At 30.7% G+C, this 130523-nt stretch overlaps 10 protein-coding genes, 2 long non-coding RNA genes and 1 pseudogene across 12 annotated transcripts; 5 read left to right on the plus strand and 8 right to left on the minus strand.

The window, feature by feature from the left end:
* Positions 1-4709: 4709 nt before the first annotated feature.
* LOC120580622 (uncharacterized) lies at positions 4710-8715 on the plus strand. Its single transcript, XM_039834639.1, has 5 exons — positions 4710-5214; positions 5361-5937; positions 6025-6249; positions 6411-6988; positions 7409-8715. Exons 1-5 carry the CDS (start codon positions 4710-4712, stop codon positions 8713-8715), a joined length of 3192 nt encoding a protein of 1063 aa, XP_039690573.1.
* A 370-nt stretch (positions 8716-9085) lies between these two features.
* Positions 9086-10336, minus strand: LOC120580522 (uncharacterized). The gene is made up of 3 exons (XR_005646257.1): positions 9765-10336; positions 9503-9561; positions 9086-9118 (listed from the first exon to the last, which is right to left on the minus strand). It is a non-coding gene; the product is annotated as an uncharacterized lncRNA (long non-coding RNA).
* Positions 10337-17835: 7499 nt separating this feature from the next.
* Positions 17836-21671, minus strand: LOC11409568 (myb family transcription factor PHL11). Its single transcript, XM_003612608.4, has 7 exons — positions 21197-21671; positions 20757-20833; positions 20181-20241; positions 19930-20002; positions 19647-19716; positions 18867-19259; positions 17836-18053 (listed from the first exon to the last, which is right to left on the minus strand). The coding sequence occupies exons 1-7, from the start codon at positions 21342-21344 to the stop codon at positions 17988-17990; spliced, it is 888 nt and encodes a 295-aa protein (XP_003612656.3). The 5' UTR covers positions 21345-21671; the 3' UTR covers positions 17836-17987.
* Positions 21672-38538: 16867 nt separating this feature from the next.
* LOC11406506 (uncharacterized) lies at positions 38539-42827 on the plus strand. The gene is made up of 2 exons (XM_003612609.4): positions 38539-39122; positions 41250-42827. The coding sequence occupies exons 1-2, from the start codon at positions 38737-38739 to the stop codon at positions 42502-42504; spliced, it is 1641 nt and encodes a 546-aa protein (XP_003612657.1). The 5' UTR covers positions 38539-38736; the 3' UTR covers positions 42505-42827.
* A 4833-nt stretch (positions 42828-47660) lies between these two features.
* LOC11406507 (uncharacterized) lies at positions 47661-51652 on the plus strand. The gene is made up of 4 exons (XM_003612610.4): positions 47661-47959; positions 48059-48165; positions 49154-49238; positions 51253-51652. The coding sequence occupies exons 1-4, from the start codon at positions 47768-47770 to the stop codon at positions 51340-51342; spliced, it is 474 nt and encodes a 157-aa protein (XP_003612658.1). The 5' UTR covers positions 47661-47767; the 3' UTR covers positions 51343-51652.
* Positions 51653-53658: 2006 nt separating this feature from the next.
* Positions 53659-57117, minus strand: LOC11406508 (4-coumarate--CoA ligase-like 6). Its single transcript, XM_003612611.4, has 6 exons — positions 55462-57117; positions 54977-55166; positions 54576-54721; positions 54404-54471; positions 54215-54317; positions 53659-54106 (listed from the first exon to the last, which is right to left on the minus strand). Exons 1-6 carry the CDS (start codon positions 56506-56508, stop codon positions 53993-53995), a joined length of 1668 nt encoding a protein of 555 aa, XP_003612659.1. The 5' UTR covers positions 56509-57117; the 3' UTR covers positions 53659-53992.
* Positions 57118-59654: 2537 nt separating this feature from the next.
* On the minus strand, positions 59655-60657 carry LOC112421862 (uncharacterized). Its single transcript, XM_039834640.1, has 4 exons — positions 60650-60657; positions 60283-60517; positions 59947-60150; positions 59655-59862 (listed from the first exon to the last, which is right to left on the minus strand). The coding sequence occupies exons 1-4, from the start codon at positions 60655-60657 to the stop codon at positions 59761-59763; spliced, it is 549 nt and encodes a 182-aa protein (XP_039690574.1). The 3' UTR covers positions 59655-59760.
* A 557-nt stretch (positions 60658-61214) lies between these two features.
* Positions 61215-61542, minus strand: LOC120580597 (uncharacterized). The gene is made up of 2 exons (XR_005646389.1): positions 61383-61542; positions 61215-61288 (listed from the first exon to the last, which is right to left on the minus strand). It is a non-coding gene; the product is annotated as an uncharacterized lncRNA (long non-coding RNA).
* Positions 61543-64199: 2657 nt separating this feature from the next.
* Positions 64200-68178, minus strand: LOC11410073 (4-coumarate--CoA ligase-like 6). Its single transcript, XM_003612613.3, has 6 exons — positions 65994-68178; positions 65490-65679; positions 65091-65236; positions 64914-64981; positions 64707-64809; positions 64200-64607 (listed from the first exon to the last, which is right to left on the minus strand). The coding sequence occupies exons 1-6, from the start codon at positions 67077-67079 to the stop codon at positions 64494-64496; spliced, it is 1707 nt and encodes a 568-aa protein (XP_003612661.1). The 5' UTR covers positions 67080-68178; the 3' UTR covers positions 64200-64493.
* Positions 68179-68338: 160 nt separating this feature from the next.
* LOC11411106 (CSC1-like protein At1g32090) lies at positions 68339-74068 on the minus strand. Its single transcript, XM_003612614.3, has 11 exons — positions 73755-74068; positions 72420-72572; positions 72097-72232; positions 71877-71978; positions 71366-71485; positions 71123-71203; positions 70347-70687; positions 69990-70235; positions 69571-69895; positions 69254-69487; positions 68339-68895 (listed from the first exon to the last, which is right to left on the minus strand). The coding sequence occupies exons 1-11, from the start codon at positions 74066-74068 to the stop codon at positions 68548-68550; spliced, it is 2400 nt and encodes a 799-aa protein (XP_003612662.1). The 3' UTR covers positions 68339-68547.
* An 11059-nt stretch (positions 74069-85127) lies between these two features.
* Positions 85128-88633, minus strand: LOC11412336 (phosphoribulokinase, chloroplastic). The gene is made up of 5 exons (XM_003612616.4): positions 87938-88633; positions 87318-87402; positions 87149-87233; positions 86399-86643; positions 85128-85616 (listed from the first exon to the last, which is right to left on the minus strand). Exons 1-5 carry the CDS (start codon positions 88504-88506, stop codon positions 85365-85367), a joined length of 1236 nt encoding a protein of 411 aa, XP_003612664.1. The 5' UTR covers positions 88507-88633; the 3' UTR covers positions 85128-85364.
* Positions 88634-104397: 15764 nt separating this feature from the next.
* Positions 104398-105510, plus strand: LOC11416947 (transcription factor SRM1). Its single transcript, XM_003612619.1, has 2 exons — positions 104398-104696; positions 105108-105510. Exons 1-2 carry the CDS (start codon positions 104398-104400, stop codon positions 105508-105510), a joined length of 702 nt encoding a protein of 233 aa, XP_003612667.1.
* Positions 105511-109970: 4460 nt separating this feature from the next.
* On the plus strand, positions 109971-111149 carry LOC11416948 (40S ribosomal protein S18-like; annotated as a pseudogene).
* The last annotated feature ends 19374 nt before the right edge of the window (positions 111150-130523 follow it).

Below are 130523 nucleotides of genomic sequence, written 5' to 3' on the forward strand. Positions count from 1 at the left end.
ACTATACTATTTTTTTAGACCATTTAATTATGGTTGATGTACCACATATTGAAAGATTTATAATTAAAATTTACATTTCAAAAAATCAAAGAATATAAAACATAGTGAAATGTAATTATACTTTCCTCAACTTAGACATAATATTGATATATAAATAAGTAACTAATATTGACAAGTTTTTTTCCAATGACGTTATATTTATATCTAAAAGCATGAAATAATATAAACATGTTCAATTTTATAATAATAATGATAATAAAATATTATTGTTCTTTTTGTTGAAATCAAATTAGTTCTACATTAGCACACAAAAAAGGAACATAGACATACTAATGAAAGATAAAAAAGAAAAATTGTCCTTTGAGTAGAAGTAGCACACCTATTTCAGCACAAAAAAATAAAAATATACAGCTACCTAGACATACTAATGATCATCGTATTAATTACTTATTATTATTATTATTATTATTATTATTATTATTATTATTATTATTATTATTGTTGTTGTTGTTGATGTATCCATTAATTTTTGTAACATATCATATTATTAGATATCAATTTTTCATCTGCATAACATAAAAAATCATAAATGTTGCATAAATAATAAATGCGTACATGTATTCTAAGCTACATTTTCCTTACATGTCACCTCACCAAAACTCTCCCTTTGTAACCAATCTCTCATACTTATGCCATGTGGCTCTCTATTTCATTTTTTAGCTTTTTTCTTTCATTATTATTATTTTTTGGTAGAATCATTCATCTATTTACTACACATTTATTTGTATATAATATTGATGTTGATACATATTCAGATAGTTCTTCTATTATGTAACTTCTATTATGTAACTGTCAATTGTTCCACTGTCCATCTTCTTTTATTTTATTTAGGTTTTTAATTTATTAGCTAAAACAATAGGATCAGATGAACACATAGTCGTATTTCAACATTCAGAGGTGCTATTCCTAAAAAAGTTATTTCATTGAGCAGAGGTGCTAGGATTAGATCATCGTTTTATTTTTATTGTTTTTTTTTTTCCCCGTCCATCTTTTTTTTCTTCTATTTTCTACATGATCTATATATTTATTGACTTCTTTATCATATAAATTGATGTGGCTTTGTAACATCAAATTCTCATACAATATCAGCAACTAAAACATTCATGTCACAGTTCCTTCTTTCGCTGCTTATATTGTTGGTTCCTACTCATGCAAACAATCATGTCAAGATTATATAATATTGTAGTGTAGCTTCATGATTACTTACATGTTCAGCCATGGTTGCCGCCTCTTACATTCTCACATCCAATCAGAATACTTTGCTTCTCTGTTCTCACATCTAAACTGAACCGCTGACACCTGTGTTCTCTTTCTTCAACCTTCATTCCTTTCTCGCGTCTCACCACCCCTGCGTTCAATACGACAACCTCCGTTATTTCTATTTTCGTTGTAAATATATGTTTTGTTTTTATTCTTTAATCAGTAAAGAAACATGAATCAAAGTTCAGGTATAGTATTTCAGACTTCTTTTGGATTCTCATATATCAAATGATCAACATTTTTTACACACATTAACATCTAAACCATCTCATGTATCTATGTATGGTCTACATATGAAGTAATTAAACTTACAATTTTACAAATATTAATTTCATAATAGTCATGTCATACATAATGCTTCTATTCTTATTTTTTTATTGTTTAATGTATACCATAAACCAGTAAATGCTACAGAACATGTTGAGGTAGCGACATCGGAGAAACACAACAAAAGAAAGACAAATACAATGAATATCAACGACACATCAGAGAGGCATAACAAAAGAAAAAGATATGCGATAAATATCAGTGACACACTAGAACTCCAACAAAAAAATGGTTAGTCGAAGCTATTTGGTGGACTCATTTTATATTTGTTACATTATCTATGTTATTAAATTGTTAATTTTTATATTTTTGCTTTTAATCTGTTCCATTTTATAATTCCCAATAATAAAAACAGAATATCAACACAAACAAAAACTTGCTGGGTTTCGACAAGCCAGGTTGAATAGGAAGCAAATGCTCAGTTTGAGGCGGAATAAAGGAAACATTGCTGCATTTTTCGGTGAAATATAAAATTTAGGACATACACATGGATTATTATAGCTCATGCTTTATAAAAACTCACTAACGTTATGGCCTAACGGCCAACTTATTTTCATTACTTACGTTGTATGCACTTACTCTTTGTCAGGAGACACTTACCAACAGTGTAACGTAGGCACATCAACAACCCAAGACATTAATAGCAATACTGAAAACGTTTGTGCCACGTTTGAGCTCCGACACACAAGTGGTTGGTTTTATGCATTTCATTTATCAATTTAACATTTAAACAACTTAAAATATTTTACTTTCAATCTTCTTATTTTTAATTGGTTCCATTTTATTGTTCTTAATGTTGTAAACAGAAGAACAAAATATACAACGGCTTGCAGGGTTTAAACAAGCCAGATTAAAAAGGAGACAAATCCTTGATTCAAGGCGCCGTTGCCCCACTTTTGCAGCATCCATAGGTGAGAACAAAATAAGAACTAAATAATTCATGAGTCATACATACTAACTTTGTAACTGTTCTAACATTTTCCAATTCTCGGTACATTCGAGGTGTCACATCAACACCACAAAATATACAACGCCTTGCGGGGTTTAAACAAGCCAGATTAAAAAGGAGGCAAATCCTTGATTTAAGGCGACATAGACCCACCTTTGCAACATCCATAGGTAAAACCAAAAATAAAACTAAATAATTCAGAGTCATACATATTAACTTTGTAACTGTTTTAACATTTTCAAAATGTTGGTACATTGGAGGTGTCACATCAACAGCACAAGACAGTAATAGGAAAAATGAAAACGTTTGTAGCACTTTTGAACTACGACACACAAGTGGTGGGTCTTATGCATTTCATTTATCAATTTAACATTTAAACAACTTCAAATATTTCATTTTAAACTTCTTATTTTTAATTGGTTTCATTCTATTATTCTTAATCTTATAAGCAGAAGAACAAAATATACAACGATGTGCGAGATTTAAACTAGCCAGATTCAAAAGGAGGCAAATCCTTGATTCAAGGCGACCTAGCCCCACATTGGCAGCAACCATAGGTGAAGAAAAATAAATAAAACTACATAGTTTTTAATTGTTCTAACATTTTTCAATTCTCGATACATTCAATGTGTATTTGGTGGAATATTTATGATAAATTATATTTTTAAATTAATTTTCATATATAGTTCATGATAGTTTAAATTATATTTAAATTAAATCTTAGAAAATTAATTTAAAATTTATCAAAGACTTTAATTTAAATAAATAAAAATCTAACATTTACTACTTCTATTACATCTGCTTACTCTTCGACAGGAAATAAGACATCCAAACCCATAACAACACATAAAAGGACAAATACCAAAAGTATTCACAGTACACATCGAATCCAACACAAAAGTGGTTAGTGTTATCTCTTTGCATGACCAATTTAATAGTAGCTTATAATATTTAAATACAATATTTAAATGCACAATGAAACCATCATAGCTGCATTTATTACCTTTTCTGACTCCCGGTGCTTAAGACTCTAAAAAACGACTAACGTGAACTGATAATATTCGATATATATACTCTCAACAGGAAACAACAACCAACAAACTGGGTCAGTCGCATCTAGAACACACGACAGAAGGATGAATCCAACAAATGGTTAGTGTGGCTTATTTCTTTAAACAACTTAGCATTGCAAAAACCAATAATCTTTCACTTTAAAATCTCATTTGCAGACCATGTCCAAACTTATATGGATCTCGGCCATCCAAATTTTGAATGCGAAAAATGTGGAAGCACAATGTGGTATAATGAGAGAGCTGATAAACCACGTCGACCAAGGAACCCAACATTCTCTCTTTGTTGCCTGAAAGGGGATGTCTCCCTAGAGTTTTTAGAGCAACCACCAGACTACTTGAAGGAACTTTTAGCTTACAAAGGTGGCAGACACTCCGTTAAATTTAGAGAAAAAATACGGGCATATAATTCTATTTTTGCATTCACATCCATGGGTGATAAAATAGACAACACAGTGAACTTACGTCCAGGCCCATATGTGTACAAAATTAGTGGTCAAAACTATCATAGAATTGGTGGACTCATACCTGGCCAAGGAAAACAACCTAAATTCTCCCAGCTTTATGTCCATGATACGGAGAATGAGATCCAAAATCGATTGAGTTCGCTGAATGGTGGGAAGACTGCACGAGACCTTGATGCAGATATTGTCCGGCGCCTAAAGGATATGCTCGACATGAATAATTCTGTAGCCAAATTATTTAGAATGGCAAGGGATAGATTATCTGCACCGGACAACAAAGAAGTTCGCATAAGGTTGATTGGCACAAGATCAAATGATTCAAGACAATATACAGCACCTACCGCAACAGAAATTGCTGGTCTCATTGTTGGAGATTTTGGTGAATCAAATGGACGAAGAGATATAGTTATTGAGCATAAAACAGATGGCCTGCAGAGAATAAAAGAATATCATCCAAAATTCATGGCAATGCAATATCCTCTGTTATTTCCATATGCTGAGGATGGATTTCACCTAGACATTTATTATTCTCAAAATCATGCAAAAAGAAAGAAAAAGAAAAAAAGAAAAAAAGTTACCATGAGAGAATATTATGCTTACCGGATACAACAGAGGCCCTGTGAAGCAAATACTCTTATTATTGGTGGTCGACTGTTCCAACAATACGTTGTTGATGCATTCACGGCAATAGAAGAAGAGCGACTGCGCTGGGTTAGACAGAATCAAACAGTGTTGCGTACGGATCTGTACAGAAATGTATGTGATGCAGTTGTGCGTGGAGATACAATAGCTGCTGCTACTGGGAAGAGAATCGTTTTGCCATCTTCTTTTACAGGTGGCTCTCGATATATGGTTCAAAACTATCAAGATGCCATGGCCATATGCAGGACATTTGGAAATCCTGATATCTTCATGACATTTACTGCTAATCCAAAGTGGCCAGAGATTCAATACATGCTTCAGAAAATACCAGGTCAATCTGTCGATGATAGACCGGACATCAAGACAAGAGTTTTTAAAATGAAACTTGACCAGCTAATGAAACACATAGTGGAGGGGCAATATTTTGGTAAAATTATATCAGGTAAAAGTACATGGAATAAATGTTCTCACATTCTAAAAAAAAAAAATTAAAGATCAATTTGATTCAAATTGTTTATTCAATCTATATGATACATACATGTTATACTAATAAAGATTTGTTTTTTTTCTCTCTTTTCAAATTGACAGCCATTTATACCATAGAGTTTCAAAAAAGAGGTCTGCCACATGCACACATACTATTATGGTTGCACCCAAGCAATAAGTATCCCACCCCGGAGGATATAGATAAGATTATTACTGCAGAAATGCCATCTAAGGAAGATGATCCAGAATGTTTTAATGCGGTAAAACAGTTCATGCTGCATGGACCGTGTGGAGATGCAAATATAAATGCACCTTGCATGATTGATGGTATTTGTAGTCGAAAATTTCCCAAAAGTTTTTTCGATGAAACAACAATAGATAGAGATGGGTTCCCGACGTATAGAAGGAGGGACGATGGAAGACATGTGAAAAAAGGAGATATCAATTTAGACAATCGGTATGTGGTTCCATACAATCGAGGTTTGTTGCTGGCATTTCAAGCACATCTAAATGTTGAATGGTGCAACAAGTCAAGGGCCATAAAGTACCTATTTAAATATCTTCACAAGGGCCCAGATAGAGCAACAATGGTAATAGAAGATAATGTTTTGGGCAACAGAAGCACAAATGCAACTCATATAACAATGGTTGATGAGGTCAAAACATTCTTGGATTGTAGGTACGTCAAGGTAGTTATAGGGAATACTCTAATAATGATCACAATGAATTTATAACAATTTCATCTTTTATGCATTATTCATTGTAGGTATGTATCGGCATGTGAAGCATGTTGGAGGATATTCAATTTTGACATACACTACAGAAATCCGGCTGTTATGAGATTGAGCTTTCATTTGCCAGAAGAACACTCAATCACTCTAAGAGATTCAGAGCAAATGTCAGACGTAATTTCAAAGGAAGGAGTTGAACATACTATGTTTACAGAATGGATGCTAATGAATTCAATGAGCTCGGAAGCACGTACATTAACGTATTCTGAGTTTCCCAAAAAATTTGTTTGGGACGAGACAAAAAAAAGTGGAAAAAACGGAAAGCTGGAAGAACAATCGGAAGAATTTATTATGCACATCCAACTAGCGGGGAGAGATATTACCTCAGAATTTTACTGAATATTGTTCATGGTCCAACAAGCTATGAAGAAATAAAGACAGTGGGAGGGGTGACTTATCAGACATTCAAAGAAACATGTAATGCTCTTGGGCTATTGAATGATAACAAAGAGTGGAATGATGCATTGAATGAAGCATCACAGTGGGCCACAGGCACTCAATTAAGAGAGTTATTTGTTACCATTTTGCTTTATGGAGAAGTGGCAGATATAGGGAAACTATGGGAAACTAATTGGAAAACGTTGTCTGACGATATTGTCTACAAAAAGAGAATATTGTTTCAACACTCCAGATTGGAGCTTAATGATGAACAGATTCAATCATACTGCTTGATTGAAATTGACAAGATTTTGGTTCGTGCTGGAAGTTACCTTTCTGATTTTGATGGAATGCCGTTGCCAAATAGTGAATCCTTTGAAGCCACGGAAAACCGACTTATTGTGGAAGAGCTTAGTTATAATGTTGATGACCTGAAAAAAGAACACGAAAGATGTCATCCATTGTTGAACGAACAGCAGATTGATATATATAATAATGTTATAAATGCTGTCAACACTAATATTGGTGGACTCTACTTCGTGTATGGCCATGGAGGGACTGGCAAGACTTTTCTATACAGAACAATTATTGCAAAACTCAGGTCAGAAAAAAAAGATAGTACTTGCTGTTGCTTCTTCAGGTAACCCATCACTTTTTCAATCCCTTATATAAATTTACATGTTGTCTATTTGTACTTATAAATATGTCAGTCCATACACCCTTATTTCTGCGCTTCATTGCAATATTTATTGTACAAATTACTATATGTACCAAATTAGCAACTATTATATGCTATAATCTATCTAATATTATATGCTTTTCTTCTACACAAAATATAAAAAAAAAAACATACAATTTTTATTCAAATATATATATATATATATATATATATATATATATATATAGATAGACATAGACACACATATATGCTTGCATGCATAAATATATTTTCAATTTTTTTTTTAATTTCATTCTTGACAGGTATTGCATCCCTCTTGCTTCCTGGAGGAAGGACCGCTCATAGTAGATTTAAAATTCCTCTTGAGATCTATGAAGACAGCACATGCTCAATAAACCAAAATACTCATCTAGCTGATCTAATGGTTCAAACAGATCTCATAATCTGGGATGAAGCACCAATGACTCAAAGATATGCTTTTGAAGCTCTTGATAGGACACTTAAAGACATAATTGGTTTCAAATTTCCGGATAGGGCAGAGCAACCATTTGGAGGAATGACAGTTCTTCTTGGAGGAGATTTTAGGCAAATACTTCCTGTAATACCAAAAGGTCGAATACATGATATAATTCAATCATGCATCAACAAGTCTTTTTTGTGGGACTACTGTACAATATTTTCATTGTCCAAAAGCATGAGGGTCAGAAATACTACCTCTACAGGCAAAGAACATGATGTGATACGTGAATTCAATAAATGGCTACTTCAACTTGGTGATGGAAACATTCAAGCACAAAGCCGACGTGGTGAAGATTTTGCATCGTGGACGACGATACCAGATCAATATCTTATCCCACCAATGGGTGATCCACTCAAACAAATTGTGGATAACACTTACCCAGAATTAAAGAGCCATCTGTGGGATGAAGAATATTTCAGGGAAAGAGCAATACTCACTCCTCTAAATGAAACAGTTGATGAAATCAATAATTATATTGTTCAGTTTACTGATGGAGAAACAAAACAATACAGAAGCTCAGACGAGATTGACAAGACAACTGACAACATATCAGATCAAGAGCTCATGTATCCTGTGGAATTTCTAAACTCCTTAAATATTAATGGATTTCCAAGACATTGTTTGGAGCTTAAAGAAGGAATGCCTATTATGTTATTGAGGAATATCAATCCGGCATTAGGAATGTGTAATGGAACAAGACTTATTATTACGCATCTAGGAGAGCGAGTAATAGAGGCTAAAATAATTACAGGATCTAACGTTGGTTCAAAGGTGCTAATCCCCAGAATTGTTCTTACTTCTAACGACTCTAAATGGCCTTTTCTGTTGCGCAGGAGGCAGTTTCCAATTAAGGTGTGCTATGCAATGACAATAAACAAAAGTCAAGGCCAGTCATTAAATTATGTGGGATTATATTTGCCAAGACCTGTATTTAGTCATGGACAACTATATGTTGCCTTTTCAAGAGTCACTTCCCCAGAGGGACTGAAAATTCTAATTGTTGAGCGTGATGAGAATTATGTACAATACACGAAAAATGTAGTGTACCATGAGGTATTTAGTGGTCTTCCTCAATGTAAATATATTTGATGCACTGTTTTCAAATCTATCTATCATTCACAATAACTTTAGCAACTACGTTATTCATTGTTAACTAACACACTTCGATTTGTACCATTGATTTTTTACAATAATAACCGCGAATCCCAAGTAATCGGACTTTTTATAACAGAATTTAAACTTCAGAACCTTAATAAAGTAAAATCCTACAAACACAACAATAACCATTTGAATCGTTTCAATGGTGAAAAAACTTATTAATGGTTACAACCGTAAGTTTCTATCTACACATCAACTAATAGCATAAATGGTTCCAAATGAGCAGCCAATGTTAAACCAATAACTAAAATTATCATATCAATTGATCAATGTACCTTATACGAAGCAGCCCACTACTAATTGACAAACACTATCGATCCTTTAACTCACATACCTAAAAAAAAAACATTTTATCAACAATTACAAAACTGAACCGAGTTCAACAAATTGAAACTAAATCCAAAACAAAATTTAATATAAGTAACATGTGTACAACAATAGTAGGAGGATGATTGTCGCCGAACTCGGTAACGAATTCAACAGACAGCTCAACGGAAACTAACCCAGAGATGAAGAACAAAATATTCAAATGTTTACATTTTAATAGTTTCTACATTTTAATATAACCATTTTAATAGTTTCATTGGTGGAAAAACTTATTAATGGTCAAAACCACAAAAAAAAAAAAAAATATATCAAATTTACGCATAAATGGTTCCAAATGAACAACCAGTGTTGAATCAATGACTAAAATTATCATATCAATTTATCAATGTACCGTCTATGATGTGTTCCACTGCTAATTGCCAAACAGCTTCCATAGTTGAACTCACATACCTAAAACAAATAACACAATTCATCAACACTGACAAAAATGAACAGAGTTCAACAAATTAAGAATACATCGAGAACAAAATTGAAAATAACTAAAAAAATGTGTAAAACAATATCCCGATCTCACTACCGGATTCAAGTTGGGCCTCAACCGAAAAAACCCACAAACAAGAACAAAAGATAAAGAAGAAGACAACTGACATCACCTTCTTCTCGGTGCTCAACGGTTCTGCGATTGAACCGTCGTTCGTTCACTCGACATCAACGAAGAACCATCTCGGATAATAACACTGCTGGCATCAGAAATAGGCACAAAGTGTTATCTGAGGATTATCTGCAGAAAGTTGCTTCTATTGGTGTCAGAAAGAAGCGTTCGTCTCATCAACATCATTCTTTTGGAACGAGTAGTGATAAAAAGGAACGATCCAACGATGTCTTGAAAGTGGTCAAAATAATACGTAGAGATAAGAACCATAACCTGTCAAAGGAAAATTTGCTGCATCAACAGAAAACGAATAATAGGTTGCGAATTGTTGTCCATGGAGGAGATGGATTGTTTGAAACATATAGGCTTTCGAAATCTCAATTTGATGGGGAGGATGTAACTTTCAACTCAAGAATTTCTGTAACGATTATCAAGAATATAGGCTTAAGAAGAATTGCTTTTTTTGAAACATATAGGCTTTCGAAGAATTGCTTTGCCTTTCCAAATTATCGAGGATTGCCGTGTTCATCTTGGTTGAAAGGAGTTTAAAAAATTCACGTTTTTAGGGATTCAGTTGTGTTCTCTTTTCTTTCAAAATCACTTTTATGTTTAAATATAAAAAAAATTCCTTTTTATTTTATATTGTTCGTAACTTTTCCTTCTTTTTTTTAAACAAAAAATTAAAAATCTTACTCTTTAATTTTGATTAGATATGTTATTAATAACTTTTTATTTTTTATTCAATCAACTACTACTTCAGTATGAAATTATAACACTTTCTGATAAAAAAAAAAAAAAAAAAACCCTTTTCATATTTTCGACTAACAAAAATGCATCCAAGTTTTTACCCTTTTTTTTTTTGTGATAGTCCAAGTTTTTACCTTAAAAATATGGACCTACAAATCATTAATTTTATTTTTTTGATCAGTAAACATCTGATTTTTTGGAACTGAAGAACTTTAATTGCGGTCAAATATAATCTTTAATGGTGGAATCAATTTTTTTATTAAAGAACTCAATTTTTAATATACTTGATATCATTGTATCATTTGCTTTAAATATTTGCTAAAATAATGTTATTTTAAAAATATAAAATGTCCAACATTTTTTTTATATAACCAAATAATGATCTGATGCATCAACTAAAATAATTTAATCAAACCCGTGCAACGCACGGGTTGTATCCCTAGTATATTAGTAAAACAATGACCAATCACTGGTCATTGTCATCCCTCAAAAACATTATACATTTCTCAATAATCAGTTAACCAAACAAACATTATATAAAATTCTAAGCAGAATATATTAGTAAAACAATGACCAATCACTGGTCATTCTCATCCCTCAAAAACATTCTACACTTCTCAATAATCAGTTAACCAAACAAACATCATACAAACATTATATAAAATTCTAAGCAGAATATATTAGTAAAACAAGAACCAATCACAGGTCATTGTCATTCCTCAAAAACATTATACACTTCTCAATAATCAGCTAACCAAACAAACATCATATGAAAAATAGGACAATAAATTATTATTTTTTAGATGATAAGTACTACAACCTTTTCGGCATCTGCAGACGAAAAAGGAGGATTCCAATGAGCAAGGTGGCCTAAAAATTGAAATGTTGATATGTGAGTCCTGAGATTTGGTAGGGTCAATGCCTCCAAAGTAGATTGCATCAGCATTCTTAAGACCATAGATTGGTCATCCTGCAAAAGATAGAGAACGTTAGCAACTAAGATGAGATTCAAGTGAAAACAAATTAGATATGATAACATGCAAGGGTAGAAAAATTAATATTTATTATTATTAAATTAAACCTAGACACACATCAATGACACATACCTCTTCTTAATTGAGCATTTACTTTATGGTAATGCTTGTGTGTCATGAGCCATTGTTAAGAAGTCTAAGAAAAGAAAATTTTATCGTGTGAATAGTGGATTCAACAAAATTTTAGAAATTGACTTTTTCTACCTACAACTTATCCTATAAAATTTAATAACAAAGAGAGAATGTACCTCTTGAAGATTATTTGAAATCATTGCAACAAAGATTTCATACGATAGCAACTGATTTTCTTTATCTTCCTCTTCAATCAGCCCTTTAAATGCTTTCGCCAATTTCTGCCCTTCTCATGAGCATGTCTTTAATAGCCACAAGTGCATCTATATTTAGATATAAATAAATAAAAAAAGAGTATTATTAATATATTTAAAATTTATTATGATGCTGGCTTTAATCATAAGCAAAAACAAGTAGTAAGAAAATACTATTCTTGTCCAAAATAGTAATATACCTCTTCTAACCAATGTATCAAGATCAAATGTCTTCTCAAGATGTGATCTTAACATTGAAATTGTCTCATCTGCTCAATCATAAATAAAACATCAAAAATAAGATTTCATTGACTAAATTATATAGTGTGTGTACAGAGTATTGAAATTAAAATTTTATTCATTAATTATATAGTGTGCATGTGTGTTGGCTACGATAATATGGTTTATTAAAGAGAGATAAATACAAAAAAAAAAAAAAAAACTATGCTTATTTAATCCCACTCCTTTGCTCTTCAGTTGCTCCTTTGATATGTTCTTCAATAAAATCATCTACAGAACCCTGCATTCATAAATAGATTGAGTTATAGAGTACAAAAAGTATTCTAAAATATTTAAATTTAATATAATATAATTACTAACCACAAGGCTTTGAGCAGCTTCTAATATCCTATTCACTTTGTCTGAGGACATACCTTCGATTTGATTTAAACTCTGTAAAAACAATAAGAACAAAGCGTTGTCAATGACTTTGGTGCAAACTAATTTCACACATCAGTTATTATCGTTTATATATATATTTGAGATGTTTAGAATGTTGCACCATCTTTGAATGCAATAGCAAGAGTTGTTGGCAAGATGAGATATCTGCATCAATAAGCCTCTTCACATCAACGACATCTATGCCTTGAGAAATCACTGAAAAATGCATATTAGTGTTAAAAGTTACACCAAATAAAATTATTCTAAATTCATTATCACTAGTAGACAATTCGATATGATAAAGATTAGAAATAAGAACATTTATCAATTGATTCATCTCCTATATTCAACAATGGATTTGTCACATCCGCATCCGCCGCATTTAGATCTTCACCTTCATTCACGGACTCATCCGATCTGAAAAAGAAATTTAGAACATGTCATGAAGAAATCGTGAAGAACAATCAACCAAAAAAGTGAAATTATAATGAAATTGAAGTTATTCTATTCATGTGACTATCTCAGATACTAGAACAAGAGAAAGTATAACTATGAACAAAATTTGAAAAAAACAACAAAACAATTCAAAGTTGAAATTATAGTTTGAACTCAAAAAATTTAGATGTGACTATCTCAACACGAGAATGAGAGAAATGATAACAATCAGTCAAATAGTTATGAAGTTGAAATTATACTAGAAAAATGCAAACAAAAACAGAACAAAACAATGAATAAAGTTTGAAATCAACAAATTCAAAAAATCATAACAACATGGAGAAGTGACTAACTCTCTCTCTCTTTTTCGGCTGCTAATTATGTATTTGTTACTAGCTCAGACTCAGACATCATCTTACAAAACTATGGAAAGTGTGAGAAAAAATGATGAAGGGAAAGGAAAAAGAAAGAGAGAATATGTGTGAGAGTGGGGTGAAAATGTGATGAAATAAGGGTTTATGTGTTCTGTTTGTTGGTGTTTCGTTCTCCTTTGCTCACCACGGTGAATAAGCATGCACAAAAGACAAACGAAGTTATATATATATATATATAATAAAATGGAAAATAGAAGATTATTAGTTATTACGGTGTGAGCATGCATGTGTTTAGCAAAAATATCTTATTTGATTTTTAATAGGAAAAATATAGATAGACAACCTTTTTCCATACCACTTTTGTACACATCTTATGTGGGAGGATATTTTGATAATGTGTAACAAAGGATATGTAGTTATTTTGAACCCACATTGCCATATGTTGCATTTATGTGTGGGGTTTAAGGGGTATATGCAACCAATGTGTATATATGTGTATAAGCACTCTTTTTAATAATTGGATGATTGCTACAAACTTGAGCAAATTTAGAGCTACCATTGTGTTTAAGAAAATTGAAAAAATACACAATATTTGAAAAGAAAAGAAAAAATAGATAATTGAGTTCAAGTGGTTAATCAATCCCACCAAAACGAATGGTTTAGCGGAAACTGAGTTTAATTTTTTTTGGTGAAATATTTTTTTGTCAGATGTTAATATTTTCTCCCATCTGAATTTGAATCTACCTTCTTTAACCCCTTATCATGTAGTGAGCAATGGTTTAAAAGTGAGCTAATTGAGATGCATAAACAACGTTTAAAACAAAATGTGAATATTAAGAGAACTCTTGCCATGTAATTATTTTTCATAAATTATTAAATTTTGTTATATTTCGATACATTGAATTGCCGGGGGAACATGTGTTTTAAAATCACAATCAATTCCAATATTGTACTACCACATATTATTCTTGGTATGCCAATCATGTCACATGGAAACTCAGACGTAGTCATGTATTTTTATTTTATGTGTATATATATAGTATAGTATAAAAAAGTTACTACTATTGTACCAAAAAAAAGTTTTTAAAACCACGTGCATTTGTATTACTACATGTACTATAACTTAGTGGAGCGAATTATGTGGTAGGCTGGTAGCCTCAAAATGCATCAATTTTTATCTCTTTTGGCATGTTCAAACTACATTTTCAGCTCACCTTCTTCTTCTTTGCTCTGTTAATGGAATAATATATATAATTTATGAAAATGTAAAGGTTAAAAATTATACTTCTATATCCTCTTTTACAAAAATTGTGGGTATTAAAAAAACTGTTTGATGCGATATATTAGTCTGAAATATGTATAGCTTTTACTATAATAGGTTTGGTCTATTAATTAATGTATTCAATGTTTCTTTTTTATATTCTAAGATAAACTAATAATATTAATGAGTGATATATTTAGAAAAAGAATATCTTGTGAATCTAAAAATTTGTAGAGAATTTTATATTTAAGAACAAAAGTTTTTTTTTTTTATATATAAATAGTGTTATGTTATAAGATTGAGTTATTTTTTATTGTATAGTGGCACTCATATATAATTTGTTTGGATTCTTCCTATCACCTAAATGGACAAGTTCAAATTATTCAACTGTTACAAATTATTTTTTAAAGGTTTCTTGTGTCATAAGTAAGTTCCATTACACCCCTCAAAAGAAAAAGAAAAAGTACGTTCCATTATATGTTGTTACCACAATTTGTCTCATTTCCTCTTATCTTGCACAAAATTTGTCGCAATTACACTTCTTTCTTGGAAAATAGTTGCCTCTAATTGGTTTAGTCTATTTATGAGATGAACAAGTACATGTAAAATATTGTATAAAATATGTAGGATAAGTGGTCAACCTTTTTTTGTAAATTAAAAAAAGTGGTCAACCTTTTTTTTGTAAATTAAAGAAAGTGGTCAACCTTGTTCATGTATACTCCTTCCGTTGTTAAATATAAGCAAAATTGATATTTTTTGTTCATTCATTTAATGATGTATCTGGTTGATAATATGTACCGTATGCATCATTAAATGTATGAATCTAAAAAGTCAATTTTACTTATATTTAAAAACGAAGGAAGTATGTAATATAAGAGACGCACATGTATGATTATGTGAAAAAGGTAATGATGGAGTACATGGAATGAAACATTATGCTAGACAAAAAGAAACTTAAACAATTAAAGCGAGCATTCAATGCCACTTTACTTATTAAAATTTTCCCTTCCCTTTTTTTTTCAGAAAAAAATAAATAAATAAATAGTGTATTTTAAAAAGTCTATCTTACGAAACCAATTTACAATTTATAATAATTTTATAAAACTAAGATTTAATCATATTTCTTCCTTGATTATAAAAATAGTGTATACATGAATGTTCTTCTAATAAACACGTAAAGCAGTTAAACAAATTGTTTCGAAGTCCAATTTTTTTAATTTTAGTACAAGCCACCAGGGTGGAATTATAGTAGTATATGATTCCGATTTTGTCTAGTGAACCAAAAGGATGGTCCTTAATTGTGAACCTTCTACCATGACATTATCATTATAAGATTGAATATGTACTAAAATTCGGCCAAACCCCAAGTGTATGAGACTGAATCGTGATTAGATGATTCTATATTTATGTTTCTTTAGGATGTGTAATATTACTTGATGATTTATCATACACTTTTTGGCTCCATTTTAAAAGGAAAAAGATAGCTAGACACTCATTTTTATGTACCTTTCATCATGTGGCAGGGTATTTTAGTGTAGAGAATATGAAACCGATTTTGATATTTAGTAGGTGAATTTATGTAGTCAATTGAACCTTATACTTAGATTTTATGTTTTTAAAATACCTTTTTGAAAAATACTTTAATTTTGGTAAGTAGACACTCTAATGAGAAATACTTTTAATTTTCAATGTGACTTAAACATATGGCAAATTATATTATTAAAAACCTTTGATTAAAATTTGGAATATTTTTTGACTTAGGTACGACTAGAGGTATTTGCGGTGCGGTTTGGTTTGGTATTAAGGGTAAAAGCCATCTAAATCGCAAGATAAAAAACATGCGGTTTTGTTTGGCCCGGTTGACTTTAAAAACAAAATTCGAACCAAACCAGACAAACCAATGTGGTTTGGGTTAGATCAGTTGGTGCGATTTTTTTAAGACGATACAATTTTTTGTTTCCAACATTAAAATCAAGTTAAAAAGCTGAAACACAACATATTTTCAGCAATGTTTTAAATTCCATCAAATATTACAATTTCATTTTCATTTTACAATGTTCCAACAACATAGACCAAGTTAAAAACATGGACAAAACATAATCATATTTTGTAAGAAAAGTAAAAGACTAAGATTTTATCATTCTCAAAAATTTCAAGTAGCACGTGAATACGTTTTTTTAAATAAAAAGCAAAGAAAAATCTAACAAGAGAAAAAATATGTCATTTTATACAAGTTTCCATTGAATTTATATGAGTATCGGTCTAGGTGAGATATGTTTAATTAACATTTTTCTTATGTTGCGGTTTGGTTCGGTTGGTAAAATAAAAACCGCAGACGAAATCAAACATGTGGTTGAGTAAGAAAATGATTTGATTACATCCGAACCAAATGTAGTTTTCTAAGGTTTTAGTTTGCGGTTTTTCTATTTGGTTGGTTCGGTTTTAAACACTCCTAGGTACGACACATGGCGGATGGGAAATTTGGAGGAGAGAGAAGGAAGATTGACTTTTTAACCTCCCAACCGTTGGATTTGTCTAAAGGCTAAGATTTGTTGCTTGAGAGTGAATAAGAGAAAATGCTACGGAAGAGGATCTAAACCCATAAGTTTTTCAAATTTTGTCATTCATATTTCCATATTCTCTTTCACAACCTATACTTTTTCTTCTTCCACATTTTCTTCTCATGCAAGTTTTCTTTCACAACCTCCTTCAAAAATCAACTCACCCCATTGCAAGTTATAATTGAGCTCATGGTATTAAACACCCAAAATCCAATCAAACACCACAGACATAAAAAATAGTTTGTACACCCATATTCTCTTTCATGAATAATTATATTTATACATCTATTTTATGGCAATTTTCGTTACAATTTTCTTTTCCTCTTTTGTTATTGTAAAAAGTAAGAATACAATATAGATATAAAAGAGAAAGTTATCAAAAAATTTGTCAATAATTGTACAAATATCATTTCTCTTAATTTATCTAGGTTAATTATTATAATATTGTTAAGCCTTTTACGTTGTCCATTTTGATTTTTTTAGTCTTTCTTTCTACTTTTAGCTACGCAATTTTAGTTCTCCGGTTTTATAAAATCTAGAATTGAATTCATCACTCAATTTTAATGATGTGTCAACTATTTAGCTCAAATGTTAATTTTAGTTTTTTTTAGGCGACATCACTTTTGTAATTATTTATTTATGATACCACAAGCATCAACATTCAACAACACACTCACACTTGATCACATACAACACTAAATATCAAAAATCGGTTTCATATACTTTTACCCTAAAGCCCTCCTTCACCTTCCCAAAATTCCTCTACTTCCTCAATTCAGCAACGCAATCACAACGAACATTCTTGAATCCGTGAGAGATATACTACTTAATTAATTAGAAGATGCCTTGCTGAACTTTTAAGCATTCCTTCCTCAAACTTTCTTACCTTTGCCTTTCAATATATTGGTATAAAAATGAGTTCAACAATAAATTATAAAAATCAACAACGGACATTAATATTAATTCAATGTTTTTTTTGGATGTTTATAGATCAACTAGTTTGAATTAAGAGAAAAGTAGTTGAACGAAATCCATGTTCAAATTCAGATGAATAAATAAATATTAATCAAATAAATTATCTTCAAAAAAAGTTAATCAAACAAACTGATTACTAACATATGTCATAAAAACATAAAAAAAAATATCATTTGTCATAAAAAAAAACAATAGGCAATAAAACATCAAATTACAATTTCAAGTTAAAATAAATTGTATCGAAAAAATTAGTTATACTCGAGATCATTCAAACATGTCAAATCAATTTTACATCTCTAAATTGACCAACTTTTATATAGTCACACTCTAAATAAATTTTATTTAGAGATATAAAAGATAAAAAAAAATTAAAGAGAAATGATATTAACTGATGTGACTAAATTATTTCTCTTTTAAATTTTATCATCTATGTGTATTTAAATAAAATTTATTCAAAGTCGTGTGTATTCAAGAGTTACTCATTTAAATTATCCTTAATATCAAACATATAGCATGCGTTTAACAAATGGAAAAACCGATTATGACTTCTTCTTCGGTGTAAGCGAAGATAGAAAACTAGGAATAAACTTAGAAAATAATGAGGTAATTAACATGTTATCTTATCTTTATCCAACAAATTAAAAGAGAGAAAACGGTGGAATTAATATATGTAGGGAAGTAGAATATTTAGTTCAATGGTTAAGCATATGATAATTCAAAAATGGTATACCCTATATGAAACCATATTTGATTCCATTTCAGCTCCATCTGCAGATACAAGATGTTCATTGCCACCTTTAATGTTTAAGTCTAGCTGTACTGCACCCCCTTCAACTTGAGGCTTTAGTTCCTTATGTTCTTCTGTCCCTATTACTTCTTGATAATTGAAAGCTTGAGCATGATTCTTATTATGGAATTCATTCATGTCTAGTATGTTTTCTTTACTATCTTTATTCATATTTTCCATGAAATTTGTCAAAGCTGAGTTGAATTCAGCCAATTGAGCTTTTGATGCATCAAGATTGCCTGGTCCATCTTGAGGAAGGCTTGTTTGTGCTTTCTCTAACACTGCCTGCAAATACTTTCCTTGAGCCTCTATTCTCATTTGCAATTTATTTTGTACCTAGAATTAAACACTCCAATTGGTTAGAAATTCACTAGTTAGGGCTAAGGATATGTATACTCCTTTGGTCTCTTATTATAAGACTCACATACTAATTTTAGTGGTATTACGAAAAAAAAAATAGTATATTAGCAAATAAATTTATTAAAAAAAATGCGTTATTTTTCTAGAAGAATCCTGCTGTATGGTGCAAAGGACACAACGAACGATCGGGCATGATACATTATAGGTAGTACTTTTATGTTTTTAAAATAAAATTAATGATAATGAATTTACTTTTCTCAATTGTCAATTACATAGGAATATTTTTGTAAAAAAAATGATTAATACATGTAAAATTTTAAAAAGTGTCTTATAGTGCAAGTAAAAGAAAAAGTGAGAGAGTACCTCAAGTTGTTCTTCCAATCTCTTTTGAACTTCAATTTGTTGCCTTAGTGCTTCTCCTATTTGGATTTCTCTGTGAGTTGTCGTTAAACTAGTTAGGAAATATAATAAGTTGTATTTACCTAAAAATTAAAATGCTAATTACACAGGCAAGAAGTTTTAGATGAGAATTTGGCTTTTTTTTTTTTTTTGAAAGAGATGATAATTTGGCTCATGAATAATATAGTCATACGTATAATAATAACTTAAGCAAAATAAGTGAATTTTGATTAAATTCTAAACATACCCCCCTTCATTATCACCTCCGTAGTTGGTATTAGTCCCTGAAGAATGGTTACTGAAATTTACATACGAACATCCTAAAAAGATGAAAGACAAAAAAATCAACCAAATGTAATAGAAATAATTGCTAATGAAAGTTATCTGAAAAAAGCTTATGAAGTTATGAACATATCATAAGTTATTTTCATAAGCTCTCTTCGTAAATTCTCAAATAAGTCAATCTAAACACCCCTTTAAAATTTGTAATGAACTCACTATTATTCTCTTTGAATTGTTCTTCATTTTGTTTTCGAGCATGTTGTCCAAGTCTATACTTCTGCAGAATTAATAGAAAATGGATGTCATTTTATGCCTATAAACACCAATTCTTTGAGGAGAAAACAACATTATTAGGATATTAATGTACCAATCTATGACACTAATGATGATGTAATGAACTTCTGGTAATTTCAGAATTTTCATTCCAATGTATAGGTTCTCTGAATTGAGAGGAACACTTTAGAGAATAAAATATGAAATTATAACATTGATTAGAAAGTCATGATCATTAATATTTTACCAATTCCACAATATGTACATACTTTATCACAAACTCAAGCTTCAACTATTTATTTTTCAATTAGTTTACCCTTTAAAGTGCACCATTCTCTAATTAATGATAATATAATCTCTATAACTAATACTAATTTGTCTTTTCACTTCTCAACCTATTTTTAACTACTAGTTTATACCTTCATAAATTAAATATATCATCACTATGTAAAAAGGCAAAAGAAAAGGTGTAGAAATTTTATTTTATTTTTTGACTAAAAAGGTGGTAGAAGTTGTTACCTGTAAATGGCTCTTCAAATGATATAATGTCAAACCTTTTAATCCCATTAACCTTAGAACAGACTTGGGAGTCGCCTCTAAACACAAAAGCAAACAAAAAAAAAATAATTCAAATTAATATCATTTTTGTGACAAACTAAGAACCACTACACACATCAATCCAGCCATTATTAAGAAAATATTTACAATGATAAGCTTTGAAAATTGTACTAGCCCAAATTCTCCATCACACTTTCTTTCAATGTCAATTCTAACAAAAAAAAAAAACTTCCCTTTCAAGTTAACTTGAATGTGCATCAAACACTAAAATTTTAAATAAAGGTCTGCAACAGCGAACTAGAGCGCAATATTTAACTTTTTTTATGTCTTTGCTACCGCAACAAAACTACGACTACAATTTAAAAACTTTAACAAAACTAGATGAAAGAAGAAGTACATACTATCAGGGCCACCAAGCTTTGTGACAGCGTCGACAAAACGGTCATGAAGATCGGTTGTCCACCTCAGCCTCGGCTTTGGGTCTCTCGTCATCGTCATCATCATTCCATCATACCCTTCAATTCCTCCTCTCCCTCCACTTTCCATCATACCCTCTCCTCCTTTTTTTCCTTTCTCTATCTTCAACTTCCAAATGGAAAATTCAAATGAATCTCACTTGAAGGTTTTGCTTTGTAGCCAATAAGAGAAAGTCTTCAAAGGTATAGTAACCAAACACTATAGCTTCTTCAAGTGACAATGTTTTTAGCAAGTGAAAATGGCAGAGTCTATAATTTCATAAGACAAAAACAAGACTCTGATGAGTAATCATAACCTATTGGAATTGAACTAGAAACAAAACAAGTCAGAAGAACAGAACATAATTGATTAGACGAAAATAGAGGATTGGTGTTGTGACAAATAAAATAGAAAAAGAAGAAAAAATGGCTCAATGGAGTAAGAAGCAACAAAAACAAAAGCGTCAAATACGGTGATTGTTGGAGTTTAAATAATTGTGTTACAGTGATTCCAATAATTGTCAAGAAAATTCTTTTGTTTTTAGTAGATCCATCAAATAACAATAATTGTTCAAAACTCATACATAAGTGAAAGAGTTGTGATTTGATATTGTCATTAAAAACTCACACTAATGGAGTAGTTGTGTGGATACCCGATCGTACAACCAATCAAATAATTTCGATGTTTTTGATAGTTGAGCTACAACTCTTAAACATTGGCAAACAATTTTAATAATTAATATATGTCAATGTTAAAGATTATTTTAAAACCTTGACAAAAAAAAAAGATTATTTTAAAACAATTTTTTATTGTGAAATTTAGACTAATTAAATTCCAAAATTCATTAGGGTTTCATAGTTCATTAGGGTGAAAAAGACATCAAAGTTCAAAGAATATTAATAAAACACTTACAATAAAGTCATCAATTTGGCAACGAGAGTTAACTTCTTGTTGTCCCATAAGTCCTAGCTCAACTAGCAAAAATGTCAAAATTGTTAGATCGAACGTCATAATCGGAGTTCGAATCCCAGTACCTTCACTTTGTGTGTGTGAGTTTATGATGGTTTTGCCTTCTCGTCTATCTAAAAAAAAAAAAAACTTCGTGCTCCGTATGATATGAGTCAACTACTTATTAATCGTTCTATTAAAATATTATTATGCACTTGAACAAAAAAATATTATATTATGCAAGAATCGTTTAGGTGCATTGGAATATAAAATGAATTAATTAATGTATTCAGCTCAGCTTGTAGAAAATAGCAGGTCCTAAATTGTTTAAGGAACATGTTAGAGAAAATCTCGGCGAGGAATCTGAGGTAACAACGTGGATGATAAGTGTTTTTAATTGAAAACATTGTATTTGTATCCCATCCTGTTGCGTGTTCTAACCGTTGGATCTGTGTGATGGAAGAGAGGTGAATTTGTTAGGGAAATTGGACGGTGCATAATGTGGGGTGGGAAGGGCTCATGGGAGTGACGTGGATGACAGCGTGGAATATTCTATTTTGGACCAAAATCATTTAGATTGCAGGATAAAAAAAATATATGATTTCATTTAAAATGAACATTCACATAATAAGATAGAAATGTGTGTGACACAAGAATATACTCATGTCCTTAGTCATTTGATCAAAATTGTTCAACGTCTAATAACTGCTATAGAAATATATAATAAGATCTTTCGATCTTTTTAATTGATCTCGGATATCTTTAAAAGTTTAATTTTTATAGCTACGAAGAGGGATAAACTGTTTTACGTAAAAGTGTAGTGGATAATAATTTGAATCCTTTTTTGTTAAAAAAAAATAAAAAAAAATTGAATCCTTTTAGGTAAATTTCATTATTTAAATAGTAATTTGGAGAATTTTTAAAATGATGGAAATTTGTGAAGTATTTTGTCCAAGTTAAATTTAAAGAATTTCAAATGACACTTAAAAGCTAAGAATTTCAAATTTTTCATTTTGGTCCTCATATTTTTCAAAATTTTAAAATTGACCCCAATATATTTAAAAAAAATGCAAATTAACCACTATTTTTTTAAAAATTCAAAACGGCCCTCAAATTTTAAAAATTACAAATCAACCCCTCAAATGTTTCAATATTTTCAAATTGGCCCTTATTTTTCAATTTAAATTTGACCCAAAAGTTTTAAAATTTACAAAAGTAGCCAAAAAATATTAAAAATCATTATTATTATCCTATTCAAACAATAACATTTAAAAACGAAGACAATTCTATTGAATCATTTGAATTGCTAAGAATTTTGATTTTTTTAAATTTTTCAATCACCTCGTCCAATCACACTCTTAAGTTATTTGCACAAATCAATTGAATTTATATATATTACTATTTTTGATAGAATTATTTTTATTTTTCCTATAATACTCGTACTTTATCTCACTTCACTCATAAATGCCTAGGGACATTATTGAAGAAATAATAATCAAATTTGGATTGTAATTAAAAACGTTGGATTGAAATTTGAAAACTGCAAGTAAATAGAAACAATTTTCTACAAATGCGATGAGTAAAAATGAACGAATGGAGTATTTGTCACAATCAATTTGATTTGAATACCTCATACACCTCAAGGTTTGATGATAACATAACAAGGAAAGCAAAGGCGTGTTATCACATGATATTCTTGAAGTAGATAAAATAGTCACAAGGAAGGGGGGGTTTGAATTGTGACCCTTTAAAAATTATCCTGAAACTTAAAAATGATTCTCAAGTTGTTTACTTGGAATTATGTTAACTTTCTGACTTCAGAATGTTCTGAAGTTCATAAACAAAATTGTTTACTAAAGTATAAGTGTAAGTGTGTGTTGTGTATACTGTAAATAAAAGAGTATAGAGAAGAAAGAAAGAACACACAAAGAGTTATAGTGGTTCATCCAATGTGGGCTAGTCCACTCCCCACAATCCTGTGAGAGTTTCCACTAAGATGCTTGAGATGACCTCTCAAGTCCTGCACCTTACAATCTTGTTCACCTGAACAATTACAATCCTGTATTCTCTAAGCCTCAGCAGGCTTGCACCTTCTTGCTAAGTTAACCACTTAGACTTTTACAACCTTTGCTCAACCTAACACTTTAGGACCTCTAAAAGCTAGATGAGACTTTGTTACAATTTGTATGGAAGTTGAATGTTTGTAAAACAAACAGTGGAAGAAGAAGAAGAGGTTATCCTACAGATAACAAGAGTATTGATTTGCACTAAGTTGATGAAAGACTTAGAGATTGATCAATTTCAGTTTGCAAAAGCTTCAAACAAAATCAGAGTTGTTTTCTTGTATGCTTTGCAATGGTGCAAGTTTTGCTAAGGCCAAGCCCTCTATTTATAGAGTCTTTGGGCTCATATAGCCGTTGTAGGGTGTCCAATGGTGTTATGCCATGTGTCCTGGGTCCCACAAGCTTTAACTTGAAATTATGGGCAAACATTCTGATCTCTGATGAACATCAGAATGTTGTTGTGTTCATGATGATCTTCATCTGGGTTCATCATGTTCTTCATCTGGGTTCATCGTGTATGAATGAACACATGAAGTTCTGGGCTATGCATATGCTTTTCATATGAATTTCTGGACAATAACCAATGTATGGACTTTTCTTCATACATCAGAATGTTCCTTTCCCAGATTTTGTCTTGGAACCGGTGCAGGAGGATTTAGTGGGATTCTGCATCTTTATGCCCATGCTTTTAGAGATTGTGTTGTCCTTGTTCAGTACCAACTCTCAGACGTGTCTATCTCTTGTTGAAGATGACAGATTTGCTTTGCTTTTGCTTTTTGCTTTTCACCTACTATACTGTTCATAAAGTAAGCATGAGCTGAGCTTGAACATTCTGATCATCAGAATGTTCCATCTGTTTCACTTAGGATGATTTGTAAGACTATCATTTGATGTAATCAAATCCTAATAGTGAAACAATAATGAAGAGCAGTGATGATAACATCTAGGATGATATTCCTTTGTGAAATATTACTAGACATCAATGTTCATAGTCTTAAATGAACATTGAATGCCTTCTTTGACATAACTCTTGTATATGCCTTTATTGCTTGATTGATCCATGTAAATGTACTTTTCTGGACATATATTCATGTCACATGTGCCTTGCATGACCTTGATCACAGTTCTTGAGATTCTTGGCTTGTATAAGAACAACCTTCTGAACTAGGTTGCTTCTGAACTGGTTGCTTCTGAACAACCTTCTGAACTAGGTTGCTTCTGAACTTGGTTGCTTCTGAACATTCTGATCTTCGAGCAACATTCTGATCTAACTTTCTGACCTCAGTGTTAGATCATGAATTCAAATGTCCTTTGATTTCTTGATTTTTGGTATGATTCAAACCTCGTTCCTGTCTTAGTAAAACACTCAAGAGCACAAGTTAAATACCAAGGAATTAATCAAAGTCCATTAATTCTTTAATCATATTGGTTTATTATCTTTAAAATTAATTAGAGATTTTGCCTCAACAATTCTAATTGCTAAGGAACAAATTATCTATTAACGTTGTTTAAGTATACATGATATCTAAAGTACATTAAAAGAGAAATTATTCGATACGTGTAAATTGTCGATGTTGTTATCTTCCTTCAGCCAAACCTTCAAGAAATCTAAAGAAGAAGCAAGACCAATGTAGGTGTTCCCAATACCACACTTAAAAGAAAAAGAATGTCTTCGAATTGATACTAAATCAAGAAAAATTTAGAATATGATTTATGAACTTTATGAATAATCTTCTCAAGCGAGAGTAATCTAGAACACGAATTAAATCAATTAAATAGTCTGAAGCACACTTAATTTAATATAGGATTTCCATGCAATATCATCTCTTTGAGAGTTATCAATCCTAGAAATGACTTTGTATCAAGCAGATACAAACTCAAAACATAATGGTTTTTATGTTATCCTTTAATAATTGTGTGTAATTTATCCAACATCACTAAATACTAATCACATCTAGTTTATAAACATACATGATCTTCCCTCTAAAAATAAATTATATAAGGTATTTTCGCCCACAAGTAAACACACAAAATTTTGTTTATGAACTATATATGATTAATTTCCATCGATCTTAGATAAATTATCCATAATTCTTCTATGGATAGCTTATGTCTCAAACATAAAGCGGGCAAGAAAAGACTGAGACTAACGATACCCAGTCAGGATCGAATCACATGATAGATATCCTATGGTTGGTCTCTAATCTCCATGTCTGCTTCACTTCGTAGCATTAAGGGGGCAATGCCATGAGGAAAATCGACTAAGAACGTGATGTCTTCCCATAAAACGAAGAGCGTAGGGGACTTTGACTGCCTTCTTGTATCAGGTGAGGAGAAGGGGGTGCTAGGCTTAGTAGGGCTCGAACCTACAACAATACTACCATTCTTGTACGTTTCAACCAAAATTCAAACTTTCATCTTTCTTTATTTTTCTCTTCAATCCCAAGTCCTAACAAGAGCATATGACTCTAACCCTTTCCTCTATGATTATTATATTTATTTTTTTTCGCTTCACTTTACATTACAAACAAAACAGAGCATAAGGATGATCATTTGGTCCGTGAAGAAAAAATAATCCTTCAAGATCTAAGACTTCGTGTTTTCTTCTGTCCTTTTCAACACCCTTTTTATCATCTTGTGCTCAATGTGTTGCAACTTGCATGCCTAGATTTTATTCTTTTTGTTTCGTGGGTCCATTTTTCCTTTAGACAAAAAAACACAAGCAAATGTCTCTTATATTGTTTTGTCCCATGATTAATTCTTGAAAATGATCTTAAAAAGTGAAGTAATATTCATGAAGAATCGATTGTATACAAGAAGCTAGCATAGCACCAAAAAAGTTGTGGCAGTCATTATTCACTTACTTTGATTGGTTGATATAAAGTCTTTTTCCTTTGGATAGATTCCTTTTTCCTTTAATTTCAACCTATTGTAGTTGAATTGAAATAACAAATCCACGATAAGAGTTGGACTTAGTATTACTCCTAGTACTTTTCATAACAAAATTGTGTGCAAAAAAGTTAAACATACATAGATATCATTGGCTAGTTTTGACCGATTTCATCTTCTAGATTTAGCTATACTTTCTCCGTTCCTTTTTAATTATCATTTTTGAGTTTTTTACACAAACCAAGACAACAAATACTTTTTACTACTTTTGATACAACAATTCATCTTTTTCCTATAATAACCTTCATCATTTAATATCTAATTTCACATACTTCTCTCTCTATAATAAATAATCAAAGGTAATAAATGTAAAACAACATTTAATGTTGCATTGAACTTTGAAAGTGATAGTTAATTAAAAACAAAAAATTTATGCAAAAGTGACAATTAAAAAGGAAGAAAGACAGTAAGTGAAACAAAAAATTAACGTGGTCAAAATAAAATAAGAAATTAATGACAATTTTATAGAGTTATAAAATCGAAATCACATGATAATTAGTTGGCCTGACAACCTAATCTAGTAAGGATCACATGTTCGATTTGGCCACAGCCTGCATTTTGATGGTATGAGAAAATATTTGAAATCGCATGCCAACACCATAAGTTGTGTCTCCAAAGGTTGACATCAACAACTTTCTTTTTATAATTGTAGTAGACAACTTTTCAAGCATTTTCTGAGGGAGTTATCATCTGTTGAATACAACTTGGAATTATACAAGCTTGTTTGTCTTATTCTCATCTAGTCCCTTGTTTTTTTTCCTACATGGAATGCACTTCCATCTTTATGTCTCCCTATATATGGCCCGACATATTTTGAGGTCTAAAGCGAAAATAACATCAAAGTAAGGAGTCCTAAAAAAAATAAAAAACTATTAATCATCCGTGTATTAAATATTCAACATCACTTTAAAATAAATAAAAAACATATATATATATATAATATGTAACATAATTGCATTTCTCTAAAAGCAAGTGCAACATTTTATTTTTGTAAGAAAATAGAAAGGTGTTTGTGCAAAAAAAAAAATCGTGTGTAACTGTAAAAAAAAATACCTTGGGTTAGTTGTACATTGGGCCTAGACGCGTGTATTTAGCCCAAAAAAGGTCATGCTAAATCACACAAAGGCACCTTCTTTTTACACCATATTTAATTTCTCGCACGCTATGTGTAGTTTGAATTATAGAATTCGACCGCAAAAAAAAAACCCATGAAACCCTCCGAAACATGTTAAACATTTTGGATTTTAGAATTCTAACAGAGTGTGCGAGAAGCTCATAAAATGGAAAAAGTAATAGCTTCACGGAAAAAAAAAAAAAAAAAGTATTGAAAGAGTTAAGAGAGCAAATATGACATGGGACAAAATCTGACAATGTGTATAGGCCTATTAAGCCTCGCACTCCCCGTCTTATATGTGTGTGTTTATAAATGAAATAGTTTATTTTGCGGCTTTCATTTTATGTCAAAATTGGGAAGCCTAAAGCTAGGGCTTAGGTCGCCTTACCTTTAGACCAGCCATGCATACAATGTAGCGGAATATTATTGTATTTCAATCGAATGACTATGCAGTTTGTTACACTATACCGAGGGAGGTAGGGATATATGGATCCATAATTCACTTAAGTTTTTTTTTTTTTGACACAATAATTCACCTAAGCTTGAGAAGTAGAAATTAACTTATTTCTTTCCATGATACCTTCACTTCTTATTGTTCAAAGCAATCCCTCAACATGGACTACTTAATTCCAAAGCAAAAGGACAAAAATGACTAATGCTAATGCTATTAGTACTATAATTTACATTAGAGTATCATAAAAGGGAAAAATAATAATAAACTCAGTTTAACATTATTCAGGATTCATCATGAACTCATAATTTGTCTGTCACCACAAAACAAACAAGTTAAATAAAAAATTCCGCAGTGATGCTTTGAATTTTTTGTTATTCTAAATTTTCCTTGTATTCCTTTTTTTTTTGTCAAGAATTTTCCTTGTACTCTACCAAATAAAACCTAATTTTTCCTTTGTCATTAAGATTGTTTTCATTTCACTTGTAGCATTATTGTTCTGTTATCATTCATTGTCCTTTTTGTTACAGGGAAATTAATGTCTTGAAATAGTGAACAATGTTTCAACCAGAGGAGAGGACAACCCAAGCAAAAATCCTAAAGTTTCACATTTATAAAAAATAATAATGCTAGAATAAAAGGGAGGAGTTGTTTGCTATGCTCATCTAGTTTTGAATTTTCCTTTCTGTAGACTTGATATTTTATTTAGATAGACGAAATGATAATAATCATTATAAATTGACTCATACTTGTGAAGGAGGTGGAATTTGAACCTCCGCCATGACGTCTGGTCTACAAATTTAGCATTTTTGTTAGTTAAGCTAAGACTCGTAGATGTGTAGGTCTATTTTACTTGCCGTAAAGTGTAACAGTTTTGGGATTTTTTGTGTTTGAAATGTTCACTTAAAAAGACTCGTTTATTTTTTTTTTTATGAAAAGGAAAGAAGACCAGAAAATGATATTAGAGAAACGATATTTCTACAATTATTTTAAGATAATTTTTGTACAACTTTCTATCTCTTACTCACATTATTTTTTTTTTATTATTGTTTTTGACCAACAAAAAGAAAGAAAAATAAGGTTGTCTCAATAATGCATGAAGATGGTCAACTTAGAAAGTTTGTTGAAATTTCATTTCATTAATGATTTGTTTACAGAATTGGAACCAACTTATGTACGGAGATAAATTAAGAAGCAGAAATAATAATAAGATTCTTATAAAGTGTTGACTAAAGTCTGAGAAGGGCTGGTTTCATTTTTTTAATGATTGGACATTTTGTTCAATAAAATCATCAATCGAAAAAGCAATAATTCAATTTAAATACCGTGAATGTTACCTTTGAGCAACTTGTAAATTAAAGGCATTCAACCGGGGATGAATTGATTTGGGTGGTAAGAGATTTTTTTTTTTTTTTTTTAAGGAAGTGATAAGAGATTTAGACATTTTAAGTAAGTTGGTAATAGTTCCATCTCTGACATTCTTCTACGCATAAAAAAAAAATAGTTGAGAAGTGAGGATAGAGCTACTTATGGATGAGTACGGGCATGTAATCTCACTCCCTATATCTCTAACACTTCGTTGAGTACATACAATTTAGCTTGAACAATCATTTTGATCTCGTTAAAAAAAAAAAACAATTTTGATCTCTAAATGTGTCAAATGATATTATTATAATTCTTGAATGTATCAAAACTCCGAATACAATTCAAGTAATTATTTTGTTTCTAATTTTACTAACTAGATTGACTAACCAAAAACATATTTGGGGATCAAAATGATTAATTAAAGAGACATTTGAAAATATGTTTGCAATTTTGAAAAACTAAGAGAGTGTTTCAATGATCAAAATGGTTGTTTGTCCACTAATATTATTATCGAAAATGATAAATAACTCAATGTTATAAATGTCATACATGTTGTCCCACTACGTAAAATTCTTGGATCCAGGTGTGGCTTTGAGGGTGGGCGGATGGGCGCAGCCGCGCAACAACCCATAACACTATAGAATCTATTGGGTCACTGAGAGAGCGAGGGGGACCATCCACATCGAAGCTAGAACAATCCCACAAGCAAGAGAGAGATCACACTCTTACACAAAACCTTAAGGCAATGGGTTTATGGATCCTCTTACTTATAAGGTGTTCAACCTTTACTATTTTATCCGATGTGGAACATATAACTCACTTGCACACAACAACAGAATCTTGATTATGAATGAATCCTTTTGCAATAAAAAATGCAAGAAAAACATTTGAATAATTAAAAGGGCACAACTTTGTTGATTCACTCATGTCATAGGATTTTTTGGTACTGGCTCTTCCTGGATCCATCAATGTTGGGAGGTGATATCTCACTTTTGTCTCCAATATGCCATTTAAGTGAGATTAATCATCTTTAAACATTAACTATGGTAGATATATTGAAGATATAGTTAATTACTCTATCTGGTCATATTTATAAGCAAAAGTCAATTTTTTTAAGTTCATTGAATAATTATTGAATCTGGTCATATTTATAGACCATATACATTAGTCATTCAATGAACCTAAAAAATTACTTATTGCTTATATATATATATGACCGGAGGAAGTAGTTATTATTTAGTTGCTAGTTGGTGAATGTCTATTAATAGACTTGCGTAGTCAAGTGTTCAACTTTTCTCATTTGTAATATTTCATTTTGATATTGAGAGAGAGCAAGTCTTATTATGCACAAATATAAATGAAATATGTTTGTGTACACCCACATAAAGGAGAAAAATTAATGAGAAAAAAATTTAATCACATCATTAAATTATTATTTTTAATTTTTTTAATTTACGTATATGTGTCTAACCATTTTTTACTTTTGTTTGTAACGAATAAACATTTCTCATTGGGTGAAAAGCTCGAAAGTGCACTATGTTGATGAAAGTGAAATAGTACGATGAAAAAAGTTGAACACAATTGACTACTGTCATCAAAGCCTATTAATGGACATTCACTGACTAATAACTAAACCAAGTTAACTACCTAATTATATCTCCAATAAGATATTTGGTACATATAGTATAAAAAAAAAATTATGACATTGAGAAAGAAAATTATCCATTTTAAGCCTTTCTAAGTAAATTAAGAATGTTGCATGGCCCATAACAGAATCATGAGTGGAGAAAATTCTCAAAGAATCGACACAAAAATGGACTTGAAACTTTATTTGTTAGATCATACTACTCTGATGGTCCAGCACAAAATGAATAAAGTCTACTACCCTAGTCTTTGAAGCAAGTAGTATTTGACATATCGTTGTGAGTTGTGACATTCAATTTTAAGGTGTACTGGTTAAAAAGTTGTGAATAGGTGCGAGCACACAAAGTAACAGTGAGATACTAATAGACTCTACAAAACTTGAAATCTAGGATTGGTAGCTAGAGCACCTTCTTTGCATGGAGGGAAGTGGAAATCATGCAAATCAAGATGGAAATTGGAAGCTGAATCATGTACAAAATGAGTGTTAGTTGTAACTCGAGGGGATGGGAAGAGAATGGGCATGTCGAATGTTCTTTCACTCTTCCAACCACGTAAGATTTAACAGTTACACCTATGAAATAGAGACCCCTCTCTTCCACCAAATAAAGAAAAAAAATTCATCATTGAATCACAACACATAAATTGGCCTTTGAACCCTTAAGAAATTACCTAGTATATGTGATCTTAATGTATGTGGAGGCATAAAGCCAACTAGAGTGGATCTCTATTTAGTTGAGAGACTTGTCAATAGGCCAATGTCTACTAAAAATATTAAGTGTATGTTGGGTTTTATGATGAGAAAAGTTGATTTTGAGTAATTTATTTTATAAAATTGATTTTGGCGAAAATTATTTAAAGGAAAAGTGATTTATGTTTGCATACAATCGTGTAAATTGAGTTTAACAATAAATTTGTGTGTAAAAATCAGACATACTAAAGTAGAACCAGACATACAATAAGTGTGAGCATTGACTCTTTATTAATCACAATCAAAACCTATCCAAAATTCGTTCGACCTAAGTCACCCTTATTGGACCACTCAGGTCAAACTCCAGATATTTGTGAGTGTGTTAAGAGTCCAAATTGAATGAAATATAACATAAACATATGTTTATAAGAGGGAACGATCAGCACCTTAGAATTTAATTTTTAAAAGGTTGAATATATAAATTCTAAGACTTGCATTCGTAAATTAATATATAAATTATAAAACGAGATTGACAATGCATTGTATAATTAAGGGTGTGTTTACATGGAGGGTTTATGAAGGGAAGAGAGAGGAGAGTTTACTTTTCATTTTCAAATTAAGGACAATATAAAATGTTTTTAAAAAAGTAAACATATTAACATTTAATTTATTTTAGAAAAACATGTTATATAACCCGTAATTTAAAAAAGAAAAGTAAACTCTCTCATTCCTTCCCCACCTTCAAACACACTCTAAGTGAAAAATATAAATAACATTTTTGAGAGATGTATTAGTAAAAAAACACTTTTATGAAATGTTTTTTATATGCAAAAAACAGTTAAGAATGAAGGCCAACTTCAAACTTAGAGTTACTTATATTTAAATAGTTAAATAATAGACAAAAAATAGTTAAATAGCAATCGCAATTGAACATTTACAGAGAACATATAATTACATTTTGAGTAAGAAAACAAATAATTACATCTGATTTTAATCTTGTGGAGGTAGCAATCAAGTGAGATTTGTCAAGTTGTCTGTTGTGTAACTAGTCATCATCAATATTTCAAATACTACTAGTAATACTTGTGTCTCAACTTTGCAAAAGGTAACAGAATCTGGCACCTTATTGCAACAATTACTTTAATTTGTAATAACGAACAAACATTTTTGTTGCCGTTTGAGTATCCAATATTTTCAGACCGTTTGAGCATCCAAAATGTTCTTCAAGTAATAATAATCCAAATATTTATGCACGCGTTACATCAATGAGTTTTTGTGCAATAAAGACATAATAAAGGCTCCAAAGGGATAAAGCCCTAACAAAAATTCTTATAAAAAAAGATTAGACTAAAGCCTCGACAAAAATTAAAAAAGTGTAGGTTACATAAAATTGGCCTAACAAAATGTAAAATTGTTCCTCTAAAAATAGTATAAAATAAAATTGCTCCTCTTAAGAAAAAAAGTTTAGCCAATGGGGTTCCTGTACCTCTAGACAAGCACCAGAGAGGCCCTAAACAAAAACACCAGAGAGCATGTAAGATCATTTTCAATCCAGCATGTACCTTTCATTTGTGTTCTTAATCACATATGACATGTGTGTATATCATTTACTCTTTTATTTTCTTTTAACTTTATCATATTGCTAGACTAACCCCCTCTATATCATTTATATGTGTATTTATCATTTACATTTAATCAACAAAATATTATTTCATTAAACACCCACAGATGAAACGTGAAAGATGGTAGAAACTCTTATGTGGACGCAAGATATTGGATACGACAGATTAGAACACTCTCACTCAAAATACTAAAGGTAAAAAAATAAATAATTAAATAATATAATCTTTCTTAAATAATTAAATGATATATATTTTTATGTTGTTGATTCAAGTATTTTTCTATGCGTTAAGTGTGTGGATGCATATTAAAAATTGTGCTCAAATGATACATACGCAAATGTGTGTGGTAAAACGGATTTACTAACTTAACACATTATTATGTACCCATGATGCTTGAAGTGTGATTTAGAAGTTTCATATTAAATGTAAAAGTAAATGTTTAATAACATATGGGTAATATGATTCATATACACAATGTATTTAAGTTCTGGGTGAAGAAATACAATAATGTTAAATTCTCTTTGTGTTGTTGCTCTTAGTCGAATATCATGATCATTCAAGTTTCCTTCAAGATCCAACAATTATATTAGAAGTCTTCTTGACAATAGCGATTACTTCAATTTGCAGTGTTTATTTTTTAAATTAAGATTATAGAGGTAACATTGAGAGCAACAATAATAAACGATAAACTATTTAAAGTAGCTTATAAAAAAAATACTAGAAGTAAGTAAAAATACACAACAAGATCATGGGAAAATGAAGTTTACTAAAGAGCCTTTTATACACGTTTTTTTTAGTTATATGAGTTTATAAGTTTTTTTTGAAGGAATGAGTTTATAAGTTATAATCTAACTTTTTGTAATACTCCAAAAAAAAAAAAATTGTAATACATTCACTTACTTGGCCGAGGCTTATTTAGCTAATAAAATTATTTTATTTAAATTGTTATATTTTTATTTTATTGAGTGCAAAAGAAAGAGCTTAGTTTGTTCCAAAAAAAAAAAGAAAGAGCTTAGTTTTTTCCCCGAAAGAGTAGGGTGGTTATTTTAGTTCAATCAGACAATATTTTAGTTTTTACAAAACGAGACACACAGTTGGAAACTTGAAAAATATACTACTTTAAAATAATAAAGAAATGAGTCCTAAATAAAAAGTTTTTTTTTTTTTTTTGCTTGAATACCTTGTCTTAATAGCTCGAGCTGACCTTATAAAAAATGTGGTTGATTAGAGTGGTATTGAATTCGACATCTTTAAATAAGTTGTTTGTGTTCGATCCTTGACTCTTGATATGATGAAGACTTTATTTGAAGGACAAAATTCACCTTATATGCACAACAAGTTTGTTAACATAGTTAATCTATGTTAAATGATGTATACTTTGCACACATGATTATTAATAAAAAAATTAACACATGTAAAAATACCTACTAAGAATAAATAAAATGTCAAAATGGTAAAATGTGACATAAATAGTTATTCTACTCCTTAAATTTGTGAGACCATATCACTATAATCCTTAAATATATAAAAATTATAAACACATCACAAAATATCTCTTATATTACTAACTTTATGGACCAAATTGTCCAACAAAAGATGCATTCAAGTACCAACACATGTACTAGCATGTCTTTTGTTACTATCACATGTAGGAACACCTAACATGAATAAATAGAACATGTTGAAGCAGTAAAATATAAAGTAAATAATCATTTTTGTCACTAAATATGTGAGACGATATCACCGTAATCATTAAATATATCCAAATTATAAATACGTCACAAAATACTGTTAGTACACTTGAAAATGAGTACATGGGATGCTTCGGTCAATACATACTCATTTTAGTTACTAGTTTTATGGACTGAATTAACTAACAAAAGATGGATACCAACCGGATACATATAAGCCTAAAACAACTTTGTGCCATTGCCTCCTATATTTTAAGACCAAAACATTGTTTACCTTATAAAATATAATTTGACATGTGTAAAATAAAAGAGTTAGGGTGTAATACACCTCAATTAGGGATGGAATATGCCAGGCCGGCCTACAGGACCCTACTACCTAGCCTATGACAGGGCAAACCAGATTTTTTTTCTTAAACAGAAAAGATATAAGCTTTGTTAGAAGCCTATTTAGCTTAAAAGGTCAGGCCACATGCCATTCAAAAAGCCTTTTACGCCTATTAGGCCGGCCTATTTAAGTAAATATAATAATATTATTATATTATATTTTGTATTTGAATTAAAATAAAAATTTGTTAACTTTTTGAGTAATTTAAGTTTATTAGTATGCATTAGTTTTTTTTGCATATTTAAACGTATTATTATAAACAAGAATTGAAATATGATACAATATATATTCAAATTTCCTAAAAACTCATGTTGATTATCAAAAGATAGTTTAATCTAATTGATATATAAATTCGCTAATCTATTTAAACTTAGATCACAATGCTTATTTAAAAATGTTCATAAGAAATATGTTTTTAATCAGGCTAGCAGGCCATATCAGCTTTCATATAAGGTCATGCTCAAACCTAAAATGTAAACCTATTACAAGCCGTAGGTCAGGCCTAGGACTGCAAAAAATTTGGCAAGCCAGACTCAGGCCTTACAAAGCCTAACTCGGCCTAGCCTATTCTCACTCCTAACCTCAATAATTAGTTTTGTTTCTTTCAATTATTTTTGAAAAATGTTTGATGAGCACCTCATTTAGAGAGAAAGAGATAAAAGAGAGTAACATAATACATATGATATGTTGATTACGTGATAAAAAGAGAGATATAAAGATAAAATAAAGTGTTAGAATAAATGCATGAGAATGTTGATTATACAAATATCATTGTCGGTTTATTTATTCATAAAGAAAACATGTGTATTATAAACAATTGATCTTTTGTATATATTTTGTGTGTATTCTTATGTTATTGTATATTATTTTTAAACAGTAACTAGAATTATATTTCCTTTTGAAAAGAAAAACTAATTGCAAATGTAAAAAATAAATATATTTTATTGTTTTACACTCTCACATGGGTCTTATTTCTATTTTGGGGCCTGTTCCTATCATCATCATATTCTAAAAATTGATTCCACTTGAATTGAAGCAGGTAGGAGCACGCTTTTGCAAACAAAAGTGCATTGAAACGGAAAAGAAAATCAAAGAAATTAGTGTGAATGAAATCTATAACAAGTTGGTAATCATCTTTTTAAATTTACACTAGTTAGGTAATTAAAAGAATAAATTATTCTAGATAATGTGTAAAAAGAAAAGAGGCCTTACACTATAATATAAAAAAGAAAAGAGACCTCTTTACACATAGAAGAAACATGATGACACTAGCCGAAGAACGTTTCCTTTCTTTGTAACGCCTTTAATAATGTCCCTACATTATATACAAATTTCCATGGGCCAAAAGAAAAATAAAGTAAGATATAATGATGGTAACTATGTTAATAGATAGACTATTTTATTATTCCGTAAATTTAGCTAAGTTGATAAGGATATCATATTTTTAAAATGTGTGAGCTAATTGATAGAAAAATTATATTATTTGTAAACGACAGTATACATGATAGTCTTTTTTCCTAAAAAAAAAAATGATAGTCTTTTTTTTTTATCTTCGACATCTTATACATGTTTTAAAATTGCACACAAAAATTAAAAGACATTCGAGAATCAAAACGAGTGTGTACTCATTTTTATAACTAAACTCTTTTTTATATTCAAAAATGAGAACACATTCATTTTGAGCATCTAATATGTATTTTTGATTATAAGAATGTGTACAATGTTGCTACTATAAATATTAAATATATTGAAATTATAAAACCCCCTCTAAATGTAATCAAAAAATAAAAATAAAAACCCCTCTAAATGTCTCTTCGTTTAATTTAATAATTTGATTTCTAAACGTGTCTTCTATTTATTAGTTTAATTTTCAAATATACTTTTCATTAGTGACTTTAATGACTTTAATTTGTGAAATCACTTATTATAAACACAACTAAAGATGTTTTTGTAGTTTCAATACAATCAAGAGGAAGAAAATGACAATTCACTTGTACAAAAATTAATTTCTTTTATTAAATATAAGGTTAAATAAGTACTATTAATCTCTACACTTTATCTCTATCCAAACAAAAGACAAAATTAAAATCACATGCAACTTAAAATCACATTTTAAGTAACTAAACACCACAACCATATTATCATACATTTAAATTCTTAAAGTTTAAAACATTATTTTTTATATATTCCTTAAAACTGAATAACTTTTTTTTTTGTTGTAAAAACTAAATTAAAAAATTACTATAATTTAATAAAAACAAAATATATTTAACCCCTTAAATATATGTACAATATGCCCTTAACAAAAGCCCCATTGACAGCCCTAAAAGGTTTAATTTACCCAGCTGTGTACAGTTTGCACATAAAAGTCACCCCACCCTACTCTCACTCACTACACTAGTGTCATATGCACCTTTTGTTGTTTTTCCTAAACAAAACACAAACACAACAAAACCCTCTCTTTTATTTTCTTTCCTCCTTCTTCTCTTACCACTGTCCTCTCACCATTACTACTCATTCTGACACCCCCCTTTTTTCTTTCTTATTTTCTCTTTCTCCATCCCAATGAAAGAGGTAACCGTTGAAGCTGAAGGTGGTGTCCTTGGCCATGGACATGGTCATGGTCATGGTCAAGGTGGTGTAGCAGCATCAGAAGTTGCTAAAGGTAACAACAACAATACTACTAGACCTGACTTACACAACAGAGCTGTGAAGATTTTAAGAGCTAGAGAAGCTTATAATGGTTATGAAGAAGTTGGTGAAAAACCTTCTAGATTTGAAACTTTTGGTTGGTATCTTTATGAGTTTTGCTTCTACTTTGTTCAAACTGTACTTGTTCCTGTTGTCTTTCCTCTCATTATCAGTCAGCTTCAAAGTCCCCCTACTGTTTCACTTCAAGAATGGAACAAAACTCATCCTGGCACTCACTGCTCTCAAAAGGAATTTCATTTGTAAGTCCACATTTTTTTCCTAAGTTATGTTTTTTTTATATTTTTCCATGACTAAATTCACTAGCAAAAACCCTATTTGTAAGTTTTTATTTTTAACAATTTTGAATGTTAAGATCTTTTTATTATTTTATATAATTTTTACTTGACCAAGTTCACTATAAAAAAACCCACTTAGATATTTCTAACTATTTTGAATGTTAAGATCTTTTTATTATATATATTCTACAATTTTTACTTGACCAAGTTCACTAGCAAAAAACCCACTTAGTGTAAGTAACCTACTTGTATTTTAAAAAAAAATAAAAATCCTTAATTAATTTATCTACTTTACTTAAGTAGCATTGATCTACAATATTTTGTATGATTTGGGTTTTTTAAATTTTTTGAAAAAAGTAGTTGTTAGCAGCCATGAATGAAGTGTGAAGGGTTTGGTTGAAAATGAAAATTAGATTTTTTAATATGTTTTTTTGTTGAGATTTTACTAAGAAAAAAGTAAGGGGGTATGGTGTGACAAAATCCAACATAGGGTTCCATAAAATAAGGTCATTTTTGTTTTTGTTTTTGTTATTGTTAATTTAAATTAAATTAAATTAGCCGTTTGTTCCACTATAGTTTGCAATCATGAAAAGGCGTGTCCTTTATGGCTTTGTTACAAACCTACTTTACTCTTACTCAAGGGTTAAGATTCCTTTTTTCAAAAACCACTTTCAATACCCACCGGACATCAACCCTATTTATTAACCTTGGTACTATATCAACCATTGATATATACAAGAAAATTTAAATTTAACTATTGGCCAAAAAATAAAACAAGAGAGAGAAACATATATAGAGAGAGAGAGAGAGAGAAAGAAAAAAGAAAGAGAGTGATCTATGCTCACCTCCTAGGGAGTATACAAATGTTTGTCGGACTCTCCTGAAACTCCTCTGTCATCTTTTGAAAATTTATTAAAGATACTTAGTATTAATATTATATTATCCTCAACGGTTAAGTCTTTAATTAAGCACTACTCCACTTGAGATTATATTTTATTTTTTATATTACTTTCATTATTTTGTAATTAAATATTTACACTAGGTCTAGGTGTTTCTATGTTGCTTTTTATGTGATTTATGTACACAAAAAATGTAACAAAAGTTCGGACCAAAATATAAAAAAAGAGACTAATTTCTAAGTAGCTATATTTTTTAACACATACATTCAATCAAATCATATGACGTTACATCGATATTTTCTTAAGTTAGTTCCTTAAAGATCTCTAATAAATATGATTGGACATATGTTTAAACATTATTTTGGTAAAAATAAATGTAATTTTTTTTTTTACCCTAGGTATATATACAAATTAATTATGTAAAAAGTGATATATACTTTTTTAAGGCATGCTATATACTTTAATATAAAGTGTAAATTTGAATTTAATTGTCGGCAGTTAGCACATCTTGGTAGTCATAGTGAGCCTAACGACAGTGTATAGTGCCGACAAGATGAAGCTGTTTTTATATAAAAATAGATATGTTTTTAAACAATTATTGTCTAGGGAGTACATTTATTTTTCTTAACGTACAATAATACAAAATGGAAATATTTCCAAAAGAAACCTTTGGAATTATTATTTGATTTGTACCAAAAAGAATTATGATTTGATCAATCAATGTTTTGAAGGGTTTATACAGTTCAAAGTTTGTAAAACAACAGGAACTAAATACTGTTGAGTGAGTCCTTTCCATGTGCAATATGCTTGTTTTCTAAGTGACAATTAAAATCACCTCAGATTTACATTTAATGGTCGTTAATATGCATTATATTTTGTGCTGTGAAAAACACGGGTCTCGATCGTCACATGTTCAGTGTCACATTTAAAATATTTACGTAAATTGCTTTGGAAACTATTAAACGATATTTAATATGAGACGGATGGAGTAATGAAACCTACATTTATATTTTGTCATGATGTAACATTGGTATGATACTCTTTAGAATTGCTTGAAATATAATGTAAAAGTGTAAAAAGCAGATCTTACTGTGTTGGTAATTTAAAAATTTGTAATTTTAATGCTTAAGTATATGTTTCATTTTTTTAACCAAAGTTTACATATGTGCTAATGAACTGGTGAATTGTGCAGGTATAACAAACTCACTGGACACACCATAAGTTCAAAGTTTTCAGCATTGGAATGGACATCAATTGCTTGGGCTACAGGTCTAGCCATAGCTGCACCAATTCTTGGCTTCCTTTCCTTCCACCTCGACGGAAATTTCCCGAAACTCATCACTGTTGCAGCAACAGGTGTAGGAGTTTTCTTCTGTCTCCCAGCTGGATTCTTCAAAGTCACAGGCATCTTCATTCCCTACATTGCTGGCATCATAGCAGCCAGCACAGTCGCGAATGCAGCTCACACACAGCATCTCGGCCTCATGATCCGCGCCTTCACTGGAACAACTCTCAAGAAAGCACAGTTTTTCATTAGACAAGGTGTTTCATCCCGCCTCTCGCTTCATGCTACTGCTGCTGGTTGTTTTGGTGGTGCTTTGATTTCATCTTTCACTTACCATATGATACACGAACTTGATGAAAATAAGAGTGATATTATGAGTCTTTGGGTTGTTTCGATTTTCAGTGGATTAATTTGGCTTGTTGGGATCTTGCATTTAGCTACAGCTACAAGTAGAACCACTGATTCGATCTCATTTTCGTCGAGGCTGCACCCTTTTTCCATCTTCAAATATCCTCATGCTATTGGCGGTCTTGCTAGTGTTTTCCTTGCATCATTCACAACAATGGCGATTTTCATGGGTGGTGTGATTTTCATTGTTGGACAGCTTTGCATCAGGCCATTGCATTTGCTTTTGTTCTGGTTAACCTATTTCCTATTCCCACTCGTTTCATTGTCGCTGCTACAACCTTTGCTGCGCGTGATTAAGATGAACTCAGTGAAAATGCAGATTGTTGGCTTCTTTTTCTCGCTTCTGTCGTCCGGGTTTGGATTCTATTACGGACACAGTCACTGGAAATGGGGACACTTGGTTCTTTTTGGCGCCATTCAGAGCACATCAACAGGGATTTTGCACGCTTTTGGAAGGGTTTTGGTGTTGGATTGTGCTCCATCGGGAAAAGAAGGTGCTTTCTCTATATGGTATGCTTGGATGAGAGCTGCAGGGTTGTGTGTCGGGTTCACAGTTGGTTCAGTTGGGCCAGGACGGATTAGGACTTCGTTCGGAGTTGCTTTTTGCACTGCTATTGCTGGAATTGTTGTGCTACTTTTTGGAAACATCAGTGATGCTGGTGGTGCTGTTGCTGCAGGGAATGTAAGTGATGATAGCGAGAGAAGTTCTCCTGTGGTTTCTGGTTTAGATTCGAAAGAAGCTGCCCGAGTTTGAATAATAACTGCATTAATAAGAAGAAAAAAAAACTAATGAATGGATTGAGGGATGAATGGTGGTGCATGGTACATTGTCTATGCTTTATATGATTCTTTGCAAATGAGACGTTAATGCATGCAACAGTAGAAAAAAGGGGGGGTTTATTTTGTATGATTGATTTTAGTTAGGTTTATTAATTCTTGTGATTTACTGTTGTTGCAGCGTGCTTATGTTTTTTTTTTTTTTCTTTTTAATTTAAGTTGAGGATTTGGATTCTGACATGTGTAACAACTGTGTTATAGTATTTTGTCATATTTGTTTCTCATAAACATCTTTTTGTACTTGATTTATATGCATAAAGAAAATGTGTTGGTGGAAGAGAGGTGTAGGAAATAGTGAAGTTAAAATTCTGGAGAAAGGTAACTTGGTAACTGAAATAGGTGAAAATGTATAGATGACATGACAGTAAGGAAATAGAGAGGATGGACAGTAAAATGAAGAAATATGTTATCTGTTAAGCTAAAAGTAGTAGCTTCAGAAAAAATCCACCTCTACTGTCTCTTGAAGGTTGAAACAAACATAGATAGTTTAATTGTGTATGTGACATTGTAATTTTGTTGAAGCTTAAAATGTAGTTTTTGTAAATTTACAATGTCCCACATGATCCTACAAAGTTACAGTGACTATAAACATTCATTAAGTGGTTGAATGCAAGTTGCAAGTAGTTATGGTTGGATATTATCTCAGTTGTTCTGTGGCTGTGAAACAATTCTTTGTTGGAGGGATTGTTTTTTCAAATTAGGACCAATAATTGAGTGTGATTCTGACAATTTATATACCAAATAGGCCAGGCAGTCTGAAATGTTGTCTCCTGTGCTAAGTTTTTATAGAATTTAGAACTATTTTTATTTGGGTTTTTCTATTTTGAAAGTATATGGTAGCTAGCCACTTGTTTTGAGTCCTTTTTCAATAGAAAAACAATTAATTTTTGTAAGAAGGGGCAAGGAGGTTTGGTAAAGTTACTTTAGCCAGACTCATTTTGAGTTCTTGATATTATTAAACTCATTACTCATGTATTCTAAATGATTCAATGATTAAGATTGAGGGAGAGCCTGAGCTAGTAAATGTGTGTTTGGAATAGCTTTTGCGGTGTAAATATCACGTCCCGAGGCAAGTTGGACGTGGAATCCTGAAGTTACAAAAGTTCGCAAGTTTTTGTGAAAACGTGAAAATCTATCATGATTCTCTAGAATCCACCACTAAACCAAACAAGCACTAAATATACATATCAATTAAGTCCTTAAATGATGATATATGATATCCCACTAAAACTCTACCAGCCCTAATGTTGAGTTCTTTACTAATGCAATATTTGGTTCTGCGGTAGAATCACAATTCTCGTGGCCCGAGGCTGCTTATATTGTGATTTTGTGAAGCTGGAAATTCTAGCTTCTCCTTCATCGCACGACAACGTCAACACCACCGCTACACCAAACTGGCACTTAGAATCATTAAATATATGTTTACTTTTGTCTTTTAACTTACGGACATAATAAACTCTCTTTAAAATCAATGAAATATGATTGGAGTATTATGTTATGGTTTATCATATTGCTCTTTCAATTGTTTTTAAATATCATATCAAATATATTTTAAAATATAGATTTAGTCCTAAGTTCAATATGATTGGAGTATTATGTTATGGTCCTCACTTTGGGAGAAAAATGTGGGGAGTGAAATGGGAGTTTCTTAAAGATAAGACCAATTAACTTTGGTCAACATTGGAGATCTATATTATGCAGTTATGTCAATGACCTTGATTTATTAGTTCATATGGTGGAGAAATTTCACCGGTAAGCTTTCATCTAAATTTTTTTTCCAACCAATCATTCGATTTTAGAAATTGAGGTGAATAACATTTAAAATCTAAAGCAAAAATAAAAAATTGGAACGTTGCAGTACCATGCTACAATCCTTGATATCATATACTGCTATAAGCTTATATTTTAATCCTAAGTTCCTAACAAGCCACAAAATTTTGGATGGACTATAAATCACTGCAGAAAAATAATGCCTGTTAGGAGAATTATCAATTATGCAACTGTTGCAACTATGACTGGATCGGAGCTTAAAGGAGCAATGGAAGATTCGAAATCAGAATGTAACCGAAATAAAATCTAATATAGCCCTTGATAGAAGAAAAAAAAAACCCAATTTTTTAAGTTGGAATTCTTCAAATAGATAGAATATGAGAGTGTGAGAAGTTTTCTTTTTCTAGAGATGATACATAATCGGTTTAATTGATCATATTGTCCTTTTAACTTAATTCTTTTTTTTTTTTAAATGGTCCCATAATTATCAAAACGTCTCACTTTGATCTCTTATATGTATTTCCGTCAATCAAATTAGTCCTCTACATTAGTTTTTTTACTAAAATTGTTAAGCCTTGCCACATATCAATTAAGATTGATGATCAAAGGTTATATTTGAAAAACACGAAGAGTTTACGGTGAACTTAGAACATATGATAATTTCTATTATCTTTCTCACCAATAATCATCATCTTCTTCCCTCTTCATATCTATACTTCATACCCAAAACAAAAATTCAGCAACACATATTCAGAAGGAAAAAAACTAGAAAAAAAATGTATAATTTAATAAAACATTTATCCCTCACTCTCTCTAACCAAATTTCTTTCTGATATTGTTGTGAGTACATTGTAAACTCTGTGCGCTTTTTAAATCCAACCATTAATCACCAATCCTAAGTGACATGTGGCAAGACTTAACAGTTTTAACAAAAAAACTAGCGGAGATGACTAACTTGATTAACAGAAATAAAGATAAAGGACCAAATTGTGACGTTTTATAGTTATGGAACCATTTAAAAAAAAAAAGAATTAAATTAAGGAATCAAATGATCAATTAAGCCTACATAATCATAATCTTAGCTTAAGAGTAAGTGAAGACTTCAAAACTTATTTTTAGTGATATGATTGTAGAAACAATGAATATTATAAGATCATTCACATGAGACAATTTCACACCTTATCGTCTTTAATTTCCTAGTATAAGAAAATAAAATTTTCAAGTAAATTAAGTAGAGTCGCCATTGAACAATTTGAAAATATATACAATATTCTCATAACGACTAAATGTATGTATATGTAGATTTCACCTTATTATTATTATTTTTTATATATTATCGAAGTAATATTTTAAAAAATACAATTGTAAAAGGCTACAAAAATATGCATATTCACATTATCTAGTGTATGAAAATCAGATTTACCCCCCCTAAAAAAACAAATAAATCAGATTTACCAGAAAATATACACCATCACATTATTTAACATGACACATCAACAAAAATAAGCTCTAAATTCAATGGAGTTTTTTTCTTGAAATTTTATAAATTGAAAGAAAATATTTTTGAATTTAGAAATGAGAGACCAAAACCGTGAATGAACAAAATTAATGAGGTTAAAAGTAGATTTAAGCATTTGTGAATCTGCAAAATTAGAGTAGATTAAAGTAGGTTTGGGGTACGAGAATGTGACCTCATATCCCATATTTATACTTATACTTCCAAAACACGCACAAAGTTCTCTTTATTTTAACAATCAATTGTTTTTTCTTCCGAAAAAATTCTTTCCGAAAAACGTCCCTAATTATAAGACCTCTTTGACAAAAAAAATTTGTCCCTTTTTATAAGATCCCTTTGGTATTTCCAAGTACATTAATTATTTCTTTACTAACATACCCTTATTTATTCTGCATCTTTTTCTTCAATCAACAATAAATATTATGTTGAAAACATAAATTAACTCTCTCTCTCTCTCTTAAGGATAAAATTGTAAAAACAATAGTAAATATATACAAATTTAATACTGCAACCAACTTTCTTAATCTCCGTAATTTTTGCAAAATGCTCCTATATTTAGGAACAGAGGTAGTATATCCACAAAAAGAAATGATAGTTGTACAATCATTTTTGTATAATTTTTGGACAACTTTCTATCTTATATTCACATTGTGTTATTATTATATCTCCTCATTTTTCTCTTTCTATTGTTTTTTGACCAATAACAAGAGAGAACAACAAGGTTGTCCCAGAAGTTGTCATGAAATGATTGTTCAAATATCAATACTCATCCACAAATCACTAAAGATCCGAAAAACAAAGTTTGTGAAGATTCCTTAATGTTTTGAATTTCAAAACTTTTGGTACGAATATCAAAACAAGAAAGGATGTGGAGTAGTGGAAGTGGCGAATGCGTATATTAGCTTGAGAGGAGAAGCATGTTGAGGAGTGTAGTGTTGTGTTGAATAATATTGTGTTTGCAGATTGGAGTGTCAGATAAGTGGCAATGGAATATTCATTCATCTCAGTGATATAGATGCAGTTCAGCTTATCACTACTTGATAGCTTTGAAAAACGTTACAACTTAAGATTCTTCATACATCATTTGACATAAGGCGGTTCCTTTAAATCAGTCTCTTTGTATGGCGTCTTCTTCATAATTATATTCCTACTTCTGATAATCTTGTGGGGCAAGGCTTACTTCAGAATCAGCAACATCGTGTTGTGGATCTAACGAGAACATCAATTATTTGTTTTTGATATGTAATGTTTTTGGAACAATTTGGACTTTGATTTCACATTGGCTAGGTTATGTTATAGTGATTTCAAAGGATCATCGGTGAACTATGCATCTTTTGTGGTTATCTTGCATTGGAGTTATCTGGAATAAAATAAACAATCATATTTTCAAGCACACAATTACAAGGAGAACTTTTTGCATCAATTGCTCGACAATTTAAGTTACAAACGTTTTGGTAATTGAAAGCGAATTAGACTACTTTCTCTTTTGATTACCATTCTTGGGAGACTTAACCCAATTATGGGTCTGCAACCTATAACTTAATACTCCATTCCATCACTTTAACAATGTAACCTTTGTTTTTAGTTTTTTCTTCGTGACACACCTTATGTTAAAAAGTCTTGATATTTTATTATTATAATTTTATTTTAGCTTCTTAAAAAAGTTATTGTTGATAAAATATTATTTGTAAAATTAGATTTCAAGTCAAAAACAAGGTAAAATATCATAAGTAAGTTAATCGCATTTGTGTCATAAATATTTTTGTTTAACATCTCAAAAAATAAAACCCCATAGAAGTAAAAAAATAAAATAAAAGAGTGAAAGAAAAGCTTGTTAAGAATCGATTATGCAAAAGCTGAAAACGCCATAGCCAGAATTTGATTCCAACCAAAAATGATGCAGAGATTACTCCCAAAACTTCGCTCTCTCGCCGTTCAATCTCTACAACCATCTTCTCGCCGTTTCCTCCACCACTCATTACCACAGCCACTTCACTCCGCTTCCATTAACCCCATTTCTCGCCCTCTCTTCAATTTCTCTCCTTCGTCTCTCCACAAATCTCTCCCTTCTCCATTTTCTCCCTCCGTAAGTGTTACATGTTTTCAATTTCGTTTTTTAGTTTTTGATTTTTGATTTTGTGATTGTACTTGAAGTGTTTGATTTTTTGTGTGAATGAATGAATAGTTGGTTCTTCAAGTGAGGCATGTTTCGTCGAGGGAAAGGAAGAAGAAAAGAAAGCCAATGACTCCGGTTAAGTCCAAGCTCAAGAAAACTAAAATGAAATCTTATTCGTGAGTTTCTTATTCAATTTTCTTATAACTATACCCGTTCAATTTGTGTGGAATTTGAAATTATGGAGGTTCATTTTGGGGTCTATTTGGATTCACTTATTTGAGCTTATTATATGAAGCAACGACACAGACACTAGACACGGCATTGATTAGACACATGATACACTTTCAATCGGAAGTGTCAAGTGTTACACAACGCAGAGCTTAGCTTATTTATTGACTTCAACACTTGTGAGATTGTTTAGGAGAGCGTATGGAATTAGATGATGGCATCCATAAGCTCTGCATGATAGTTTATGAAAACGGTTGATAGCTTATAGATAAACAATTTGATTTGATTTGATTGGTTGTTATAGAAATAGCTTATTTATAAACAATTATATGATAAGCGTGTATGCTATTAGCGCTTAATTAGCCTGTTTATCCAAACATGGCCTATTTTAGACACTGTATGCGACACTCTAATTTTGAATTGTGTAGGTTTATTTTAGAATCCATTTGGATTGGATTATTTGAGCTTATCCATTGATGTAAGAAATTGTGATACTTTTTGGGAGAGCTTATAGAATTAACTTATGACATCAACAAGCTCTATGGAAAAACTTATATGAAAACTGTTTGATTTTATGGATGTTATAGAAATAGCTTATATATAAACACATATATCATAAGCGCGTATGCTATTAGTGCTTAATTAGTCTGTTTATCCAAACATGGCCTATTTCATATATGAGCTATGCTATTTAGACACAAACCATAGAAATAGCTTATATATATACACCTATATCATAAGTGCTTATGCTATTAGTGCTTAATTGCTCTATCTCCATCTATCGGTTACTTTTTCATCTTATACAACTTAAACATATTACAAATATACACAAAAGAATACATATTTTTGTCAACTTTGTGTGTCTTTTTAACATTTTTGTCTATTTATTTTTTTGTATTTAGTTTGGAGTGAGTAATTTTACTGTATTTGGAGCAGGTCTTACAAGTCGAGGTTCAGATTAATGAATGATGGAACCTTTAGGCGTTGGAGGGAGGGCAAACGTCACAATGCTCATTTGAAGGTTCACTTTTTTACTTTTCCTTAGCCAGAATAAGGTTTATGGTATATGATAGTATCATGGTTTTGTTGAAATGCAAGTATCTAGGTAGTTTTTCTAGATGATTTTACTGTTCTGTTAGTGATAAATAGATCACACCATACTCAATCACTAATTACCATTATCCCCATCTCAACAATTCATGAGGTGTGAATGAACTGCCAAAACCCTTCTTTACTAAGCTATGAACTTGAGCATATTCACAATATGGATGCTTACCTCCTAAACAGGTTTCCTATTGCATTTGTAGTAGCTAGCTTACATTCTGAATTCCTTAGATAGTTAGATAAATAGGTCAAATGCCTAACAGGAAACAGTGGCACGTTTCTGTCATAGTAGGTAAATCATGTATATCAATCAATTAATGAATATTTCTAAGGTAATAGGACTAATAGCGAAATTGGGCAGATGACACTAACATGTTTGTGGGTTTGTTATACTTCTCTATTAGCACTTCCCTAAAACTAACTTGAAAATAACATTGTAAGATGGTATCAGAGATTCAAATGTTATGATATAAAAGCACTAGCATGGTGCATTTATTTATAAATTTTTTTTTGGTCAAGTTCTAGTGCAGTACAACTAGTACTCTGTGTGTTTCAATCAGTTAGCGTGACATAGAAACAAATTTATGATGGCTAGATGCAGAGAGAAAGCTTTTCGTGATCTTTTTGAGTAAAATTAAGCAAACTAAACATCTCTGAAGCCTATCCAATAACATTCCTAACATTAGCCAATGGGGGCAATGCATGTGATGTATTAAAACTGTTAATACTATTTAATTTTGTACTGGTGATATGAACACAGCCACACACAACTAGTTTGCACATTTTCAAAGGAAAAGGTAGAAGCCATTATGTTGTATAAATTTCATACAAAGCTCTAAAAGTTTAAGATTTTAAGGAACATAAGAATTATTGGCGGGATTAATTGTTAGAAGTTAGAAATTAAAAAGGACTATATGTTAACACTTAAAAGTCCACTAGTAAACAGACAGTGGCTTTTAAATCCCCACTGGGTAATATATAATTCTGTTATATTTACATTTAAAATTATCAGACCCGTCTTCTATACCACTACTAGTTGATTTGCGTGGTTGTTCATATAATTTAGAACTGTATTTCTACCAAGTACGCAAATCACATTTTCCTAAGAAAAATTGAGTTGATTTACTTTATTTATAATTAGTTAGCATACGAAGGAAGTCCATGAGTGAATTTCTAACTTCTATCCATTCAATTTTCTGACTAATAAATGTTAGTGGAAACTATTTAGAATACACTATAGACAATTCGGAATAGTTGTGCAAGAAAATTCAAAATTCATAGTTGGGAAACAAAAAGTACTCATATCTGTTATACTAAACTTGTAAACATAGTGGGGGCATTTGGTCTTAGTGATTTGCCTTTGCTTCTGAAGGAATAAGAATAACAGTGCTGTTAAAAATATATAGTTTGACTCATACCAGCCTGGCTTTCAGGGGTATGTTATTTTTTAAGGGCGTGTTTGGATTGAGGGTTTAGGAGGGGAAGGGAGAGGAGGGCTTACTTTCCTTTTTTAAATTACGGACAATATATATATTTTATTTATTTTTAAATAAACGTGATTGAAGTATTATACGATCATTTATCGCGCTGTTATTTTAATTTTTTAAAAAACATTTTATAGTGTTCCTATTTTAAAAAAGAAAAGTAAGTCGTCCTCCCTTCCCTTCCCCTTCTAAACCCTCAATCCAAAAACACCCTAAAAGAAATGGTACCAGAGGAAAGTCTATATCAGTATGATAAGACCAACATAGTCTCTTAGCAAACACAAGGGGGGCTGCTGCGAGGGAGGGACCAGACAGTTAATTTTGATTCTTGGGTTTTCTTTCTCCCATTACAGTATTTTTTAATTTCCATTTTATTTTGATTTATGAAATTTTTCTCAGGGTAGTCTACTATTCTTGTAATTGACGAATTTCTGGTATTCATTGCAGTCAAAGATAGCGAAACGTAGATTGAGATTACCTGCTCTTGTCCCTGTGGCATATGCCAAAGTAATGAAGAAGCTCGGTTTTTGTGGTTAGAACATTGTAAGTTGCTGCCAGTTGCAGAAAGTGGACTGGTCAGGTTTTGCTTTTTAACTCTGATCGTTGTCCACATTCACATTTTAGAATCTGCAGAATGAGCAAATTACAGAACTGTTTCTTTCTCTATTTGCGTGGGAGTTATAGGGCATAATATTATGATGTTATGCCTCAAAGTGGCATAATTTAGTGGGAAATGTATGCAATATTGTTAAACATGCGGTGACTGATTAATCCTTTTTGTAGCACATTTGATTTTTCAATTTGCAGTTTGATAAAATATTGGAATCATGATTTGCTGAACTTTTAATAATAATGATAAGTATTTAATTTATCTTTTGGTTCGTACATTTTTACTTCGTGTCCATATTTGTGTGTTTAAATTAGTAGTACTGTAATAAATTGCTTACTTCTTTTTTGCTAAATAAAGATTGCCACATATTCTACCAAAAAAAAAAAAAAAAAAAGATTTCCACATATAACTATGAAGATTAATTTCTCGAGATCTAGTTAAGGGTTGTTGACATCTTTCAACTAGGGAACGAGCCCTACCGATTGTATTACACCATGTTAGTTATTCCTTACGTATTGGTTAAAAAAAGGCAAAATAATTAGATGTTTTGATAAACAAATATTTTTTAATAGAACCAAACCATGTATTTCAATTTTCAAGTTAAATCACCATCCACCACCATGAATCTTAAACCAAAATATTTGAATACCAACCAAGCTGTATACATAAAATCTCCATGTGGCTGAGAAATTAAATACCTATTGAAAAAGTATGACATAAGAAGTACAAATAATATTATTTTCATTATAAATTTTAGGGTTAATAGAGCTTTACCCCCTGTAATATAGGGTACTTTTGGTTTTGCTCCCTGTAAATTTTTTTTTTTAGATTCCGTCCATGTAAAATAAAGATTCTTCAGGATTGTCCCCTGACCCCTATGACTCAGCAGAATCTCTTACGTGGCGCTGATGTGGATATTTCTTTTTTATTTTTCATTGGCCACATGTATAATTCATTTAACACAACATATTTAATTAAAAAAACCCAAAAAAATAAAATATAATTAAAAAAAATCTGAAAATTAATTTTCAAAAATTTTAAAAAATCGAAAAAAAATAATTTTCAAAATAAAAAGTTCAGATTTTTTTTTCAAAAAATAAAAAAAACTGGAACTTAATTTTCTAAATAAAAAAAATAGAAAATATATTTGAAATTAAAAATGTTCAGATTTCTTTTCAATATAAAAATTATTGAATAAAAAGTCTAAACAACCTTTTTCAAATAATTTTTTTTTTCCAGATTTTTCTTTTTTAATTTTTTTTTCAGAAAAATATATATTATTTTTCAGAATATTAAATTTTTTGAAAAAAAACTAAGATTATGATTTTGATTTTGATTTAAATTCTGGAACAATATTTCAAGATAATTATGAAAAATTACAAAAAATGAATTAATTAGGAAAAAAATAATTCTTTTAGTTTAGAAAAGAATTGTTAAAAAATCTCAAATTTAATATATTTCAAAATATTATAAAATAATTATGTAAAAGATTCTAAAATATCCAAATATAAATTAAAATAAAAAAACTTCGAAAAATATAATATTGTCTAATTTTTTTATTTTGAAAATTAAGTTCCATAATATTTTTTTAAATATTCCTAATTCCGAAAACAATTTGATTTTTTTTATTTTTGAAAAATATTTCATAAAAATTCAGAAATAAAACTGTAGAAAAAAATCTGAATTCATTTCTAAATTTAATTTTTTTGAAAAAAAACTGAAATTAAGATGTTGATTTTGATTTAAATTCTGGAACAATATTTCAAAATATTATAAAAAAATATGAATTTTTTCTAAATTTGAAATTTTCAATAAAAATCTGAAGTTAAGATTTTAAAAATTAAATATTTTCCAGAATATTTTTTTTAGAAAAAATTAAAATACTTTTTTATTTGTAAAAGAATCTGAATGCTTTATAATTTTTGAAAAAAAGCTTTTTTTTCGATTTTTTTAATTTAAATTTTTTTTTCAAATTTTGATTATTAATTTTCAGATTTTTTTAAAAAATATTTTCGTTTTTTTAATTTTATTTTTTAATTTTTTAAATATAAATGATGTGTAAACTATTTTGTACGCGTGGCAAGCAAAAAAAAAATGAAAAATAAAAAGAAAAAGCCACGTAAGTGCCACCTCAGAGATTCTGCTGAGTCAATGGGCTTAGTGGGCAATTGTGAAGAATCTTCATTTTACAAGGACGGAATTTAATTTTTTTTTTTATAGGGGCAAAACCAAAAGTGCTCTATATTACAGGAGATAAAGACCTATTAACCCTAAATTTTACATATAACTTTTCTTGTGCATCTGCATGCATCTAGAGTTCAATAGTAACTTCTCTAGGATCTCTTATCATACAGGACATATTTTCTTCTGGTTTTGGGACTTCAGTCCCTGTTATTCATAAATAAATAAATAAAACACAATAGAAATTTCTTTAAATTACTATAATAAGGACACTTATTACAACTATTGAGACACAATGCATTTACCAAAACAATCACATTCAACCAATTTCATGCTATGATAACCCCATTATGCATGTCTTTGGTAATTTTTCAATATCACACTAAAAGAAATGCCTTAGAGTTTAGAAGGCAAGCAGTTTCTGAGTTGCTTTCGGAGTATCTTCCCAGTCACAGACCTCGGAATCTTGTCGGTGAAGACCACTTTGCGAACCTTCTTGAATGGAGCAACCTGCCAAGAAAAAAAGGGTTAAAATTTGAAAACCATTCAAATGCTAACATTGATTCAAGTACTGATATTAATTCAAATAGAACTCATGTCTGTCTTATAACGAAGAACCTGCTTAGCAACGAAATCGATAACATCCTTTGGAGAAAGTACACTTCCAACCTTCTTGACCACAAATGCCACTGGAATCTCCCCAGCTTCTTCATCCTTTGCACTGATGTGGAAAATGATGCAACATGTTATATTTAAATGCCCAAAGAGAAACCTTAGAAGACATACATGATGTTTTCATATACTTACCCTGTAACGGCGACATCAGCTATTTCAGGATGCAAAATTAAAACAGCTTCTAAATCAGCAGGAGGAATCTGCAAATACATAAGAACAATGCATACAAATTGAGTAAAAATAAACTGTAAAATAAAAATATGTAACATCACTATAAAATTTTAATAAACAAAAAAAATGATACCTGAAAGCCCTTGTATTTGATAAATTCTTTCAAGCGGTCAGACAAATATAAATATCCATCTTGATCAAAATAAACAATATCTCCAGTATGTAGCCAACCATCTTTATCAACTGTTGACATTGTAGCTTCCTCATTATTCAAGTATCCTAAGAAATAAAGGAAAATTTTTGATTAATAATTTCAATTGGAATAGCAATAAGACAGGCAGAAAAGATTCAAGTGGCTTGAGGAACAAGACAGAAAAAAAAGTTATAACAACAAAACAGTTGAAATCATTGAATCAATCTCATGCAAATGTAGGTTAAGATTGCACACAATTGACAAAACCTTTATATTACCATGTTATCCTTTTATAATTTATATTTATTATCTATTCATAAAAAATGCAGAATTTGTTTTACCTTTCATGGTTGAAGGCCCTCTCAACCAAAGCTCACCACTTCTGCCTGGGGGCAAAAAAGCACCACTATTCCAATCTACCACTTTTGCCTCCATGTTTGGAGCTAACAACCCTAGCGAGGAATAGTTGCGAAATTTTTCTGTATTGAAACCGCATGCTCCTACTGTGCCCGACTCAGTCATTCCATAACCCTAAAAAGAAACAATTTTACAGCTGCACATCCTTAAAAAATCTAGGAAAACAACATTATTAACATCATCAAGTAAAGTTCAACTTTGATAGTCCAGAACTTGTTGTGTATGTGAACATCAATGGCACAAAAAGAGTGTGTATCAGCTGCTATTAAAAAAAAAAAATTCAAAGCTAGTGAAATCAGCATTTAGATACCAACAACAATAACAATGAAAAATAACTCAAGCAATCATATAAATTATGGATCATGACTTGCATTCTTTAAATAAGACTATTTTATTCCGAGGTTTGTACCTGTATAAAATCAACATGAGGGAAAGCTTGGACAAAATCATTTATAGCTTTTGTGGTTAAAGGCGCTGCACTAGAACCGACCTGTCTCAAACTCTGCAACTTACTTCCATTTACACCCTTTGCCTTCGCTGTCAATGCCGTCAATATCGGTGGAACAACATGAAAGTGTGTAACATTATATTTATCGATCACCCTAATAGTCTCATCAATGTCAAATTTCCGCATTACAACGATTGTAGAACCCAATGACAATAATCCCGTAGCAAATAGAGATAAACCATATAAATGGAACATCGGCAAAACATCTAGATACACATTTTTGGAACTAGAGTATTCATATTTAGAAGCTTCAAACCTTGCCGAAAGCTCAACCATAGCAATAAGATTTCTATGAGTTAAAACAACTCCTTTGCTCACACCAGTAGTACCAGAAGAAAACAATATAGCAGCAGTGTCTTCTTGTTTAATAACCGACTTTTGAGGCAAAACAAAGTTACCAGAAATCAGGTTAAAAAAACATGAGAAACAAGCATGCTTCAAATCCTTTTCATTTTCTGGCACAGAAATAATAGGAATGCCTAATGGTTCTAATTTCTTTACATTTTCAGGTATAGTAAAAGCAAAACTCACACCACAGTCATTAACCCGCTTACGAATTTCATCAACACTACTAAGAGGATTCAATGGTGTAACAACAGCACCTAGATACATAACACTCAATAATGCAATAGGATAGTAAATTGAATTGGGAAGTAAAAGCAAAACAACATCACCTTGTGAAACACCCATTTTATGAAGACCAGAAGCCAAGGATTTGACTAAAGTTAACAAATTTGAGTAAGAAATGGAAGTCCCAGATAAGGAATCAATAAGGGCTAAAACCCCGTCATGAGGATGAGAAAAAATGAAGCATACAACGTCGAGAAAAGGGTCGGTCGGAAGGCTCCTAGGAGAGTGTATACTATTGTAAATTCCGGTTTTTGGTGAATACCAAGAAGGGTGAGTGATGGTATTTTGTGGCATGTCACAGTTGAAATTTGCAGCCATTGATTTTCAGAAAAGTGAATGGTACTGGAAAATTACAAATACAGTTATAGTTATGATTGAGTGTGTGAAATATGAATGCTCTTATAAAGGACTAGGGTCTAGTAGAGTTTGGTTTTCAATTGAATTTGTGTGGTTGAATTGAGAAAACAGGGTTTAGAGGAGTTTGGCTTGCTTGAGAGTGAAGGTTTTGTGTTTTTGAACATTGGAATATGAATTAGGAACATAACAGCTACATCTTGGGACCATAATCAGTTTGGAAATATTTGGTGAGAAGTACTAAAAAGGAAACAAACAAAGATTAAACAAAACTAGGGAAAGGGACAGAAAAAATTAATAATTTTTTTTTGTTTTCGACGTGTTTCGTGGGAGAGGTAATTCTATTCTTAGTTTGTCGAGCACTAAATGTAGGTATATTTCTAAACCGAGTTTTAGACTTTAATCATCATGTTGCGTGGGTCTAGCACATTAAATTAGACCTAATAGTCGTTAGTGAGGTTGACAATGAACCGATCCAACTCGACCATTATTTGAAATTTGACTCGACAATTAACTCACCGAACTTGGTCAAAGAACCAAATGAGCTGAAAATATAGTTTGTTAACTGAAATTGAACTTGAACTATACATAGTTCGACTCGTTTGGTTCATGAGTTTACTCAATAACATATAACAATTTGGAATTTGATGAGTATTGAGGATATTCTCAATTCTAGCTGTAGAATTGCGTTGGTTTTGACGTGCTTTTGTATTTTTGCTTTGGGTATTTGTAGCTAGTTATACAATTATGAACTTTGTATTTGAGGCTACAATAAATCTACATGATCCAACAGTTTTCTATTTGAAAAAAAGATCAAACAGTTAAAATTAATTTTTTTAATAGGTCTATGGTAGACCACATGCAATGTTGTTACACCTTAGACATTTATGGTTAAAATGTAACGGATATGATCAAAAGAGGTAACGGCAAAAGACATAAATGACCAAATTGAGACACATTATAGTTTATTTTATCATGATAAATTTTATTTTAATTCTGCCTTTTTTGTTTCTAAAACAATTAAAATGACAGATATAATTTTCTTAATAAAATAATTTACTTTTGAATTATCTGATTCGTGCCAACGAGTCGAACCTAATGAACTGAGTCAAGTTGGGTATCGATGCCCCGTTGGCAAAATTTGTTTAACATTTAAATTTATTTTAAAATAAATTAATATAAAAATATGATATGACGTTGAATGATTGGATGAAAAATGTATACCTAACTAAACTTCATAGATACCATTGTGTTTTATTTTTTATTTTTTATAACATTACTGGTTTTTAATATATTGCGTGTTCAAGTTTTGAAGTTTTTTCTATGAGTTTTTTTTTAATTAAAAATGAATTTGGTTCGGTACAAGGTTTTTGTTTGTTTTGGTACAAGGTTTTTCGCAAACATTATTAATTAGGTTTGCCAAAAATCTACTTGCTGCTTGAAAGTGACAAATTAGGTTTTCCTATTATTAAATGGGCATGACATTTTAGCAGTTGGTTTTGATGTAAGCAGTTGATTCGGTGCATGATGTTATTGATGGTGGACATAAGCGATACTAGTTTGTTTTTGGAGAAAAATATGAATTTTTAATATTTTTTTTTTAAAGAATGAATTTTTAATAAATTAAATAGGTTTGATTTAGCTTGGTAAATATTTCAGAAGAACATTTATATTTGAACATCTTTTATTTTTATGCATGCATTCAACATCTTATTTTTTTCTTTATCTCTCTTATCCTATCATATATGTCCTATCATTTTTTCATTCAAGAGGTAGCTTGATCTTAGATGTCTAAAAATTATTTTCCATTTCAAAAAACACAAGCATGGATGCAACTAACCCAACATGATCACATGTGAGTTTATTTGAATTATGATATCATCAATTTCAATAATAAAATGATGAAAATCTTGAGATGATTGGAAGAGAAAAAGAGACGGGGAGAACAATAAATATTTGAAGAGATAATTCGGTGTTCGTGTTTTGGTTTAGATTGGTTTTAGGCAAAAAAAAAAAAAGTCCTCAAACTCAATAATTAGAACAAAGTTGTGGTATTTTTTCACTTTTGATAATGATGATACCTATTAAAAATGGACTTCAAATTTTAATAGTAGCTTCATAAAGAAAAAATTTAGGATTGCATCACTTGTAACTTGGTCCAGCTGCTTTCCTCTCTTGTTTTATCGTGTTTCAATAAAAATTTCAGCTTGAGTAGAAGGCTCTCTATCATCCTTGGTTGCACGCTATCTAAAGCAAAAAATTATTTTTTAATAGTAGAAAAATTATCACTAATAGAAGAATTTAATTATTCGCTAATAGTAGTAAAAGTTATATACCAATCTTTCCCGAGTAAATAGTCAATTTCCCCCCCGAAATTGTAAGTTTCATCAATTACCCCCTAAAATTAACAAAACTTCAATTACCCCCCTGAAATTTCACAACGTTAGTCAATTTACCCCCTCCGTCAAATTTTTCTGTTAGTGAACATGACGTTTTGCAAATACCCCCTGAAGTTTTGCACTTATGTGCAAAATGCCACCCAAACTTAAAAATTTATATTATTTTTTTCTTAAAAACAAACAATTAATAGTTAAATATTAAAACTAACTATTAATTTTGGAATTTGGGAAAACTACATGCATATATACATCAAAATAGGCTCCAAAATGGGAAAAAATATGTATTTTTTTAAAGTAACAATAATAAGATGATTTGTGGATTAATATTGGGGGTTGTGTAGTTTAAATGGTTTGAGCAAATTGTTGAAGGAGTTGGAGGAGTTAAAAGACTAAGATGGTGAAGGAGAAAATATAAATATAAATTTGATTATTAATTTGTTTATAAACCTCTAAAAATAATAATTTGTCTATTAGAAATAACCATTATTGTCACTTTAAAAATACACATTTTTCCCTATTTTGATGTATATATGCATGTAGTTTTCCCAAATTCTAAAATTAATAGTTAGTTTTAATATTTAACTATTAATTGTTTGTTTTTGAGAAAAAATAATATAAATTTTTAAGTTTGGGGGGCATTTTGCACATAAGTGCAAAACTTCAGGGGGGGTATTTGCAAAACGTCATGTTCACTAACAGAAAAATTTGACGGAGGGGGTAAATTGACTAACGTTGTGAAATTTCAGGGGGATAATTGAAGTTTTGTTAATTTCAGGGGGGTAATTGATGAAACTTACAATTTCAGGGGGGAAATTGACTATTTACTCAATCTTTCCCTTATGACAGCAAAGCTTATGGAACCCGCTCGATGTCTCCATTTTTGTTTATCTATATTCTTAGCATTTTGATGACTGATTTCCTGTATTCATATGACGAACTAAATTGATCAAATATGAAAATAATAATGTACAATAATAAACAATTAAAATTAAATTAATCTTACTCGAATAGCTTCATATCTCCAATAAGTCATTAATTTCTTAAAGTGTGCTTCAAGTATGCCGTCTGGACGGTTTTTCAGCCGCTCACGCAAGTTTCTATACTTAGTAAAATGATTTTTCTTAATCAACCATTTATACCGCCTCCAAGCATCATTTATAATAGCATATACATCCTTCTGTCCTTTTTCTGGAACAATGTATCTTTTCTGCAAAGAAAAGGAACGTATACAGATAAATATATTGGATTAAGGATTAAGTGAAGGAACAATGTACTCAAACACACACACACACACACACACACACACACACACACACACACACACTAGAAGAGTTGATACATTGACATAGGCCCATATAGTCTTCTTCTTCTTTGGTATAGCCTTCCAATTTGTGTAAGTAAGAGGACATAAATCTGACATCCTTGCTACTGATCCCAAAAAATTGATGAATTTAGAAACTATCTTTTGACTTGGTCCAATGGCCTCTCCTTCTTCATTTACACTGTGTTTGGTAGAAGAGAAAAAGGAAAGGGAGAAGTTGAAGAGAGAGAGATAGAAAAGAAAATGAGTATTTCTTTAGTTTGGTTGTGGTGAGAAATAAGGGAGAGAGAGATAATAACATGTAGGGTCCACTGCTTTTTTAGTCTTATCTCAATAGCGAAGAAATAGCGGAGAGTTCCAATTTTTAATAATATTTCAATTATACCCTTTCATTGCATCATAAAAGACAAAAAAAATATATACGGAAGTCTGCTTGTTGTGCATAGCCTAGCCGTATACCTGTGGCTGTGGGAATAAATGAAGCAACCAGAATAGATTTTTTAATTTATGAAATGGGCTATTTTATTTTTTTGACACAATCAGTTTTTTTTTGGTACCGTACAATCTTATTCTTATCATTACATTAAGCAAATATAAATTACTATTTGTTCAAATAATTAAAATTAATAAGAACAAATAACATAAATTAACCAAATGTAAATTAATAATTAATAATTAATAATTGATTGTTTAATTAAATTAATATTGATAGCAAATGTGTTTCAATCAACATTAAATTATGTATTTGTTTATTAAGCTAAAGGGTATTTTTGTCCTTTCAAAAATAAATGCATTTCTCTCTCTTCTATTTCTCAAATCTTTCTCTTCCAAACAATATATCAAATCTACTCTATTTCTCACCTTTTTCTCTCTTTCTACACTCTCTCTCACCTATTTCTCTCTTCACAACTTCTCTTCCAAACCAAACACACCCTTAAGGTGATCTCTTGTCTATCAACTAGTGACCGAGCATGAATTTTTAAGCACAATGTGCTTCCTCTTTTTTTTTTTTTTGATGCTTCTCCTAGTTAACATTCCAATATCACAAGAGTTATACATATATATATACACACATATATAAGAGAAGCAGTGGAAAGCCAAACTAGTAGGAGTGTTACCTTCCATTGAATTATCACCATCATCATTTTCATAGTTTATCTCACCCTCAACTTCTTGTTCCCTGTCAAGTTCTTCATTTTCAGACTCCTCTGCTTCAAGTTGCTCCCTACTCCTTTTAAAGTACTCATCAAGCGACATTGAAGGAATCTTTGGAGTACTCTTTTACTTTTTCGATGGTCCATCATAAAAAAAAAATGATGATATATAAAAATATTAGAAATAGATCCCTAAAAAATTGGAAACAGATTAAGAAAAAAAAATGGTGCTACTATATATATATATATGGGGTGTATCAAATGAGATAACTTCTTAAATGAGAGGGTGAGAGGATTGATTGCTAGCCATTAGATTAAGATGAACGGTTAGGATTAGACTGGTCACCAAAACACAGCACGCACTTTGTTTTTCTTCTCCATTCTCTCTTACGCGTTATGTTTCTTCTTTCACATACTTTTCCAATTCCTTACCTTTTCAATTGTTCTTTTACTCCTAAGACCTCATATATAGTTTCTGATTTGCAAAATCAACTCTACGATCCAGATGAAGAATTTCGGTGCTATTATTTTCGGCCACCGTTTACAAAATCATAACCCTTGATTCTGCTTTCTCTAAGTCGCGACGATGCTATTATTTTCGTTTAACAAATCAGCGACGATTTGGCTTCATCTTTCTTTGTAAAATTAAACGAATGATTGTTTCATATTTCCTTGTACATACATACATATATATATATATATATTTCTTTACAAGTGACATTCATGGAGGATGTTTTCGGAGTTCTGTGCATAATTTTTTGGGGAAAAATTGATTAATAAATATAAAATATGCTTAATTCACCGTCGATTCACCAAATTACACATGCTGTTTTTGTGTCGGCACTGTTGTTGGGTTTTGCAAGTAGAAGAAATTGTTGGACAAATTCTGGAAAAACTGGACGAAGAGAGAATAGAGAAGAAAAACGAAGCACGTGTGTGTTTTAGTGACCAGTTTAATCCTAACCGTTCATCTTAATCTAGTGGCTAGCAATCAATCCTCTCACCCTCTCATTTAAGAAGTCCTCTCATTTGATACACCCCCTATATATATATATATATATATATATATATATATATATATATATATATATATATATATATATATATATATATAATTTTTATGTGGGAGTGTTTTAGCAAAGCTACACCTTAAGGTGTATTTAACCACTTTTTAGATATTCACTTGCTAAAATACTCCTTCTAAAAACTAAGTGGATGTATCCTAGCAAATGCCTATAGGATTTGCTAGAACACACCCACTTGTTTTTGTTAGAAGGTGTGTTATAACAACATACACCTTAAGGTGTATTTATTAATTTTTTAGTTATAACTTGCTAAAACACTATCACATAAAAAATTAGTGGGTGTGTTCTAGCAAATTCCTATATATATATATATATATATATATATATATATATATATATATATTTCTACCTACCTTTGTAAAAAAAAAAGAATTTCTACATTTTTTTTAAGAATATATAAGAATAAAAAATTTCTAATTTAGAATGATACAATTATTAACTACAATACATCTAAAATGGATAGAGAGATGGTTGTGTGAAAACCGATACACGAGTTAACACTAAAATATTTCAAATTTAAAAATAAATATTAATAGTGAGCAATATAAATTCAACCAACAAAATAACAATAGTAAATTGTTACCAAAAAAAAAAAAAAACAATAGTAAATTATGTTTGTAGGAGGAGTCAACTCTTTAACCTTTTCACTCTTTCTCTTTACGATTCTCTTTTATTTATCTTATATAACCTTCTTACTCTTTCACTTACTTTATAATTCTCTTTTATTTATCTTATATCATCCATTTTTTAAAACAATTTTTGGTTGTTGTAATCAATATCGGATAGTGACATAATGATAAAGAATAATATAGACGAATTAAAATGTACAAATCATAAATACTTTAGAAGAATATAAATTATAACAATAATATTCATATTTTAATGATAACGTCAACGGTACATAACATATTTTATAGGATTATACGATTAAAATTATTTTTAAATAAAATTCATAACATCCTAAAAAGGTGATCTACCAATTTTTTTTACACGATTGAGAACCTCAAAACACATCAAGCCACAAAACCACCAAAATCTAATAAAGGAGAAAAATTACCACACCATTCATCTTAAAAGATATCATGCTAGAAGTAGTGGTTTAGTTCAACACAACCCTACAAAATCGGTTTGTAAGGTGAGATATGCCATTTTTTATAAACGACTCTTTCAATGTGAATTTGGTCTTTTCCAATATACCCCTCACGCCCAACACTAACCTAACCCCACAAAACTGACTTGTAAGGTGAGATGTGTTACTCTTTATAAACCCTAATCAAGCTCTATCAACGTGGGATTTTTCCAATACACGCCTCAGGCTCAGCACTTTTGTAAATGGTGGGTGTCCTGATCAACAAATATTAAATATGATATTGAGAAAGGATAAGCTATGGTTTATGCATTTTGTTTTGTTAGTGAGCTGTTACTTGCGCAGCAAGTTAGTTAACTAACAAACTGTCTATTAACTAAAAAATCTTAACAAAATTATTTGAAGGATCAATACCCTTTCCTCGAAGGGCTTACTAAACGAGCTGTATACATAAAATCTCCTTGTGGTTGAGATATTAAATACTCATTAAAAAGTATATGACACAAGAGGCACAAATATAATTATTGTAATTATATTTTACATATAACTTTTCATGTGCATTTATTTCTATGCATCTAGAGTTCAAAAGTAATTTCTCTAGTGCACTTATAAGGATCTCTTAATATAATTGATTAGAGGTGTACATGACACAGTAATTGATAGTTTTTTCTTCTTCTGGTTTTTGGACTCTAATCTCTGCTATAGTTCTATATTCACAAATAAATAAAAAAGATATGTAGAATCGATTTTTTTTAGATACAATGTTCTTTATTCCTTTAATAGAACGAATGGTGCATGTATAAAAACAATCATATTCAACCTATTTCATGTCATGATAACCCACTATGCATAGTCTTTGGTGATTTTTCAGGATCACTCTCTAGATATGTCCACAAAAATGCCTCAGAGCTTAGAAGTCAAGCAATTCCTGAGTTCCTTTCGGAGGATTTTCCCAGTCGCAGATCTCGGTATCTTGTCTGTGAAGACCACTTTCCGAACCTTTTTGTATGGAGCAACCTGCCAGAAAAAATAAAAGGTTTAAAATGTGAAAACCATTCCAATAGTAATAGACACTATGACATCGATTCTATTATTGTCTGTCTTATAGAGAAGAACCTGCTTAGCAACGTAATCGATCACATGCTGTGAAGAAAGTACACTTCCGACTTTCTTGACCACAAATGCCACTGGAATCTCCCCAGCTACATCAACCTTGCCACTGATATCGAAAATGATGTAATACTCAAAGTCATATTTTAATGTCCAAAGAGGCACTTTAGAAGACAAAGACATAAACAAAGTGTTCATATACTTAGTACTTACGCTGTAACGGCGGCATCAACTATTTCAGGATGCGAAATTAACAAAGCTTCTAAATCAGCAGGAGCAATCTGTAATAGATCATGTATCATAGATAAGAACAATGCATACATGTTTAGTAAAAATAAATTGTATAAGAACTTTTTCTTATAGAAGTTTAATAAACAAAAAGTTTGATACCTGAAAGCCCTTGTATTTTATAATGTCTTTCAAACGGCCAGACATATATAAATATCCATCTTGATCAAAATAAACAATATCTCCAGTATGTATCCAACCATCTTTATCAATTGTTGACATTGTAGCTTCCTCATTATTCAAGTATCCTATGAAATAAAGGAAAAAATTTGGTTATGAATTTCAAATGGAATAGCAAAAGAGACAGGCAAAAAAGGTACAAGTAGGCTAAGGAATAAGACAGAAACAAAATTTATAGCAACAAAACAGTTGAAGTCAACGAATCAATTTCATCCAAAGGTAGTTTAAGATTGCACACAATAGACAAGACCTTATATATAACCATGTTTCCCTTTGTAATATATTTATCTATATGTATTTATAAAAATACAGATTTTTTACCTTTCATAATTGAAGGCCCTCTCAACCAAAGCTCACCGCTGAGGCCTGGGGGCAAAAATGTACCACTTTTCCAATCTACCACTTTTGCCTCTATGTTTGGAGCTAACAACCCTAGTGAGGAATAGTTGTGAAACTTATCAGTATTGAAGCCGCGTGTTCCTACTGCGCCCGACTCAGTCATTCCATAACCCTAAAAAGAAGCAATCATACAGCTGCACATCCTTAAAAATCTAGGAAATCAACATTTTTACCATACAGAAGTAAAGTTCAACTATTATGGTCCAGAACATGCTGTAAATGTTAATACCAATGGCACATAAATAGTATTTATCAGCTGCTGTTAAAAATAATTCCGGAGCTCACAATTTCTGTTAACTAAATGAAACCAGCATTTATTTAGCTACTAAAAGCAATAGCAAAGAAAAATAACTCAATCAATTATATAAATGATGGAGCATGACTTGCATTCTTCAATTAAGGTTAATTTGCTCCAAGGTTCTTTACCTGTATAAAATCAACATTAGGGAAAGCTTGGACAAAATCTTTTATAGCTCCTTTGCTCAAAGGCTCTGCACCGCAAGAGACATGTCTTAAACTCTGCAACTTACTTCCATTACCATCCTTTGCCTTCGCTGTCAATGCCGACAACATCATTGGAACGACATGAAAGTGTGTAACTTTATATTTATCAATCGCCCTAATAGCCTCATCAATGTCATATTTCCTTATTACAACGATTGTAGAACCCAGTGACAATAATCCGGTAGCAAAGAGCGCTAAACCATATAAATGGAACATAGGCAAAACAGCTAGATGCACAGTCTTGGAACTAGAGTAATCATATTGAGAAGCTTCAAACCTCACAAAAAGCTCAACCATAGCAATAAGATTTCTATGAGTTAAAACAACTCCTTTGCTCACACCTGTAGTACCAGAAGAATATAATATACCAGCAGTGTCTTCTTGTTTAATAACCGGCCTTTGAGGCAAATCAAAGTCACCATAAATAAGGTTTTTCTTTATTGAATAGAATTTACCATAAGTAAGGTTATAAAAACATGAGAAACAATCATGCTTCAAATCCATTTCATTTTCTGGCACAGCAATAACAGGAATGCCTAATGACTCTAGCTTCTTGATATTTTCAGGTATAGTAAAAGAAAAGCTCACACGACACTCCTTAACCTGCTTACGAATTTCGCCAACACTACTAAAAGGATTCAATGGTGTAACAACAGCACCTAGATACATAACACTCAATAGTACAATAGGATAGTAAATTGAATTTGGAAGTAAAAGCAAAACAACATCACCTTGTGAAACACCCATTTTATGAAGACCAGAAGCCAAGGATTTGACTAAAGTTAACAAATTTGAGTAAGAAATGGAAGTCCCAGATGAGGAATCAATAAGGGCTAAAACCCCGTCATGAGGGTGAGAAAAAATGAAGGAAACAACATCGAGAAAAGGGTCTGTTGGAAGGTTCCTAGGAGACTGTAAACTGCTGTAAATTCCAGGTTTTGGTGAATACCAATGAGGGTAAGTGATAGTGCTGTTGGGGATAGAAAAAAAATTCCAGTTTGTAGCCATTGATTTTCAGAAAACAAAATGGTACTGCAAAAACTTGAATGAAAGTTATGAGTTATGATTTTGCGTGTGAAATGTGAATGCTATAATAAAGAATTAGGCATTGCCTAATTTGGTTTAGAATTGAAATTGTGTGGTTTGAATAACAGGATTCATGTGGAGTTTGGCTTGCGTGTGTGTGAACATGGGAATATGAATTAGGAATGTAACAGCTAAGTCTTGGGACCATTGTGTGTGGAGAATTGTAAGATAGGCAGGGTATTTCTGCATGCATTTGTGTTATATGCGAAATTTGAATATTTGTTTTCGAGTACGACGAACAGAGAACTTTAAGGTGTTCCTCGACAGCCATAGGACGCCAACGTTCAGCATCCATCACTTTCAACAACTTAAATCTCATTTGATATTTAAAAAGTTATCTTAATATAATCTCTTAATAAAAAATTCATATTTTGTAAAAGTAGGTTTGATGAACTAAAGAACATGATGGGAAGGAAGGCTCTATCCGACATGAATTAGGCGGTGTATTGTGATATAATTCAACGTTGGTTCGTTAACTAATAGATAGAGTAAGTTTTGACAGTTACTTGCTATTCAAGTAACTAGTTTGTTAAGTTTGTTTTGAAAGTTAGTTGAGCTACTTGCTATATAAGGAAACTCAGAATGTAATTGTAGTGTTGTGGAATAAGAAAACCATTTGATTCTTTCACATGGTGTGAACTTCTCTCTTTTCATATTTTACTCCTTCCAAAATCATAAAGTATTCCAACAAGTTGGCCAGATCGAATGACGGGATCATCGCCTACTTGAGACAACTCAATCCTTTCAACCTGATCATGGCCTACTGAATCATTATCAGCACTGACACCATCACTAGCTCGACTCAATCATGATTATTTTTCACTTTGCTTTCTAAAATCATGTTTGTAGTATCTGCCTTTCATCAAATCTTACTTCAATCAACAACAATGTTATGAGCATTTTACTTCTTTCACAACTCAATAGCAACATTATTTTCCATCTAGCTAGGTGCAACATGGTATAACCTGATAATAAATATGACGAATTCTAACATCATATAGATGGTCCATGATGCAACAAGTGTATTCACTATTGGACACTGTTGGATCAAACTACTTAGACCACATTAATTTTTCAAAATAATTTTTCATGATAGCAATGCTTGAGATAATCATTCAAATAATTAGACCACATTAATTTTGCAAAAATAATAAACCAACAAAAATGAGAGACCTTTCAACTTTCCACCAACTTGATCAAGTGAAATCTTCCTACTTTAACCACCTCATTGTTAAAAAGAAGCCATAACATTTACATCAAGAAAAAAATAATGATAATTTACAATTGCAATAGGTAAATGGACAAAACACATCTAAGTCAATAAAAATTAAAAAGAAAAACACTAATAAGGGTCTTATGCAACTTTGTAACTGATAAGAATTAGCTCAATTCAAGGTTGATTTTGATATTGATAGGCATAATGAGTAGGGGAGGTAGGATGGTAATAATACTCAGGAGGTAAAGGGTAGTCATTGTAATGAGGTGGTGAAGGTTGATGTTGGTGTTGATGGACATGATGTGGTGGTGAAGGTGAACCAGGCTCACTCAATATTGGACTAGCAACATGATGAGTTTGGTGTTTATCTACTCTTACTTCAACCGTTTCTAGTTCAACCAGTTCCTCTTCTTCAACTTCGAACGATCTTAAGATTGGATGCAAGTAAGAATCTGCTAAATATGCCTTTATGTTTAGGTCAGGTTCTGTGGTTTTCTCTAGTATATCCTTAGCCATTGCTTCCTGAATAGGTCAAAAGAAAAATCAGTTTACGATACAACTGCCAAATATGAGCAAGCAACTACATTATCATGGTTTGGTACCCTTTCCAAACTGATTCTCTCTTCAGAAGGCATTGACCATAACTTAAAACAAAAAAAATTAACTCACGCTAATTAAGAATATTAGTTCATCTCATTCAACTTTTTTCATATAGTCAAAAAAGCAATTGCATTTCTTAAACTTTTTTTTTTTTTTTAAGATGTAAGATTGCTTATATTTTATATCACCAAACCTGAGTTTATTTATTTTTATTTATATTTGAGACTGGAACAATAATTTGTAATATTGGCCTAATATATTGCACGTTAACATCACATACCTCAACAGGGTACTTCCTAAATGCTGGCTCAAAACGTCTCTTGCAGTACTTGTGAAATGCAAATGTCAATATTGGTAACATTATAAGCAAAGGTGTAGACTTCACTGCCTTTTTTGTGCTAAGCAAGCCAAACAGAAGAATCTGGGATAGTATTAAGCTTGCGATGATGCGGCTGTGAACTTGTGGCCAAAATGCAGCAGCGCTTTCATATTGTTGATGGTAGACATTGATTATCTACAACGTCAAACATTGTCAAAAAATTATATTTATAATACAGTGTCGTTGAATTTTCAGACAAAAACGTTATAGGCACTGACCTGATGACGGTAAACCAAATATGCAAAGGCGAAGAAGACAAGTATGAAAGGAAGAAGGATTGGAGTCATCACAGCATACACAATACCAAGAAGGAAATATAGTTGAAGGCTCGGAAGAGTTTCGGGAAACTCCACACTCCCTGGATCCATGGCCTTTCCTCGATCTCTCTCGGTTTTAACTATGAACATGTTCTTAAGATGATATATAACCAATGGCTTTAATCTGAGAATCTCACCAGCAATTCCAGCCCAGCCATCAACCATTATGTAAGTTATAAAGAAGGTAGCCTTCATTGGAATGGAAACTCCAATTGTTCTAGGAATTCTATAATCAACAAAAACCCACAAAAATCTGTCACATGGAGGCAACGAAAAAAACTAGGAAAAAATTGACAAGAAAAAATAACAACAAAACATACTGTGTAGGTGACTGATGAAGAAAAGCATGCAGTTGTTCAAATGCAGTTCCAGTTATTATGCTTCCCAAGAAAACATTCACCAGCATAAAGTAATAATATTTTGCTGCTGTTTTCCGCTCGAGAGTTGATAATGCAATATATCCCTCAATTTTTGACATAATCATCAGAACTGTTGGTAGAATATATAAAAATATTTTAAGGGCCAAACCAGGAAGAAAACCTTGTAGAAAGGACTTGATGAATTTCCTGCCAAAAGCAAAAGAAAACGAGTTTTAACTACTAGACAATTGTATTGAAGGCCATAATATTAATCTAGAGTTTAATATTTGATAGAATCGGAGAATTGTGTTCACTTACAACTCTATCACTGGTCTGAGGAAAGGAGCAACTTTTTCAAGACCATCCAAATTTGCAAGGGATTGAACAAAAGCAATGGGAATCATGTAGAAGAATACCAAGGCAAACACCGACAACGTTATTACAAGTTTACGGACAGTTAAAGAAACAAATGGTATGGACAAGTTTTGCCAATATATGTCACGTGGCTCTGGAGCCCAATCGGTCAACCAAAGTGTAGGATTTTTGCTTTGTTGGGTTTGTGCACATACTGATGCTGCCCAACGTGAATTGAATGAAAGAAAAGCCACTGGCAAAATAGATTTAGGATCTTTTATAATTTTCTGGCGCTCCAATGTCATCTGCACAAGACATGTCAAAGTACCCCCAAGAAATGAGGAAAGTGCATGCATTATTACTATTACTATTACTAGCATAAGGACAAGGAAAATTACTTTACAGAATTTTAATTACAAAAATATTCAAATAACAATGAGTTAGACCCTGTCTGGATAAACAGCTTAATCAAGCGCTTATAGCATAAGTGCTTATCATACAAATGTTTATGTATAAGCTTTCTATAACGAAAGATATAATAAAGTCAAATTGTTTTCAAAAGTTATCTTGGAGAGCTTATAGAAATAATATGAAACAGCTTATGGACATGTCATAAGTTGTTTCCATAAGCTCTTCAAAACAGTCTCACAAGTGTTTCTGCCAATAGATAAGCTCAAATAAGTCAACACAATTTCAAACAAGCCCTTAACATATTGCATAGAAAAACAAAAGCAACTTACCAGTTTATCAAGTTCCTTAACATGTTGGTCATAGTACTCGATAGCATCAACTTTCCTACCCCAAAGCCCTAAACATCCAGTCTACAAAATGAAAAGAGAGAACATCGTCAGATTCTGGATTTGAATAGACTTTTGTTAAGTCACATACTGTAGTTCTTGTATTCATGGTAATTACCATTAATGTTTTAAAAATCACCGGTTCAATCTTTGGTCCAATTCTAAAACAATGGAAACATTACATACCTTGACAGTTGGCCTTGTATCAGGATGTTTCTGAAACTTGATCCGGTAATAGTCCAGCCAATTTTGAAGTCTATCTCTTTTTCTCACAAATTTAGCGAATCTATTTGCATTGTAGACAGCCTGAAAGGGAAAATTGAATTTGACAATAGGAACATGACAGTAATATAATGCAAAGAATGTTCTGCTGACTTAAAATATACGAATGCTTTTTTATTTTTTTAATCGGAAAAATTTATTAAGCTAAGCCTGTGAAAGAAACAAATAGCTCACATAAACAGAAGCGAAATTACGAATGCTAACATCATGTATAAATATTATACTCATTTGAAATAATTTCATATATGTGTTTTCAATCATACATCGTGGAAAATAGCAATTGTGTCACAGGACAAAAGTGGTTTGTGAAAATTATGCTACACTAAAGTGCTATAGCCAATATTTGATCACACTGTTTTACATTAGTTTATTATATTTCAGACCTTACCAATCAAGAATGTCGTAAAATTCATACCTGGTGTCCAATATAATGATCTGGGTGGTTTGTTTTAAAGAAGCTGTCCACACTATCTGATACCGAGTGACCAGAAATATGAGGGACATTCCTGACAACTACCTGCAACAACCATGAAAACCATGAGGTTTTCGAAAAAATAATTTAAATGAACTAGAAGAGATAAAATCCGCGATTAATAGGAGGAATAATTCACGCTGAATTAAAACTTTCAGCTCACCGTAAATTGCTCTACACGCCTGCGTTGTGAGGCCAAGAAATGCAATCTCATTAAAGCTACATTATCATACTCCTTGTAGAGCAGAAAACAAATCCATATTGTTAACATGTATTCCAATCCTATGTGAACAAAAAATCTGAAAATTGATAATTACAGCTGTTAGATAACTAAGAGAGGCGGTAGCACAAACTTATCATCATGGAAATATAATGTAGCTACAACCATGAAAGGAAAAGCTAGAAACATGAAAAATGTAATGCAGCTATATCATGAGCCAATGTACGGTATGAAAACCAACTTGGAATGTTGTGAACTATTCATACCTTAAAGATTTAGGCGGAACATTTGATATCGAGAGTTTATCGATATCACTCACGACCAATTCTCTTCTTAGGAAAAATAATGTCCCACTTGATACATTGACTGGAATAAGAATGAGGAGTGCCACAATTGTCACCGGAATAAACATCTTTAAGCTGAAGTGTAACACATAAAAACTAGTCAGAACAATCAACAATATATAAAATAATTTCAAAATTAAAGGTAAACCGACCTTATACTATATGAGTGTTGCTAGCACTCCTCTTCTAACATAAGGATTGTACTAATAATTCAACTTAGCCTATGTTTGTTTCCACATTTTTACCTACCAGAATCACATTTTGGTTAATCAAACGTGATTTGACCATAAATTGTTACGTTTGGCTTTTGACTTTAGAATCAATCCTAGTCCCGAAGTCAAATCTATCTAAAAGCTAATACTTCTAGTTTCTGTGGCATAGAATCAATTCTCAAGTTTATTGACATATATACATGCATAAAAGCAATTCTAATCCAAAATATCCAAACATAAATTGTTAAAGAAAATATGTTTTTGTGAATACATAAGTCACTTTTTTGTTCAACTCAGTTTCAACCAATATCAATTTTATCAAATTAATTTAGTTAATTTATTTTTTTTGTCAACGCAGAACGAATCGCGTGCTTAATATGATAAATAGAAAAATTGCAGCCTTCACACGTAACAAGAACAAAATTCACACACATATAACAGTACATAAATTGAGCAAGATTGAAGGAAAGAAGAAAATACAGCAACACCCCACATGGAACAAACACCAAAGTTTAAGCTCACACGAAAAACACCTCAAGAAACAAACAAAAGCTGACATTAACAGAAAAGAAAGTTGAAAACAACACGGCATGACTCTTAATTGAATCTCTTTGATAACAGAAAATTCTTAACATCTTCACAAGGATAGAAAAACCAGACATTATTGTTCCTTGAATAATTTTCACAACACAAATGCTTCACATCAATTACACAACTAACAAAAACACAATTTTCATGAAGACATCAAAAAGTAATTTTTTTTTTTTTTTTCAATTATGAGTTATGCTGAAAATTATAGCATAAAAATAAAATTTCAGTTCTAATTAACACAACTAAACAATGTGCCTAAAAATTAAACCTTTTTTTATGATAATTAAACAAAAACAAAAACAAAAAAAAAAAAACTAAACAGAATTGGACAATTCTCAGCACCCATTATGAGTTAAGCTGAAAACTATACCTGCAACAAAGATTAAGCAACATAGAGTGATAAAAATCAAAACTTTATGGTAAATAAATTACAAAAGAGATAAAAGAAGATTACCCAAGAGTGTAAATTCTGAGAAAAACAGCAGAATCAAGACCAGCATGATTAATAATTTCAGTCTCACTCATTCTCAAAGCTTGAGGCATCCAATTAAGAAAAGTCAAATAAGTCTTGAAATTAAGATTAACAAATTTTCCAACAAAATTTGCAGAGCTTCTTGGATTGCTTCTGCCACCACTAATATACCATTTAGGGAAATAAACTCTGTCATTGATTGGTTGAATTCTTAGCAAAGCAAATGCTAACAAGAATGCAAAGGCTGAGAGTATGTTGATAGCTGCTGAGACACCAATGTCTTGAAGAGTTGCCATTCTAGAGAGAGAGAGAGAGTTTTTAGAGAGAGAAAAACAAAGCAAAGAAGTGTAACTGATTTTACATTAATCTGTGTTGTTTATTATAGGAAAGAGTGTTTGGACTTTTTTTGAGAATATATTAATGGAGTTTGTGATGAGTAGAGAGCACTATAGTTAAGAAATTTTTGGGATTTGCATGTGCTAGGAATGGAAGATAGAACAAGGTGGCATGTTCTAGTTTGTGTTACTTGTGTAGAGTTTGTTTGTACTTGGTTGCTGTTTTTTTTGTTTTTATATATAAAAATTTATCATATGATATATAAAAATATAATATATTTTTTCAAGAAAATATGATAATATAATATATGAAAAAATTGGGTGTTGAAAATTCTAAAAGAGTGTTTATGAAGATATGTATATTATTTATAAATTAATGGTAATGATTTCCTTATATTGACAATAGAATTTCAACTCATATCTTTAAGATATTGATTGGATTTTTTTTTAAGGAATATTGATTGCATTCTTATTAATTTCATCCTTCTTTAGTGGGATTTAATTTGAATGTATAATGTGTTTATTTTATTTTTACATATAGGCATCTAGGAGATATTTGCAAAGATATTTTAGAAACAAATATGATAATGGAATTTTATTTTTGTATGTGTTAGAAAGTTTTTTTTTTTTTGACAAATATGTGTTACAAAGTTTTAAAATATTGTACCAAAAAAGGTTTTTAAATATTATTTTTTAATAGAAAAATTTTAAATTATAAAAACTAATCTCTTAGATTTGGAGTAAGAAGGATTGGATCATCTCAATTGTAGAAAAAAAATAAAATTTGAGAAGATTATGTGAATGATCTCACTATTAAAATACATTAGACTCCACTTATAATTTTTATTAGTTATTGAGTTCAATATACTTTAGTGTGAGGTTATGTTGAACCCTCCCTTTGGCTATCCAAACCGTTAAACATTTTTTATTTTAATTTTTGTAAAGTCCATACCGTTACTTCATGATACATAATAGCTCTAATGTGAGTGTTAGCACTTAGCATAGTCTAAGATCTTCTTCTAAGAATAAAGTGTGTGTAATGTTTTGTTTTTGTGATTGTCTTTATCAATGTTCATATGTCATTATCATGTCACGCGTCAAAGTAATTAAAAGGTAATAAAATTAAAGGGGCTAATCTTTTTAATTTGTTTATTTATTTGCTTTTGGTATCTTTTCCACGCGGCGGGAAAGTTTGCTGTAATAATAATGATGTAAATCGCTGGGTTTGCGGCAATAAATGATGGTCCATATGCATCAACAATTTATTTCCTTTTATTCTAAATTTCTAAACCATATAATTTGATTCCTTCTTTTTTTTATGACTAAATATAATGTCTTTCCTTAATCTCAATATACGTAGGCGTGTTTCTTTCTATATACATATACTGTACAAAAATATTGTTTTTTAAGAGAATACTGCACAAAAATAATTTGATTCCAATAGTGGTGGGTAATGGTGAGATGACATTATTTTGTCATGACCCTTGGTTGGAAAGTGGTAAGTTGAAAGAGATATATAGTAGGCTCTTTGTCATATGCTGCAATGCTAATGTGTCGATGAAAAATATGTTTAGATTAGGTTGGTGGCTATTGGAGGTGCTTGGGTTTGGAGGCATAGTTTATTTGTATGGGAAGAGGGTTTGTTTGTAAGACAATATTTTAGACAGTGTTCATGGAGGTTTGATCATAGTGAATGTTACTTTGTCAAAAGGTGTTTATCAAGAGGAGGAGGGACTAGGGTCGGTTGTGTTGGACTAAACTGATTATGTTAAGAGGGACATTATTTCTTTGGTAATTTCTTCAAAACCAAATTCATATGAAGGACAATTTTGTTAGGCGGGACATTGTGATTTCATGAACGCTCTTCAATCTATTTGAATGTTGTTTGGACTTTATCGGAAGCACACAATAATCGTCTCGTTGGTCATAAACAATCAAAATCTACATATGATCATGTATATTATTTATTGATCGAGTAAAAAAAATTCAGACATGGTGGCTGATTACGACCCATAACAAAAAATTAGGTTCAATTTGAATTAGTGGTGGGTTAATCCTTTAGCTGTCTTGGTATTATGACTCGATAAAGTAGTAGCGAGTTATATCTTATTTCACCTTTGTATTTTTGTTGTTCTTGTAACTTGGTTGTAATGACTTCGTTATCCTATTCTTTGCACACATTGTGCTAGAATAGTGTTTCAATATACTATTATTTTTTGTTTGCCTTTTAAAAACAAAAAAGAGCAAATTGAGCATAAGGAAAATTGAAAAAAATAATATTATAATGTCAACACAAAATTATGACTCCTAGGGTCAGTTTGGTTTGAGGTGAATGAGGGGGGAAGAGAGAAATTATTTTTAATTTTAGGTGTTTGATTCAATTTATTGGAGGGAAAGGGAGAAATATCTTTCGAGTCAAGTTTAGTTCCGTCTTCAATATCATTTTATTTAAGGTTTTATAAGTCCTAGCTCAACTGGCAAAAATATCGAAATTGTTTAGCAGAACGTCATGACTGGGGTTCGAACCCCGATACCTTCACTTTATGTGTGAGTTTATAATGTCTTTACCATCTCATCTATCTACAAGAAAAAAAAAAGAATTATTTAGTAAAGAAATGAATTTCATCAAATCTCCCGAACTCTGCATATGCGGGAGCTCTAGTGCACCGGGTTGCCCTAGAAGAATGAGAATTGTAAGGAACAACAACAGAATTGTGAAAATAATCAATAAGTATCCTAGAGAATGCCTCCATTTTCATAAGCCTTTTTGTCATTAACAAATTTGCATGAACCCGTAAAATATCTATCCTATTAAAGTTGGGTAGTACTCAAAACTCAAATCATTTATGGCTTCCTTATGTAAAATTAATGGAAAAGAGTAATTTGCATGAGGAAACCAAACCAAGAGGTGTGCCTTGATGGGTACAACATACTCCATCTTCTCTAAACATCTTATTGATGGAAACAACATCCACAAATTCCTTGAAGAAACAAACAATATAAATAGACAAGGCATTAATATGGTTAGTAGTCAAACACAAATCATCATCATAGTAAAGAGATTACATTGGTTGTCTAGCAACTAAAGTTCTCTTTGCTTATTTTTTTTCAAGAACATGGATGTCTCATATCCCTTATGTCGCACGACTATTGTTTTATTTAGAATTGTTGTGGAATAAACTAGTGTTTTGTATTCAGATCATCCAAATAATATGTGTCGTTTTGCATCATTATTATTAGAAAGTAGGGAAGAATTATCATTTTTGGCAATTATCAATATTACATAAAAAAATCTTGGCTATTTTAATTTTTTTCACAAATGAAAATTTTCTTATATTTTTTACACTCTTTTAACTCAATTATTTTCGGTCATACTTTCTACTTTTTCACTCGTTTCTTTTTATTTTGATATTTATCTTTTGCTTTTGGATGTCTCCACAAGCAATAACTTTGGCCTTTGATTAATTGGAGATTTCAAACCCCACATGTGAAAAAGGATAAAGTCGCTTTTGGAAGTCTCCACTATATATATAAAAATGGTAAACTTGATCACTATTTGGATAAAATGGACTATCAATATATGCCATATATGTTGAGATGCTTAATCTTCACTCCACATTTTCTAAAAAATTACATATTATTTCAAAAGCGTACTTTTAGACAATACTTGTTAAAAAATACATTTCAAACATAAAAACAATTGTTTTCTTTCTATATTTATATATGTAAAGAGCAATGATATTTGTACATCCATTCCATAACAACTTTAGTGACAACCTTGTTTTTCTCTCTTTTTATTGGTCAAAAACAATGGAGAGAGAAAAATGAAGAGAGATGATAAGACATCATGTGAGTATGAGAAAGAAAATTGTACAAAAGTTATCACAAATTGGTTGTACAAATATCATTTTTCATATGTAAAGTCATGTAGGAGCATGGAAAATGTTTCTTCTCATACATACCTGTATACAAGAAAGTAAACAACAAAAGTGAAGAAGCAAAAAGAAGTATAGAGAAAAAAACTATACATGTGGTGGTATGGTGAATAAATAATATTAGACGTGTTGGAATGAAAGAGATGGCATCTCACCCGTGACACTATCCCAAGATGCGTTTCGTTCTTCTTTTTTGTTCTATGCACGGACCCTTAAGTACAAGTTTGCTTAACTAAGCAAAACGACAAGTTCAAAAGTAAACAAATAAATTTGACCCTTTTTCTTTGCCCATTTACCCATAACTAGGGTTATTTTGTTGTGGGAAAGTGATTCTCTGCACTCAAAAAAAGTGATTAATGATATCAGCCGTCTGATTTGATAGAACAATTTTTATTTCACTTCTGATCTTTAAATAATCACAATTCGATTTCAATCGTAAGGCCAACAACATTATAACTGCGTGACTGTATTATTTGCCTGACTGCAGGGAATCATGGTCCTTTGTTGTGGCCCGTGTGTTTAGTAGATATCTAGATTTTAAGTGTGAGGTTCAAAGGAGATTTGAGTTATGATATTTCAATTAACTAAAACATAAGATAATTGGAAGAAATCAAATTTGAACTCAAATGTCATTCTTTATTGTTAAACAAAACATGTCATGCTTTGGTTGCTTGCTAATTATTATTATTTTTTTAAATCGGTATCCGATCCAAGAATCGACTAATTCGAGGGGACCAATCCCACCACCCACTTGCGGGGCCCCGTTTAAAGCCAGAGTAAGCTCTGTATGAACTTAGCCCACCAAAATTGGCACCAGAGGAAATCGAACCTGAGACATTTGGAGGAGCAAACTCCAAGATTTCAAGCCAATCACTAGGCCAACCCGAAATGGGTTAGTTGCTTACTAACTTAATCCACGTTAATGTTATAGGACAAATACAATAATCATTAAGTCTATTTGAATTTGTGTTGATCCTACCAAAACATAAATTTGACTTGTACATGAAAACGGTTCAGTTATAAACACTAGACTCTTGACCCGTGCGAGCACGGGTCCTACCAAAAAGAAATTAAACGAATAAGTCGCAATAATGTAAACATATATACCAAAACATAAAGTGTTCTGAACAAATCCCAACACTTTGCCAAACATAACACCTCCTCCTTTGTGAGACTATCTTTGGGAAAAGGAAAATGGCTATAAAGTAAACTTGGTCTGGTGAAGAGGATTATTATGTAGCCTCTCAATTTTCACCTCAAGAACAATGTGTTTCTTAAATTGGCCCCCCCTACTTTAGTCAAATTGCAATTTCGGTTCCCTAATTTTTTAATAGCGTAATTTTGATCCACCATTCATAAACTTTCAACAAAACATGATTTGGACAATCCAATTTGATGGCATGTCAATAAATTATATGACTTGAGATGAAAACTAAGACAAATCACTTAGAGTCTTAAAAAAATGGGGTTTTAAATTGAGTCGTAATCGAGCATAGAAAGTCAAAAGAAGATCAATTAAAATGAGGCAAGAGGATGGCAGTGAACAATTTATTGTTATTTCATCAAATTAAATTGTCAAAATCATGGTTTGATCAAATTTTTGAAATAGTAGGATAAAAATATAGTTTGGGAAAATAGGAGGTGTAACGTCCTAATTTGAGTATTTAAAGTTAGAGTTAATAGACTTTTACCCCCTGCAATATATGTCACTTTTGGTTTTCCCCCATGTAAATTTTTTTTGTTAGATTTCGTCCTTGTAAATTTTTTTCTTTTGGAATACCCCACCTAGGCCAGCTGACTATGTATTTTCGCTGATGTGGCATGCTGAGTCACCTTTTTCTGATGACGTGGCGCGCTGACTGTATAATTATTTTTATTATTGTGCACACGTGGCATTTGTGATTTTTTTTTACAAAATAAAAAAATTCTAGAAAAATTTATAAAAATGAAAAAAATCTGGAAAAATTATATTAAAAAAATTTGAATTTATTTTAAAAAATTTCGAAATATATTTTCTTATTATTTAAATTTTTTTTGAAATAGTTTATGTTCTTGAAATTTTTATAAGAAGTGTTACTTTTTATTAGAATTTAAAATATTTCAGGAACTTAATTCAGATTTTTTTTTTAATTTTTTCGACAATTTCGATATATATTAATCTTTTCAAGATTTTTTTTTTTAAATTTTTACAGATTTTTTCTAGAATTTTTTCATTATTTTTATTAATTTTTCCGGTATTTTTTTATTTTTTCAGCATTTGTTTTCATTATTTTTCTAGAATTTTTTTAATTATTTTTCTTATAAGAAAAAACACAAATGCCACGTGTACACAATAAAAAAATAATAAAAGTATACTGTCAGCGCGCCACGTGATCAGAAAACGGTGACTCAGTGTGCCACATCAGCGAAAATGCACAGTCAGCTGACCTAGGAGGGTATTCCAAAACAAAAAAAAGTTTACAAGGACGGAATCTGACAACAAAATTAACAGGGAGGAAAACCAAAAGTGACCTATATTTAAGGGAATAAAAGCCTATTAACCCTTAAAGTTAAAACACTTTCATCTCAAATGAGGATTGACCTTTAAAATCTTAACTTGAAACTTCAATTAAAACAACTTTAAATAACCAGAATTATAAAATATGTTTACAAAGTTACATAATTAACAATTTTGAAATAATACAACAGGGTGGACCGACCTTCAAACTAGACTCTAATTGTGATCCGGCCTTTGATGGTACTCTAAAATGGCTTATACCTGAAAAAATGGAAATAAACATGCGGTGAGATATTAATTATCTCTGTAAGCTTCCCGACTTAGGATAAAATACAATCTTACCATTGAAAAAGATTTTTCATAAGATGTAAACTTGACAAGTAATTTAGATATAATCGAGTAAGAACATTAGTTTATTTCATTACAATAAACATTATTATTCAATCATTTATTCTTAAACTTATAACTTAAAAAAATTATAAGCAACTTCTAGGTTAACGAACGTGGAAAAACCTTGATAACCTAAATTAACTGACTTGTGAACATAAATTGTCGTTACATTAGAACTATCACTAACAAATCAATTATCCATCAGAAATCATCTGGTAAGGTGGAGAATTAACTCCGATAAACGGTGCCCCGTTTACCCCTTCTTACACGTCCCGTCGTAGACGGAGAATCCACCTGGCTAGGGCGAATCCTAATATTCCTACTCAATATTATATATTCATCAACTTAATTATAGATAAGAATGGCTAGATCAAATTCAAATTCATATTCCATTCACCTATCATACATTAATTTGACATACATGTTAATTCATCAATTTCATATGCAATTAGGAGATTAACAACCTTCTAGGTTTAATTTACCTAGCATTCATTCAATTCATCAAACCACTTCAGCATTAAAACAACAATTCAGTAGACTACATCAATCACAAATAGTTTCACTACAATTCATTTCTAACCCAAGTTGTAGTTCTTTAAAGTCAACAATGTTTCCATAATAATTCTGTGACAGTGCGTCTGTGTTAATAGAGTTGCTGCGACCTGCTCTTACATGCTAAAATTATGAAATTTAATGTCATGAAAAAAAAAGATGTCTTCTTTCAAATGCAATTGGTCCCATTCAAAAACGAGTTTCCTCGCTAAAGATATAAATGATTTAAGCTTACTGATGCAGAAAATTTTATAAAACACTACAGTCATTTTCATAATATTGTGAAAAAAACATAAAAGTACCGTAAAATTACAAGACTTTAAAGTCATTTTCAATTGGTTTCACTTGAAAATGAGTTTTGTAGCTCAAGTTATATGAATTTAAAGTCAGCTATGGCATAATCACTTTCACCTTAAGGACAACGTGTTTCTTAAATTGGTCCCCCTACTTTAGTCAAACTGCAATTTCGGTTCCCTCTATCCACCATTTCATAAACTTTGAACAAGTCACGATTTCGACAATCCAATTTGATGGCGTGTCAATAAATTATGTGACTTGACATGAAAACTAAGACAAATTACTTACAGTTTTTAAAAAACGGGGTGTTAAATTGAGTTGTGATCAAACATGAGTTATGATCAAACATACAGAGTCAAAAGAAAATTAAGTTGAAATGATGCAAGAGGATGGTAGCGAATAATCTATTGTCACTTAATCAAATTAAATGGTCAACATTGATCAAAGTTTTGAAATAGTGGGTCAAAATTATGGTTTGGGAAAGTAAGAGGACTAGTGCTACATTTATGTAAAAAAAATATCAATACATAAGCGAGAAAAAGATGACATCGTTGTCCTCAAACAAAAATTTGAGAGTAAAAAAGTACATCATGATATATCTAACAAAAAAATTGAAGATGTCCCAAATTCTACCTATTAGAATTGAACATGCAACAGCAACATTCACTGCAGCAGATGGTACAGGTCTGGCAGCCACCGCAATAAGCTGAAGCGTTGGGACTAAGAGATGCTATTGTTTGGGTATGTCAAAAGTGCATATTAAGCTAGATTGTAAGCTAGTGGTAGAAAGCATTGTTGACATAACTATAACCAATCCGAATTTGAAAACATTATAGATATTAGTAGGGATTTATTACAACATTTTTCAAACTTTAAAATAAGTTTCATCTGAAAACAAGCAAATTATATCGCCTATAATCAGCTAAGACGGTAAAGTTGTATGCTAGTCACCAAATATTCAATTGATTCCATCTTATATTAATACTATTTTAAAGAATGAAATAATATAAGATTCTTGTGATAAAAAAAGAAAGAATTGATCACTAATATCTTCATATTTTAGATTTTTTGGTGTTTTATTCATTTTCAAACTACTAAAGTGATATATGATATATTTTTCTGTATATGTGACCAAACTAAGATTTAATAATTTATTTCTCACATGATTGTATTTTAAATTTTTCACAAATTGGGTCATGTTCTTCACAGATAAAATTATTCAATAATTTTTAGTCGAATTAATACTTCAATTTTCGGTTGAAAAAAATTATCAACAAATATTTTTTAATTCGGGGGCATGTGCCCCCAATGTGGCTAACTTAGATCCCTCTATATTTTTATGTATAATCATATTTTTATAAGAAAAAAAAAATAAAGTTAAAATGCTTTTACATAAGTTATAAATTGTTTTCATAAGAAATCGTAGAGAGCTTACAAAAATAACATGAATATTATATAAACTGTTTTTATGAGTTGTTCATATGAAATCTTAGAGAGCTTACAAAAATAACATGAATATTTTATAAACTGTTTTTATGAGTTGTTCAAAAGAGTCACATAAATATTTATGTTTTTAGATAAGTTTTTATTTTTGTTGAAGGAATGTCTTTAGATAAGTTAAAATAAAGCAATTCAAATAGATCCAAAAATAAAAAGGAATATTGTTGGAATTTCTAAAAGACAATTTCTTTTCTCACCCTCCATACCTTTACACCTGCTTCAGATTATATAATTTAAAATATTTAGGGTGTTGGAGGGTGTTTTTAACGTATTTTTACACCTTTTAGATTATATATAATTCAAACTGTTGTAGGACGCGCGAGAAGTTAGTAATGTGCAATAAGAAACTCTCTTTTTAAAATATGGAGATGAGGGAGTAATTAGAAGAATAGGCCCATTATATTTTTGATTACCTCAGTATCAAGAAAATTGCTCATTAGGCACCCTCGGTTTGCTCTCAGGCACCCCAAACTTACGATTTTCCCCTAGCGACAGTTAATTACTGTTCATTGGTATACGGTAGTTAATTTCCGTTCACTGCTACGACACTTTGTCGTTCCAAACCTGGTGATATATTAGGCAACTCACTTGTGCAACACACTATTAACGAAATTGGATGAAAAAATGGTAACATTATAAATATTTTATGATTTAAAAGATCAATTTATTAAAAATAATAATTAAGATTAATTTGTTATAAAAAAAAATTAAAAGTCTAATATATTACAAACAACTGACTTAAAGTAATGCGAGAGATATTTGACATAGTTTATAGCTATAAACTTTATATTAGTTATATTTCCTTTCTATTTTCTTCCTTCCCCTTATCTCTTTTTTCTTTTTCTATTATTAAAATATCTTCTTTCATATGCATGGCCTATGAATATATTTTTTTTAAGAAGCTAAAATGAAATTTATTTAAAACACAAAAAAATTCCAACGAGCATAAGAAATGCTAAGCTAGGAGTCTTAAAATAGCAACATACAAAGGAAAAGTGTGTCGTATATATACAGAGCATCTAAACAAACATCTAAATATTAAATACAAACTTCTACAAACAAACCAAAAACACCCTCCACCAATGGCCCACTTGAAACCAATAAAAACAAAACATCAAAACCATAAAATCATCTCAAAAAACCAAAATCTAAACTCCCGCACAATATCAAGAAACAAATCTTGTGCCAAACCGTTGCAAAACCCCTTCAAAATAGCTATCAAACCTACCAAAAACTCGTGTAACCACACATTGTTTCTCTTTTGCATTTGAGCATAGGCAAACGCCAAAAAAATCACCACCTAAAAAACACGTACCATCCTACAAAACCACATTGAACAAATAGTCAATTCTTAAAACAAGCTACACCGTCTAAAATCCATGTATTTGAAAACCCATCAACAACGAACCCATAGAAGAACCACATAAATCAAAACCCACAACCAGACCAAACACAAGTTGTCCATATGATTTTTAATTACTACATCAGCCTTGTGGATCCACAACACTAGCTGTATGGTCAAATTGTCCAAAGTTCCAATCTTTTAAAAACATTTTAATTATGTATTAGTTTAGTTATCTTTCTTTTCTCTTTTTGGTATTTTCTTCTTTCCCCTCATCTCTTGTATTTTTTTTTTTTTTTTAATTTCCTATTATTGCAAGATATTCTTTCATAGAGCAAACCTTGTATGATCACAAGCTTGTAAAATATTATTGAATATTCTTTCATAACTCTCAATCTCCTCCTCTCTCCTCCTTACACTTTTCACTTGCCTTTTCAATATATATATATACTTGGAAAAAAAATAATATTCATATGCATGGAATATGGATAAAAGTACTAGAGCCAGTGATGACAAATTGTTCAAATCTTTTTATCAACATAACTGAAATCTCAGTCCTGCTTTTTCTCCTCTATATTATTAATACAACATATTACATAAATAAGTACATGCAAAGTATTTTCATACACAAAATAACATACAATACAGGAATTGTGGAAAACACAAAAATAGAAAATGATTTGGGATAGAATTCAATGGCTGCCTTGTCCAATATTATGTATATATATATAAGGCATGTTCTTCCTAAGCTTTAGCTGCTCCTACTGGAGTCTCAGCCCTGCTTGCTACTATCTGCTCAAATAAATCTCTTATCTTCAAACCAACTATGGTTTGGAAGAGACCTGTTCCATTGTTGCTACCAGGGAAATCAGCATGCTTCAACATTTGTTGAGTAACTTCTCCATAGAATTTGGAAGATAGGTTGCTTAAGTGGCTCTCAACATATATTAGTTCATCTAGTCTGTCAAATTGTCCATCCATTTCCACAACTGACACCTATTGCACAAAATTTAAAAAAAGAGATAAAGCAAAAGTTAAATATGGTCTTATAAATGACACAATAGTTAAATATTTTGCTGAAGTGAAAACAAAATTATTTTAAGAAATGCTAACAAGTGTTTCTTAAGAATGATGTATTTAACACCTTGAAACTTTAAATATGAACTTTTTTTTATATGAAATTTATAATTTATTTCTATTTTTGAGTTCTTAATTAGTGCCGCACTTGTTAGCATAACACTTTAACTAAAGCAAAATATTTTCTCAAAATTTGCTTTAAGCAAGTAGCCCTACTTGGTAATTGTGTTATTGGTGCAAAGTAATTATCGACTTTGTCGATGATTAATCTATGATAAGGAACATGGTTGCCCATGTTTAGTGTTGTCTTCAACCATATTTCTTCAATCTACATGGCTAAACTCCGAGACATTGTTTAAGAGATTCGAGTTCAATTCCATTCGGACTAATGTAATGTCAGCAAGAAATGAAGTATTTTAATTCTATTAGTTGTGATCTAAAGGAAATAGCTCAACTTGGAAAGTTGGTTAGGCCTTTAACAATGCGACACATTTAACAAATGGAAACAACCAACTTTAGCTCTTTGCAATAACAATTTTTTCAAGTTTTCAGGTTAGTTAACTTTTTAATTTTATTTTTAATTTATTTTGTAGAATTTATTTCTTTTTGTTCAAATATGAACAAACTAGCTTGAATTTGTGGTAAGAAAATAATATAATGAAATAGTTGATAGGATATTTGAAGGGTGGACTAATTGATACCTCATTTCCTTTGTAAGTCTCTGGTCCATAGGAAAATTTAATGCCAGGATAAGAGCATGTAAGTTTCCTTCCACATGGTATCCATGAAATTGTAGAACCATCATCAAACAAGTAAACTGGGCTAAAATATTTAACACCCTCTTTCTGGATCAACCTCACTCTTAAAATCTTTCCTTCATTATCATCAGGAATTAGTTGGGTTGGCAACACTTCTATCACTGCATCTGCATATTGCTTTTGTGGATCTGAAAAAATTAACGTACAAGTTATTAACACATGCATAACCAATTAACCAATGAATAATTTGTACAAGTATTGCTGCATATAGATACCGGACGCAACAATGATGATACATAGACACAAATGCGTATTTAAAAAATTGAAAGTGGTTGAATGTAACCACATACGTCTTGAGACACATTTTAGATAAAAATTGTCGGTGCTACATAATTAAAGACAAAATAAATATATTTCTCCCCGTTGTAAATTGTTAAAGACCACAAACATATTCTTAAGCTGTTTAGCTTCTATCATTAAGCTCTTTTGGATAGTGTAATAAAGTGTAAAACATCTTATAGTTTATATGAAAATAATTTGACTTGATTCTATCGTTTATAAAAAAAGTTTATACATACGCACTTAAATGATAAACATTTATGCTACAAGATGTTAATTAAGCGGTTTATCCGAACATGACCATAGTTTTTTAAGATTATTTTTCTTTCCGGAGTTGGAATCTTAATTGATTACCAATATAAGCTTCAAAATCAGGCTTCCTTGCTTCAATGCTAGCCTTGATACTTTCAAGACTGTGTCCACGTTCCGCCATGTCTCTCTGAAATATTTGTCAAATAATTGTTAGGCCATAATGGATGAGAAGCATAAGAAATTAACTTTTGAATTATAGTAGTGTTTTTACCTGAATTTTCCAAGCAAATTTCACCTCATTGCTAATATCTAAGTAGATACTGAAGTCCAAAAGATCTCTAACTCGAGAATCATACCTACATGCTTGGAAAACGTCTCAAATTAATAATCAAATAATTAAACTGATGAACAAGGTGAGTGGAATATTTTATGAAATGTGCAAAGTTAAAAAGATTTTATGCCCATGAATTGAACTTTCTATTTTACCATAGAGTAACATTAATGGACCCACGTATGCATGTTGTTGGTCCACATATATTAAGGAAGATTGAAAAATCATTAGCAAATTCCTTGTCCACACAATCATAAAAAATAGATAAGGTATATCAACTTATCATATGAGAGAATTTCAAAAAACTATAACATCCCCACATCTTGATTCTCAAGATTCACTAAGACAATTAACCAATCAATAAAAACACATATTGTTAATGAAAAATGTTCCTTATGCATAAATAAAAACATTAGAAATTTTTCCTATGGTTACTATAAAAATGAAATTTGTTACAAATTAATTTATTCATCACTAAATTTAGTAATGAGAATAGATGATAATTTAATATTTTCCGTCTCTAAATTTCCGTCGCTATAAGATGGACATGTATTACTTACATTGGGTGAAGACCTTCAATGACCAAGATTTTGGGTGGTTTAATAAGCTCAGGAGGATCTAAAAGACCAGTAACATGATTATAAATAGGTTTTTGAACAGAAACACCCTCTTTAATAGCTTTAACTTGTTCATACATAAGATCAAAATCATTAGCTCTTGGATCAAGTGCAGTAACACCTTTCTCTTTTCTACCAGTTCTATCCAAAGAATGGTAATCATCCAAACATATCACAGTGGTTGTGTCACTGATAAGTGTGTTTGAGTCAGGATTTCCACCTTTTGGTGGTTCTGCTGCACCTCCAAAAACACTTGTGAGTCTTCTCATGAAAGTACTTTTTCCACATCCTGAATCAGCTGCTAGACCAATCACAATTGTCTGTGAGTCACCTGCTCCACATGTTATCAGGTATCTTCTGTTGTTACTGTTAGTTCTTCTGTTGCTGCTCTTTTTGGTTGTTGTGTAGAACACTACCTGTTTTTGATTAAAACCAACATGTGTTTTTGATGATGTTGGAATTGAGATGTTTGTTCTTAGAGGTTGTGTTGAGTAGACAGTACAAGCTGCCATTCTCACTCAATATTATTGTTCTCTCTTTCTCTCTAAGGTAAAGAATTTATTTTTTGAAGAAGAAGTGAGTTTAAGTTGGATAGAGGATTATTTGGGACATATATTCTAAGAAAAAGTTTGGAACACATAAAATATATGAGGTGGAACTTTAAATCAAAACAAAGGGAGTTTAGCAGGAAAATAAATAGTAAATATAGATATTTTTTAAATGGGTAAACAACAATTTTGATTTTGGTTCCTAAATGTGCGAGGTTGTGTGTATAGTTCTAAGTCGTATTATAATTAAAAATATTTTTCAAGTGTTTAATTTTTTGTATTAAATCGATCAACGTAAAATATATTTAAGGACTACATTATTTATACAAAGACATTTAGGAGGAACAAAACAACTAGCAAAAAACACATTTAATTATGTTTTTGTAATTTTAATACATGCAAAAATTATATATAATAACAACGTCTCACACATTCAGGAACCAAAATTGTTGTTTAACTGTTTTATTTATTGTTTAATGTTTGTGTATTTCTGTGACTACCCTTTGTTTTGTCACAAATTTGGAGGTAATAGTAATGTTGTAAGGAAAACAGGAATTTGAGTGGTGTTAGTCCATTGTAAAGGGGGTATTGTTGTCTTTTGAGAATTTTTTCATTAAGAAAACACAAAAAGGACAAAACAAGACTAGATATTTTAACCTTTATTATCAAGTTGTTTAAAAACTATGGAAATGATGAGGTTATGGCATATGTGTGATAAAATGAAAACAAAGGGAAGGGTCTTGTGTGGTTAGTGCATCTTGGATATTTGACATGCCATGTGGCATAAATATGGTGGATATTTGAAGATGAGGGATAAAGGGTGTGGAGTGAAGTAGATTTCATGGGGAGGGTATGCCATCCAATTCTATCTTGGACTTTAATTTTTTAGATCAAACTGCGAGCTCTTTCTTACTATTGAAAATTGGAAGCCACTATGTTGTTTTAATTAGAGGACCACATTTCTTAATCCAAAACAGTGTCACAAAAAGAGGTGGAGTATGGTTCCTAAGGTTCATATAGCATATTCCATCATATGATCACAATAGTGAAGAACCGTGTGGTCAAATTAATACAACCAACATAGTGAAAGTAGCATTATAAATTTTTGGCCAATTTTTTTCTATAAAATATTACATACTGTGCTATATGTTAACTCTTTATCAAATAACTTTTTGCAACGGTATTAGAAACCAGAAAGGGTCGCGCACAGATTGCAAATAAAAAAACATTATTTAAACTAATTATAACTAGTGGAAACTTGAAAGGCTTTAGCCAGAATTTGGGGTTTTACTAGGTGGTAATGTCCGAGCTTTGGGATTATACTATTTAATTTGTTTGGGGTAAGAGATATCATATATAGACTTTCTCTTGAGTCTGATTCGGCAATCGCGATGTTCTTGTTTACTAAGAGGTGTCTCTCGATACACCCTTGTTCTTTGATTGTCTTTCTTGTTAATCGCATTTTGATGAAGTATTGGGAGATCGTTACTCATATTTATAGGCATGTAAACCATGTGGTTTTGGTGTGCGAACTACGTCCTTTATTTATTCATGAGTGTTCATTATCCATATCATCATTCACGAGGTTGTGTTAATTAACCTTTTATGACATGATGTAGCTAATGTTTATTTTTATCACCGTGGTCTTTTGCAAGGACGGATCCAAGATTAGTATTTTGATGTGGCTAAAATAATAATGTCAACAAAATTTGCCCAATGAAATTAAAGAATATGCACTATTTCACAAAGAATAACAATTTTAGTAGTTTTATTTGGGCTATATTTTTTTTTTATTCAAAGTTGATTTGTAACCCTAACAATTGCTAATTAGAACAAAATGAGTCGCCAACCTCCTTTAACATTTTAATCTTCTTATTGCTCTGCAAAATGTTCATCCCTCATTAGTTCTAATAATAGACATTCTTCGTATGTAAAAAAAAAAAATTAGGAGTTTATAACCACACCATGCCCTAGATTGCATCCGTCCATGGTCTCTTGTAATCTGGTCTAACAGCACCCTTATATTAAAAAACAAAGAAACTTGAAAGGTACCTTAATGCACATCTATCTGTTTTCCTACATTGTATATTTTCTTAACAAAAAACTCATATTATTAATTTTTGAGATTGTTACGATGTAAAATATAGATTGTTGCTTCTTCCAATCAAACCCTATTGGGCTCAACTAACTACTAAGGAGCAACAGGCTAAACTATGGGGAAATTGCTCTTCTCTCAAATAGTTTTGCTCATTCCCACTTCAAATTTCCTAAAATAACCTCAGTGTGAGTTATCTCACATTGACCTCAATTGTAAGTTAACTCATGTTGACCCCCAATGTGAGTTAATTCTTGGGATGGTTTTAGCTACACTAACAAATCATCAATTCTTGACATTGATGTTGTTTTTTAAGCCCCTAAACGTGTATTTTAAAGAATATGTTATGTTCATTTATTCATTCATAATACTTAATGTTAATTTTTTTAAAAACACTCGTTAAATTTTTAAAAAGCATGATCCAAAATAAATCATAGTTTAAAAATACACAAGTACGCATAATTTATTTAGTTTTAATTTGATCTCCGTTCAAATGGGGCAACAAACAAAGCGTATTACAATACATTCTATTCTCCATAAGGATGTTGAATCACCATCATGTTAGGTTTAAGTTAAATTCATGGAAGTTTGCCGAAAATGTTGGCATTGAAGTGTGTTATACTTAGTGTAAAAATTTGCCAGTCTCTTTGAAAACTCAAAAGAATGAAGAGAACACATCACATGTATTCTACCGAATCAACAATATAGGTTCTCACATTGAATTCATTCGTATAAGATGAGTAGCGACGAACACGAATGCAGTCTAATATATTCTTTTGAACTTAATTCTACTGCTCTGCCAACTAACAAGTTTCAATTGACAGAGGAGCATGATAAAACTCAAAACAACATCTTAGAAATGCATTCATGTTTGTCACACTTATCTTATACGAATGAATTCAATGTGAGAATCTATATCGTTGATTCAGTGGAATACAACATGTGTTCTCTCAATTCTTTCGAGTTTTCAAGGAGACTTGCAAACCTTTACACTAAGTATATGACAATTCAATGCCAACATTCTCAGCAAACTACCATGAATTCAACTTAATTCCAACAAAATAAAACACAACATAATAATATATCCAACTAATGTACCCTTTTCTACACTTCCACTGATCCACTGCCTCCTAACCACAATCAACGTGTCAAATGACATGGAGCAGAAAATCTGTGAAGGCCACTACTATATCCTCTGACTTAAGAGCTACAAAGACAATAGGATATCTAGGAATGCTCTGCATATAGCCGCAATTCCTGAGAACCCGCTTCTACAAGTGAAGGCACATTGTCGATTGGTTGGCCACGATCTAACCGGAGTACTAGCAAATATCCTGAAAAGGTATAATGTCTCGGGTATCCCCGTACAATCTCTAGCTGACGTCATCATTCACCATCATATTTATGAGGCCTTTAATATGACAATTGAATCGTAGAAAAACAATAATTAAAATAAACATATAAACATTTTAAAATATCAATTGAACTGTAAAAAAGAGAAAAATTAAAATAAACATTTTAAAATATCACAATTGAATTGTCAAAAAGACAATAGTTAAATAAAATTAAACAATTAAACTTACTACGGCGTCCCTCCAAAGCTTGTATGTCACGTGTCTACCGAAATTCGGTAGAAGCGAGATGTCTCTAAGGCCCCCTTGAAAACCATACGGACTGGCCTCCTGCTAAGCCTCACCGTCCTGTTGAGCCCCACCTTCTTGATGTTGAGGCTGCTCATATTGAGGTTGATGCTCCTCATGTTGTTGTGTGGGGTCCACTACATGGGACATACTCGTCTGGGACGACGACCCCTCCCCACTTTTACTGATGCCTCTCGTTCACACAAGAGGGCGTCTAGCCTCCCTTTCTACCCGCGTGCTCCTGGTCATGGTCTCCTTGTCGAGTCTCAGCATGTCCGGTTTCTCATACATATCTACACAACATAAAACAATGCAAAAAATCAATGATTGTTTCATAGGAACATTGTGTCATTTCTAACTAATCAACATCAACAACAACTCACATTGCACTCAAACTACCACATTATGTCGTTTCAATATCTAAACTATCACATTAACTCAAACTCATTATAATCAATATTAACAATCCAATTTATAACTAATTTCATCATTAACATGCAAAATATCAAACAATTTTTCATTGAGACATTTTACTAAACACCTAGAGTTCAACATTAACATTATGAGTTCATTGTGTCATTTCAATCTATAAACTATCACATTTGAGTCAAACTTACTCTAATCAACATCTAAACTAAAATTTCTAACTTATTTGATCATTAACAATAAAAAAAAATCTAACATGCAAATCAACCCTAAAAACCTAAAATTTCACAATTTCATCCAAAAAAATCTAACATTTAAACCAAAAAAATCCAATGGAAAAGGATCGTAAACACTTACTTGATGTTGGGGTAGAAGTTAACGTTGATTTGATCAAGGTTGATGAAAATTTCACTTTTGAGGGCTCAAAATCGCACATGGATGTTTTAGAAATGAAATGGCATAATGATTGTTGTTCTGATGTATAGCATAACACAACGTGATTAGGGACTTTGAGGTGGGAATGAGCAAAATAATCAATTTTTTTAGAATAATTAGTGTGTTTAATGAAATATTAAGTGTGACTTGATTGTGAGACCCTCATTAAACATAAGGATATTATTTTGAGTAATATTTATACACAAGTATAAATATTATAAGTGATATTTATACTTAATTGGTCCATCGTAAAAAATACTACGATAATCATCGCATAAAGGTTTTGTCAAACCATGTAACATGAAGGTTTTGCTAGATGCCTATATCACTTTTTATAATATTAAATATATATGATTTAATATTACCAACGTTACGAGAATCTAGTCACATACAAATAACATATAGATAAGAGAAAATAAATAAATAAGTAAGTATTACTTATTTTTTTTAGGGAAACTAAGTAAGACTTATTATTATAAATTTATAACAAAAATATAATATTAAAATTGTATCAAAACATATATTCTATTTAAACTGAATTTAAATAAAATTGTTTTGAAACTGTATAAAAAAAAAATATATTTTTTATTTACATAAAATCAAATTTAAGGTTTTGAAAGTTTTTCAAAAATAAAATCAAAGATATGATTTTGAAATTTTTTCAAAAATATATATATATTTATTTAAATAATACCGAATATATGATTTTGAATGTTTTAAAATAGGCTTAATTGCACTTTTGGACCCCTATCTTTCCAAAAGTTGAGGTTATGGACCCCTAACTAATTTAAATACAAAATAGCCCCCTATGTTTTGATTCTTTGGCAGTTTTGGACCCCCAAGGCAAAAAAAAATAAAAAATTGACACGTGGCACCTCACTTAGGGTGCCACGTCAGCGTTGACCGAGTCAACAATGGACTGGGGGTCCAAAACTGCCAAAGATATGATTTGAAAAATATTTATTTTGGATTTAAATAAAATAAAATATATAGTTTTGATTTTTTTTTTTCAAAAAAGAATATATACTTTTATTTTGAATGAAAAAAAGAATATATTTTTTATTCAATTTAAATCAACGTTATGATTTTAAAATTGTTTCAAAGAGATATATTTTTATTTTAAATAAAATTAATTATATTTTTTTGAATTCATTTTAAAAGAGATATATTTTATTTAAAAATATCTAAGAAGTGCACATAAGTGAGTCTATAAAAGAACTGACTATACGTTGAATATCATAGCACCTTTCAGAATCTGTAATTGAAAAGAAACCTTAGTCTCTTATAAGCTTTTATTCACTTGGCTATTATCAGTCAACGAAGAAGGGTTGTTCGTTTGAACTGAGTAGAGGCATCACAACTTTCCTCTCTCTTAATCTCTTATTCACTTGGCTGTTATCAGTCAACGGAGAATGTTTGTTCGTGTGAACTAAGTAGAGGCATCACAAGTGATAGAAGGCGTTTCAACGACAAGATTTCAGCACTTCAAGAGGTAATATTCTAATCACTAATTCATGACAAATTTGTATTGATCCCATGAAAGGAAAATAAAATTTTATTTATCCGCTCATTTTATATCACGATTAGACATGGCAACAAGGTGGGGCGGGGACGGGTTTTAGCATACCCACCCTCGCCCCCGCTTCACTGTACCCATCCCCGCCCCCAAACCTGTCAGGGATAGAAAATTCAAACCCAAACCCGCCCCCAACATGAATGGGTTTCCCAGCCCCGCCCCAACCCCCAGCCACGAAACTGTAGTAAAGAAAAAAAGCATGTTTTTTTTTTCTTTTCACAACAATAAAAAAGCTTCTAATAACAAAAAAGACACGTACCAATGAATGGAGAAAAAAAATAAGAAAAGAAACCTCATGAATTAGACAACACTAATTTATAAAACAGGCATAGGAGTGATATGATTATCAAATATGAGGGTAAAAAATTGATTTAAAATATTCGGGGGCGGGGGTGGGTGCGGGGCAGGTTTGATCATCCCCCGCCCCCGTTCTAAAGAAACGGGGTTTTCCCCGCACCCGCACTCAGTTAAATAGGCTTTTCCCCATTAAATACAGGGTGGGGGCGGCCGAGTCTATGCGGGGGAGGATTCAAATGCCATGTCTAACCACGATTTCCCTTTATTACGATTTCCCTTTATTTTTATATCAGAATTGTTCTTTTATTTCACACATGAAACTATTAACAATGTTACCTATCTTATTTTTAGAATTTCAACTCTTCATAAAAGTATTATTATAAAAAATTTGTTTCGAAGATGTTTAAACTTTCGGATAACAAAAAACAAATTTTTATTTAAAAAAAACTTGTATTTTCAAATAGATTGCATTAATTAAGTTTTTATTGAAAAATCGTAAGTATGTGTAACTGAGAAAGGGTATAATTGATAAATTATACAGTTAAACTATGAAAACTATGAAAACGACAGTTCAAATGAAAGGTAAAATTCAAACTTAGACGACTCTAAAAAAGGAACATATGGCAGTACAGATTAATATACGTCCATAAGGGATTGCAAACAACATAAGAGATCAAGTATTCTTTTGAGGCATTAAATATCAGATCGTAGATATCTATTATAGATACGTTGTTTGGGGGCTGCGGCCATGGTTAGATCTCTCTCTGGCGTTGGGGTGCAAGAGAAAAAAAAAACCGAATACAGAGATGAGTTTGTTACAAATTATTCCTATCAAGAGGTAAAAGACAACTGTCATTGACAGATTATTTAAAAAAAAAAAAAAAAAAAGATTGATTAAAGGATAAACACTTTTTTTGACAAAATTAAAGGATATACCCTAACTTTATACAAAAACAAGATATACGAAAAAAACATAAAAGATTGATTAAAGGATAAACCCTAACTTTATAAAAAAAAACAAGATATACGAAAAAACATAGAAGATTGTTTAAAGGATACGGTAACAAATTGCTGATGTAAGCCTTATAAAAGTAACTGCATATTCCTCTTAATAAAAAAAATAAAAAAATATAGATACAATCCTCGTATAAGAGTTGTGACTTTATCAATAATCCGGCAGGCAAAAACAAGTGTCTTCTTAGGTACCAGATTACACGTAGTAAGTTTCTAAATTATTTGATTATTTTTTAATAATACTTTGTATTCTTTCTATTGAAAATTCTCTCAAATTTTTTTCTATTTTCAATCTCCACCGCGAATATACAAAAAATTCAATATTTTTAATTCCCGTTCTCTCTCATGTCTGATGGTTGAGATTTCAACAATTTTGAATGTAGTGTATCTAACAATCGATGCATAATTGCTGCTTTTTTCCAATCTTCCTTCTCCTTTTCTGTGGGTTTACCTGTTACTCGTCCTTTTTGCTTTGATATATGGTCTCGAGTACTCTTTGTTCTCTTTTGATTTTAGTGTCTATCATGGTTTTAATTTATGGTTGCAGTTGTGGTCGCCAATTGTGGTCAATCAGTTGTGGTCATTGCGGGTTTGAATAATTTTAAATTTTCACACACTAATAAATTGAATTGCACATACACACTTAGATACTATTAATTTATGTTTTTTTCATTATATCAAAAACATATTGGGATTTGGATTCAAAATTTTAATTTTTGGAGAGAAAATTTGAACGAACATGGTCGAAATCGTTTTATGGTAGACACACCGCAACCGGCAGCAATTACATATGTGGATAGACTATCTAATATATTTTTTCCATTAAAAATAAAATAACATATGTAATCCAAATTTGATGAAATTGGTTTTAAGTTCTTATATTGTTTTTTGTTACAGGAACATGGAAGGAAGAAAAGTGCAACAATTACCTCATCATATCGATCTAAATGAGCGGACTTCAATTCAAGATCTCCCTGAGAATAGCTTGGACCAACAACGAGAGAAACTTGACACTGTCGTTGAGTTCGGTCGTGCCGTTGCAATTCCAAACTCTAATGATAATAACTTAGGTCAAGCTGAGTTAGTACCAGAAGGAAGTCATGAAGCAAAGAGAGGGCGTAAGGAAAGGGTACATTGGACGGAAGGTGAACATAAGTAAGTATATTCAATCTATCCTTGGAAGTTATATATATATTTTTTTATTTCTATTTTGGGTTAAATATATTTGATCAATTGAAGTTCTTACATATATGTATTAAATAGTTTTTGAAATTTTATAAAATTTGTGGAGAGTTTATACTTAATACTCAACCGTGGGTTGATGAGTGAATGTTTATGATGTATCTCTATGCAAAGATAATCTTGGAGTAAGGTGACTACTCTTCGAATAGAGTGGGCATGAGTTGACTCAGAAGTAACTCTAAGATAATTTCTCTTTATAATATTATAGTAAGCACTAGCTCAACTCATCTTCACTTTATACTAGGCATATACTCACCTTACTCCAAAATTGATACTCCCTCCAACCCTTTTTATAGGGATAATATACATCAATCGCGGTATTAAGAAAAATGTTTGAAGTAATAATTTTTTCATAAATGTATGTTACTATTACTAAATTAACCTTTGAAAAAAAGATTAATAAATGCATCTAAAATTTGTAGATAGTCTTATATATTTAGAAACAAAACATTCTTGTAAAGTAGTCTTATAAAAAGGGACGGAGGAGTAAATCATTATAAACATTGAATTCAAAAATTTAACCATCACATCAAAAGTTCTTATTGAATATATCACCTCTACATTGTTTTTATAGTATTTAGATTTAGATTTTAGAAACTATTTAATATTTCATTAAATAATTTCGATGAGTAAATACCAATTGTCATCAAATAGCTAGAGGTTTACATTTTTATTTTGAACAAATAATCTAATGACTAGACACTCAAGGGTGGAGAACTGGAAAATCTCCAATCTAAACCTAAGCACATGTAGACCAACGTCCTTATAGCCACCAATTGATATGTATTTAGGGGAAAAAAAATCACACATATAGCTTTTTAGAAAATATATTTTTGTTCATAGGTGCATATATTAATATTTCTATGTTAAATATCAGTAAAGTGAGAGGAAAAAAAAATCAATGCAATTGTTAAGCATTGTTTTGGGTACATATACCAAGATATATTTTTCTTGTCTTGTTATTTAATTGAATTTATATTTTGTGATATGTAGGTTGTTTCTACAGGGGGTGAAAAAACATGGTAGGGGACGTTGGAAAGATATTTCAAGAGAATTTGTGAAAACAAAAACTCCAACTCAAATTGCTAGTCATGCTCAAAAATACTTTGTTCACCACCAAACTGCCAAAGAAATAGAGAAGAAGAAAAAGAGAAGAAGTATTCACGACATAACCTTAAACAATAATGACACAATAGTCACTGTCCCTCTTGAACAACAAGAAGCCACTCATCGTATTGAAAAACAACATGAAATTCCTCCTCAAGACACAGCTACCTTAAATAACAAGGACAATGACAATGACAACTTGCAACAAACCCAACAAATGTATCAGTTGGCCTTACTTTATCCAATCGGTACTGCACTTCCTGATATGAACAAACTTGAGAAGATGCGCAACTTGTTCAACTTGTTGGCAAAAGACCTTTGAATCTAAATGTTTAGATTCATTCATATTAGTCCAATAGAATAAGTTTAAAGTTGATTTAGCCTATTAAAAATATAGGTAATTTATTTGTTTTTTTTTTTTTTTTTTTAATTTGACAATTTGATATAGTAAAACTCTTTCATACATTCCACCAAATACTATATATTTAATTTTGGATGACGTTTCACATGGGAAAGTGGAAACCTGTTCTCTCTGAAAAAATATTTAGTTTGGTTGGATAGGCTTTCTTTATTATTTTTTTGTCTATGTATTGTTCCCATATTCTCTATGATATTCAACTTCGTACCTCGTATATATGTTTGAGGGTGTGTCTAATATAAATTTCTTAAAAATGGTTTAAAGGTGTACCTTTACTATTTTTAGTAAAAAGATCTACAAAAGGGTTAGTAACAAATCGTCACTACAACATATTCAAGGTTCAGTAACATTTACATTGAAAAATGTATTAAAAAAAATACTATTTAAATTTAGAAACACTTCAACAATTGTTGCATAAAGTCTATATTACTTTTTTTTAGAGGGATAAAGTCTGTATTACTGAAAGGCCTTAGTAATACACTAGAGCCCCATAACGCCAACAAGTTTAGTGTTTTATCAAGAGCTAGAAAAGGAAAAAAGGGAGAGTGGAGGAGTGTGATGCGCAGGAGGGGCAACGAAGGTAGTGGGGGTGTGGTTGTGTGTGTGGCGTTATGGGGCTCGATGTCGCATTCCTATTCTTTTCGTCCATCTCTGGGAGCGTATGGCGGGTTGTTGGTTATGTGGGATTCTTCAATAGTAGAGATCTGGACCTCGTGTAGTATGGAGCATGTGTTGATTATTCATGACCGCTTTACTCACTCTAATGAAGATTTATATTTAATTTGTTTAATATTTATGACCCTCGTGATAATGGGACCAAGCAAGATCTGTGGAACTCCTTATCTGTTCATCTTCAACGGTTAGTGGGGACGAATATTTGTTTGTACGGAGATTTTAATGTGTTGAGGGGGGGGGGGGGGGGGGGGGGGGGGGGGAGCCCACTCTTTGGATAGTAAAAGATTCGTTTTATCGATGATAATATCTTAGTTAATTTGGCCCTCCATGGCCGCAACTATACTTGGTTCAAGCGGACAGCAATGCCATGAGTCGGCTTGATCGATTTTTATTGTTCGAAGATTGGAGCTTGAGGTGGCCGAACTGCTTGCAAGTGGCGGCTTTAAGAGGTCTGTCAGATCATTGCCTTGTGGTTTTATCTATTGATGAGGAAAATTGGGGACCACGTCTAACCCGTATTCTGAAGTGTTGCTCGGATATTCTAGGGTACCACAGGTTTGTGCGTGAAAAATAGCAATCGTTTTAGGTGCAAGGTTAGGGTGGCTTTGTGTTAAAGGAAAAATTGAAATTGACCAAGACGGCTCTTAAAGAGTGACATCTAACTCATACTCATAATTTACCAGGAAGGAATAATTCTTTAAAGGAAAATATTTCGTTGTTGGAGGCTAAGGGAGAGAGGGATGTGCTATCAGAAGAGGAAGTGGAGTGTATGCATGGTTTGTCTTCTGATCTGCATTCGCTATCCCGGATTAATGCTAGTATCCCGTGCCAACAATCGAGGTTGTTATGGCTTTGTGAAGGGAGTGCTAATTCCAAATATTTTCAAGCTATTATGTCTGGCAAACGACGTAGAAATGCTATAGCATCTATTTTGGAGGACGACGCGCAGGTGGAGGTTGTTTCTAATATCCGGGAGGCGATATACAAGCATTTTGAAAATCATTTTCGGTCTCTTGCCATTCATAGATAGAAAGTGGATAATTTAACGAATTGATAGATATCTATCATTGTTTATAAAATATTAATTATATATGGTTTTGAATTTTTTTTTTCAAAAAAAGAATACATTTTTGATTCAAATAAAATCAAAGATATGATTTTGAAATTGTTTCAAAAAGATATACTTTAGATTTAAATAAAATCAAATACTCATATGGTTTGAAATTGTTGTCAGCAAAAGAGATATATTATTAAAATTGGATTTAAATAAATTCAAAGATATTATTTTGAAATTGTTTAAAAAATATATATTTTGGACTAAATTAAAATAAATAAATGAAAAAGAATATATCTTTTATTAAAACTAGCGAAAAGACGGACATTCATGTGCACGTCTTTCCGCTCTTTTTATTGCGCTAACACGTGTAGATTATCAACGATATTATATAGAAATTTACCTGTAAATTTCAAATGATTTTTCATATATATTTTTTATATACATTAAAATTATAAGTATAGATATTTTTTACTTTCAAATGTACTAAACTCAACAAAGCATATTTATCTTTTTCAATGACAACAATCAAATTAAAAAATATAATAAAAATTCTGATATTTTTTAATAATACGAACAATATAACATTTTTATAGGAAAATTTGTTCAAGGGTAAAATTGAAAAAATAACAAGCCAGCCCAAAATCCCCTATTTTCTTTATATATAGTATAGATTTATAGAAATTCGTTTGTAAATTACAAAAGTTTTTTTTATATAATTTTTTTTATATAGATTAAAATTATAAGTATAGATATTTTTGACTTTCAAATGTAACAACAAACTCAGTAAACCATATTTTTCGTTTTCAATGTTAACTATAAAATTTATAAATATAATAAAAATTCTTATCTTTTTAATAACGCCAATAATATAACATTATTATAGGAAAATTTGTTTAAGGTACAATTGAAAAAACAAAAAGCCAGCCTAAAATTCCCCCAAAATCCCCTATTTTCTTTATATATAGTATAGATAAAATCAAAGATAGGTTTTTGAAATTGATTCAAAAATGTATATTTTGGATTTAAATAAAATTGAATATATGGTTTTGAAATTGTTTCAAAAGATATTTGTTTTATTTAAAAATATCTAAGAGGTGCACATAAGTAAGTCTATAAATAGAATTCACAGGGTGTTGAATATCATCCTACTTTTTAGAAACCCCTGAAAAGAAACCCTAATCTCTCTCAAGCTTTGATTGACTTGGCTAGTACCAGTCATCAGAGAAGGTTTCTTCGTATTGACTGAGTAAAGACATTGCTACTTTGTTTTCATCGTGATCAAAGCGTTTCAATAAAAAGATTTCTGAACTTCAAGAGGTAAAATTCTAATAACTAATTCATGATAGTTTGTATTAATCCAAGGAAGAGAAAAAGAAAAAAAAATTATCCATTGCGTTTTATATCATGATTTCCTTTCATTTTTTATATCATAATTGTTCTTCTATTTTGCACTTGAATTTTTTAACAACGTTGCTCATCTTGTTTATTGAATTTCAACTCTTCGTGAAAACATTTTTATAGGTGACAAAAAATTGTTCAAAAAAACCTTAAATTTTCCAAACATACAACATTAATTAATTTTTATTGAAAAGAGTAAGTACGAGTAATTGAGAAAGGTCTTAGTAATTGACAAATTGTACCCGCGGTTACCAACTGGAGGAGAATTTTTGTTGGTTGAGGATTAAGACTCGAATACTGTGTTTGGAATACATAGAGTGAATGTTTTAAGTAGGATAGTTTAGTGATGAAATTAAATTAGGTCAATTGGTTTGGTTAAATTAGCCCTAAAAAAGAAAGGTTTGGTTAAATTAGGATTACCAACAAGAGTGATGCTAAATGGTGCGAAAATATTTTGCACAAACCACGCGAAGCATCTGTTTTTATTATTCACCTAAGTATGTCTGCACAATTAAAAGCAAGTTACTTACAAATTCACACTTTATTATTTATATTATTCTCCCAAAAAATTATTATTAATATTATTATTATTATTATAAATAAACAAACGATCGATGGGTACTCCGTGTCTGTTTATTTACTCGTTTTATTGTGTTGGCGCATGTAAATTTTGTATCTTTATATTGTAACAATCTATATGTATCTTTTTCAATGATACAATATAACAATTATTTGTAAAAAAAAAAAAAGACTTAATTACAATTTTGGTCCTTCTATTTTTATCTTTTTGAGGAATTGGTCCCCCTATTTTAAAACTCGACAATTTTGAAAAATAAAATTGTATCTTATACCTTAAAGATTATAGACTATTATTAATTATCACAACTTTCTTGCTACAATTTAATTGAAAAATAAAATTAATTAAATATATCAGTTTTATGTCATTTTATATTTATAAGATAGTTCAATCAGTACTTTATCAAACACTAGAAATTTAATCAACTGGTTTATCCGCTATTAGTTATACACAAACTTATCAACCATCCGCTATAAAGTCATCAATTATAAGTTATCTTATAAAATATTCGTTATTTTTTGCGAAACAAATTTTAAAATTATTATTATTATTATTAAAATAAAAATTACCATATATGATTGTTTTTTATGGTGCGTACTTGCTCAGTGTTAGGGGAATAACAAAAATGTATGCTTCGTCCTTTCAAAATAAAATAAAAAATACATGCTTCGTGCGATATTTGCAAAAATGTTTCGCACTATCAAGCATTTTTCTATTAACAATTATTAGCAAAAGACCGGATATAGAGATATGTTACAAGTAACAAAAAAAGAGAGAGATAAGTATGTTACAAATAAGAAAAAAAAACATAAAAGATTGATTAAAGGATAAGCCCTAACTTTGCCCTTTATGAGAAGGAAAAAAAACAAAGATATAAGAGAAAAAAAATCATAAAAATTGATTAAAGGATATGGAGTTTCTATGATACATCCTTAAACTAAAGTGTACCACCAGTACACATATTTCATAAATTAATAAGTTATCGATCATTTTTATGTAATAAAGAGATATTTATCAACTTTTTTATTTTTGAAAATATTATTTTATAAGAAAAAACGTCATTTCATCTTTTATAAGAATCATATTAATTTTTTAACATTTTATCCAAAAAAAATATCAATATTCACTATTATGGGTATTAAAAATTAAAAAAATTTGAATTTTGATTTGCCAACACTTTTGAGAAAAAAAATATAATTATTATTGTTGTAACCAATAAAAAATATATTTTTTCTAAAAAAAATAACTCATTAAACTATTCATTTAACATATGAGTGTACCGGTACACTCAATTTTATTGAGTGTAATTGTCTAAAGGGTAACCCAATTACTAACTTGTAAAAAAAAAAAAAGAAAATATATGGTAACAAAATTGCTGATTTTAGGTCATATAAAAAGAACCGTAAATCATACATAGATACAATCCAGAGTTTTGACTTACGTCAAGTGTCTTCTTAGTGACCACTGGCGACAGTACACGTAGTAAGTTTCTAAGTACTTTACTTATTTAGGAATAATTGATTTGGATTCTCTTTCAGTTTTTCTAATTTTCAATCTCCACCGTTAATATATAAAACTACTTTTCTTTATAAGTTAATTTCCACACTCTCTCTGGTATGTCTGATGGTTGAGATTTCAATAGAGAAAATTATAGAGAATTTTCAATAGAGAGAATCTATCAACTGATGCATACTTGCTGTTTTTTTTTTTAATCCAATCTTCCTCCTCCTTTTTTGTGGTTTTATCAATCCCCCGTCGTCTTTACTTTGATGTATGGTCTCGACTCTCGAGTATTCTTTGTGCTCTTTTGATTTTAGTATCTAACATGGTTTTAATTTGATGAAATTGGTTTTAAGTTTTTATAGTTGTTTTTTTTTTTGTTTTTTGGTTATAGGAACATGGAAGGAAGAAAAGTGCAACAATTACCTCATCATATTGATTTAAATGAGCGGACTTCAATTCAAGATCCCTCTGAGAATAGCATGGAACAACAAGAGAATCTCGACACTGATGTCATTGAGTCGGGTCATGCTGCCGCAATTCTAAACCCTAATGATAATAACTCAGTTCAAGCTGAGTCAGTACCTGAAGGAAGTAATGAAGCTAACTTAGTTCAAGCTGAGTCAGTGCCAGAAGGAAGTCATGAAGCAAAGAGAGGGCGTAGGGAAAGGGTACATTGGACGGAAGGTGAACACAAGTAAGTATTCAATCTATTCTTGGAAGCTAAGTTAAATATATTCTTTTCAATTTAAGTTATTAGATGAAGTATTATATTTTTATTTTAGACAAGAGAAGTGGAAAATTCTCGATTCGTACAACATGTAGATCAACATCCTTGTAGCTACCAATCGATATGTATTTTACAATACATTAATAAAAAAACACATTTATAGCTTTTTAGTTTGTATGATGTATATAAGAAATAATTCAGTTCTAGAAAAACAAAAATGTTACAAATTAATCTTTCAAGGTTGCATAGAGAAGGAAAAAAAATCAATGCAAGTATTTGCATTGTTTTGGGTACATACCAAGATATAGTTACCTAATTTCTTTATTATTTAATTGAATTTGAATATTTCACATTCAATCTATAATTTGTGATGTATAGGTTGTTTCTGGAGGGGATAGAAAAATATGGCAAGGGACGTTGGAAAGATATTTCAAAAGAATTTGTGGTAACAAAGACTCCAATTCAAATTGCTAGCCATGCCCAAAAATACTTTATCCACCAAAATGTGAAAGATATAGAGAAGAGGAAAAAGAGAAGAAGCATACATGACACAACCTTAAACAAGAATGGCACACTAGTCACTCTCGCTGTTGAACAAGATGAGATTCCTTCAGTCGAGCAACAAAGTGAGACTCCTCCTCAAGGAATGCAACAGACACAAACACAACAAAATGAGATTTCTCCTATGTTGTGCTTGCTTTTTTCAATCGGTTCTACAATTCCTGATAAAGAGAAACTTGAGAAGATGCGCGACTTATTGGCAAAAGAACTTCGACGCTAGAGCTTCAGCACATCTAATTACATTTATGCTTCGTATTTAGTCCAATAAAAAAGTTCAAAGTTAATTTTTTCCTATTAAAAATAGGTAATTTTATTGACAGTTTGATATAGTAGAATTCATTCAATTGAATATAATATATAATTAATTTGGTTGCATGCGATTGAATTTTTTGTCCAAAACACCCATATTTTCCATGTTATTCAATATCGTATAAGTACAAAAATAGAGTGTTCTCAAACACTTAACGAGCACTAGCTTCATCTTTTTCACTAAATCCCTATAACTTTTCAAATGATGAGAGAAGATGAAGAACTTACATATTTAGAACTATGCAGAAGGTAATGAAACAATTGTGAACCATCCTTATGAACCCTAATTCACCTATAAACAATTCATAAAATAAATTGAATCTAAACCAACTCAAGAAATTGATATAGCTAAGAAGAAAAATAATCAAGATAATATCTAAACCATTTTTCAAAAGTGCACAAATTTCAAACTAATATAGCTACTATTTGACGACACTAGCTTCAAATGTCATATATGTACTGTAAATAAGATAATCATAGTCCAAGTCAATAGAAAAACTTTTATAAATCCAACCTTGAGAGATTTAAACACACGCAAATCTTTATGTTTTGAAATTTCTGAAAATTTATGGGGATTACTCATCAAACCATTTTGTAATATAAGAGAAATAATCTTGTTTTTATCAAAAACAAAAACATATACATACCTCTAATCATTGGTTGCCGACATCCAAAGGGATCATCCACGATATCTTCATCTCACCGGTTTGCATGATAAGGTGACAGTTCAACAACAAAATGTTAGTTATGGTTAAGAGTACTCATATTTGATAGAATTCAGGTTACAATACATAAGAAACTACACAATATGAAGCATCACTGCACACAAGCTTTTTCTTGTTTGAAAATGCACTCCACCCAGTTATGAGCAAATGTCTCTGTGGCTGGCTGCCCTTTTAAATTGTAATGCCAAGTAATATAAGTGACTTAAATCCAAGATACAGAGGAGTAACTAATGCTCATAAGAGATTTCATAAGCAATAAACATACTCCTTTATCCATACTCCTAAAACACTATGATGGACTACAACGACTTTTCTGATCAAAGGCATGTTCGATGTCCAACACGTGTAAGTGTTTGACACCAACGTAACACCGACACATGTGATTATATTGAATCATGACATTTGTCCTATTGATTTATAAAAGAATTAAGGGACACTTACACATGATTAAAATTAACACATGATTCAATAGGACAATTGGAAGAACAAAGTAAATTAACATTTTTTTTTTGAAGAATATTGGGGTGACCTTTTCACTCTCAACTTTAGTCTTCATTAAGGCTACTATATTTACAATCTTATCCCATTCACTTTAATATTTAAATAATCAATTAAAAAAATATTAAATCCCTTTAAAATAGAAACATCACCATTTCAATACGAATTTAAATTATTAATTAATAAAAGTTACAAATTAGAAACATCACTTTCTCTTGGTTTACTTTAACAAGTTTGCAATTAGAAAAACTATGACCGATGTTAGGCAATGCGAACAAAAAAGTGGTAGATTTTCATAATAAACATTAACAAGAAAAGCATAACCTTATCTTTCAACCCACAATTTATATCTTATTTTAACAGATAAATCAACGTCAATTAAAACTCTAGCAAAATGATCAAAATATCTCTCCAGAGGACACTTAGGGGGTGTTTGTTTCCTGGTTTAAAAAATTATTCCCAGGAACATGGAGGTTGGAATTATAGATTCCTATGTCTGTTACAAAGTTAAAAAAATAACTCCCGGGAATAAAGAATTCCTAGGAAAAAAATAACTTCCACTTACCCATGATTTTATTCCCAAAGAAAGTGGGCGGGAATAAAAGATTCCCATGTAAATGGTACTAAAATGGAAATAACTACCCATATACCCACTATCACAAACAATTCCCATGAATCTGACAATTATTTACCAAACACAATTTTCTAAAAATACTCAGGAATAAGATGCCCATTATTATTTCCCAGGAAAGGTTAATCCCAGGAATGAAATTTTAAACCGTCAAACAAACGCCCCCTACAGGTTGCAGCATCCAAACACATAGGCGTTCTGAGACAACAAGCAATTGCAGAAAGAATATTAGGACACCAATATTCTTGAGGCAATTCCAGAAAACGAACCAAGCATTACGCTGTTGTTTGTTTGTGATTGTTCGTATTAAAGTCGGGAGACCACGCAAAAAGTCTAAGAAAACCAGGCTTTAGACTCCAAGTAAGCACTGCACAAACATGCTCAATAGAAGAAAAACCAAATTCATAGAAACCTCTTCCTAAAGAAACAATTCCCCGTTTACTCAAAGGCTTTCGGAGAGTATTCACTTAGCACGCAAAGTCTTCAAGTTTTAGAGGAGGGTCTCCTTTAGATAAAATCAGCCTTCAATAAAGGTGATTTTGGCGCAATCAATATTAACCTTGTACTCGTCCTTAGGAATTTTGATAGCAATATCATATCCTTTCAAACTAAACTTTTATGTAACACTGAGGGATAACACACGGATTACTCAACACTTGAGAAAAAGATTTTGCACATGTACCCTTCACGTTAGGAACCACAACTTCTCTGTACGAAGCAACTTTATCCAAGCCGACACCGGCATTTCGACAACCTTATCGGCAAAAGGCCTGTCTGAAATCAAACCATTTTGTATGTCTTAACTATTAAGTCTCATAAAAAAAAAATAGTTATGCATACTTATATGCAAAGGGATATATGATTTCAGGATTGCTTTTTCACTTCCAACTTTATCCTTCATGTAAATTACTATATTTACAATTTTATACCTTTTACTTTATCCTTTTAAAATAGGAAGAACACCATTTTAACAAGAAATTATGAATTAGAAAAATAGTTCAATCTCATCGAAATAGGAACAACATTACATGAACAATATTTGACATTATCAAAAAAGGTTATTTAAATTTTATTTGCCACAAATATATATATATATATATATATATATATATATATATATATATATATATATATATATATATATGATCATAATATATGTCAATGTTGATAGACCAAATATCTCTTTTGATCCTTTAAGTTTGACAAAAATATCAAGTTAGTCTTCTAAGTTTTTTAAGTTTCAAATAAATCTTTTAAGATTTTTTTTAGTTTCAAATAGATCCTTTAAGTTGTTAATTTAATGCACCTATTTGAAGTTTTATAAGTTTTTAAGTTTCAAATAGGTTTCTTGAAAGGGTGATGATGCATTTCATTAGCAACTTAAAGGACCCGTTTAAAACTTAAAAAGCTTAAACGACTAACCCTATATTTTTATCAAACTTAAACCACCAAAAGATGTATTTGACCTATACTTTTCTATACAATTAAGCGCAACAAAAAAGAGGATAATATTCTTTTTAAAACAATTTTTTTAAGGGTTTTACAAGAATTTTATAAAAAGAACAAATATTCTTTTTAAAAATAATGTTATAATTTGTTCCTGTTGATAAAAAAATATTCTTTTTTTTTTTCGTTAGTTGTGTAGGGATTTTTTTTTTCGTTAGTCTTATTTCTTAGAAAAATGAAGAGTGGTACAATTGGGATAACCATTATCCATAATTAATTTAAAAAAAATAAAAAACAATTAAATTAATTTTTTTAAAATAACCAATATGCATATAAAATTAAGGAGATTATGAGTTATAAAGAGGACGATTATGAAATTTTGTTGTACTTCAACTTTAAATATAAGGATAATCCTTAGGTAAGATACAACTCACAAGAGCTTAATTATTGATTAAAAAATTAAAAACATATACAGATATTGATTAAAGGATATACCCTAACTTCCCCTCAAACAGGAAAAAGGATATACACTAACGAGAGAAAAGTTTCTTACAAACAGTCCCTAGGTAACATATAACTCAGAAAAGAGATTAATTATTTAATAAAAAATAAATTACATCCTTTCAGAAATAAAATACATATGAAATATTGATTAAAGCATATGCTCTAACTTCCCTTAAAAAGAGATATACACACACTGATTCACCACAAAAAAAAAAAAATATATATATATACACTAACTAGAAAAGTTTGTTACAAATAATCCCAAGGTAAAAGAGCTTAATTTGTTGATAAAAAAAATACATATAAAATATTGATTAAAGGATATGCCCTAACTTCCCCTAAAATAAAAAAGATATACACTAACTAGAAAATTCTGTTACAAATAATTCTTTTGTTCTAAAATTATGTATGTCTATATAATCGAAATTTGGTTATAAGTTCTCTAGCATAGTTGTTTTTTTTATATAAGAAACATGGAAGGAGAAAAAAAAGAAAAACCAATTAGCTCATCAAGAGAAGTATTCACGAAAAACAACCTCCTTTTTTTGTTTAGCAGGAAGAGTGACTATGGAGGCTGACAAAAGGGTTGGTCACGTTAGTCACTCTTCCTGTTAACCAATTAAATAAGGTTGACAAGCAAAGGGGCCTGGTGGAGTTGACAAGTTGATGAATCAAGAAAAGTATGAGTTTAGGAACATACACTTGCTCTTCCTGTTAAACAATTAAATAAGGTTGACAAGCCCTTTGCATCTGATTATGATAATATTTGTAGATATATTTTTGGCTAGCTGTATTTGACGATCATGATTATTGTTTGCTTTATTTAATTTTTTCTGTAAAAGGCTTGTTTGATGATGTTCGGAACTTGAATATCAAGAAATTTGCCAAAGATTATTTATTAGTTAGTAGTAGTTAATCTTGTTTCATAATTTAGGGTCTCCGTTTTTTCATCATATTACGATAATCATTTTCTGGTACATAATCATCATACGGTTTTGTGAGTTTATAATAGCTATGATGAAGTATAGTATGTGATCTTTAAAACCATCAAGGTGTTTGGTTCATTCTTATAGCAGTTTTTTGTTTTGAAAATTTGGAACCCTAAGAATACTAATGACTCTTTCAATGATGAAATTTTTAGTTTTGCTGAAGAGGAAAGAAAGATAGGAGTTGATGTTTCCTGCTTTTGGTAACTTGTTTATGTTTTGTCTTTGTTTAATTTCACAGTCTCTGTAGTTTTGCTTTTACAGTTTTTTTATATTTGAGTTCTTTAGGTTTTTTTTAGAGGTTGAGTTCTTTAGGTTTTTTTATATTTGGCAGGCGATTTGCTAACATTTGTTGTGAGAAAGCTGATGTTGACATGAACATGAGGGCTGGTAAATTGAGTGCTGCAGAGTTGGATAATATTATGACAGTGGTTGCGAATCCTCGTCAATTCAAGGTTCCAGATTGGTTTTTGAACAGAAAGAAAGATTACAAGGATGGCAAATTCTCTCAACTTGTATCCAATCAACTTGACATGAAGCTGAGGGATGATCCTGAGAGACTCAAGAAAATCCGTAATCACCGGGGTTTGAGGCACTACTGGGGCCTTCGTGTTCGTGGTCAGCATACCACGACTATAGGCTGACTGTTGGTGTCTCAAAGAAGCGTTAAGCCGTGATGTCCTGTTTTGGAGATTAGATGATTTTGAGGCATATTTTAAGCACATTAGACATGTTTCATATACCGAGTTTGTATGGTTTTTAATTGGATGCATTGGCAATTTCAATTTAAAAAAAAATAAAAAATATGAAGGAACTATGTTGTCCCTGATCGGTGGATTGTCCAAATTCGATGATTATATATCATTAACATATATATTACCACCATCCCCTTCCATATTAGCTAACACAAAATCTTCAACTTTGTATCAAGAGAACTTTTTCTGCTTCATTTAGTATAGCTAATGGGCGTGTGGATATCAAGGTTATAAAAATATTGTCAGTTATCGAGAAAAAGGACAGGACAAAAATGTATAATAGTCGTCGTTACAAATCACATTCTTAATACATATATATTTGAACATACATTATATGATGTGATCTCCTTTAAGCACTTTCTCTAATATTGACAACTTCAAATATGTCTTTAAGCTAGGTTTTTTTATATTATTTAAGAGTTGCGTAATATTGTGATTGGTTACCACCACGACGTTCGTAATCCAGAACCAGGGACAAATCCATTAACAGGCTATGTGGGACTAAAGCCCCACAACCAAGTTATAGTTATTTTGACTCCTGAATGTGTAACGAGTATTTATAATAGCCTCTCAATGTATTAAATTCTTTAAATAATCTCTAATTTTGCACATTGTTAGTCGAAACACCCCCTGAAGTGACAATAAGTAAGTATATTAAAAGATTAATATGACAATATTAACAAATTATTTTAATGTTAGGGACTATGTTGACTAGAAAAGTGAATAATCAAATACTATTTTAAAATTTTGATACATTGAGGGACTACTAGGGTTACTTCTTACACATTCAGGGACCAAAATAATTATTACCCCTTCTAAATAAAACACGGTATGTTAAGAATAAGACCATCAAGTCAACAACATTGTGCATAACTTGTGGAAACATAATAAGTGCAATGCATTTGATATGATTTATAAGCTTTTGAAGTTTGCTTTGCTTTTATCAGTAGAAAGTGCAAGTGTTAGCAACTTAGCCAAATTTTCGCCCCACATGCACCAAATATCTGAGTTACGGATTCGACTTTAAACACATATATGATAAAATACCTACAACCATAAATTATAAATTGATTTTTCAATTCCCATAAAAAAAAATTCTCAGTTAATTTTACCAAAAAGAACTTACCTTGATAAATAAATACAAATTATATTTGCGGTCCCTTAATTTAATTTTAAATATATGATATTTATTTTCTTCTGACATCTCTATCTTTCTTTAAATTTACATTCTTTAATCTATATTTACATATAAATCTTATACTAAAAATAAATAAATACATAAATCCATTCGCAAATGGAACAAAATGGTAAAAATACAACGAGGAAAAGATAAAACATCAAATAGTTATGTAGGGGTCGTGGTTCAAACCCTGGACACCTCACTTTTTCACATTTAATTGTGTGAGCTCTAGCCATTAGACTCTCATTTCTCACACAAATACAATTTTGCTAAATTCACAATTTTACTCTCTCATTTCTCTCGCAATCTAAGAACCACCACCACAATTCCTACAATGGATTTCCTCACAACCTCTCCTTCTCATCCTTCAACTTCCCTTCCATCTCATTTCCTCTTTTCAAACCACCCATTTCCTCTTTCAATCATAAACCAATTCATCATAATGTTTGGAGTTTCAGAGGAGCCTAAAATGGGTTGGATACTAACATCCGTATAAAAGCAAAAAGACAAGTGAGATTGACAATACATATTCATCCAAATTTATAATATATTATGTATATGAGTGATCTCACTTCTATCTTTCTCATCATCTACTACTGCATCCAATATGAAACTTTTGCTCACATATGATATATTAATCAAGATCTATCTCATTAAGTGTGAGACTCGTTGTATATATGATTTTGTATCATCAATTTTGGATCATCATTTTTGGCAAATATCAATCACACAAATGAAATTGACACCACATCTTCATACAAAACCATTCAGCATAACGTATGAGACATCTCACATATACTTTTCATGAAACCTACTCTCCATTTCAATGTAGAACGTTAAGTCACACTTGACAAATTAACATTTAACATTTGTTAATCAAGTGTGCAATTATCCGCGTCTATAATTATGTGATATAGTCAAAATAAGGTCAAGCAGAGGCACTGCATGCATGCTTAAAATGTCTAATATGCATGTATTTTGTTAACTCAGCATAAACATCTTCACTAGAAACCTTAAGACTTTAGGTATATGTGTCATCTCGCATATATATTTTTCAAAATGTATTCTTCCATCCAATATACAACTTTAACTTGATAGGCTGCAAGTGTACGACTATGTTGGTTTTAGTATTAAAGATGTTGAATCCTCAGAGACCAATTACATTTACCGATATTTGTTGTTTCTATGTTTATCTAAGGCTATTCGAAAAAGTTGGTTTTGCGTCGAAAATTAAAATAGCAGTTTTAATTAAATAATAATAATAATAATAATAATGAGAGACCGGAATGTAATTCTCGTCGACCGCTGATACTTACAAAAAATTATTTATATAATTAAAACAAGATTATTTTCTTCGCGTGGGAAAAGATTATGGTAAAGATACCGCTTAATCCAACACATGCGGTGCCAGAGGTCAAACCTTGTAATTGCTCGCGAAGAAAATATATGAAATTTAGTAACACTTAAAAATTGTAACTAAATAAAAAAAAATGTTACTATTTAGATCATGTAACTTTTGATAAATGTCAGGTAAAGCCCGTGTTACTAGTAACCCTTGAGAGTCTAATTTGTAACTTTTAAAAATGTAACTGTTGTGTTAGCTAATTCGTGGCCAATCTCTAGCAAACAATATTTAGATGCCCAAGTAAAAATGATAATTCATCGCCAATTTTGGTAGCTAATTTGTTGCCAATCTGTAGCATTAAAATTTTTACTAAAGTAAAGTAAACATTAGTTCTGTGAAGTTTTGAAACTATGAGAGTGAAAAATTGAGATGGAAAACAATAGGACGAAAAAGTTGTGAAATATATAGTGAAAACGTCAGCAACACGTTAAGTTTAGAAAAAATCAAAGACAAAGTAAAAAAAAAAAATGAAATAACAAAACATTGAAAAGTTCTTTAAAAAAAACATGGAAAAGTTAAGTAAAATAAGTCCTATCCTATTTACCAGAGAAATTAAGGTCAACAAAAGTTTTTTTTTTTTTTGTTGAAGAGGCTAAAATAGGTCAACAAAAGTTAATGTATCTGGTTAATAAATTGGACCAGATAAGTATATGATCATATAACTTATATTATGCTCAATATTTACTCTTGCATACGATGCAAACTTTAACTTACACTTGACACATTAGCATTTATCTCTTAAGTATGAGATTCTCCACCAGGAAGCACTTGTACTTCCCAATTAATTCGAGCCTGGTTATCATACCAGCTTTGGACCTTATGGATGAGCCAATAATATGGTGGATCAACACATTGGACAAATAACAACCACACGAATGAGAAGGATACCAGATCTTAACTATATATATTAATTAGTACGATGTAATTCAGACTCAAAAAAAAAAAAGGTTAAATAAAAAAAATTGAAGAAGAAAGCAAATACTTTTTATTTTTAAATGTTATGTATACTTATATGCATAGGGATATAAGATTTCATGATTGTTCTCTCGAAAACAAAAAAAAAAGATTTCAAGATTGCTTTTTCACTTCCAACTTTATCTTTCATGTAAATTACTATATTTACAATTTTATCCCTTTTACTTTATCCTTTTAAAATAGGAAGAACACCATTTTAACAAGAAATTATTAATTAAAAAATAGTTCAATCTCATCTAAATAGGACATGAACAATATTTGACATTATCAAAAAAGTTTATTTAAATTTTATTTACCACAAATATATTTGATCATAATATATGTCAATGTTTTTTTTTTTTTGAACAGCCAATAACATTAAAACAAACAATTCCATGAGAAAGGAAATTGCTGTTGCACAAAAACGGTACAAATTTCCAAGCGCCAAAGTATAGGAACAAAACGAACAGAAGTAATAAACATCCCTAACTTCCAAAACTGTTTACAAGCATGAGCCAACAGGAGGAAAAAACAATTGCTTCTAAAACATTAGCCTATAGCATACCAATACATGGACATCTAACATGACCAAAAAACAACCATAACCTCACCCTGAAAAACCACGCCAACAGAAGGGCCCTCTCCAAGCTATCTAATAAGACACTCGCGGGGATTCCAACACCATTCATAAAGCAAGCTCGGCCCAATCTTAAGCCTATGCAAACTCCAAGACCAAGATAAAACTTTAATATTCTCCACCACCTCCTCAACATCGAACGTCCCATTGTTGAAAATAATTTCATTTCTCACCTTCCAAATCACCCACAAAGTCGCATGCCAAATTAACCAAAAACCTTGTCGGAGTTTTCTAGTGGACACCTCTTTCGACCAACATTCCAAATGCACCAAAAGATTATTAGGAACAATAAAATTACAATTAAGCCAACTCATTAACTTTTTCCAAACCCTTTGTATCTCTTCACAATGCAAGAATAAATGCACCTCCGTTTCGTCCCTCCCTCCACACACAACACAACTTCTCGAACTACCTGATAGGGCAATCCTTTAAGTTTGACAAAAATATGAAGTTAGTCTTCTAAGTTTTTTAAGTTTCAAATAAGTCATTTAAGAATTTTTTTAGTTTCAAATAGATGCTTTAAGTTGTTAATTTAATGCACCTATTTGAAGTTTTATACGTTTTTAAGTTTCAAATAGGTTTCTTGAAAGGGTGATGATGCATTTAATTAGCAACTTAAAGGACCCGTTTAAAACTTAAAAAACTTAAATGACGAACCCTATATTTTTGTCAAACTTAAACCACCAAAAGAGATATTTGACCTATACTTTTCTATACGATTAAGCGCAATAGAAAAGAGGATAATATTCTTTTTAAAACTTTTTTTCTTAAGGGTTTTACAAGAATTTTATAAAACTCCTTAAAAAAAAAGAATTTTATATAAAAAGAATAAATATTCTTTTTAAAAATAATGTTATAATTTGTTCCTGTTGATAAAAAAATATTCTTTTTTTTCGTTAGTTTTTGTAGGGATTTTTTTCGTTAGTCTTATTTCCTAGAAAAATGAAGAGTGGTACAATTGCGATAACCATTATCCATAATTAATTTTCAAAAAAATCAAAAACAATTAAATTAAATTTTGCAAAATGACTATTATGCACATATAATTAAGAAGATTATGAGTTATAATGAGGACCATTATAAAACTTTTCTGTACATCAACTTTCATATATTGTTATAGATTTCATATATTGTTATAGATAATCCCTAGGTAAGATACAGCTCACAACAGATTAATTATTGATTAAACAAATTAAAAACATATAAAAATATTGATTAAAGGATATACCCTAACTTCCCCTCAAACAGGAAAAAGGATATACACTACACTAACGAGAGAAAAGTTTGTTACAAACAGTCCCTAGGTAACATACAACTCAGAAAAGAGATTAATTATTTAATAAAAAATAAAATACATCCTTAAAAAAAAAAAAAAACATAGGAAATATTGATTAAAGCATATGCTCTAACTTCCCCTAAAAAAAGATACACACACACTGATTCACCAAAAAAAAAAAAAAAAGATATACACTAACTATAAAAGTTTGTTACAAATAATCCCAAGGTAAAAGAGATTAATTATTGATAAAAAATAAAATACATATGAAATATTGATTAAAGCATATGCTCTAACTTCCCTTAAAAAGAGATATACACACACTGATTCACCACAAAAAAAAAATATATATATATATATATACACTAACTAGAAAAGTTTGTTACAAATAATCCCAAGGTAAAAGAGCTTAATTTGTTGATAAAAAAAATACATATAAAATATTGATTAAAGGATATGCCCTAACTTCCCCTAAAATAAAAAAGATATACACTAACTAGAAAATTCTGTTACAAATAATTCCTTTGTTCTAAAATTATGTATGTCTATATAATCGAAATTTGGTTATAAGTTCTCTAGCATAGTTGTTTTTTTTATATAAGAAACATGGAAGGAGAAAAAAAAGAAAAACCAATTAGCTCATCAAGAGAAGTATTCACGAAAAACAACCTCCTTTTTTTGTTTAGCAGGAAGAGTGACTATGGAGGCTGACAAAAGGGTTGGTCACGTTAGTCACTCTTCCTGTTAACCAATTAAATAAGGTTGACAAGCAAAGGGGCCTGGTGGAGTTGACAAGTTGATGAATCAAGAAAAATATGAGTTTAGGAACATACACTTGCTCTTCCTGTTAAACAATTAAATAAGGTTGACAAGCCCTTTGCATCTGATTATGATAATATTTGTAGATATATTTTTGGCTAGCTGTATTTGACGATCATGATTATTGTTTGCTTTATTTAATTTTTTCTGTAAAAGGCTTGTTTGATAATGTTCGGAACTTGAATATCAAGACATTTGCCAAAGATTATTTATTAGTTAGTAGTAGTTAATCTTGTTTCATGATTTAGGGTCTTAGTTTTTTCATCATATTACGATAATCATTTTCTGGTACATAATCATCATACGGTTTTGTGAGTTTATAATAGCTATGATAAAGTATAGTATGTGATCTTTAAAACCGTCAAGGTGTTTGGTTCATTCTTATAGCAGTTTTTTGTTTTGAAAATTTGGAACCCTAAGAAAACTAATGACTCTTTCAATGATGAAATTTTTAGTTTTGCTGAAGAGGAAAGAAAGATAAGAGTTGATGTTTCCTGCTTTTGGTAACTTGTTTATGTTTTGTCTTTGTTTAATTTCACAGTCTCTGTAGTTTTGCTTTTACAGTTTTTTTATATTTGAGTTCTTTAGGTTTTTTTTAGAGGTTGAGTTCTTTAGGTTTTTTTATATTTGGCAGGCGATTTGCTAACATTTGTTGTAAGAAAGCTGATGTTGACATGAACATGAGGGCTGGTAAATTGAGTGCTGCAGAGTTGGATAATATTATGACAGTGGTTGCGAATCCTCGTCAATTCAAGGTTCCATATTGGTTTTTGAACAGAAAGAAAGATTACAAGGATGGCAAATTCTCTCAAGTTGTATCCAATCAACTTGACATGAAGCTCAGGGATGATCTTGAGAGACTCAAGAAAATCCGTAATCACCGGGGTTTGAGGCACTACTGGGGCCTTTGTGTTCGTGGTCAGCATACCACGACTACAGGCTGACTGTTGGTGTCTCAAAGAAGCGTTAAGCCGTGATGTCCTGTTTTGGAGATTAGATGATTTTGAGGCATATTTTAAGCACATTAGACATGTTTCATATACCGAGTTTGTATGGTTTTTAATTGAATGCATTGGCAATTTCAATTTAAAAAAAAAAAATATATGAAGGAATTATGTTGTCCCTGATCGGTGGATTGTCCAAATTCGATGATTATATATCATTAACATATATATTACCACCATCCCCTTCCATATTAGCTAACACAAAATCTTCAACTTTGTATCAAGAGAACTTTTTCTGCTTCATTTAGTATAGCTAATGGGCGTGTGGATATCAAGGTTATAAACATATTGTCAGTTATCGAGAAAAAGGATAGGACAAAAATGTATAATAGTCGTCGTTACAAATCACATTCTTAATACATATATATTTGAACATACATTATATGATGTGATCTCGTTTAAGCACTTTCTCTAATATTGACAACTTCAAATATGTCTTTAAGCTAGGTTTTTTTATATTATTTAAGAGTTGCGTAATATTGTGATTGGTTACCACCACGACGTTCGTAATCCAGAACCAGGGACAAATCCATTAACAGGCTATGTGGGACTAAAGCCCCACAACCAACTTTCCTATTTTTTTATTTTATCATAAAAAGTTAATAGTTATTTTGACTCCTGAATGTGTAACGAGTATTTATAATAGCCTCTCAATGTATTAAATTCTTTAAATAATCTCTAATTTTGCACATTGTTAGTCGAAATACCCCCTGAAGTGACAATAAGTAAGTATATTAAAAGATTAATACGACAATATTAACAAATTATTTTAATGTTAGGGACTATGTTGACTAGAAAAGTGAATAATCAAATACTATTTTAAAATTTTGATACATTGAGGGACTACTAGGGTTACTTCTTACACATTCAGGGATCAAAATAATTATTACCCCTTCTAAATAAAACACGGTATGTTAAGAATAAGACCATCAAGTCAACAACATTGTGCATAACTTGTGGAAACATAATAAGTGCAATGCATTTGATATGATTTATAAGCTTTTGAAGTTTGCTTTGCTTTTATCGATAGAAAGTGCAAGTGTTAGCAACTTAGCTAAATTTTCGCCCCACATGCACCAAATATCCGAGTTACGGATTCGGCTTTAAACACATATATGATAAAATACCTACAACCATAAATTATAAATTGATTTTTCAATTCCCATAAAAAAAAATTCTCAGTTAATTTTACCAAAAAGAACTTACCTTGATAAATAAATACAAATTATATTTGCGGTCCCTTAATTTAATTTTAAATATATGATATTTATTTTCTTTTGACATCTCTATCTTTCTTTAAATTTACATTCTTTAATCTATATTTACATATAAATCTTATACTTAAAATAAATAAATACATAAATCCATTCGCAAATGGAACAAAATGGTAAAAATACAACGAGGAAAAGATAAAACATCAAATAGTTATGTAGGGGTCGTGGTTCGAACCCTGTACACCTCACTTGTTCACATTTAATTGTGTGAGCTCTAGCCATTAGGCTCTCATTTCTCACACAAATACAATTTTGCTAAATTCACAATTTTACTCTCTCATTTCTCTCGCAATCTAAGAACCACCACCACAATTCCTACAATGGATTTCCTCACAACATCTCCTTCTCATCCTTCAACTTCCCTTCCATCTCATTTTCTCTTTTCAAACCACCCATTTCCTCTTTTAATCATAAACCAATTCATCATAATGTTTGGAGTTTCAGAGGAGCCTAAAATGGGTTGGATACTAACATCCGTATAAAAGCAAAAAGACAAGTGAGATTGACAACACATATTCATCCAAATTTATAATATATTATGTATATGAGTGATCTCACTTCTATCTTTCTCACCATCTACTACTGCATCCAATATGAAACTTTTGCTCACATATGATATATTAATCAAGATCTATCTCATTAAGTGTGAGACTCGTTGTATATATGATTTTGTATCATCAATTTTGGATCATCATTTTTGGCAAATATCAATCACACAAGTGAAATTGACACCACATCTTCATACAAAACCATTCAGCATAACGTATGGGACATCTCACATATATTTTTCATAAAACTTACTCTCCATTTCAATGTAGAACGTTAAGTCACACTTGACAAATTAACATTTAACATTTGTTAATCAAGTGTGCAATTATCCGCGTCTATAATTATGTGATATAGTCAAAATAAGGTCAAGCAGAGGCACTACATGCATGCTTAAAATGTCTAATATGCATGTATTTTGTTAACTCAGCATAAACATCTGCACTAGAAACCTTAAGACTTTAGGTATATGTGTCATCTCGCATATATATTTTTCAAATTGTATTCTTCCATCCAATATACAACTTTAACTTGATAGGCTGCAAGTGTACGACTATGTCGGTTTTAGTATAAAAGATGTTGAATCCTCAGAGACCAATTACATTTACCGATATTTGTCGTCTCTACGTTTATCTAAGGCTATTCGAAAAAGTTGGTTTTGCGTCAAAAATTAAAATAGCAGTTTTAATTAAATAATAATAATAATAATAATAATAATAATAATAATAATAATAATAATAATAATAATAATGAGAGACCGGAATGTAATTCTCGTCGACCGCTGATACTTACAAAAAATTATTTATATAATTAAAACAAGATTATTTTCTTCGCGTGGGAAAAGATTTGTAAAGATACCGCTTAATCCAACACATGCGGTGCCAGAGGTCAAACCTTGTAATTGCTCGCGAAGAAAATATATGAAATTTAGTAACACTTAAAAATTGTAACTAAATAAAAAAAAATGTTACTATTTAGATCATGTAACTTTTGATAAATGTTAGGTAAAGCCCGTGTTACTAGTAACCCTTGAGAGTCTAATTTGTAACATTTAAAAATGTAACTGTTTTGTTAGCTAATTCGTGGCCAATCTCTAGCAAACAATATTTAGATGCCCAAGTAAAAATGATAATTAATCGCCAATTTTGGTAGTTAATTTTTTGCCAATCTGTAGCAATAAAATTTTTACTAAAGTAAAGTAAACATTAGTTCTGTGAAGTTTTGAAACAATGAGAGTGAAAAATTGAGATGGAAAACAATAGGACGAAAAAGTTGTGAAATATATAGTGAAAACGTCAGCAACACGTTAAGTTTAGAAAAAATCAAAGACAAAGTAAAAAAAAAAAATAAATAATAAAACATTGAAAAGTTCTTTAAAAAAAACATGGAAAAGTTAAGTAAAATAAGTCCTATCCTATTTACCAGAGAAATTAAGGTCAACAAAAGTTTTTTTTTTTTTTTTGAAGAGGCTAAAATTGGTCAACAAAAGTTAATGTATCTGGTTAATAAATTGGACCAGATAAGTATATGATCATATAACTTATATTATGCTCAATATTTACTCTTGCATACGATGCAAACTTTAACTTACACTTGACACATTAGCATTTATCTCTTAAGTATGAGATTCTCCGCATCTGAGATCTACCACCAGGAAGCACTTGTACTTCCCAATTAATTCGAGCCTGGTTATCATACCATCTTTGGACCTTATGGATGAGCCAATAATGTGGTGGATCAACACATTGGACAAATAACAACCACACGAATGAGAAGGATACCAGATCTTAACTATATATATTAATTAGTACGATGTAATTCAGACTCAAAAAAAAAGGTTAAATAAAAAAAATTGAAGAAGAAAGCAAATACTTTTTATTTTTAAATGTTATGTATACTTATATGCATAGGGATATAAGATTTCATGATTGTTCTCTCGAAAACAAAAAAAAAAAGATTTCAAGATTGCTTTTTCACTTCCAACTTTATCTTTCATGTAAATTACTATATTTACAATTTTATCCCTTTTACTTTATCCTTTTAAAATAGGAAGAACACCATTTTAACAAGAAATTATTAATTAAAAAATAGTTCAATCTCATCTAAATAGGACATGAACAATATTTGACATTATCAAAAAAGTTTATTTAAATTTTATTTACCACAAATATATTTGATCATAATATATGTCAATGTTTTTTTTTTTTGAACAGCCAATAACATTAAAACAAACAATTCCATGAGAAAGGAAATTGCTGTTGCACAAAAACGGTACAAATTTCCAAGCGCCAAAGCATAGGAACAAAACGAACAGAAGTAATAAACATCCTTAACTTCCAAAACTGTTTACAAGCATGAGCCAACAGGAGGAAAAAACAATTGCTTCTAAAACATTAGCCTATAGCATACCAATACATGGACATCTAACATGACCAAAAAACAACCATAACCTCACCCTGAAAAACCACGCCAACAGAAGGGCCCTCTCCAAGCTATCTAATAAGACACTCGCGGGGATTCCAACACCATTCATAAAGCAAGCTCGGCCCAATCTTAAGCTATGCAAACTCCAAGACCAAGATAAAACTTTAATATTCTCCACCACCTCCTCAACATCGAACGTCCCATTGTTGAAAATAATTTCATTTCTCACCTTCCAAATCACCCACAAAGTCGCATGCCAAATTAACCAAAAACCTTGTCGGAGTTTTCTAGTGGACACCTCTTTCGACCAACATTCCAAATGCACCAAAAGATTATTAGGAACAATAAAATTACAATTAAGCCAACTCATTAACTTTTTCCAAACCCTTTGTATCTCTTCACAATGCAAGAATAAATGCACCTCCGTTTCGTCCCTCCCTCCACACACAACACAACTTCTCGAACTACCTGATAGGGCAATCCTTTAAGTTTGACAAAAATATGAAGTTAGTCTTCTAAGTTTTTTAAGTTTCAAATAAGTCATTTAAGAATTTTTTTAGTTTCAAATAGATGCTTTAAGTTGTTAATTTAATGCACCTATTTGAAGTTTTATACGTTTTTAAGTTTCAAATAGGTTTCTTGAAAGGGTGATGATGCATTTAATTAGCAACTTAAAGGACCCGTTTAAAACTTAAAAAACTTAAATGACGAACCCTATATTTTTGTCAAACTTAAACCACCAAAAGAGATATTTGACCTATACTTTTCTATACGATTAAGCGCAATAGAAAAGAGGATAATATTCTTTTTAAAACTTTTTTTCTTAAGGGTTTTACAAGAATTTTATAAAACTCCTTAAAAAAAAAGAATTTTATATAAAAAGAATAAATATTCTTTTTAAAAATAATGTTATAATTTGTTCCTGTTGATAAAAAAATATTCTTTTTTTTCGTTAGTTTTTGTAGGGATTTTTTTCGTTAGTCTTATTTCCTAGAAAAATGAAGAGTGGTACAATTGCGATAACCATTATCCATAATTAATTTTCAAAAAAATCAAAAACAATTAAATTAAATTTTGCAAAATGACTATTATGCACATATAATTAAGAAGATTATGAGTTATAATGAGGACCATTATAAAACTTTTCTGTACATCAACTTTCATATATTGTTATAGATTTCATATATTGTTATAGATAATCCCTAGGTAAGATACAGCTCACAACAGATTAATTATTGATTAAACAAATTAAAAACATATAAAAATATTGATTAAAGGATATACCCTAACTTCCCCTCAAACAGGAAAAAGGATATACACTACACTAACGAGAGAAAAGTTTGTTACAAACAGTCCCTAGGTAACATACAACTCAGAAAAGAGATTAATTATTTAATAAAAAATAAAATACATCCTTAAAAAAAAAAAAAAACATAGGAAATATTGATTAAAGCATATGCTGTAACTTCCCCTAAAAAAAGATATACACACACTGATTCACCAAAAAAAAAAAAAAAGATATACACTAACTATAAAAGTTTGTTACAAATAATCCCAAGGTAAAAGAGATTAATTATTGATAAAAAATAAAATACATATGAAATATTGATTAAAGCATATGCTCTAACTTCCCTTAAAAAGAGATATACACACACTGATTCACCACAAAAAAAATATATATATATATATATATACACTAACTAGAAAAGTTTGTTACAAATAATCCCAAGGTAAAAGAGCTTAATTTGTTGATAAAAAAAATACATATAAAATATTGATTAAAGGATATGCCCTAACTTCCCCTAAAATAAAAAAGATATACACTAACTAGAAAATTCTGTTACAAATAATTCCTTTGTTCTAAAATTATGTATGTCTATATAATCGAAATTTGGTTATAAGTTCTCTAGCATAGTTGTTTTTTTTATATAAGAAACATGGAAGGAGAAAAAAAAGAAAAACCAATTAGCTCATCAAGAGAAGTATTCACGAAAAACAACCTCCTTTTTTTGTTTAGCAGGAAGAGTGACTATGGAGGCTGACAAAAGGGTTGGTCACGTTAGTCACTCTTCCTGTTAACCAATTAAATAAGGTTGACAAGCAAAGGGGCCTGGTGGAGTTGACAAGTTGATGAATCAAGAAAAATATGAGTTTAGGAACATACACTTGCTCTTCCTGTTAAACAATTAAATAAGGTTGACAAGCCCTTTGCATCTGATTATGATAATATTTGTAGATATATTTTTGGCTAGCTGTATTTGACGATCATGATTATTGTTTGCTTTATTTAATTTTTTCTGTAAAAGGCTTGTTTGATAATGTTCGGAACTTGAATATCAAGACATTTGCCAAAGATTATTTATTAGTTAGTAGTAGTTAATCTTGTTTCATGATTTAGGGTCTTAGTTTTTTCATCATATTACGATAATCATTTTCTGGTACATAATCATCATACGGTTTTGTGAGTTTATAATAGCTATGATAAAGTATAGTATGTGATCTTTAAAACCGTCAAGGTGTTTGGTTCATTCTTATAGCAGTTTTTTGTTTTGAAAATTTGGAACCCTAAGAAAACTAATGACTCTTTCAATGATGAAATTTTTAGTTTTGCTGAAGAGGAAAGAAAGATAAGAGTTGATGTTTCCTGCTTTTGGTAACTTGTTTATGTTTTGTCTTTGTTTAATTTCACAGTCTCTGTAGTTTTGCTTTTACAGTTTTTTTATATTTGAGTTCTTTAGGTTTTTTTTAGAGGTTGAGTTCTTTAGGTTTTTTTATATTTGGCAGGCGATTTGCTAACATTTGTTGTAAGAAAGCTGATGTTGACATGAACATGAGGGCTGGTAAATTGAGTGCTGCAGAGTTGGATAATATTATGACAGTGGTTGCGAATCCTCGTCAATTCAAGGTTCCATATTGGTTTTTGAACAGAAAGAAAGATTACAAGGATGGCAAATTCTCTCAAGTTGTATCCAATCAACTTGACATGAAGCTCAGGGATGATCTTGAGAGACTCAAGAAAATCCGTAATCACCGGGGTTTGAGGCACTACTGGGGCCTTTGTGTTCGTGGTCAGCATACCACGACTACAGGCTGACTGTTGGTGTCTCAAAGAAGCGTTAAGCCGTGATGTCCTGTTTTGGAGATTAGATGATTTTGAGGCATATTTTAAGCACATTAGACATGTTTCATATACCGAGTTTGTATGGTTTTTAATTGAATGCATTGGCAATTTCAATTTAAAAAAAAAAAATATATGAAGGAATTATGTTGTCCCTGATCGGTGGATTGTCCAAATTCGATGATTATATATCATTAACATATATATTACCACCATCCCCTTCCATATTAGCTAACACAAAATCTTCAACTTTGTATCAAGAGAACTTTTTCTGCTTCATTTAGTATAGCTAATGGGCGTGTGGATATCAAGGTTATAAACATATTGTCAGTTATCGAGAAAAAGGATAGGACAAAAATGTATAATAGTCGTCGTTACAAATCACATTCTTAATACATATATATTTGAACATACATTATATGATGTGATCTCGTTTAAGCACTTTCTCTAATATTGACAACTTCAAATATGTCTTTAAGCTAGGTTTTTTTATATTATTTAAGAGTTGCGTAATATTGTGATTGGTTACCACCACGACGTTCGTAATCCAGAACCAGGGACAAATCCATTAACAGGCTATGTGGGACTAAAGCCCCACAACCAACTTTCCTATTTTTTTATTTTATCATAAAAAGTTAATAGTTATTTTGACTCCTGAATGTGTAACGAGTATTTATAATAGCCTCTCAATGTATTAAATTCTTTAAATAATCTCTAATTTTGCACATTGTTAGTCGAAATACCCCCTGAAGTGACAATAAGTAAGTATATTAAAAGATTAATACGACAATATTAACAAATTATTTTAATGTTAGGGACTATGTTGACTAGAAAAGTGAATAATCAAATACTATTTTAAAATTTTGATACATTGAGGGACTACTAGGGTTACTTCTTACACATTCAGGGATCAAAATAATTATTACCCCTTCTAAATAAAACACGGTATGTTAAGAATAAGACCATCAAGTCAACAACATTGTGCATAACTTGTGGAAACATAATAAGTGCAATGCATTTGATATGATTTATAAGCTTTTGAAGTTTGCTTTGCTTTTATCGATAGAAAGTGCAAGTGTTAGCAACTTAGCTAAATTTTCGCCCCACATGCACCAAATATCCGAGTTACGGATTCGGCTTTAAACACATATATGATAAAATACCTACAACCATAAATTATAAATTGATTTTTCAATTCCCATAAAAAAAAATTCTCAGTTAATTTTACCAAAAAGAACTTACCTTGATAAATAAATACAAATTATATTTGCGGTCCCTTAATTTAATTTTAAATATATGATATTTATTTTCTTTTGACATCTCTATCTTTCTTTAAATTTACATTCTTTAATCTATATTTACATATAAATCTTATACTTAAAATAAATAAATACATAAATCCATTCGCAAATGGAACAAAATGGTAAAAATACAACGAGGAAAAGATAAAACATCAAATAGTTATGTAGGGGTCGTGGTTCGAACCCTGTACACCTCACTTGTTCACATTTAATTGTGTGAGCTCTAGCCATTAGGCTCTCATTTCTCACACAAATACAATTTTGCTAAATTCACAATTTTACTCTCTCATTTCTCTCGCAATCTAAGAACCACCACCACAATTCCTACAATGGATTTCCTCACAACATCTCCTTCTCATCCTTCAACTTCCCTTCCATCTCATTTTCTCTTTTCAAACCACCCATTTCCTCTTTCAATCATAAACCAATTCATCATAATGTTTGGAGTTTCAGAGGAGCCTAAAATGGGTTGGATACTAACATCCGTATAAAAGCAAAAAGACAAGTGAGATTGACAACACATATTCATCCAAATTTATAATATATTATGTATATGAGTGATCTCACTTCTATCTTTCTCACCATCTACTACTGCATCCAATATGAAACTTTTGCTCACATATGATATATTAATCAAGATCTATCTCATTAAGTGTGAGACTCGTTGTATATATGATTTTGTATCATCAATTTTGGATCATCATTTTTGGCAAATATCAATCACACAAGTGAAATTGACACCACATCTTCATACAAAACCATTCAGCATAACGTATGGGACATCTCACATATATTTTTCATAAAACTTACTCTCCATTTCAATGTAGAACGTTAAGTCACACTTGACAAATTAACATTTAACATTTGTTAATCAAGTGTGCAATTATCCGCGTCTATAATTATGTGATATAGTCAAAATAAGGTCAAGCAGAGGCACTACATGCATGCTTAAAATGTCTAATATGCATGTATTTTGTTAACTCAGCATAAACATCTGCACTAGAAACCTTAAGACTTTAGGTATATGTGTCATCTCGCATATATATTTTTCAAATTGTATTCTTCCATCCAATATACAACTTTAACTTGATAGGCTGCAAGTGTACGACTATGTCGGTTTTAGTATAAAAGATGTTGAATCCTCAGAGACCAATTACATTTACCGATATTTGTCGTTTCTACGTTTATCTAAGGCTATTCGAAAAAGTTGGTTTTGCGTCAAAAATTAAAATAGCAGTTTTAATTAAATAATAATAATAATAATAATAATAATAATAATAATAATAATAATAATAATAATAATAATGAGAGACCGGAATGTAATTCTCGTCGACCGCTGATACTTACAAAAAATTATTTATATAATTAAAACAAGATTATTTTCTTCGCGTGGGAAAAGATTTGTAAAGATACCGCTTAATCCAACACATGCGGTGCCAGAGGTCAAACCTTGTAATTGCTCGCGAAGAAAATATATGAAATTTAGTAACACTTAAAAATTGTAACTAAATAAAAAAAAATGTTACTATTTAGATCATGTAACTTTTGATAAATGTTAGGTAAAGCCCGTGTTACTAGTAACCCTTGAGAGTCTAATTTGTAACATTTAAAAATGTAACTGTTTTGTTAGCTAATTCGTGGCCAATCTCTAGCAAACAATATTTAGATGCCCAAGTAAAAATGATAATTAATCGCCAATTTTGGTAGTTAATTTTTTGCCAATCTGTAGCAATAAAATTTTTACTAAAGTAAAGTAAACATTAGTTCTGTGAAGTTTTGAAACAATGAGAGTGAAAAATTGAGATGGAAAACAATAGGACGAAAAAGTTGTGAAATATATAGTGAAAACGTCAGCAACACGTTAAGTTTAGAAAAAATCAAAGACAAAGTAAAAAAAAAAAATAAATAATAAAACATTGAAAAGTTCTTTAAAAAAAACATGGAAAAGTTAAGTAAAATAAGTCCTATCCTATTTACCAGAGAAATTAAGGTCAACAAAAGTTTTTTTTTTTTTTTGAAGAGGCTAAAATTGGTCAACAAAAGTTAATGTATCTGGTTAATAAATTGGACCAGATAAGTATATGATCATATAACTTATATTATGCTCAATATTTACTCTTGCATACGATGCAAACTTTAACTTACACTTGACACATTAGCATTTATCTCTTAAGTATGAGATTCTCCGCATCTGAGATCTACCACCAGGAAGCACTTGTACTTCCCAATTAATTCGAGCCTGGTTATCATACCATCTTTGGACCTTATGGATGAGCCAATAATGTGGTGGATCAACACATTGGACAAATAACAACCACACGAATGAGAAGGATACCAGATCTTAACTATATATATTAATTAGTACGATGTAATTCAGACTCAAAAAAAAAGGTTAAATAAAAAAAATTGAAGAAGAAAGCAAATACTTTTTATTTTTAAATGTTATGTATACTTATATGCATAGGGATATAAGATTTCATGATTGTTCTCTCGAAAACAAAAAAAAAAAGATTTCAAGATTGCTTTTTCACTTCCAACTTTATCTTTCATGTAAATTACTATATTTACAATTTTATCCCTTTTACTTTATCCTTTTAAAATAGGAAGAACACCATTTTAACAAGAAATTATTAATTAAAAAATAGTTCAATCTCATCTAAATAGGACATGAACAATATTTGACATTATCAAAAAAGTTTATTTAAATTTTATTTACCACAAATATATTTGATCATAATATATGTCAATGTTTTTTTTTTTTGAACAGCCAATAACATTAAAACAAACAATTCCATGAGAAAGGAAATTGCTGTTGCACAAAAACGGTACAAATTTCCAAGCGCCAAAGCATAGGAACAAAACGAACAGAAGTAATAAACATCCTAACTTCCAAAACTGTTTACAAGCATGAGCCAACAGGAGGAAAAAACAATTGCTTCTAAAACATTAGCCTATAGCATACCAATACATGGACATCTAACATGACCAAAAAACAACCATAACCTCACCCTGAAAAACCACGCCAACAGAAGGGCCCTCTCCAAGCTATCTAATAAGACACTCGCGGGGATTCCAACACCATTCATAAAGCAAGCTCGGCCCAATCTTAAGCTATGCAAACTCCAAGACCAAGATAAAACTTTAATATTCTCCACCACCTCCTCAACATCGAACGTCCCATTGTTGAAAATAATTTCATTTCTCACCTTCCAAATCACCCACAAAGTCGCATGCCAAATTAACCAAAAACCTTGTCGGAGTTTTCTAGTGGACACCTCTTTCGACCAACATTCCAAATGCACCAAAAGATTATTAGGAACAATAAAATTACAATTAAGCCAACTCATTAACTTTTTCCAAACCCTTTGTATCTCTTCACAATGCAAGAATAAATGCACCTCCGTTTCGTCCCTCCCTCCACACACAACACAACTTCTCGAA

The sequence above is a fragment of the Medicago truncatula genome, chromosome 5 (genome assembly GCF_003473485.1).
Source record: "Medicago truncatula cultivar Jemalong A17 chromosome 5, MtrunA17r5.0-ANR, whole genome shotgun sequence".
NCBI lineage: Eukaryota > Viridiplantae > Streptophyta > Magnoliopsida > Fabales > Fabaceae > Medicago > Medicago truncatula.

Bases quoted from the DNA above. Each gene is read 5' to 3' on its own strand.
- LOC11411106 (XM_003612614.3), bottom strand. From the start codon at position 74,068: ATGGCAACTCTTCAAGACATTGGTGTCTCAGCAGCTATCAACATACTC. The intron at 71,486-71,876 runs GTATGAATTTTA...TTTCCCTTTCAG, and splicing joins ATCATTATATTGGACACCAG to GCTGTCTACAATGCAAATAG. The intron at 71,204-71,365 runs GTATGTAATGTT...TTCATTTTGTAG, and splicing joins ATACAAGGCCAACTGTCAAG to ACTGGATGTTTAGGGCTTTG.
- LOC11406506 (XM_003612609.4), top strand. From the start codon at position 38,737: ATGAAAGAGGTAACCGTTGAAGCTGAAGGTGGTGTCCTTGGCCATGGA. The intron at 39,123-41,249 runs GTAAGTCCACAT...TGAATTGTGCAG, and splicing joins TCTCAAAAGGAATTTCATTT to GTATAACAAACTCACTGGAC.
- LOC11409568 (XM_003612608.4), bottom strand. From the start codon at position 21,344: ATGATGGAAAGTGGAGGGAGAGGAGGAATTGAAGGGTATGATGGAATG. The intron at 20,242-20,756 runs GTAACAACTTCT...TTAATTCTGCAG, and splicing joins ATTTGAAGAGCCATTTACAG to AAGTATAGACTTGGACAACA. The intron at 18,054-18,866 runs GTATACCATTTT...ATATATTGAAAG, and splicing joins CAAATATGGTTTCATATAGG to GCAAAGGTAAGAAAGTTTGA.
- LOC11412336 (XM_003612616.4), bottom strand. From the start codon at position 88,506: ATGGCAGCTTGTACTGTCTACTCAACACAACCTCTAAGAACAAACATC. The intron at 87,403-87,937 runs GTAAGTAATACA...CCAAGCATGTAG, and splicing joins ATTGAAGGTCTTCACCCAAT to GTATGATTCTCGAGTTAGAG. The intron at 87,234-87,317 runs GTAAAAACACTA...CAAATATTTCAG, and splicing joins AATTTGCTTGGAAAATTCAG to AGAGACATGGCGGAACGTGG.
- LOC11416947 (XM_003612619.1), top strand. From the start codon at position 104,398: ATGGAAGGAAGAAAAGTGCAACAATTACCTCATCATATTGATTTAAAT. The intron at 104,697-105,107 runs GTAAGTATTCAA...TGTGATGTATAG, and splicing joins TGGACGGAAGGTGAACACAA to GTTGTTTCTGGAGGGGATAG.
- LOC11406507 (XM_003612610.4), top strand. From the start codon at position 47,768: ATGATGCAGAGATTACTCCCAAAACTTCGCTCTCTCGCCGTTCAATCT. The intron at 48,166-49,153 runs GTGAGTTTCTTA...TATTTGGAGCAG, and splicing joins ACTAAAATGAAATCTTATTC to GTCTTACAAGTCGAGGTTCA. The intron at 49,239-51,252 runs GTTCACTTTTTT...TATTCATTGCAG, and splicing joins GTCACAATGCTCATTTGAAG to TCAAAGATAGCGAAACGTAG.
- LOC112421862 (XM_039834640.1), bottom strand. The intron at 60,151-60,282 runs GTATCAACTCTT...TTTTCTTTGCAG, and splicing joins CTATATGGGCCTATGTCAAT to AAAAGATACATTGTTCCAGA. The intron at 59,863-59,946 runs GTAAGATTAATT...ATATGAATACAG, and splicing joins GGAGATATGAAGCTATTCGA to GAAATCAGTCATCAAAATGC.
- LOC120580622 (XM_039834639.1), top strand. From the start codon at position 4,710: ATGAGAGAATATTATGCTTACCGGATACAACAGAGGCCCTGTGAAGCA. The intron at 5,215-5,360 runs GTAAAAGTACAT...TCAAATTGACAG, and splicing joins TTTTGGTAAAATTATATCAG to CCATTTATACCATAGAGTTT. The intron at 6,250-6,410 runs GTATTCTGAGTT...TGGTCCAACAAG, and splicing joins TCGGAAGCACGTACATTAAC to CTATGAAGAAATAAAGACAG.
- LOC11410073 (XM_003612613.3), bottom strand. From the start codon at position 67,079: ATGGCTACAAACTGGAATTTTTTTTCTATCCCCAACAGCACTATCACT. The intron at 64,982-65,090 runs GTATCAAACTTT...GATCTATTACAG, and splicing joins TAAAATACAAGGGCTTTCAG to ATTGCTCCTGCTGATTTAGA. The intron at 64,608-64,706 runs GTTCTTCTCTAT...TTTTTCTGGCAG, and splicing joins TCGATTACGTTGCTAAGCAG to GTTGCTCCATACAAAAAGGT.
- LOC11406508 (XM_003612611.4), bottom strand. From the start codon at position 56,508: ATGGCTGCAAATTTCAACTGTGACATGCCACAAAATACCATCACTCAC. The intron at 54,722-54,976 runs GTAAAACAAATT...TTTATTTCTTAG, and splicing joins AGGGCCTTCAACCATGAAAG to GATACTTGAATAATGAGGAA. The intron at 54,107-54,214 runs GTTCTTCGTTAT...TTTTCTTGGCAG, and splicing joins TCGATTTCGTTGCTAAGCAG to GTTGCTCCATTCAAGAAGGT.